The sequence below is a fragment of the Mercenaria mercenaria genome, chromosome 2, assembly GCF_021730395.1.
Source record: "Mercenaria mercenaria strain notata chromosome 2, MADL_Memer_1, whole genome shotgun sequence".
Classification (NCBI taxonomy): domain Eukaryota; kingdom Metazoa; phylum Mollusca; class Bivalvia; order Venerida; family Veneridae; genus Mercenaria; species Mercenaria mercenaria.
The window spans coordinates 76,747,467-76,891,645 of NC_069362.1; the positions used below are offsets into that span (position 1 = coordinate 76,747,467).

Sequence of the window (144,179 nt, forward strand, 5' to 3'; positions counted from 1 at the left end):
GTTGGACTATCCTATGGTAGACGACTATTTTTGAGATTGTACTGTTGATAGAATGCTAAGAACGAGGTCAGACTTTCAGATCTCAGGAGCCTTCGACTGGAGGTGGAGTAAATGCACGAGAAATAGCATACCACGTACAAAAAGAGTCAAGTCACGTGACCTATAATTATAACTGTTAAATGGCAATAATCTTATACATGTACTTGTTAAAATATACACATTTATTCATTACTTTTGCGAAGAAATTGAAACATTATTTATCTATGGCACAAAGTACAATTAGAGAAAGAGATATTTACTATCAATCAGACTGAGTTGTGAATTTTGAGAGATTAATATGGCACGTGCTGTGTTAAGTCTGATGAATTCTATAATAAACTGTGTCATTCCATTCACATTTGTTGCTTTAATGTAGAAAATGATACTTTTACTTTGAAACTGACTCGACACCTCATTAAGCTAACAGACACAAAATCACTGTCTACGGTTTTGTTGAATGTGCATGATGTCGTAGCAATACCATTCAAATTTTTCCTATCCACGGGCGAATAGAGGGCCTTCTGCATAATAGATTTTTTATTGCTATTCAGAGACTGCGATTTATGCACATACTTCGTGCTATCGGATTATTATGGATACACTGGAGGCAATATCGTTGACTGAGACTAAATTAACAGCCTTGACCGCCTACGTCATTCTGAGTGAAATCAGATGTTCCATTAGTATACAATATTATATAATTTATTGTCGACTTTTTATACACAGAATACAGTTTAGTAAAATTATCTTATTTTTGCCTGTTCAGTTTATGAATTTAAATTATCACAAATATAAATTTTCCAGATGATGAACATTAATTTTCTTTAGCGATACATTAGTTTATATGGCTTCAGTTTCAACTTTAAAATTTTAAGAGCTCCACAAATCGGAGTGCAATATTAGATCAAAGGAGGTTGAGCACCTTCACGAAGACGTAGCTATAACAACAACAACAACAACAACAACATTTACGTTTATTACTGTCAGGCTCATATACTAAGGAACAACATGACAGAAAAAGATCAAGTAAATACTATCGTCTGGTAATGTACATGGGGGACAGTGTTATACTTCCATATAAGTGAGAAATCTTATAAATGTTCACAAAAACGCGATGTATCAAAAATGGTAAAAAATATAGTGAACTTGTGCTATAAAATCAACACAGTTTTAAACGATGAGTTAACTTTATCTGGTTATCAGGTCATACAATAAAGAGTCGCTTGCTTTCCTCGTGCAAATTTTGCAAATATACTATAATTAGTAAGTAGCGTGGGAAAATTGACCGTCGGAGTCATTCGGCTGGAAATTTAATGAATGGAAAATAGCATTAGGCATTGAATTAAAATGTGACATACGGGCTTATTTTGCAGTCGTGAGTAACAACTTTTCTATGTATCTTATTAGTTTCGTCTGAAGTGGTTAAGTATGATTTTAACAAACTTAGCAATATGTTTTAGGATTTTAATCGAGTCCACGTTTAACAATTCTTTAAATAATAGTGTATTTGGCCTTGAATAAAAACGTCTTGGTATATAAACCTTCCTGAATTGGGAGAAAAAGGGGCAGACTAGCATATAGTGGTACTCGTCGCCTATGTCGTTAAGGGGGCACAACCTGCATTTTCTGTTCTCAAGAGGAATAAATGACTGGGTCCACCTCCCTACTTCGACAGGTAACCTATGGTTTCCCGTCCTAAAATGAAATAATGAAATTCTTAAGCTTTCCGGGAGTTTAGTCAGATATTTTTCAAAATTTGCATTTATTTTGTAAAGTCTGTAGTTTTTGCGCTTCGACGAGATACTTATCTTATTATTCCAATCTTGGAAAAACTGGTCCAATAGTATTCTTTTAATTTTGGTATGTAAATTACGTAAATCTACTTGGGATGGACTGAATTTTCTTGTGCGGACGGGGCAGTAATAAAAACTATTAGCTGGTGTGTCTAGTTGCGATTTTACCAGCGATAAACAATGAATTTCAGAAATTTTGTTAAAACCCAGTGGGGGATTTCTCCCGCAATTTTTAAAGTGGGAGAAAACCTCCCGTGGGACATCCCATGGGGTAACAAAAACCCCGCAAGAGAAAAAAATACTCCAATGGGAGAACCAACTTTGAAGTCGTCCCAAGAATTCATTGTTTGTGATATGTAAAAGGAAACGACTGATTATTCCTCTATGAGATCCGAACTATTGTTGGATGCCGAAAAATCACATAAAAGTCAAAGACAAAAGGTAGCTGAGTTTGCGAAAATTCCGGATTTGCAAACTAAATCCGGAGACTGTTATTACCTATATGCCAAACTATACCTTTCGTGTCTGTATATAAAATTCCACCTTTGAGCTCAATTTAAGCCCTAAATCCTTGACCTACCGACTGGGATTTTGTGTTCTGCACATCGTCCCATCGGCACCTATATATATTGCAAGTTTCAAGTCTTTTTAATTTACGCTTCGGGCTCGACATCTGACAGACAAATTGACCTTTGGACTCAGTTTTTGACCTTAATTTTGATCTTTCTACCTGATTCATGTGCTCTGTACATTGTCTTATCGCCAATAATATTTTTCCCTCCTGCATTAATAACAAGAGATCACAGAGTGGTCTTGGCGCTCACCATTGAGTCATTTTTGAATGTTCCAAATTTCAAGACTAGATCAAGGTCAAAATCAAGGTCAAAGTTCATTTCAGTGCACAAAACTGTACATGGGTCCATGCATGTGGTCCAAATTTGAAGCTGTAGCTTGAGAAATGTGAAAGCAGGTCACTAGATCAATTTCAAGGTCGAATTACATTTCTGTACACAATACTATGCATGTGCTTCAAACTTGAAGGCTGTAGCTTAAGAAATGTGGAAGTAGTTACTAGGTAAAAATCAAGGTCAAATTTCAATATAGAACACAAAATTATGCAAGTGTTCCAAATTTGAAGCCTCTAGCTTGAGAAATGTGAAAGTAGGTCACTAGGTCAATCTCTAGATCAAAGTTCATTTCGGTACACAAAACTATGCACGTGGTCCAAATTTCAAGGCTGTAGCTTAAGAATTGTGAAAGTAGGTCACTAGGTCAAAATCAAGTCAAATTTCATTTCGGAACACAAAACTATGCATGTGGTCCAAATGTGAAGTATGTATCTTCAAAAATGTGAAAGTAGGTCACTATGTCAATGTCAAGGTCAAAGTTTATTTCTGTACACAAACCTATGCATGTGGTCCAAATTTGAAGTCTGTAGCTACAGAAATAAGAAGATAGGTCACTAGGTCAATTTCAAGGTCAAAATTCATTTCGGTACACAAAACTATGCATGTGGTCCAAATTTGAAGGCTGTAGCTTGAGAAATGTGAAAGTAGGTCATAAGGTCAAAATCAAGGTCAAATTTCATTTCGGAACATAAAACTATGCATGTGGTCTAAATTAAATGTGAAAGTAGGTCACTAGGTCAATGTCAAGGTCAAGTTTATTTTGGTACACAAACCTATGCATGTGGTCCAAATTTAAAGTCTGTAGCTACAGAAATGTGAAAGAAGGTCATTATGTCAAGATCAAGATCAACTCATGTCAAGGTTCATCTAGCCACTCAAAACTACACATAAGGTTCAAATTTGAATGTTGTAGGTTATGACAAGAAGATTTTTAAAGTTTTTCCATATATAAGTCTATTTATCACATGTTTGACGTCGCGGGAGTGTAATAAAGCCATTAAATAAAAATGATAATACACTAGTGTAGATTTAGTTCGTATAAATTATCTCTACTATATATATGTGTATTTTTTACTTTACATTTTGGTTCAATTTACATATGACCAAAGTATCATAAGTATGTATGTCCATAAAGAACCGTTGAAACAAAGTTTGAAATTTCGGACGTTCCATTTACGTTGATGATAAAGAAGAAAATAAAACTAATATTTCATTGCAAACAAATCAATACATGTTTATAATACCATTATAAGGCATGCATTACTTTAACATAGTGAATGAAGGTTTGAAAAACATGTAAACTAGCAGTTACATTGAAATCAGCACAAGGATTTGACCACAGGTTTTTCCAACATTAATAACGAACCTAGCCCAAGTGCAGGTTAAACTAACAAATGCATCGATATTTTACTATAAATATATACTGTTATGCAGAGAATAATAATAAAAATACTGTATGTAGTACATTTAGTATAAAGAAAAAAAACGTGAAAACATATTAATGATATTAATTATTAAATTTGATCAACCTCGATTTTTTAAAAGACAGCTAAGAAAAACAAGGACAAATATCAGACAGGGAATGTCACGCACCCTCCCCAAAATGAACAGCACACAGACGTGCACACCATACACACTCACACACAAAGCCAACACACGAGGACAAAACGAACAAACAAAGGAACACAGTGGGGCACCGCCTTGGAAAGGTCAGTGGCAAAAACACCACCGGGGAGCTTAAACCGGTTAATGGTGCGCACGTAACCTCACTTTTACCCCCATCATGTTTCAAAGACACGGGACAGTGTAAATAAAAGTAATCCGCTCCAGGTGACTCTCTAACACAAGTAATGGAAACAAAAAGTCATGGCATGTATAACACAAAAATGCTCGTGTATAAATATAAAAACGCAAACCTTAAGAACCAAAAAGTATGTACTCAATGCCTTTTCAGAAGACAGAGCAACAAGAGAAACACCCTTAAGGGTCCGACGAAACATGCCAGAAGACGGATATCAAAACAGTTCAGTCCAGGAAGGATTTAAAAACTGCTCATCATAGAGTCCTCCCCCCTCTTCCGTCAGACAAAATCAAAGAGGGAAGCGTAGTGGCCAACGGTAAACGGGTTGAACACTTAACATGCGGTATGTCTCAAAACAGTTTGGACTTAACCTCTTTTAATAAAACGTTTTATAATTTTACCAAATACAGTTCAGAAATCAAAAAAAAAAAAAAAAAAAAAAAAGAAAGCCCATTAACCATACTATGTCACGACAGACATTATCATTTCTTTAGCGTTTTAGATAAAATCATTTAATGCATTCCGTATTCAAAATAGTTTTAAATAACACAGATACAAGCTAATTCATCAAAGTCTGTTCAGTAAAACTGCAATTATGACAAGAAAGCAGAAACAACAAGACAATGCTCTTCTATCAGATCGAAGATGATCTAAATATTTTACAAAATTCCCAGAAGATAGTGTTTATAAATTATTTTGCAGAAACGTCGTCTTTCATGTAAATATTATTGCCGACCGTTTGCCGCTCGCTAAATAGATAACTTAAATAATGACTGTTTGTAAATCAATGATAGAATTTTTCAAGTGTTTTGCTGCAAAGAAGGCTTGAAAAGTGCCATGTTTTCTCAATAAAAAGGACTTGAGGTTTCTTCCAAGAATATTAAGCTACATTTACGCACATTGATATTCAACTGCTGCTGGGTTCTTTTAATATGTTGGATAAAAATAAGTTATTAACTTGCATGAAATTAAACTAAGAAAACTGCATGAATGGTTTTCAGGATGAAATTAGTATATTTTGTTGTGGATTTATTTTTCCAATTTACAAGTTTTAAAAGTAATTTATGAGTCTGTTTGTTTTATTTCCAACCTTATAACATGTTGTTTTTTTTTTATAAAAAGGAATTTAATTTATTTAATTTATGACTTGAACAATTGCTGAATCTTCTGTTACATATTAAATCTGGTATAATAATAATAATACATGTTACGAAAATACACACGTGTGGCATTCCGAGACAGTCAGTCAAATGTACTCTCTATGTTCATTCAGTGGAAACGTACACTATAGCTGTATAGATTTAATCAGACCCAGTAAGTAGTTTGTGAAAACACTAAATGCTGAACATTATGAGATACATTGTCCTACTAATGAACTGGATCTATCAAACAGCTTTTCTTGATGCTTACTGTGTTTGTGTTTGCGATAAGATGTCTCATAAAATAAACTAAGCAGATTTTATCTTTCCTTTTTATAGAACTTCCAAAGTTAAAGTCAAAGGATTTTATTTTGATGTTTGATAATTTATTCAATTAAAACCAATTGAATAATGCAAGTAATGAAAGATAACTTGTGTTAAACTTTCCTTTGGCTTCCAGGTTATTTCGTTAATTTGTATTGATATAACTTAATGACATTTACGGCAAGTTTATAAAGTTTTCATTATTTTCGATCTGCAATCTACTTTGATATTACCTTCAGCAAAAATGTCAAAAAGAAGTTATAATACAGATATTAAGTGTGTATTCTGTCTTTATATTTACAACTCGTCATCACCATTGTCATCGAAGTTAATTAGCTATTGTACTCCGTCAAAGATCAAACATGTAATATGCTAAGGTTAAAGCAGTACTGAACACTAAAAGTAATGTTGGTGTAAAACAAGTTATTTCAGCGTGATAATTTGAACAATGTCAAATTCGTATTAATTAAATCATTGTTAAACTGAAAATTCAGGGCAAGTTTAGTAGGTCAGTCCTCAGGCTTTGTTAATTCATTCTAAAAGGAGAGCAAGTTTGTTCATTAAATGCACGAAAGTTAACAGTCATTAGTTCATTATTATTATGTACATATATATATATACATTATAATATATGCTTGTTTGTTTATTTTGGTTTAACGCAGTTTTTCAACAGTATTTCAGTCATGACAGTTAACCTAACCAGTGTTCCTGGTTTCTGTACCAGCACAAACCTGTTCTCCGCAAGTAACTGCCAACTTCTTTGAATTAATCAGAGGCCGAGGACGAATGATTTTAGGCACAATGTCTTTTATCAAATCGTCACGGAGAACATACGCCTCGCCAGGGGATCGAACTCACGACCCCGCGATCTATTGATCAGTGCTCAACCTATTGAGGTAAGCGGGGGCGGGGGACGTGGGGGTGGGGGGGGGGGGGGGCTCATTATATTTATGGGCAAGACATTACCATTTAACTGCAGATCAAATGATCGTACAAATATCTTTTTGGAAGAAATACTGAATTATTCATTTGTCTAGGAAACAGTACAGAGCTTATGAATATAATATCAGTTTGATCGAGTCTGTTCTTCGGATCTGACCTTGGTTCTCACCTTTATTCGGATAATTTTAACTTGATATACAGGCGATATTGTCTATGAGAAAGTATGTACATGATAACTCTGAAGGGTCCGTTCTTCTTTGTTCCCATACATGCATACTGCCTATAACAGTTATCGGATACAGCTTTGCGCTGAATTTTTTAGTTATATTTTAAATCACTACATTCCCATTTACATACACTAACATAAAAGCCTAGTGGTATATTATTCATACGTCATGTTTACAATCATTGATTAAGCAATAAATGTATCAGTTATAATGGCCCGAGTCTCTGTTGGAGCTGCGAGGAAATTAAAATCTTTCGTGCTTCGTACTCGACATCAGGTCTGCACAGGATATAACGTATTGACTGAAATAACGCGAGAGACCTGATCTCGCATTACAATTAGTTTTATGGAAATTATACAACAGTCAGAAACAGAAATCCAACAAAATGATTCGTAATTTCCTTCTAGTTGTATATTGCTCTTGGCCTTTAACATGAGTTTTGTTTTTGATACTTCTTAACGGATGCCATAATGCGCGTACTCGAATGTCGTCTGCTGAAACTAGGCTATATTATTTCTAATGAGAACGACATTTTGTACTTGTAATACGAATTCCTATATCATGGAAAACTGATTAGGTTTAAAGAAAATATAGTTTTGTTTACAGCAAAATGAGTGTTTATATTTACATGTACATGCACATATTTTGTCGATGTGTTTGCTTTGTCAACTTAATTATCATCATAATATCACCGTTGCCGTCGTCTTCGTCATCATCTTCATCGTCGTTGTCATTATCATCATCATAATCCTCATGATTTTTAATAAAATCAATTTCATTATCATAAGGATCATCTTAATTATCAGCACCATTAATATTTTTCATCATCATCAATTTCAGTATTATCATCATTATCGTTATTCTCATCATCATTTTTTATTATTATTTCTACATCATCTTTGTTATTCTCACCAATGTCCTCACCATCGTCATGAATAGAATAGTCATTTGTCAACATTATATAACTCTTCTTAAGAACCGCATGATGGATCTTCACAAAATTCAGACACATTCAAACTAGAATTGACTTTTTCCTTTGTTCAAATGGCCCCGAAGGCATTTCTTGGGTTACCATACATTCAAAGTCAAAAGGTCAAGGTCAGGTAACAACTAAGGGCCCTATTGAGTCTCCTGTTATATCATGTTCCGTCAATATCGTTTCCTTATAGCTTTTTAGTTGTCTGGTTATTCATAAGCTCTGTTCTGTTTATTAGATAAATGGATAAATCAGTATTTCTTCCATGTAGATAATTTGATCTGCTTTTAAATAGTAACTGTTTTGCCATAAATATAATGAGCCCGCCCGCTTAGCTCAATAATTATGTTGAACGCTGATCTATGGATCGCAGGATTGTGAGTTCTATTCCCGGGCGAGGCGTATGTTCCGTGACGATTTGATAAAAGACATTTTGTCTGAAATCATTCGTCCTCTTCTGATTAATGTGGGGAACTTTGCAATTACTTGCGGAGAACAGGTTTGTACTGGTACAGAATCCAGGAACACTGACTAGGTTAACAGCTCTCCCATACATAACTGAAATACTGTTTTAAAACGGCGTTAAACCCAAAACAAACAAACAAACAAACATAGATGTAATGAATAATAATGAAGTAAAAACTTTTAAACTTTCGTGCATTTAAAGAACAAACTTGCTCTCCTTTTTTTGATTGAGCTAACAAAGCCTGAGGATTGACCTACTAAACTTGCCCGAATTGTCAGTTTAATAATGATGTATACCATTGCAATATTTAATTAATATGAATTTGACATTGTTTAAATCATCACGCTGACATAAAATGATTTACAGCAACATTACTTTTGGTATTACCATATTATATATTTGATCTTTGACGGAGTACATCTAATAGTTAATTGACTCTCCCGTGTATGTGTCGACGACAATGATGATTACGAGTTGTAAATATAGACAGAATAAACATTTAATATCTGTGTTATAACTACTTTTTGATATTTTTGCTTTAGATTATATCAGTATATTTGACTAACGTTATTGTAGGAAGATAATAAGATTGCTGTTTTTATTTTTATTAATTTTTGGAGTGGGTGAGAAGAGGCTATCTCTTATTTGTGTATCCGTTTGATATTTGTAAAAATATTCTTATAAAGCCATAAACATGTTCTGCGTTTCATAGCAAATAACAATAATAATATCCCCTTAATATTGTTAAATGTACTTGTACTTTGTTTCGATTAAATTTAATTGAAAAGCAAAATGTGTTGATTTCATTACATTACTGTATCTATGCAGGAGGTAAACATGTAAATTTGATTATTTAACGAGAGAAAGATTTACCTTAGATCATCAAAACCACAACATCTTCAGTTTGAACCACACATTACTTTTTGTTTTACTTTTGCAAGTTACATTAAGCGGATAATTATTGTTGAGTTTGCGGTTTATTAATGTATAAATTCTAAAGTTAGCATAAATTTGTACTAGTCGGGAAAAACAGTGAAATTTAATTGATAAAATAATTATAATTACTGGATACAATTGATTATATAAGTATATCAAGGTGAATCATGTTCTTCATGTTCTTCAGAAACGTGACGTCTGGGTCTGAATTTAATGTAACGACTTGTAACTGAGATTTATTTTCCAAAAAGGCTTAACAATCTTCCAAAGTAAGACATGTTTATGTATTTTCAGCTAGACCCGTTGTTTTATATGTTACATTTACCGTCAAGAAATATTATGTTTGTAAGGTAAAAAGTGTTTGAAAACCCGTGTGAAAGATAAAAGTAATAATTAAGTTAACTTTGTAGCTTTTAAAACTGGGTGTAATAAAATGCAGGTCATTTGACACAATACATTTTCGTATTTTATTACATGTGAAAACTACTCTGGTACATTGATTTACGGGAACGTATATCAATAAATCAGTCCATATGGGAAATTATAGTGTCACAAAATAATAATTATAAATTTTGAAAACACAATAGAAATGGCAGCAGGAAGTAACACCTTGCATACAGTTACATTACATTGAAACTAGAAACAATCGCCAGTTGAAAAAAGCCAATAGTAATTCATTGCAACAGATCATTTTGGGTTTTAGAATTTACTTCAGCTATTTCATAGAACAAATTGAATGTATATCACCACATCATGATTGCTTCGTTTTGTATGTACGGACCGGTGTCGACTAGTGCTACAACAAAGTGTGAAATTGAATCTTGCATGGAAAGTTAGAACGTATAATTAACCTGCGACAATACACCATAAACAGTTATTATCTTTTGTTGGATTTCAAATTTTGTTGCATTTGAATTTCTGGTAGTAGATAAATGTAACAAAAACATGGAGAAAACAAACAATTCAGTTTAAGCTTATTAAGGCCTGTCTCGACGGGACGGTATTACGATAGGAATCGTGTTTAAAAACAAGGAAAAAAGCCTTAGCCATCGAATTCCACTGAGGCTGTTTTTACCTTGCTTATTCTGTGCGCAATTTCAGTTCCACTTGCATGCTGAAAACCAATGTCATTCAAGCTATCGAAAGGAATTTCATTTTTGCGACTTTCGAATCCTTCGTCGTTAACTATTTTCTGGTTCTTTGGAGTCCGCTTATGTCGGAGCTAGGGGGCGTGAGAGGTGTTGCACATTTCATTACCTCTCATGAACAGACTCAGTCAAACCGAGTCTGCTATTATTCTTCTTGGTTGCATTATTTGCCTTCAAATAATCTTTTTACAGATTTTATTGTTAATAACTATGTTTTGCGGTATGTCGACTCGACTCTTTATTTTGTGATGAACATCACGAACTTCGTCATATTTTTCAACAATGAAATGAAATTATGTACTTTTTAAAAACTGTTTCCAAAAATTATCTCCAATTTGTACATGATTTCAGTGAGTTATAAATGCAAAATATATTTTTGACGAACAAAATTTCCTTTTATAGAAGGCATAAATTTTCTGACGTGATCTTACCAAAGAAAAACTACATAATCAACGAAACGAGATCTATTTGATTTTAAACGAAGAAAATAGTTTAATACTCAATAATTATCCGATTTAATGAAACAGTAAAATCGCCTAAATAGCTTATTGCAATATATCTACCCAAAGAGACTCTTTCTAAACGAGGTAACTCTTCGATGGTATACTAGAATTATGTAAAGGGTTGGTCGAGTACTGGGTGTGGACAACTTGGTACATACTCATGTAAGTGCTGAGTACTGATTTTACAAAAATACTCGAGGGTTTTTCTTGAGTATTACTCCCAGTTCTCATGAGTACAAGCAAGAATGTGCATAAATAAAGCAAAACAAAATACTTACTTTGCAACACTTTTTCATGGTTGTGTATTTTAAGAAAAGCGCGGGAAAAATCATCACATGGCATTTCAAAGTTAATATTCAATTTAGATTTATCAGGTGTAACGCACAATATTTTTGTTTTCGTAGAAAGAAATGTAGTATAAGCCACCTAGAGCAACAGTTACTATCAAGAAATTTGATTTTTGTCGATTTGTACATGAAATATTGTTTTTTTTCAGCCATAGGTAAAAGCAAAGGAAAATTCTTTAATGATACTTGTCAAAACGTATACAATAAATTCGAAATGACAGCAACGCCTTTGCAGTTGTTTCGATTTATTCCTTAACGTGATTTCATATGTCATTATAACTGAAACTGGTTTAAAGAAAGAACAATTTGATTAAAGCAGTAAGCTGATAGTGCCATTTCTTCTGAAGTAAAATTCCTAGTAACAAAACGCTTTATTGATTAATATGAATACTGAAAACTTAAAGACAATTTGAAACAGCTTATTTCGTGAGAAAATGCCCTACTTATAAATGTTTGTTTGAGATTCAAATTACAGAAACGATATCTTTCTTTGTCACTCAAGGGACTAAAGAACATTAAGAGTATTAATTCACAGTGATGTATTTGCTTTTAAAGATAGAATTACAATTTGAAAGTTATAACTGAAACCATGTAAAGTATTATGGATGATTAAAGAACGTGTTGTTCAAACTTGTCTGAAATTCATACAGGAGATAATTTGAATTTTAATTCCCCAAAAGAATATATAGGTATATTCTAATGACATGAATTTTGTTCGGGAAGAAAAGTATACACCTATAAAGCAGAAAAGGAATGGGGAAAAAGTTACGTAAACTGATTTTGCTCAGAATATACTGTTACAAAAGACAGCCGTGGTCAATGTTAATGACGATTATGTTCATTTTTAGTTATAATCATTGCCTCAGATTGTTCATTAGGATTATCACTATCAGGTTAAATGTAACCCTACACATGTATTGACACACGTGGTTTGACTTTTTCTTCCTTTTCTCGTGTCTTTTCTCAATAGAACCTTGTTCTCATTTAATCTGCATGCATTTTAGTATATTGTATATAAACCTGCATACTCCTATCGCATGTTAGATCAAAATAGTGGCGTATCTGAAGAGGAGTTAATTTAGTTAGCGATAAGGAGTTATTTTAGAGTTTTGGAGTTTTCTGATGTAAAAGAAATTCCCCTTTTCCTTTCACTTTTGTCAACTGTTGATAGGAATATGTCGTTGAAAACTGAACTAATGTTATCAAGTAGGTGAGTTCTACTCGAATAAAATAAAAATGCTTTTATGGAGTTCCACCATGATAATCCGCTAGAATGAAGTATGAACATAAATATCGAGTCTCTTCATAGCAACAGAAACTCCATTATTACAGCAGGTCCTGGTAATTCAAATGAATCGCTTGGGAAAAATGATGGATGGCACTTTTGCGTCTGCATATTTCTTGCATCGTGCAAATTAAACGAAACCGTCGAAAGCGATTTTGTGCGTATTAATTTAACGATAGAAGTGCCACTGCCAATGTTTTTGTCGAGTAAGTTTCAACTTAAAAATATCGTATTTTACAGTAAAGCAAGAAATGTGAATGGGATATCACAGTTTATTACTGAATCTATCAAACATATCATAGTATATGTAATAATAGTCTCTTGCAATTCAAACTGCAGTTAATAATAGCAAAATATGTCTTTCTCCTTTTCTACTTTGTGCCTTATAGAAAAAAATTATAGCTCATTTTGGAGACTTTTTCTCTCAAAAACATAGTTATATTTAATACAAACATATATTACAGTGTTGCTTTTCTAACAGGTATGTGAATGGATCATGTGAGTTCGCAATATTTTACAGAGCAGCAAGGGAATCTGAATCAAGATCAATATCGCGATTGTTTGTTTGCCAGACTCACTTACGTTTGTAGTAGTGACCTCAACATTTCCGGTGTCAAGCTTGAATTAAGATAATCAGCGGATGATTTAAGATCATCTTTTGATGATCACTGATAAACATATATTACTTTTTTTTTGTCCCGAAGGTCACAAATCACACTGGTAGTTATATTGCTGAATTATTCCGCTAATGTTGAAATTACTTCCTAACCTGTCAATATTTTTGTGTCGAAAACTTCCCGAATCCTCTCAAATGCATCATTTAATAAATGCATTTTTGTTGATTTTCGTCGCATATTTCTTTCCCAAGCACTAACCCCTTCCGGCCTTTTAGTTGACTTTTCTTTTCTTACTCTTTCGCCTAATTCGGCTATTTGGCATGCCACCACCGGAATCCTGGGTTGACGGAGGCTCTTGAGATCTTGGACTTTGATCTCTTTTTTAGCATCCCATCAATATCATATCAAGTATAAAAACAGCCGTCAACATTTTTTTTTCTTCTGCTATAGGCAAGTCAAACTGTGACACTTTTTCTTTTTGAACGTCAGAAAATTATGCGTAAAGTTTGAAATATTTCATTACAACATAAATTGTCTCAATGGCTCGCACTATATTCCTAATGCTGCAAATCGCTGTCAGAATCACGTGATAATTTTCTTGTGATTTATGTTGACATTTTGTTCACTGTTTCATCAGGGAATTAGATAAAAGCGAAGATAAGAACAAAAATAGCAGACTGATTTTATTCTGAAATCTATATCCGATTCAAATAAATATTTTAGAGATGCTTAAAATAGAGAATCTAGCATGAGTAAGATAACCCGTGTCACATAAAAAACCCATTTGATTAAGAGCTATATAGGTCCAAAGTTTTAATTAATCAAACGTATGCTGATGTATCTAGATCTTCATTGTTCAAGTAAATCAACATTTAAGCACTCATTGTAAAAAGAACATGTAACACTGTTAATGATTTGTATCTAATATTCTCCCCATTTTAGTATTCAAATCCTATTCCGTGATATACACGGCTACTAAACCCTAGCGCCACAACCAAAAAGTGGTGATAATGAAAAGAGCTATCGACATTTCCGTGGTGCAGCTATCACCGGTTTCAAAATGTCAACAGGTTAGTAATATATATATTTTTTCGTTACATTTTCGTTGATATAACTTATTTCAAAAATCAGAGAATGTAGTGCAGCGTAAGAACATTTTTACTATAGATTGACTGTAATTTCGTTAAGATATTATGTAAATTGTGGTGTCAAGAGCTTTTCTCCTGATTCCGACGTTTGTAAATTTTGACATCTGTATGCATTCCAACTACATTTCGATGCATACACACACTGTATGAACATTATCGCGCATGCAAATAATCTCAATGTGTATGATACTCACACAGACATACATTAGTATTAATAAAATCTCCCGTAAAAGAAATACACCAGCACTTTTGAAAGTGATGGTGCTTTTGCATCAGTGATGGCGCTATACAGTAGTGGTGGCGCTGTGGCGAACGGTTAGTGTTAGAACGTCTGACTACAAATGAGTAGTTTTATTCATAACAAATAAGGTATAATTACAGGATTATCATTTACCTTTTTAAATTTAATGTCTTAAAGATTAAATTACAAACACATCGCCATTTTTATATGTGGCAGATAATCAATAAGACCTATTTGCATTTGTTGTGAATCTATCTTAAGCATTGATACTGCATTACCGAAAATGCGTTATTTCCATCGAAAACTGGATAGTAACATTAGTCAACTAAAATCCCCAAATGCAGCTTCATTTTGACTGAGGCTTGCTATTATTTTAAGGCATAATAATCCCATGCAATTGGATTTGGTTGAAAAGTAATTAATAAATTAAATACAGCTCGATAATTATTCTGTAGAATTACATATTCTACCACTAAGAAGAACTCCAATGTTTTGGTAGTTGGTAGTTTTAAGTTATCAATATTCGTTTTAATTCTAATTTGATTTAACAAGCAAACTGTCTGTTACCTGCGTAGACGTAGACTAATGAAAGTACTTTGTACTATATAATGAAGTCTAAAGTCATTATAAAGAATAACAATAGATCAAGCAGGTTTTATGGAATTACTGAAGAATTTGGGTTTTACGTAAGAAGTTATTCTTAAGACGGACCTGGTGCCAAGACTCATTTAGATTAATCGGTCGATACAAAATAATTATTTAATGCTTATGAAATGCCAGTCACGGTATGGGACTTGGTAACTTAATAGTAAAGTCCATTTATGAAAAAAGGGGGAAAAATTCGCAAAGAATTGTTTTTTTTTGTGTGTGAAAGCATTATATAAGACGTATGTAACAGCATACAAAAAGTATAGAAAAGTGTCTTTGTGCAAAATGCTTTGTTTTAAGGTAAAAAGTTTAAAAATATTGACTTCAAACTATGAATTTCTGGAATTGACACATAATGTCAATAGTTTTATTAAGAAAGCGAAATTTTGCATGGTAGTAGAGAATTATAACACAGAAAAATTAAGCTCATGACTATTTAAAAAAACAAAACAAAGATGGACACCAAAATCTAAGATGGCCGCCATGAAATTCTCATTATACAGGAAAACCATTTAAGTATTTCACAAAGCTCAAATAGTGTGAAAGATGACCAGCATCATAGAAGATACACACTTTTATTTCAAAACAAACAAACTTCAGTCTTAAACAAATTCACGATGGCTTCCCAATTCAAAAATGGCCGCCACAAGGTCATTTAGGCATACAGACACTGAATAGGAAAATGGTGTGAAAATATTTTTCTTGCATCAAACATGACCCCCACTTTTCTTCTGATTTTTATTCAGCACTGACAATATTCTTCAAAAGAATGTAAGTTACAGACATTTAAAATTGGTCCCGATGTGTGCTGCGGCCATTGGAAATATGACAATTTTATATAGAATAAAGAAAAACAGCTATTTAGTGTGTTGCAATCTACAAATTTATTTTTTCTTGACATTGCTGAATAAAAATAAAAAGAAATATGGGGTCATCTTTGATGCAAGAAAAATATTTTCAGTAAAAACCGGTATGCTACCTACATGTCGAGTCCGTCATGTCATTTCAACATAATAACTGCAAAGAAAATAAGGAAAATAGCTCTACAGAGCAAAAAATGAGCACTACTTGAATCCATTATGCCATTTGTTTTTCGCACCATTTTTCAGTTTAGTGAAAAAAAGTAATTATGCCTCAAAACCATGATTATCAGATGGGAAATGATCTTACTAAGAATAGAAGTACCCATACTCATATGTTTTGTTAATAAATAAGGAAGTTATCGCTGTTTTATGGCAATTTCTACTGTTGAATGACTCAGAAATTTTGTCTGAATACTTCACTATTGCCCCGTATTGAATCTGCTGACAGTATGTTTTCCATCTTAGGTAAACTGCATACTGATACTAACAATAACCAGCTTATCATATGTAAAAGCAATAATATGAGACAATTTGACATATAATCGACGATCATTCTAGTTTATATATCGTTTTTATGGCGGCCATATTTGATTTAGGACGCCATTTTTTAAAAATTTCTAATTAGTTTACATTTTGCACATTATAGTAATCTAATGTTGTGCCAAATTGTGACCTCTTTAGATGCATAAGTCTGTTATGGGTCGATTCCAGAAACCCACAGTTTCATTTATATTTTTATTAATATTTTACCCAAAAAATAGACATTTTCCATCATGATACTTTTTTTTATACTTTTATATGTTGTTACATACATCTTGTATGCTACTTACACAATAAATCAATTCTTTGCAATTTTTTCCTTTATTTGGCATTTCGGTCATCAATGGCCTTTACTATAAAAGGGGAGAATATTAGCAGGACGTCAGTTAGCTCAGTCAGTATAGCACTCGCCCTGTAACCGAGGCATTCCGGGCTCGATCCACGGACTGACTGCGATCTTTCTAACCCTGTGATGTTAAGCGCCCAACATGGGGCCGAGACGACATTACACTGGTTTGTCTCCGATGGCTGTAATTGGGCACGCCAGCAGGTAATTACAACTATATCCTATTTACCGTTTCCTCTATCCAGTAAAATTTCAGATAGCGGATGAGTATATCCCGGTATAGGATTTGATTACTAAAATGCAGAGGATATTAGATGCAAATTATTAACAGTGTTACATGTTTGAATTACAATAAGTGCTTAAATGCTGATTTATCTGAACAATGAAGATCTAGATACATCAGCATACGTACGTTTGATTAATTAAAACTTCGGACCTATATAGCTTTTAATCAAATGGGTTTTTATATGACACGGGTTATCTTACTCATGCTAGATTCTCTATTTTCAGCATATCTAAAATATTTATTCGAATCGGATATGGATTTCAGAATAAAATTCGTCTACTATATTTGTTCTTATCTTCGCATATAGCTAATTACCTGATGAAACAGTGGACAAAATATCAACATAAATCACAAGAAAAAATATCACGAGACTCTGGTAGCGATTTGCAGCATTAGGAATATAGTGCGAATCATTGAGACAACTTCTGTTGTAATGAAATTTCAATCTTTACGCATAATTTCCTGACGTTTGAAAAGAAATAGTGTCACAGTTTGATTTGCCAATGGCAGAAGAAAAAAAAGTTGACGATGTTTTTTTCTGATTATACTTGAAATGAAATTGACGGGTTTATCAAAAAGAGATCAAAGTGTTCAAGATCTCAAAAGCCTCCATCAACCCAGAATTCTAGGGGTGGCATGTCAAATAGTCGAATTAGGTGAAAGAAAAGACAAGTCGACTAAAAGGCCGGAAGCAGTTAGTGCTTGAGAAAGAAATATGCGACGAAAATGAACAGAAGCAACAAAAATGCACTTATTAAATGATGCATTTGAGAGGATTCGGGAAGTATTTTGACAGAAAACTATTGACAGATAGATAGTAATTTCAACAATTCAGCAATATAATAACCAATGTGATTTGTGACCTTCGGGACGAAAAAGAAGTCATATATGTTTATCAGTGATCATCAACTGATGATCTTAATTGAAGCGACGAACATTTAAGTGACGCCGGAAATGTTGACGTCACGACTACAAACGTAAGAGAGTCTGCAAACAAACAATCGCGATATTGATCTTGATTCAAATGTCCGTGCCGTGCTGCTCTGTAAAGTATTACGAATTCACATGACCCATTCGCATACCTGTTAGAAAAGCAACACTGTAATATGTTTGTAAATATAAATATATTTTTGAGAGAAAAAGTCTCCAAACTGAACTATAACTTATTTCTATACCCACAAAGTAGAAAAGAAGAAAGATATAGTCTGCTATTATTAACTGCATTTTGAATTGCAAGAGACGAGACTTTTAATACATCTATAAGGCACAAAGTAGAAATGAAGAAAGATATATTTTGCTATGATTAACTTCAGAGGCTATTATTATACGTACTGCAATATGTTTGATAGAGCGACATTTCATTCACATTTCTTGCTTTAATGTAAAATACGATTTTCAACAGTGACACTACTACCTTTGAATAAATACGCAAAAAAAATCGCTGTCGACGGTTTCGTTTGATTTGCACGGTGCAGGAAATATGCAGACGCAAAAGTAACATCCATCATTTCTCCAAAGCGATTTGAATCCCCGGGACCTGCTGTAACAATGGAGTTTCTATTGCCATGGAAAGACTCGATGTTAAAGTCCATACTTCATTCTAGCGGATTATCATAACACCATAAAAGCAGGCCATATTTTATTTCATATAAAACTCACAAATTTGCTAACATTTTTTGAGCTTTCAACGAAATATTCCTGTCAACAGTTGACAATAGTAAAAGTAAAAGGGAAATTTCTTTCACAAACCCTAAATTAACCCGTTACCGCTAACTAAATTAACTCTTTTTCAAAGCCTAAAATTTTTACGCCGCTATTTTGATCTAACATGCGATAGAAGCACGTTTATCTAAAAAGAATCAATTAAACATGCAGACTAAAACAAAGCAGAGTAAATGAGATCACGGTGCTATTAAGAAAGGGCACGAGAAAAGAAAGAAAGAGTCAGACCACGTGTCAATACATGTGTAGGCTTACATTTTACCTGATAGTGATCATTCTAAAGAACCATCTGAGGCACTGAAAGCGACTGAAAATGAACATATCTTCATTAACATTGACAAAAATTTTGTTTTGTAACAGTTTATTCGGAGCGAAATCAGTTTGGTTAACTTTTTATGCCCCCGAAGGGAGGCATATAGTTTTTGAACTGTCTGTCCGTCTGTCGGTCTGTCAGTCTGTCCGCAATTTTCGTGTCCGGTCCATATCTTTGTCATCGATGGATGGATTTTCAAATATCTTGGCATGAATGTTTACCACAGTAAGACGACGTGTCGCACGCAAGACCCAGGTCCGTAGCTCAAAGGTCAAGGTCACACTTAGACGTTAAAGGTCATTTTTCATAGTGCATTCGTGTCCGGTCCATATCTTTGTCATCCATGGATGGATTTTCAAATAACTTGGCATGAATGTGTACCACAGTAAGACGACGTGTCGCGCGCAAGACCCAGGTCCATAGCTCAAAGGTCAAGGTCACACTTAGACGTTAAAGGTCATTTTTCATGATAGTGCATTCGTGTCCGGTCCATATCTTTGTCATCCATGGATGGATTTTCAAATAACTTGGCATGAATGTGTACCACAGTAAGACGACGTGTCGCGCGCAAGACCCAGGTCCATAGCTCAAAGGTCAAGGTCACACTTAGACGTTAAAGGTCATTTTTCATGATAGTGCATTCGTGTCCGGTCCATATCTTTGTCATCCATGGATGGATTTTCAAATAACTTGGCATGAATGTGTACCACAGTAAGACGACGTGTCGCACGCAAGACCCAGGTCCGTAGCTCAAAGGTCAAGGTCACACTTAGACGTTTAAGGTCATATTTCATGATAGTGCATTGATGGGCGTGTTCGGTCCATATCTTTGTCATTCATGCATGGATTTTAAAATTATTGGGCATGAATTTGAACCACAGTAAGACGACGTGTCGCGCGCAAGACCCAGGTCAGTAGGTCAAAGGTCCTAAACTCTAACATCGCCATAACTATTCATCCAAAGTGCCATCGGGGGCATGTGTAATCCTATGGAGACAGCTCTTGTTTCCAATTCTTTTCTGCTTTATAAGGGTATGCTTTTCTTTTCGAACAAAAGTCATGTCATTAGAATATATAGGAATTTAAATTCAAATTTTCTCCAGTATGAATTTCAGACAATGTTTGAACAACAATTTCTTTAATCATCAATTGCCTTACATGGTTCCAGCTATAACTTTCAAATTGTAATTCTATCTTTAAAAGCAAATACAGCATGTTAATGTTCTTTAGTCCCTTGAGTGACAAAGGAAGATATCGTTTCTGTAAACTGAATCTCAAACGAGCATTTATAAGTAGGACATTTTCTCATAAAATAAGCTGTTTTAAGTTGTCTTTAAGTTTTCAGTATTCATATTAATCAATAAAGCTTTTTGTTACTTGGGAGTTGACTTCAGAAGAGGAGCCTTGAGAACAGTGGCACTATCAGCTTACTGCTTTTATTAAATTGTTCTTTCTTTAAACCAGTCTCAGTTATAATGACATATGAAATCACGTTAAGGAATGAACTGAAATAACTGCAAAGGTGGTGCTGTCATTTTTAATTTGACAAGAATCATAAAAAGGATTTTCCTTTGTTTTTAATCTAAATTGAATATTATCCTTGAAATGCCATGTGATGACATTTCTTTTTCCCGCGCTTTCTTCAAAATACACTATGAAAAAGTGTTGCAAAGAAAGTATTTTGTTTTGCTTTATCTATGCACGTGTGTGTAAAATTTACCTTGGTACTTATGAGAACTGAGAGTAGTACTCAAGAAATGCCCTCGAGTTTTTTTGTAAAATCAGTACTCAGCACTTACACGAGTAAGTACAAAGTTGTGTACACCCAGTACTCGACCAACCCTTTACATAATACTAGAATACCATCGAGGAGTTACCCAAAACGAAAACAATTTTCACTTTGGGTAGATATATTGCAATAAGCTATTTAGGCAATTTTATTGTTTCATTTAATTGGAAAATTAGTGAGTACTAATGTTTTTCATTTAAAATCAAGTAGATCTCGTTTCTTTGATTCTGTGTTTTTCTTTGGTAAGATCAAGTAAAAAATATAAGCCTTTTATAAACAGATTTTCTTTAGTTCAAATTACATTTTGCATTTGAAATTCACTGAAATCATATAGAAATTGGAGAGGATTTTCGAAAACAGTTGACGTTTTAAAAAATGTAAAAGAAATCTTTTCGTTGTTGAAAAATATTACGAAGTTCGTGAGGCCTTTATCAGAAAATAAAGAGTTAAGTCGACAGACTGTAAAACATAATTATTAACAAGTCAGATTCGAAAGTCGCAAAAATGAAATTCCTTTCCACAGCTCAAATGACACTGGTTCTCAGCTTGCAAATGCAACTGAAATTTGGCGCAGAAAAAACAAGAAAAATTAGTCTCAAATTCAATGGCTTCGTGTTTTTTCTTGTTTTTAAATAAAATCCCTATCGTAATACCGTCCTATCGAGACGAGTCTTAATAAGCTTAAACTGAATTGTTTGTTTTTCTGCATGTTTTTGTAATGTTTATCTACTACAAGAAATTAAAATGCAACAAAATTTGAAATGCAACAAAATATAATGAATGTTGATGGTGTATTGTTGAAGGTTAATTATTAAGTTCTGATTTAATTTTACACCTTGTTGTTGCACTAGTCGACACCGGTCCAAATAAACAAATAAAAGCATACAAAACAAAGCAATCATGATTTGTTGATATTGCATTCTATTTGTTTTATGTATTAGCTGAAGTAAAATCTGTCCCCAGAAGTGATCTGTTGCAATAAACTTCTATTGGCACTTTTTCAACTGGCCATTGTTTCCAGTTTCAATGTAATATAACTGTATGTATGGTGTTAGTTCCTGCTACCATTTCTATTGTCTTCTGAAGATTTATAATCATTATTTTGTGACAATATAATTTTCCATATGGACTGATTCATTGATCTACTGTCTCGTAAATCACATGCTATACAATACGCAGAATGTATTGTGTCAAATGTTTTGTACACCCTGTTATAAAAGCTATAATCTTAAGTATTACTTTTATTTTACACATAGATTTCCAAAATAATTATATTATTAATTTGAATTTCACTGGTTTTTCCTTACATGTACAAATTTGTGCTCACTTTACAATATGTACATTTATAAGCCGCAAACTAACGATTAGCTGCTTAAAGTAACATGCGATAATGTGTGGTTCAAACTGACTATTTTGTGGTTTTGTAAGTTAATGACCTAAGGTAAATATTCCTCTCGTTAAATAGTCTAAAATTCAAATATATCAAACATAGGTGTTTATCTCCTGCTTAGATAGCCTGATTTGAAGTACATAATGTAATTTTGCTTATCGAAACGAAGTAAATTACATTATACAATATTAAGAGGGTATTAATTGTTATTTGCTTTGAATCACAGGACATGTTTATGGCTTTATAAGGACACTTTTATAAACATCAAATACATACACAAATATAATGAGCCCCAGCCTCATCTCACCAACTCCAAAAAGCAAAAAATGTAAATACAGCAATCTTATTATCATCTTGCAATAACGTTAGTCAAATCGTTAAGACTTGAGCCGTGCCATGAGAAAACCAACATAGTGGGTATGCGACCAGCATGGATCCAGACCAGCCTGCGCATCCGCGCAGTCTGGTCAGGCTCCATGCTGTTCGCTTTTAAAGCCTACTGGAATTGGAGAAACAATTAGCGAACAGCATGGATCCTGACCAGACTGCGCGGATGCGCAGGCTGGTCTGGATCCATGCTGGTCGCATACCCACTATGTTGGTTTTCCCATGGCACGGCTCAAGTGTTTTTATAAATCTATCGTATTGACTCGAAAACAATCAATTAACATGAAATGATCATAGATTTGTTGATTTTCAACATCATGCTAAACCGGTTAATTGTATTTTTAGGAATAACTTATCGTTATATTAAGAGACCAAGAAATATTTGATGCCTGGAATAATGAAATCGATGAGTTTATAACGGCTTTAGCAATATATGGAATGTGAATGTAGAAAAAATATTTTTTTTTTGTAGATTCGTTGGAAATTTATTACAATCTGAAATTAGTAAGTTGAAATGAAGTAGTTTTCAATTCAAGTGTCTGACTCATCCTTTATACATTGAGAAACCACAAATTAAAGCTATTTCTTTTCATTTAGGCACGTACTCCGTCAAAGATTCAAATACACTTATCGAATATGTAATATGCCAAGGTTAAAGCATTTCTGAATAACAAAAATAATGTTTGTGTAATATTATGTCAGTGTGATAATTTAAACAAATTCATATTAGATATTGCAATGATAAAATCAGTGTTGAACAGACAAACTGACAATTCAGGGCAAGGTTATTAGGTCAAGCTTTGTTAACACAATTATAAAGGAGACGAAGATTTTTTCATTAACATTTATTGATTATTAGTTGTATAAGGAATTAGTCCATTGCCTTAATTGGCAAGACATTTACCATATAACTGTAGATCAGATCATAGTACAAATATCTATTTGGAAGAAATACTGAATGATTCATTTGTTTAGGAAAAACAAAACGGAGCTTATGAATATAATATCAGTTTGACCGAGTCTGTTCATCTGATCTGACATTAGTTCTCGCCCACCTTTATTTGGATAATATAAACTTGACATACAGGCGATATTGTCTATGAGAAATTATATACATGATTACCCTGAAGGTCCGTTGATCTTTGTTCCTATATACATACATAGCTTTGCGCTGAATTATTCAGTTATATTTTAAATCACTACATTCTCATTTACAAAATCTAACATAAAAGCCTTGTGGTATATTATTCAGACATGTTTACAATCATTGATTAAGCAATAAAATAAGTTATAATGACCGGAGTCTCTGTTGGAGCTGCGAGGAAATTAAAATCTTTCGTGCTTCGTATTCGACATCAGGTCTGCACAGGATATAACGTATTGACTGAAATAACGCGAGAGACCTGATATTGCATTACAATTAGTTTTATGGAACAACAGTCAGAAACAGAAATCTAACAAAATAACTCGTAATTCCCCTCTAGTTGTTCTTGGCCTTTAACACAGTAGTTGTTTTTCTCGTACGCCTTAAAGGACGCCATAAAACTTTCATTTGATGCGCATGCTGGAATGTCTTCACTGAAAATAGTAAAGAACGTGGCTTTAATATCAAAGTTCTAATGAGAACGACATCTTGTACATGCAATAAGATTTCCTATATTATGAAAGTTTTGTTTACATATATTTACATGTACATTTATTTGTTGATTTGTTGATTTCTGTTACAGACTTTAAATCAAATGACTAAAGAATATTTTGCTTACGACAGCTATGTCGACTTGATGATTGAAACCCGCACATGGAAAATTCAACACACAACTGTACATCAGTATTTTAACCAATACCTTAGTCTCATCATTATAACCACTAGCCGCATCATTTTTATTTACTTTTAACTTTCGTCATCTTAGTTCTCATCATCATCATCATCAATCTGATAATCTTCATTATTTTTATCAAAAACACTTTCACTATCATTGGGATCATCTTTATCGCCAGCACCTTTTACAGTTTTCATCATTATCAATTTCAACATTATCAACATGATCGTTATCCCCATCATCATTGTTATCCTTATTTCCACCACCGCCATCATCCTCCTCCTTTCCAACGTGATCACCAACATCATGATACTAATCATCATTTATCAACATTGAATAACTCGTCTTTAGAACCGCTTGATGGATATTTACAAAATTAATACATATTTATCCTTGCATTGATCGGTTCTACATTTCTTTTCTAGACCTATGACATTTGGCGCCCAACATGGGGCCGTGACGACATTGCATTGGTTTGTCTCCGACGGCTATAATTGCAAATTTATTTATTAGCTAACCATTGAGATTAGAGGAAATTCCAAAGTAGTAGGTAAATATGTCATGGAACCGGACCTGATTATATAATAGGGAAAAATATGTGTCAGGCAGCCGGTATGCTCTGTCAGTAGAGCACTCGCCCTGTAAGCGAGGTGTCCAGGATTTGAACACTGAACTACGTTTTCCTTACCCTGTGACATTTTGCGCTCAACGGGGGATCGTGCCTATGTATGCTCCGAGGTCCTATTTATGCTGTCTGTAGAATACGATTTTCGAAGACGAATTTCAGATATAGCAGATGAATATGTCAACAGTCTAGGACTTGATTACTTAAATGGATTGAAAATGCGTAGATAGCCGGTTAACTCATTCAGTAGAACACTCGTTCTGTAAGCGAGATGTCCCTGGTTAGAGCCTCGGAATGACTACACATTATTAACTGCGTTGCATTTACCAATGAATACTTGAAAACGTTGATTTAGGTTAATATACCTGAACATAAGCTCTATATACATCAGCATATGTTTGATATTTAAAATATCGTATTCATGTAGCTCTTAATTCTGGGTTTTTATGTGTCATGGCATATCTTACTCATGCTATTTTCAGCATATCTAAAATATTTATTCTGATCGGGTATGATTTTCAAAATAAAACCAGTCTTCTATATTTGTTCTTATCTTCGCTTTTATCTAATGCCCTGATGAAACATTGGACAAAATGTCAACATAAATCACAAGAAAAATATCTTGAGATTCTGACAGCGATTTGCAGCATTAGGAATATAGTGCGAATCATTGAGACAGCTTATGTTGTAGTAAAATCCTTCAAACTCTTCGTATAATTCTTTGACGTTCGAAAAGAAATGGAAGTGTCACTGTTTGTCTTGCTTATGGCAGAAGAAATAAAAGTTGACGGCTGATTGATATGACGTTGTTGGGATACTCAAAAGAAGGTCAAAGTTCTCTAGGATTGCAGAGATAGCATGTCAAATAGTCGAATTTAGCAAAAGATGAAGTATAGAAAAGTCAATTGAAAGGAACGAAAATGAACAGGAGCAACAAAGAATGCATTTATCTAATTATGCATTTGGAGGATTTAAAGGAAGTAATTCCACACATAAGTATGAACAGAAAACTGTCAAAGATAGAAACTTTGCATTAGCGAAAAATATCATCAAAGTAATAACCAATGTGATTTGAGATTTGTGACCATCGGGACGAAAATGAAGTTTCATATATATAATTATGAATGTTCATCAACTAATGCCCTTAATTCAAGCGACGTCGGAAGTATTGACGTCACGACTACAAACGCAAGTGAGTCTGCAAACAAACAATCGCGATATTGTTCTTGATTAGAACTCCTGTACTGCTCCGTACCTTTATTGTGAAGTCACATGACCCATTCGAAAACCTGTTAAAAACAGCATTGTTTTGTAAATATACATATCTATTGTCGAGAAATAATGTTTTAAAAAATGAACTTTTTTCTCTACGGCACATAGTAGAAATGTAGAATGTAGATAGTATATTTAGCTATTTCTTACTGCATTGTGAATTTCAGGAGACTATTTCATGATTTTGATAGATTACATCCCATTCACATTTCTTGCTTTAATGTAAAATGCGATATTTTTAAATTGAAACTTACTCGACAAGAACAGTGGCAGTGACACTTCTACCTTTAATAATACGCACAAAATCGCTGTCGACGGTTTATGGTGCAGGAAATAAGCTGCCACAATAAAGCCATTCATCACTTTTCCTACGCAGAGAAACATAGGACCTGCTGTATCAATGAAGTTTCTATTGCTATAGAGACTCGGCGATTTATGTTCATACTTCATTCTAGCGGATTATCATGGCTGAACACCACAAAAACATGCTATATTATATTTCATATAGAACTCACCTACTTGATGACGTTAGTTCGGGCCACATATTCCTATCACCAGATATTTACCTCTGCAATTGACGTGAACGTGAAAGGAAAAGGAAAGATCGCTTTTATATAAAAAATACAAACCATAAATTAACTCTCTATTACTAAATTAACTCCTTTTCAGAGCCTAAATTCTTACGCCACTAGTTTGATCTGACATGCGAAAGGGGCATTTAGATTTAGATAGAATACTAAAATACATACTTAAACGAAGCAGAATAAATGAGAACAGGATGCTACTGGGAAAGGGCAATAGCCTTTTATATCTAGACTACGTGTGTCAGGACATGCACAGGCTTACATTTTATCTAACAGTCATCAGTCTAATTGATTTATTTGATACGCTAATTAAATTTTATTTCGAACAAAACGAAATTAATTTTATTAATTAAGAATATACTTGCATTTTCCTTTTGCGACTTTAAGTTGCAATTTTCTCTAGTATGAATTTCAGACAATGTTTGAACAACAATTTCTTTAATGATCCATTAACTTCCATGGTTTCAGTTATAACTTTCAAATTTTAATTCTATCTTTAAAAGCAAATGCATCACTGTGAAATAATACTGGTAATGTTCTTTAGTCCCTTGAGTGACAAAGGAAGAGATCGTTTCTGTAAACTGAATATCAAACGAGCATTTAAAACTAGAATGTTTTCTCGCGAAATAACTGTGTCGAAGTGTCTTTATGTTTTCAGCGTTCGTATTAATCAGTTAAGTATTTTTGTTACTTGGAAGGTTAATTAAGAAGACTAGCCTTAAGGACATCGGTACTACCAGCCTACTGCTTTTATGAATTGAACCAAAATGTTATAATGGCACAGGAAATTACGTTAAGGAAATAAAAGGAACAACTGCAATGTGATTATATCGTTTCTATTTTGTCTGTATATCTTTTGACAAGCATCATTAAAATCATTCCCTTTGGTCTTACCTACGGCAGCAAAACCGATATTTTTTTGTAAAAATCGATAAAGATCAAATTCCTTTATAGTAACTGTTATATCGTATTTCATTAAACAAACATATTGTGACGATAAACCTGATAAACCTAAATCGATTATTAGGTGTACGTCTTTGAAACGCCATGTGATTTTACTACTGCTTCCCGCGCATTGTTTAAGTACACAACTATAAAATGTGCTGCAAAGAAAGTATTTGGTTTTGCTTTATTTGTTCTATAATTTGTAAAATATGATATGCAAGAAAAGTCATCGGAAGAACCACCTTACCACCAAAAGAGTTATCACAGAATCGGATGTTCCAATATGCAGTTAAAATTATTACACTCTAACATGCGTTAGTGGACAACTTGATATAGAGTGACCCTGTCTTTAACGACCGGCCTCAGATCTAACGGATGAATATCGCTATATAAAGAACCTTTATATAGCGTAACCCTTTTTTACGGGGTTAACCGCTAGCAAAAATGACCCTTTGCGATATAGCGGTCACTGCTGCGTTACAAATAGCACACCGTAATTCATAAACTTTTAAAATGCCTATGTTTTATTGCATTAAAATAAATGTGGTTACCTGTCTATAGTGGTCACTTTCTTTCAGTCCCTTAGCCGACCGCTATAGACAGGTTAGACTGTATAATATAAATATTTATTTAGAGCATGATTTTAGTTCTGATTGATTCTGCTTGTACCTATGCCAAAATACAAAACGTAGTCACTGTTACATAGAATTGACATAATTAATTTAAAGTTTGAATTTTATGTAAGGTATGGTTACACGGTACAATGTACAATGTTGAATACATTTTTGTTGTAATTATCTGCTAAAAACGAACGCAAATGCCATGAAATTGAAATGTTCTCAGGAATCAAAAATGTAATAAGTTAAGGAGTATATGTTGATAGTGTATTATTGCTGGTTTAAGGTGTAAATTATTAGATTAGATATTTAAATTTTCTATCAGAGTTAATTTCATACCCCTGTGCTGTACTAGACGACACATCTTTAAAGCAAACAAGATAAAGCAATCGTACGAATGTTAATACTGAAATTAATTTGTCCCATGAAGTAGCTTAAAGAAATACACTGAACGCCCTCTTAAACTAGGAGTGTTTTGTTTAAATAAGTTTGTTTTGGCTCTTTTCTAACGGTGGTATGTTTAGAACATGCAAATTTTTTTAGTTTAAATCATCTCGTGCACACGACATCGTATTTCGTACGCACGACATCTTATCGCGTGCGCTCGACATCTTATCTCGTGCGCACGACATCTTATCTCGTGCGCGCGACATCTTATCTTGTGCGCATGACATCTTATCTCGAGCGATCAACATCTTATCTCGTGCGCACGACATGTTATCTCGAGCGATCAACATCTTATCTCATGCGCACAACATCTTATCTCGAGCGGTCAACATCTTATCTCGAGCGATCAACATCTTATCTCATGCGCACAACATCTTATCTCGAGCGGTCAACATCTTATCTCGAGAGCACGACACCCTATCTATATATATCAAGGTCCTTTGTGTGTATTTAGGTCATCAGTAAAACATACGGACAAGTTGATAATTAGGGTCTCGCCTATTCCGACGTTATTTAAACTTCCCACAAGTATATGTACAAGTTTATCACATCATTTGGGAGAGCAGTGCACATAATTGGTCATCCTATCTTCTGAATTAAATGAACATAATCAATGATGCTTTCTGCATATTAGAATAGCAACAAATCGCAGTTCGACTGATAAATTCGCGCAGAAAAGTTATAAAATTGCATGCATGAATTAAGGGAAAACAAGGAAATTCTTTAATATATGGGCGAAGCCTACATACTAAACTACAACTTTGCTATTGATATCATTAACACAACAGTCCTCTGGTTTGACACGTGTTTCATTATTCAAACATTATACATAGTCATTAATTAAGCAATAAATGTATCAGTTATCATAACCGGAGTCTCTGCTGAAACTGTGAGGAAATGAAAATATTTCGTGCTTCGTATTCGATACCAAGTCTGTAGAGGATATAACGTATTGACTGAAATAATGCGCGAGACCCTATCTAGAATTACAGTTACTTTCTAAAGGAAATTATATAAAAATCAGCCACAAAATGAAACGTAATTTACTTCTTCTTGTGTTTGTCCCATATAATCAGATTTATGATGATCCTGTACCAATTTCATCTGCTGGAAGACAAAAGACCTAGGGACTCAAATAATTTTATACAACTCTTTTGAGAAAGATATAGATTATGTATAATCATAATCTTTTATTCTGAAAAACGGGAATGATTTACATGTACATGTTACATAGACTATTTTACATAAGAATATTTTTGCAGTAATTTAGACTCATGCAAGGCAAATGTTTACTAGCTTTTCTGTCGCTGTGTTTTAATTGATACAAACGTGTCAGTCTTTATCTGATACAAAGTTTAAAAGCTGTATAGCTGGTTAAGTGGTTACTAAATAGATTTTTATCATCAATCTGATAAACATCAGTGTACCAATTCACCAAACCGCAGCAGTTGTGTGAGAGACGGTTTCCCTATGTACCTTAGTTTGACAAATTATCAAATGGCATGACAGTTGTCCTTGATGTTCACTGATACAACGTAGATTCAATAAAGTAATACAACGTCTTTGCAATGCAAGTGGATAGTTTTCAACTAAATTCGACAGAGCTTTTGTAGCGGCAAATTGTGTTGCAACAATGCAAATGATTTGATAAGGATCAAGAAGAGGGACGCATTTCGATATTTTACTGACAAAATAATCAACATCATCATCATTAAAATTGTCATGATTATCATTTTTATTATTATCATCATCATCATCATCAACAACATTTCCATCAGCATTTAGCTTTATTGGTGCATTTTTATATAAACCCTTTCCCTGTTATAACAAATTCCGAGTTCATCATCATCTGCATTTTTACCAGAATTGTTGATATTATCATGATGATCATCTCCATAATAACCACACCATCATGATCGGCCTTTGTCTATAATGTCGCACCGACACAATTATACTTTATACGGCTACTTCAAGCTTTTGACCGTAAGAAGACCGTAGGTGCCCTAATTTCAGGCACAGATGGGCATCTTAATAGAATAACCGACCTTCCGTAAGCAAGCTAGATGGCTCCCTCATATAAAATAATTCTACACCTCCAACGAAAGTTCGAACCCACTTTGGTGAGAAACAAATGGTTCGAAGCCAGTGACCTTAAACACTCGAGCACAGAAACTCACATTGTCAGTTTTATTATCTTCATTTTGCCATTGTTACCACCATAATAATTTTTTTCATCATCTCCCTCTTCACTTTAATGTATAACGGCGCTCATAATTGCATTACTTCTTAACGGTATCAGAAAGTGCTTACTAGTAAAATATATCTTGACAATTATTCTAGAATTGACAATTCTACCATTGATGTTGGCTCAAGCTCTTACAATAGTTCCATTCATTATTTTATCCATTTTCCTGTTCTTTGTAATTTGAAGGAAACTTTCCCTGCACAGCAATTTATTTCCAACTAATGAATGCTGCTTCATATTATGCAATTAAATACTGAAAGATTATGTATTTATTCCCACGTAGACTAATGAGAGAAGCAGTATATACAGCGAAGGTGTCTAGAAATACGACGCTTGAATTTCAAAAAGAGTGCAACCGGAAATATCACACCAAAATAAGAATTAAACATTGTCATTTGAAAGGCAAGTTTTGAATTTGAACTGTATATTATAGATTATGTGTGATTTCAGTACTTGATATTCAATTTGATTTACTTTTATTTCTTGGCACATATGTTTGGTTGAAATCGTTGTCACTTTATCCTACAAGTCTTTCCGAAGTGTATGTGTTCCAACGTAAATTAGTGATCCACACAGAATGTCACGTTGGTAAACAATCAAACGCTCCGTTATGCCACAATTCGAGTTCCACGTGGCTGAAAACAAAACTGAATGTTGGGTGGAAAAAGACACTCTTGTTGTTAGATACACTCGTAGTTTTGATACGTTTTCTTGCATCATGGATTAATCATGAAATTTCTTTTGAAACAAGAGCTACACGGGGATTATATATCACCTACGTGCATGCTTTCAAGTTCATTAGTTTATGTGTAACGTGACATTTGTTGCTAAGATGGTGTAACAACGCATATAGCTTGACTTAAATTACATTGGCATATACTTCTGAGAATAGATCAACATCGGTGAAGAAATGATATTCAAAACTTAGATATATTTTTTGCCGTTTCAAGTTCAAGTAACTCTGGATAAATCGATGGTATCTGATCCATAATGCAGTCCTTGAAAGGATTTATGACATAACAAGTTCAGTATGAATATGATAATGATTGGTGAAAAAAGAAATTTAGAGTACAGAAATCTAGACCAACTAATTGGATTTGGTCAGTAATTATACTAGATTGCTCGTTTATTAGTATAAACATGCATATTCTGTAAATATTTTAAATAGGCAAAAAAAAAAAAAATGATTGTACTAAAGTATGATAATTGTGAACAAAATATTTTTTAATAACTCAAGGGACTATTACTCATAATATCTAGTCTGATCTGATCCATCTTAAAACCGACACAAGGACTTATAAGTATACAGATTCCGTACAAATTGTACTTGGATAAGCAAAGAAATGAAGATGACAAAGTGAAAATATTGTAAAAAAATGATATATATATTAAAACTTTAGTGCATTCAAAACCTCAAATTTAGGTCATCATCAAATGCTGCAGCATGATCCCTTAAACAATTCAAGTGAAAGAAGTTGTCAAAGTGACAGCTTTGGTTTCGTCATTTTCAGTAAAGCTTTGAATTCTGCAACTGAAATGTTACAGCCAAAACATAATATTTTACAAGTGAGATCTTATACCTACATATACTCTGTGGCACTATGAACAATCGTTTACAGTGAAAATGTTGTATGTTACACTGTAACAGATGCAACATATTTTTGTTTAATCAAAACATGGCATAAACATGGCAACAATCTGGGTCTGAGCACTTGGTGCCATGCTATTTATAACACTATTTTTTTGTGCCTGATTGGACATGGATTTCAGAATAGAAAACGTGTTCCGTAAATATTCTCATCTTCACTCGACAAGCCGCAAAATTAGACAGTGTCAGACAACTCAAAAGAAATATCGTCGTAGGTTATCTACAAAACAAGAAAAAATGCAGACGAAGGGCTCAGAGATGGTACAAGGCATAAGTCTCTAATGGGGCCTCAAAGAAGAATGGTACTAGTTGTTACCTCCTTTAGTGAGTTCTAGGACTGATTAGTCTGGTTTCAATATAATGTAATTAAGTGCCACGTGTCTACGGCGTGATATTCAAGTGAGGCAGCACTACACGTAGGCACTGTCATTTAGTTTTATAGCTGAAACTGTTAAAAGAAATGCTAAGCCAGAACAACACGCACGCACGCACGCACGCATGCACAAAAGGTCAAAATTCAAGATCTCAGGAGCCTCAGTCGCATTTCAATTCCAGATAAACCTTTACGTCCAATATTGACGATTTAAGCACATGAAACATGAAAGCCCCATGCAATTCATGAAATTCGGAAAGGAATAGATACCCGAAATAACGCATAAGAAAAACGCGACGATGAATGTGCTTCAAAGAATGCATTCATTAAATGACGTATTTGAAGCTTTATGTGACATTGTTCCACATACATGTGGAGAGAAGACTGGCAAATTAACAGCATTGGCACTGGCGAAGACATTACATGAAATCATAAAATAATGTGATTTGTTAACATTTGAAAGAAATAACAAACGTGAGTGTTCAGAAACTTTAATTCAAGCGACAAGACAAGTGACACCGGGAATGTTCACATCACAAGCACTAGCAAGCGGAAAGTGAGTCTCTAAAGTCTCATTAGAGTCTCTGATCCATTCCCTAAACTGTTGGATAGCGATATTTGAGCCGCGCCATGGGAAAACCAACATAGTGGGTATGCGACCAGCATGGATCCAGACCAGCCTGCGCATCCGCGCAGTCTGGTCAGGATCCATGCTGTTCGCTAACAGTTTCTCCAATTCAAATAGGCTTTAAAAGCGAACAGCATGGAGCCTGACCAGACTGCGCGGATGCGCAGGCTGGTCTGGATCCATGCTTGTCGCATACCCACTATGTTGGTTTTCTCATGGCACGGCTCATTTATATATTCATTACATGTTTTATAAATTTAATAAACTGTATCATTCTATTCACATTTTTTTTTGTTGAAACTGACTCGACACAAACATTTGCAGTGTACTTAGCACTTTTACCATTAGGAGAACACGAACAAAATCGCTGTCTACAGTTTTATTGAATTTGCATGATGCAGGAAAACAGCCGTCGTAGCAATGCCATTCATCATTTTCCTAAGCGATGGAGAATATAGGAACTGCTGTATAATAGTTTCTTTTGCTATGGATAGACTTGGCGATTTATGTCCATACTTCACCCTAGACTAGCGGATTGTTATTGATTAATTGGAGGTGCTCTATATTACTTAAAATTATAGTGTAATTATAGTGTCTACATTAACAACATGGCAGATTGAACCTTTGTTGACATTTTATTCTGAGCGAATGAGTTTGCGCGACTACCTTCCATAAGCTTTATATATACTTTTCTATTACAATGGAAATATCTACTTTTTAGATTAAGAAGTCAGTTTCTCCTATAGAATTTTCTTATATTTGCCTGTAGACTAATTAAATTGAAATCATCTCTAGAATGAATTCCAGACTATATTTGAACATCAATTTCCTTTAGCGATCCATTTATTTACATAGTTTGAATTACAACTTTAAAATTGTAACATTATCAATTACATTTTAAACCAACTGTTTCACCGGAAAAATACTGTTCAATGTTCTATAGTAGCTTGAATGATAAAAAAGAGATTACTTTCTGTAAACTGGATACCAAATGAGCGTAAAATAAGGCATTAACTCATAAAACAAGCTATAGAGATTATTTTGTATTCTATATTGATTGGTAATGTTGGTTATTTTAGCTGGGTGATTTTTTTTAAAGAATTTTAAATAATATGATTTATATTTCTGCTTGCTTAAGGATGTAGAAAAGAATTTTTTCTAACGTTAAGAATATTTTCATACTCTGTGAGCTTGAAGAACATTAGTTTCCAAGACAAACAAGAGAAGAAAAAGCACAGGTGACCGATCTCGTTTTATTTTTATATGGCATTTTCTTCACCCACTGTTTAAGCATTTCTGAAATTTTATAAAATTGAAAAATGGTGGTACTTTATAAAACATATAGTATTCCGCTTAATGTTATAGGGATTTCAGGTCTAACAGGTTAATATGAATACAAGGTGATGTCAGTATTATATAAGCATAAATGCCACTAACAAATCTTTTTCATTTTTACATGCATACTAGCAGACTAGATTTGCCTGAGTCTGTTCATGAGAGGTAATGAAAAGTGCAACACCTCTCACGTCCCCTAGCACCGGCTTAAGAGAAATTTTATTACAACGATATTGAATGGGTTCCGCCAGAAAATATAAGAACAATTAAATGTTTCTGTTGTGACAGTTGATAAAAACTTTAAGAAGAACCTCCTCCAGCACAGAATGAAAGTAAGCAAAATAATAGCAAACTCGATTAAGTAAAACTGATATGTTTTTTTTTGTAATATTTATCTATAAAAGAAATTCAAATGCAACTCAATTTGAAATATTTTCAGGAATTTAAATAGTAGTAAGTAAACGAATGCATGTTGATAGCGCATTATTGCAGGCTTATTGGGAAAACATATCAATTATATACTGTAATTATTCTTAATATTAGAGTCGATTACACGCCTCCGCGCTGTACTATATGACATTGGTCCCTACAAATAATTTTAAACCAGCCATCACATAAATAATGATATTAAAACTAAGATTTCGATTAAATTGCTTAAACAGATGCACTGAACGCCCTTCAATACTACAATTGTTCTGTTGTAACAAGTGTCTTATTGATTAGATAGATCAGACAAGTTATAGCGTGACCTTCATAGCGGAGTGGTAAAGTCGCTGGCCGCTCACCAAAAGGGCTTGGAGTAGACTTTTTCCATACTAGGATGCCATCTAGCGGGCTTACGGAAGGTCGGTGGTTCTACCCAAGTGTCTGTCTGTTATTAAAATATTGTCCGGAGGTACACCTGGGGTATTCCTCCACTATAACAAGATGTCGCCATATGAGCTATAATTGTGTCCGTTTGTGTCTGTGTGACCTAAAACTTGTCAATGTTTAGTCTCATTTTTACTCAGTGCATTATGTGTTCCTCATGCCTTTTACTTTGTGTTCAATTTTTGTAATCATTATTTTCATGACAATACAATTTCCCATATGCATTGACGGTATCAGGTCAGGTTTCATTTGTAATACAAAATACAAAATGTGTTTTTTCTTTAACACGATATTTAATCTACAATTTAGTAGTATACCCTGACAGTATACCATGAAAATATTAATAGCGTCTATTTAACTTATTTTCAACAGAATATTTTCATTACAAAATGCAGTTGGAAATACATAAGCATGCTTTTTCTTTTGAAACTCTATCCTACAGATTTGAATCATTAACAACATTAGAAAATCACAAACAAATTATGTCATAAATTGTTCTTTACGTGAAGAGACAGATATTGTTGTACCACTTAATTTGTTTCAAGAATATGTTCATTTCTATAAATTTTTGGATAAAATACATTAAGGCAGTTAAGCCCGTTTGAAACAAATAATGGTTTTACAATTGTAGATTGTTACACAATATCATCAGGCAATTTATCCAAACGGATATAAATTCAGCAGGATTTACATTATACTCTCTTTGTTTAAATGTCTTTGTCTTACATTCAGTAGTTCAAATCCTTTATGACAGAGGACAGCTCTTTGGATTTTACCTGTTATTTCTCGAAGTTTTGTTTTAAAATTGGGGTACTGTGTTATAAAAGTCTCATTATAAATAAGTTAAATCATTTGTTTGAGCATATTTTGATACTATTAAAATGGCAAAGTATATTACGTGACTGGTCTGTGTATATATTATATATATATCGTATAATGCAAACTATCTCTTATATATTCAATGTATCCTCGAGATCCAGTTAACTTTCAGAGAGAGAAAATGAAAATATAGCTTCTCTGGTCCCGATCAGAATGTCACTACTGATCTGTGAGACATGAAAACAGAGATTTAGGTATATATATGCAAATGTTGAACCAGTACGAATGTGTAGTACAATTCGGACTCGTATATACAGCAGCATCGAAACTAATCTTATTGGGTTAGTGGACTTGCTGTGGCATGTGCGTGTTCGTTTGTACTGCTAGGCGCTTTGCCGTAATTGGTCTGGTAAATTGTGGTGGTGATTTAGTTCGTATAAATTCTCTCTACTATATATAGTTCATTTTCATATAATTATACACAATTGGTGTAATACTATCAATGACGGCCCTTTCCACGATATTGCACGCCCAATCAGGCGCCATTCACAAAAGCATAAACAAAATCGAGGGGTAAGTGCCAGAACCTGCTATGTGCATTTTAAAAATTTTACAGGAGAGCGTTTTTTATTTTTTTATTTTTAATAGTAGGGTATTTTGAGATATCAAAACTACGGTTTTATTTACTTTATCATTATTTAATACATGATATATGTATTTTGTTGATATCTTTAGTAAATTAGGTCAAATAAAAAAATTGTTTTGGCACAATTAAAAGGCCATTTATTTGCAAATATCAGAATAACTAAAACATTCCATTGAAAGATATCTGGTTTTGGCATGTACAATTCTGTTAAAACTTTCGAAACAATACTGAGCCAGGACATGCTATAAATTGATAGCTGGTGAAGATGTTGCATGTCATAGTTTTTGTAAGTGTCGAAAAGATTCTATAAAGCAATAGAATCTTCTAGCATATGCGAAGTTGACATAAATGTAAGTTTTTTGGCATACAAATACATTCTATAAAAACATAGATTCTTATGGCAAGATGCTTTCTTTGTCTTATCTTAAGACTTTTCAAGTCACAAATAGCCTATATGTATATAGCTCCATTTAGCTCTTATTAGACTGTCTTATCATGTATGAAGAATCATCTACAACGTTTTAGTTAATGTGTTTATGTATTTCATAATACATTAATGTAATGTTATGAAATATAAACACTGCATTAATAGAGATATAAAGTTTGATACACATGTTTATGACTGTAATCTATGTAACTATCATTATTGTCACACACTAAAAAAGATAATAGGTAAGGGTAGATTTCTCGGAAGCACAGAGCACCAAAAACACAGCCCCAGGGCCACGCATTTACATAGTAGGCCCACAACAAAAAGAAGCTGTAATGGAAAAAATATTTCAGACGGGTTGCTTCAAACATCCAACAAGTACATATTAATATAAGCTAAATATTGATAAAGGGGAAGGAAACGGTAAGGGGCGAAATTGGGTCGGGGGTGGGGGAGGAATCCGAAGGGGAAAGTTGAACAAGGACAAATATACAAGGGAATGCCATGTTCTTTAAAAACAGTCGCACTACAACGTAAACCACAATAGCGCAGACACTCATGTACCAAAGACAAACACACAACGGCGATCAACTGAATAACATAGAAAAACGAACATGCAACACATAAGAAAACAGTAGGGCACCGTTATAGACTCACAAGCTTACAATCATACCCACACAAGTAGGAAAAAACAATCAAGTACCGTCTTGGGATTCGGCTGCCAAAATAAAGAGAAGCCACGAAAACTTACTAAAAGTAAAGGGGATGGGATGCAAAAAGTAGCGTAAATGCAAGGGAAAGGAGAGGGTTAAGTCTTTGGAACCACATTGTCAGTCACATTTTAGATGTAGTGGTAAATTTATCTGACTCTCAGTGTTAAGTTACTATTGGAGTCATTGCTTGAATCTTGAACAGCATTTGGTTCTGGTAAACAATCTCTGGTACTGTTTTAACTGTTAATTAAAGCCGTGTAATACATGGAAATATTCAGGAATATTACCACTCTTGCATAGTTGCGATAGATACATTTTCTTTGCGGCAGAAATAGGTAGCTTTGAATGAAACTTAATTGGCAACAGTATTTGCTTGTTGTCTTCTGGAGGGAAACATTTTCAGTTTTTCAAATTCATTACCTATAACATTTTTAAAACTCTTTTAGTTCACTGAAACATATAAAAGGGAGGTTATAGATAAAACCAAACATTAAACTTTTTATGTCAAAATATGTTGTTTTAAAAAATATTGTCACTGATTGTTGAGTCTTAATATCTACTGATAACTACAAATATTGTTTTATAAAATTGTTTATAATTAAATTTTTACACCCTAAACTTATCAAAACTGTCTTATAAACCTAAACAATGTTTGAGAAGACAAATAAGTTTGCAAGCTTGCGCAACCTTGTTATGTTTACAAGGTTGCACGGGACTCGCAAATGTTTTTCAGTACACTGATATATGTGTGTGTAAGCTTGCAAGTTTGCGCAAGCTTACAATCTTGTTATGATTATGCGAGTTTGCAAGATTGCGCAAGCTTGCAATCTTATTATGATTGTGTAAACTTGCAAGGTCGCAATTAAGATAGCTAGGGTTCCAATCGCAAGCATGCGCAACATTAAAAGTTTGCAAGATCTTAAATAGGTTGCAGGAAGCGCGTTAATTACTTTTCGCAAGCTTAGATTATGGTTGCGATGGTTCCAATCGCAATCTTGCTGCATGCTTGATAAGATCGCAACTGCAATCTTGCTGCGACCTTAATGCAAACTTAATTAAGCTTGCCAATTTGGTTTGGGTTCTTTCTTTGCTTAGGTTTGTCAAAAGCATTATTTTGTTCATACATCATAATTCATTCTTGCTGTGCCATGTAAAACTGATTACATCTGTTGCACTGGTCCTTCTTAGGTACAACATTAATCTGTATCCTTCCAATAAAACTGGCTTTGTTTCATTTTTTTTTACTGCTCCAGATAGAGGTCATACACTTTTGGCTGTGTGAGATGCAAATCAAGGAACTGTCTCCTTTTCCCTTCTCGTACATAATGTGAACTTCTGGGTGGGAAAGATTCAGTATGCTTTTTCACTGCATCTACTCTACTTTGAAAAATTAAGTTATGAGGGTTTGTTTTCCTCTCTAAGCACTTCCTGTAAAATGTCCGTCCTTTTTGTTCTTCAACGTATGATCAATATAGTTATGCCTTACCTATTGACGTTTTCTTAAAAAAAACGTCTTACAGACTAAATACCTTTTATATTCAATTTCGAAAGAAATTCTTCTTGACACCTGTTTTCATTTTGATTTGGCTTTGATATGTTTTAGTGTCTGTCTCTTCTACAATTGACAAAGTTTTTTGTCTATCATAATTTGTCAATGACCACACTGATTTAAAGAATTGTTGCCTTTGTTCTGATGTAACTTTTGTGTCACATTTTGTCAGCAGTTGCTACAGCCTACTGGCTCAACTAGAGGTGTTTGGCTTTCCTTCTGCTGACTTATACTCTGCACCTGACAGCCTGTAACTTTTTTCACATTGATTCCATGTTTCTGGTATCGCTTTTCCATTTCTAGTATGGAACTCCTCAGGCATTATAAAAACTGCGCTTTTTTCTTGATGTAGCTCTTTTCTGTGGTGTTGATTTATCATTGGTGGTCGGTGTATATTTGTTGTTTCTGTTAGTCAAATTGTTCATCTTATAACGGCAAGGCAAAGTAAATTGTACATTCTGGATTTTAAAGGTATCCTTCAAACTGATCCAAAATTCTAGGAAAGATGTATAGAAGTTACACTTACTTTTATCTGCAGTGGCAAGTAAATCACTTTTGGTTGGTTTCATTGTGCTGACTGGCTCTTCAACATTATTTGTGTAGAATATAACATTGCGCTTTGTGTAATTAGCCTGTACTAATGGGAAAATGTCTGCCACTGACAAGTAATCAAGCTACAGTTATTTCTTCATAATCTGAATTATGCCAGTTTAACACAAAGGCAATATACTTTTCCATCCTTTCTTCAAGAGTGTCATAAATGTGAAGGATATTTGCCAATATGTTTCCAACTAGCTTATAAAAAGCAGTTACAATTAATAAGGTTTGATTTTTCCTCTTCCAAGATCATTTGCTGACAGTAGTAAGTCTACTTCACTTTTAATAACTTCCACTCTTTTTTCTAAAACATTTAAACAGGATGAATGTTCAACATTCCAGTGCAAAATACAATATCTGCCACACGCTCTAAACTTGATAGTCCGTTTTCATCGCCTAATTATTGAAAAAACAGGAAAAGTCGACACTGCCAAATAAACCTATTGTGTAATGTCTGCTTCTTGACATGCAAATGATCTTACTACAGGGCCTTCAACCAGAATCTTCTATCATAACATAGCACAATATGACTGTTGCACTACTGTAAAATATCAGTAAGATTTAGGTCCTATCTTTACATGACTTTTTCTGGCTCAGTTGGGTTAATGCGTAATATGTAGAAAACTGCTCTGCTAAAACGTGCTATCTTTATATATCATGTTATGGATTTTGAAAAATCCTCCCAAAGCCTTAAAATGCAGTCTGCCAAAAGCAGCTATTAGTATATAGATTGTTTTGGTTCTCTTCAAATAAGATAAACTTACTTTGATAACATGCTATGTAATGAAAACTGTTTTTGGCATAACTTATTAACAGAGATTCTGCAATGACTGGTTTGATCCCAGTTAAATAACTTAGGAAAGAAATGTGATATAATGACGCAAATTGGTGCAAAATGTGCAGCTTGAAAAACTCTACCAGAAAATGCAAAAAAGTGAAAAACGTAAAATATGGTACATAGCACCTTCTGGCACTTACCCCTCGAAATGGCCTCGTTCGAAAACTTCTTTAAACATTGGACACCGAAATTTCAAAAAGAACATTAAGTTATAGCTTAAACTATTTTTCTGACGGCACAGATCAAAATAGAACCATAAGAATTGAACGATAGTTTATATAAAATTCAAGAATTCAGCCCCCTACCCAAAACAAACGCCTATAGCAGTGCATGCTTTATTTCTAAACTATAGACATATGTGCATAGCATTGTAGGCAAAGAAAAACAAATTGATTCTGCCTTTGCAACCAGTATAGATCATGATCAGCCTGAACATCCGTACAGTCTGATCATGATCTACACTGTTCGCCATTCAGTCAGTATCTTTTTGTTAAGCACCCCTTTTAACACTTAATGGTACTGTCCAAATTTAAAGATGGATGTGTATATTATAGAAATTTAGCAGGGTAAGGGTTAAATCACAAGGACAAACAAACACGTAGTGGGATGTCGTCTGGGTATCTCAAACCGGTTATTTTGCGCAAACTCTCACTCGTTATCCATACACACTGATTAAGGGCAAGGAATTCAAAGGCACAGACCTCAAGACCGTACGGAAGCAAAAAAAGAGAAACCTTTTAGATACCAGAAAATTATAACCATATTTCTTTAGAAACACATAAGAAATAGTTGTGTTTCCATGTTTTCCATTCAAAATTGAACAGCGTTTGGAGCGGGATACCGGAAGTAAACTGCTTCAATTATAAAGCTTTATCTCTAACAACCGTTAAGAACGTATTCCTCCGTGGTGTATTGGTCAAGAACGCAGTAGTGATTTTTAAGACAGTAGTTTTCATAATATGACCAAACTTCAGTTTTAAAGAAAGATCATTTTCAGCCAAAATCCGAAGGTCATCGCGTTTCAGTTTATTGTGATACATTATCAGATTTTTCATTTAGTTATTTTATGTAAATAGTTCAAAAGATGACTGAGCACAGATTGTTTTATTGCTAGACAGTATTTCAATTACTTTGAAAATGTTTGCCATGCGTTATCGTAACTTTTGTAGCAGCATACGAGATTTTAATCTAGAAACGGGTTTGTTTCAATACCTTATTCAAAAATGTAAAAAATAGAAAATACGCATCTGGCAATTTCTGGAAATAAAGGTTACAAAATACAATTGTATTCAATTATCTTGTCTGACTTCTTTGTTATACTTTGATATATCACAACTTCAGTGCAAATTAATTTTATTTAGATATGTTAAATGTAAATTCAATTTACTTTTTATTGTTAATAAAATTCCACAAAACCAATAAAAATTCATCAAATAAGCTTAAACAAATTATTTGCTTTTAGTAAAAAAAAAATAAATAAATTACTTCTTATTTACTATTTCTTAAATTTCATTCTCTTTATGTTTTCCAATAAGATGGTCTAAAATATGTAAAGTAAACTGATCTGATCTTTTTTACAGGATTTTCTAGATCAAAACTTATTTTTTTTTACAAAACTGCAAGTGCGAGCCGCCACACGGCACTTAAAGATTGCTGTTGCTATAGATACATATCTGTAAGGAAAACCTTTGAATTATAGAACGCAACTAAACCAATGAACGTCCGGTGATTGTGAATTGTATAGTCAAGCATACATTTTTGTGACAGTTTGTTTAGACATATTGCCAATTGGCTGTTTCCCATAATTTTTAAGTATTGCAATTAAACTCCCGAATGTAGTAAAATTCATTAGCATTCCTTCCAGGAGCTATAAATGTGTTCATTTATATCAGTTATAGATAAACGCGTTTATATCTATCTGCTCAGCTGCAACGTTCTCCTAAATGTTAAGTACATATAATTCATGTGTATTATGTCATTATATTTTCGAGTTGTCGTCGACGCAAAAGCGGAATGGAGTCAGAGTCCGCTATATCAAGTGTGTGATAAGCGAAGGTTATACGATTGCGGTATGATGAAGATAGCGTTAGATTATGTGTAAGTTATATAATATCAGCGTGATAATTTACAAAAACGATGTCAATTTCATACTGAAATAATTCTAGGACAAAAGTCAAGCTGTAAATGTACCTCGTATTACAGCGGTATATATTTGTGCTGAATTGACATTCAGGCACTGGACAAGGTCAGTATATCAAACAGTTTTATCTACTTTCGAACGTAAATAGTTCAACGTTAGGTATATTAGTTGTACGTGACATTTTGGGGTAATTAAATTACTTGATAACTGTAACTAAACTACGGTACAAGGAACTTTCTGGAAGAAACACTAAATTAATCAAAATAATAAAAAGATATGCACGAAGCATAGAACATGACCAAGATAACAATTGTAAGTTTGCTGTAAATCATCGCTGAATTCTATATACTTGACATACAAGTTATATTTTCACTGAAAATTATTTCGTGTTAACACTGAAAGTCAGCAGACTTATTAACTCCATACATATTTATGTATGTGTGTTCAAATTTAGACAAAATAATATACTAGCTTTGAACACATCAGTTATAATGACAGAGGTCTCTGCTGTCACGTTGAAAAATAACTTTCGTGTTTGGTATTTGACATCAGGTTTCGACTGGATAAAACGTATTAGTTGAAATTACGCGAGAGTTCAGTCAGTTTTATGGAAATTATACAACAGTCAGCAACAAAATCTGACAAAGTAACCTATAAAAAGACGACATAAAACTTTTTAAAAATGTCCATGCGCTGAAACAAATTGAACCGTAGATGTTATATTTCTAATTTTACAGATACTCAGGATTCCTACACCGTGAAAATAAAAACAAAACGATTTCTTTAACAGTAATATGAGAGTATCACGTGTGCATGTATTCATATGGCATGGTTACTCTCTAACTGGTACCTTTGTCTGACAATCAACACTATTTCAAATTGATTACTGGCAGCACTCAACTTACAACTGTAAAGCTTTGTTTCTATTAGATGCAGATATGACAGATTTTATCTGAAACATCATTTTAAAAATATATAGCTCGATTAATGGTAACTTGATGAAAAGGATTTATTAATGAACATGATTTTGGGTCATTGTATTTAGTAAAGTTATAAAACGTTTTATTAAAAGAGATAATGAAGTATTTGGAGAACCACCGGGACTGAGCTAATTGGATTTCTGTCTTCTGACCTGTTTCCGTTGTTGCTATGTCTTCTGCTGAGACATTGAGTACATGCGTTTTTGGTTCCTAAGAGTTGCTTTTTATATAGATTCATAAAAGCATTTTTGTGTTTTATATAACATGCCTTCTGTTGCCTTTGCGAGTGTTAGGGGATAATTTTTATTTACACTGTACTGTGACTTTGGAACATGGTGGGGATAGTGAGGTTAGGTGCACCATAAAACAGTTTAAGCTCTCCCCAATGGTGTTTTGCCACTGTCCGTTCCAAGAAGATGCTCCACTGTTGCTTTATGTGTTCGTTATGTCCTCGTGCGTTTGCTTTGTGTGTGAGTGCATGCTAGGTTGTGGTATGAGGAGGCTGCATTTTTTTGAAGGTGCCTTTCCCTGTTTGATATTTTTTTCTTGTCTTTTATGTCATTAATCTGATAATTCACGGTGTTATATTTGTGCGCTCAATTTGTGAAAGCTGTTTACTCTTCTATTACTTTCATTTTTAGCCTAAACGACAAATTATCAAGTTCAATGATAGTAGTCCGTATTGTTCACTGATAAAAGGTAGATTCAATAAGGTAAGACGCTCTGCTACGCCTCAAAATAGTAGCAAGACAACAGGAAAGATTTTCTTGGCATAATTATGGTAGCGAGAAGGTGACTATGAAATAGTAAGGATCGCGAAATGATTGTGTTTTGGTATTTTTTCGACGTCATTACTATCATATTCACAAACATCATTAACACCGTAGAGTAATGTTTATCATCGCCGTTAGTTTCATAACCATCAAATGCGTCATTATTCTTAACTGTTTCATTGTCTTGATTTTAATCATCATAATCTTCATCATCATCATCATTTTTATCAAAATTTCATCTATCTTTATTATTATCATCTTCGTCGTCACCACTTTTATCATTGTTTCATTACTATTACTTTGATCACCATAATAATTGTTACTGTCGTCATTTTCATTTAAGTTTCATAGTTTCCAGTATAAGCTCTAAATCTTGTCACTATCATGAAAGATTTTATATCTTTTGCAAGAGAGTTTTTACATTATCTTAAAAATTAGCATTGTAATTATACACACTCGTCAAATAATGCCAGAAGGTAAGCATATTTACAGTATACAGGTAATATTTGCAGGAGATGGAATCAATTGTTTAAATAGTTTTTTTTTCAAGACGGAGCCGTTTAACAAAACTAGTGAAAAGAAACGCAAACATTAATTTGATGGGATAACCAAGTTATCTACAACATTAAACAATGCGTTGTTGATTTCGGTCAATGCATTTCGAAAACTGACATTTCGGAAACCTAAATACCGCAGCGTACTTTTGATCAATAAAAATATAGGATCAATGCCTTTTTTAGTCTGGGTTTTTACGTGCCATGGCATATCATAAACCGTATTTGGTATCATGCTATTTTCATGATCTCCTTTTTTTCAGATCCTGAGAGGATATGGATTTCAGAATAGAACCTGTCTTCTATTTTTGTTCTAATCTCCGCTCTTATCAAATCGGCAGACATTGGAAAAGTGTCAAAAGAAATTCTAATAAATCATCATAAGCTTCTGTAAGCACTGCATATTTTTGGTATATACTTCATGTTTAGTATAATTGATAATAGTTCTGTGTTGTTATTTAAAATACGTACAATTTATGCGAAACGCAGTTGACAACTTTCACGGTAGGCCATCACAGTTGGACTTTCCTACGGCGGAAGAAATATATGATGGCGATAGTTTTTGGATATTATGCTTATGGTATGCACTTATTGTATGCAAAACTGAGATTAATATCATGCTCTGAGAAGCTTCCGTCGCCGTAGCATGTCAGAAAGTGACATAATACATAGCGAAAGTAAAATAAAAAAGCCCTAAAACATCCACTGAAAATGAGTAAGTGTACGGGAGAGAAACATGTGACTAATAGAAAATAGTTATAAAGTGCATCAAATGATGCAGTAGTTGTCCCAATTTTGGGACTTCGTGACGTTGTTCCACATATAAATATGGAAATAAAACTATCAAAGATAGAAACTTTGAAACGAAGGAATTGCAACATTAAAAAATACATTTAAAGACATATATGAATGTTCAGAAACTAATAATCTTAATTCTAGCAACGTACTTACAATGCCTGAGGCGTTGGCGACATGATCACAGTTCAAACAACCGCAATATGGATCTTGATTCATATCTGTTGCTGCTTCGGAATTATTCTTCGTGTCCCTATTGTGAAATTACGTGACATATTCTCGTAACTGTTAAATAGCAACATTAAGATATCAGTTTCAGATATACGTATTTATTTATTTTTGAGAAAAATACTCTTCTTATTTTCGCTATTATTATTATTATAATTTATATGGCTAAAAGGGAGATTAGAGAAAGAGATATTTTGCCACCATTAACTGCGTTTTAAATTTCACTAGGCTTATGATAGCTCGCAGTGTCCTTATTTTGATGACTTTGATAGTAATTATGTGATTCAATTCACATTCTTCTCTCATATGTAGAGTGATAATTATAGGTTGAAACTAGTACAACATACAGTGGTTGTGACACTTCACACGCACAAAAATAGTCCTGTCTACAGCTTCAATAATTTGCACGATGTTTGAAATAAATCCTTGTAACAATGTCGTTCATCATTTTTTTAAATACATGAAGTGGGGGATACAGGAGCTGCTGTAGAATGGAGTGTCTATTGTTATGGAAAGACTGAAGGAGGGACTATGCTATTTATATCAATGAAATATTATTGATTCATTAGTGGCACAGATAGCGACCACAGGTTGATGCTCTTTGTTTACATGAACAGCTTGACAGCCTTCATTTTTGTTGACAGTTTATTTTGAGCGGAATCAGTTCCATCAGTTCCATTAGTTTCCAGCTTTGTGTAGTTTTTTTTTATTAGAACGACTATGTCGTCTGGTTAGATAAAGAATTCAGTTCACTACCTAGGATATCTTCATTTTGCCTGTCGAATATTCAAAATAAGATTATAAATTCCAGACAATGTAATCAACAATTTCCTTCAGTGATCATTAGTTGACATTATTTCAATTCTTCCTCTAAACTGCACATAATGTTCTTCAGTACTTTGACTGATAGAAAAAAGAAATCGTTTTCTGTAAAGTACAAATGTATATCTCAAACGAGCATATATAGAACGTTGTCTCATTATACAAGCTGTTGTTAATTGTTTTATTTTCAACCATTATGTTGGTGAGGTAATTTTACTTTTAAGATTATTTCAGAACCTCAGTTCTGTAAACTTAGTCATGTCTGAATATCAGCATTGTGTTGTGCTGTCTAAATTAAATAGTAATGTTTTCCAATAGGGTACATTTCGAGAAGTGTTATCAATATTTTTACAAAATAATACATTACAGTAAGTATCGTGTGAGTTCTTGATTGTATCTATTGTGTGAGTTCTTGATTGTTTGTATTGTGTGAGTTCCTGCTTGTATGTATCGTGTGAGTTCTTGATTGTTTGTATCGTGAGATTTCTTGATTGTATGTATCGTGAGAGTTCTTGATTGTATGTATCGCGGTATCGTGTGAGTTCTTGATTGTATGTATCGTATCATGTGAGTTCTTGATTGTTTGTATCGTGAGAGTTCTTGATTGTATGTATCGCGGTATCGTGTGAGTTCTTGATTGTATGTATCGTGAGAGTTTTTGATTGTATATATCGCGGTATCGTGTGAGTTCTTGATTGTATTTCTGTGTGAGTTTTTGATTGTTTTATAGTGTGAGTTCTTGATTGTATGTATCGTGGTATCGTGTGAGTTCTTTATTGTATTATTGTGTGAGTTATTGACTGTATGTATAGTGTGAGTTCTTGATTGTATTATTGTGTGAGTTCTTGATTGGATGTATCGTGTGAGTTCTTGATTGTATGTATTGTGTTAGTTCTTGATTGATTGTATGTATTCTGTGAGTTCTTGATTGTATGTATCGTGTGAGTTCTTGATTGTATGTATCGTGTGAGTTCTTGATTGCATGTATCGTGTGAGTTCTTGATTGCGTGTATTGTGTGAGTTATTGATTGTATGTATCGTGTGAGTTCTTGATTGTATGCATTGTGTGAGTTCTTGATTGATTGTATGTATTCTGTGAGTTCTTGATTGTATGTGTAGTACGTGTGTCCTGCTTGTATGTATCGTGTGAATTCTTGCTTATATGTATCGTGTGAATTCTAGCTTGTACGTATCGTGTGAGTTTCTTTTTGTATCTATCGTGAGGGTTCTTGCTTGTATGTACCGTGTGAGTTTCTGCTTGTATCTGTCTGTGGGTTCCTGCCTGCATGTATCGTGTGAGTTTCTGCCTGTATCTATCGTGTGAGTTACTACTTGTATCTACCGTGTTAGTTCATGTTTGTATGTCTCGTGTGTGTTTATGCTTGTATCTATCGTGTGAGTTCCTGCTTTTTGTATCTATTGTGTAAGTCCATACTTGTATATATCGTGTGCGTTTCTGCTTGTATGTAACGTATGAGTTTCTAAAGCTTTTATATATCGTGTGGGTTCCTGTTTGTTTGTCTCTATTGTGTGAGTTCATGCTTGTATCTATTGTTTGAGTTCATGCTTGTATATATTGTGAGAGTTATTGCTTGTATATATTGTGTGAGTTCATGCTTGTATCTATTGTGTGAGTTCATGCTTGTATCTATTGTGTGAGTTCCTCCATGTTTCTATTGTGTGAGTTCATGCTTGTATGTATCGTGTGAGGTCCTGCTTGTATCTATTGTGTGAGTTAATGCTTGTATATATCGTGTGAGTTCCTGATTGTTTGTATCGTATGAGTTTCTGCTTGTATGTATCATGTGTATGTCCTGCTTGTATGTATCTTGTGAGTTCCTGCTTGTGTATATCATGTGAGGTCCTGCTTGTGTGTATTGTGTGAGGTCCTGCTTGTGTGTAACGTATGAGTTTTTGTTTGTGTGTATCGTGTGAGTTCATGCTTGTATCTGTTGTGTGAGTTCCTGCTTTTTGTATTGTGTGAGTTCCTGCTTGTATCTAACGTATAAGTTTTTGCTTGTATGTATCGTGAGTATGTCCTGCTTGTATGTATCTTGTGAGCTCCTGATGTAGTACAAATATAAAGTCTCGGTGTAACACTAAACGATGTTTGTGTCGGAAATCAGGACAGCTTTGTAATAGCAGGTGTCATCTTAATTTGTCATGTAAAAATAAGTGACTCTTTAGCACAGTATCCAAAGGTGAAGAAATGTGTGTAAATAAACACTCAAGTTTAATATACTGTGTTTTTTTTTTATATTTTATCTCAATAAGGCAATTTACAAAATGCCTACAAACATTTTCAGGCATTCTGCAAAATGCCTTGAAAATTCAGTCATTTTGTAAAACGACTAAAACACGCAGTCATTTTACAAAATGCCTAAACGGTTCAGGCATTACATAAAATGCCTAAATTCAGAAAATGCCTGTAACATATATATCGTGTGAGTTTATGCTTGTATCTGTCGTATGAGTTCCTGTCTTTTGTATTGTGTAAGTTTCTGTTTGTATGTAACGTATGGGTTTCTGTTTGTATGTATCGTGTGAGTTCCTGGTTGTCTGTATCATGTGAGCTCTTGCTTGTATGCATTGTGAGAGTTCCTGGTTGTATGTATCGTGTGAGCTCTTGCTTGTATGTATTTTGAGAGTTTCTGGTTGTATGTATCGTGTGAGGTCATGCTTGTATGTATTGTGAGAGTTCCTGGTTGTATGTATCGTGTGAGGTCATGCTTGTATGTATTGTGAGAGTTCCTGGTTGTATGTATCGTGTGAGGTCATGCTTGTATGTATTGTGAGAGTTCCTGGTTGTATGTATCGTGTGAGGTCATGCTTGTATGTATTGTGAGAGTTCCTGGTTGTATGTATCGTGTGAGGTCATGCTTGTATGTATTGTGAGAGTTCCTGGTTGTATGTATCGTGTGAGGTCATGCTTGTATGTGTTGTTGAGAGTTCCTGGTTGTATGTATCGTGTGAGCTCTTGTTTGTATGTATTGTGAGAATTCCTGATTGCATGTATCGTGTTATTTCATGTTATAACTTGCATTTAGTACTTCCTGGTTTAAAAACTTGAATTCTAGTTAAAACGCTATTATATATAAGCGCTTTCACACACTTTACCGTACCTATTTTACCGCAAGTTTATATTTTTGAAAGGATATTTGTATAACAAAATTAAGTTTTAAATACATAAAAATTGATTTTACTTGAAGCTAGTCAATCCATCCCTGAAAAAACGCTCAGTTAGAAGCCGTTATATTCAAATCAAACCAGGACAATTCGATTTTAACCGACATGTGCAGAAATCGTGATTAAAAATAACTATTTCTATTATTAAGCAGCCTCTCATTATGCTAATATAGCACAACCTGAAGGGCTTTACGAGAGATCATTTAGATGATATGGTGTAGAGATAGATATTATCATAACACTTAAGTGTTTTAATATCTTTTTTCATTTCATCAGCGTTTTACTAATAGATAAAAATTCATTAATGCGTTGAGAAGAATACAGATATACAATAGAACGGAAAGGATCCTTTGAAGGCATTACTAACAATCAAGCAAATGAATAGCAGACTTGGTTTTATTTAGTATCTTCATGAGCAGTAATGAACTCTGCAATACCTCTAATGCCAACTAGCACCGGCTTAAGCGGAACTTCGTAACAGTAAAACTGAAGGACGTAACAATCCCAAAAAGACCAGAAATTGTAACAGCTCATGACTCTTAAAGATTGCTGTTGTGATAGCTAATATAATCTTTCAGAATATATGTATTGGACTTGTTCGTAAAACTCGACCCAGCCTCGGTTTAATTCTCAGGAACCTCACGCTCCTTAGCACCGGTTTACACGTGAAAAGGATGGGGACCATGTGTTGGGAGGAAAAGTACTCCACAAAATTTGTATTTATGCAATTATAACTCGAAAATGGGCTTGGCTGCTTTAAACTTATCATAGTAAACCTACATTAAAGATATGAGCACTTACTAAATTTCCAAATACTGTGTTTATAAATTGTTGTTCAGGATCGTCGTGTTTCCTGGATCGTTCGCCGCTCATTAAATAGATAAATAATTACTGCTTGTAAGTTAATTATCACAGTATTACAGTATTCAAATGTTGTTCAGCCGTAATAAAGGCTTAAAATGCGACATGTTTTGCCAGTAAATTGGATTCGAGTTTGCTGTAGGTAGATATTCGACTGCCTCTCGCTTTTATTTGTATAAGATATTAACTTAGTAAATTCTTTCACTTAATAACGAATGTTTACAGCGAACTGATTTAAATGAGCTACTTGCAATACATTATTGTAAACGTTTTACAATTAACACTTATGTTTTGTAAGTACAAATGTTGTGATGATACCAATCCTGAGAATGTTGAGATGTTATCACGTGACACCTGATACGTTAATGTCGTGAAACATCTGAGACGTATATACAGCGGGACACCGGAGACGTAAATAACGTAAGCCATTTGAGATGTTAATGATACCAGACATCCGGGACGTTAATAACGTGAGAAACCTGATAATGTGAGACACCCTCAACGTTAATAACTTGAGACACCTGAGACGTTAATTACGTGGGACACCTGAGACGTTAAATACGTAAATACGTGAGACACCTGAGGCATTTCAATGTGAGACACCTGAGACGTTAATTACGCGAGACAGCTGAGACGTTTAAACGTAAGACAGCTGAGATGTCAATTACGTGAAAAGATGAGACGTTAATTACGTGAGACACCTGAGACGTTAAATACGTGAGACACCTGAGACGTTTCAACGTGAGACACCTGAGACGTTTATAACGTGAGAAACCTGAGACATTTATAATGCGAGATACTTGGGACGTTTATTACGTGAGATACACCTGACATTAATAACATAAGACACCTTGGACGTTAATGACATGAGACATCCGGGACGTTAATCATGCGAGACAGCTTGGACGTTAATCATGCAAGACATCCGGGACGTTAATCATGCGAGACAGCTTGGACGTTAATCATGCGAGACATCCGGGACGTTAATCATGCGAGACACCCGGGACGTTAATCATGCGAGACATCCGGGACGTTAATCATGCGAGACAGCTGGGACGTTAATCATGCGAGACATCCGGGACGTTAATCATGCGAGACAGCTGGGACGTTAATCATGCGAGACAGCTGGGACGTTAATCATGCGAGACATCCGGGACGTTAATCATGCGAGACAGCTGGGACGTTAATCATGCGAGACATCCGGGACGTTAATCATGCGAGACATCCGGGACGTTAATCATGCGAGACAGTTGGGACGTTAATCATGCGAGACATCCGGGACGTTAATCATGCGAGACAGCTGTGACGTTTAAACGTAAGACAGCTGAGACGTCAATTACGTGAGATGATGAGACGTTAATAACGTGAGACACCTGAGACGTTAACTGAGATAAGGTATCAAATCATATATGTGCTCTTACCCGTACAAATATGGAATCTCAAGCTCTATTATCTTTGAACTTTCACCTAGTGTTATTCCACCTACAGCGAGCAGATATACACTCAAATATATACAAACAGGGCGTACCTGGGCATACGCCGATACGCCTGTGTTCGACACCGGAAAAATGAAAAAGTTTAAAGTGTAAAGAAATGCAATAAAATGTAAAGCCTAAAGGGAGTTAGGCGGCTAATTCAAGTTCTTCGTTTAACAATTTCATCTGCATGAGATTTACCAAGTTCGTTTTTGAAATAGATTTATTTGTTCATGTAATTATCTTGAAAAAGGTAAGGGTAGATACCTTGGAAGCATAAGGAACAGCAAATACAGCCAGAGCCACACATCGCCAAATAGGCCCGCCTTACATAGAAGCATAAACGCTGTTGGCACCGCCCAGGAATGGGCATATGTTTCTTCGTTCTAAATCATATATTGTTTACAAAGAAACAATGTTATTGATGAAAGCAAGCTGGTCCTATTTACAGTATTTCATTTAGTTTTGTTTTGTTTCCAGCTGCTCCTCCTTTCATCATTTTATCACGGGCGGACACCCGGGTAGAATCAACCACCTTCCGTAAGCCAGCTTGGTTTCCTCATATGAAGAATTCAACGCCCCGAGTTAGGCTCGAACCCACATCGGTGAGGTGCAAGTGATTCGAAGTTAGCGACCTTAACCACTCGGCCATAGAAGCCCCAAGTAAAAACTGGTATTCAAGCATGCAAAGGGAGAACAAAAATGCTTGAGTCATCAGAGGTCTCAAGTAAAAGAAAGCTTGCGCTTAATATATCATTTAACGTCAATATCGATGTGTAATTCAATCTATCAATCTACATCCAGATCAGGATACCGAAATACCAAAGCAATTTAGGCAGTTTGAGTTTTCGTTTGCAAAAATGAGATGTTGTTTACGTTATCTAGAATGTTTATTTTCGTGTGAGAAGATACGTCAATGATTGTTTAATAAAACCTGACACATTCGCAATGTATTATCAAAAACCTGTCAAAATGTGGATGCAGAAGTTATGCATGGAAATTAAACATATCGATGATTTCAAAAACGATAACAACAAAAACTAGAATACCCTTACACAATCCAATCAGGACTCTCCCTCTCACCTACACAATACTCGCAGCATCGCTGCTTGGTTCATAGTTATGCTGCTCGTCTATCTGGCGTACAGGTCAAAATCAACCAGGTATGCCCCTGACAACATATAAAAGTAGTGACGACCAGACAAACCGTTAAACCGATATTGAAATATAAGAACAGTCATTTTTGCTTTGGCTTTCCATTATGGTAAACACACTATAATTGTTAAACAAAAATAATGTTTTTTCAAGCCAGCAGTCTTTCACTGTATCAATTTGATATCTATTTAACGAAAATATTGTTTGTCTCAATTTTGAAAACATGAATTATTTTGTCTCCTAAGTTTCTTGGTAACATACAAAAGTTCAGTCAGCTATGATTAGGCATGTAAGCTCCACCCATTACCCGACCATGAATAAATCTATTCAACCTGGGCAGCTGCTGGTGAATTTGAAATTGAAAGTTATCAAACAACGTTAGCTGTCAGTACAAATAAAAACTCAAAAGTATCGTCTGAACTTCTTTTTTTTTTCAGAGTCACAATGTCTACATAGTCGGGTTCCTTAGGACTCAGCCCTCGGACCTCTTTTATTTTTTGTCAATATATAATGTGTAATCAAGGGTAATACCAGTATTGGAACAATTCCGACATAATCATTCTTTAATAACATACAGGTTTATTACGTATCTGTATGGCATCACTTATTGCTCTGTGCTCCCGGGACACTTTCTTTAAAAAAAAATCGTCGGCGTTCATTGACCAAACTTTTCCTACGTATGAAAACCCTTCTTACAAGAATCCGTAAGAGAGGACTGTAAATGAGATACGTAGACAACTGGTTGAACTTGATATTTCGTTCCATCTCGAATTCCTGACGTTAGTAATAGCATCATTTCATGTTTTTTTTAAATATTACTTACTCCTATTTTATCTAAGCTTGACACATAATAGAATGGTGTCGGAATTAGCCGACAAAAATCAGTAACAAAACTGACCTATCTCACATCAGTTATATATGAGCATTTTAGCAGTTGATTTTCAATACAAAACAACTCATATATAACCAAAAGATGTAAAGATATTACTATAAATGCGAATTTAATTAAGAAATATATTATCTAACCAAAACCTTTTGAAATTTGCAGATAAACATACTTGCGTCGAAAAATCGAAAATACTCTCTATCTAAGCTAGAGGTTGAAGTGCATATGGTCAAGTCCGGTAGTATGTCCATGGAGAAAGCTTCGCTAACGTTCCGTGCACTACCCTGGTATATAAACTGTCTGGGAGGTACAAGCTTGGTTCAACACCAGGTAGAAGTACACTGGTGAAAAAAGCTGAAGAACTTAGTCTTGAGGAGTACTGTAAGGTAATGGCCAGTGTCGGTTATCACTTGAAAAAGAGTGAGCTTCTTCATGAAGTTAAGAAAGTTCTAGACCATGATAAACGCTCAACGCCATTTAAGAATAACTTTCCTTGGAAATACGGTTTTACGGTTTCACAAAACGGCACCAAGAAATCTCACAAAGGACGGTCGTGACTCTCGGTAACCAACGAGCTGTGATAATAAGAGCATGATCAATGACTGGTTTTATGGTCGGCAACTTTATCTTCACCAAGAGGTGACCGACTGGATGAATATGGTCAACGGTACACGGCGTTGTTTCAATGATGACGAGTGGGTTTCCGCTTTGTGTGAATACCGGATAAGCCCTTGCTGAAAAAATCGCAAGACATGTGTACCAAGTTACGAAGCAACAGCTCAAGGTCATAGTTTGTTTTAATGCGACTGTGATAAAATCAATATTCTGCCTCTCATCATATTCTCTGGGTGTGCGGTTTCAAGACTGCGGCATCCAAGACTTTTCTGAGATCATTTACGGCAAACCGTCAAACGAATGAATGGACAGTGATTGAATTGTTCGTTGTATTCCTAAAACATCTTAACACGTCCGTTATTGAGAAATGTATACAAAAGCCTGTTATCGTGTACGTAGATGGACACTCAATACATATGTCGCTAAAAGCAGCTACGTACTATCACGACAATTATTCTCTACCGCTACACACGTACTAAACCATGTGATGTAGGATTTTTGAACTCATGAAGTCTGCTTGGAAAAAAGAAGTGGAGGAATAGCACTTAGCAAACATGGGACAGGCGTTTACGAAGCGATATTTTCCTGCGGTCTTGAAAACAGCTTGGTTGAGAGTTGCCAAACTAAAGAATGCTATCCACAGTTTCCAGAGTTGTGGTCTTTTTCCGGTGTGTCCAAATAATGTAGACATATCCAGGCTTAACCCTTTAAGATTGCACGAAGAAAGAAAAAACCGAGGCACCCGACCCTCTTGAAACTGAAGCTGTTCCTGCGACGCCCAGCCCAGCTGTCACCAACTTACCTGCTTGATCCAGCGCAGCTGTGACGCTTGCATGCCATTAATATACTACCACTTTAGATTCCCTACAGTTTGTTAACTCAGCGCCGGGTTATAGTGATGAGTACAGCCAGTCTACCTACCCCTCTGACCCTTGACATTCCGTGCAAAACATAGTAGCTGTTGTAAATGCATGTACACTACTGACTAGTGCACAAATTAAACCATATGTCATTATTAAGTTATTATGCATATATTTATTTCGTGAATTTTAACAAAAACATTTGATAATTATAGGTTTTTATTTATTTATTAATAACTCCACTACATCCTTAAAAGATGTTTCAGCAAATAACATTTTATTTACACTACAGTAAGTTCTTTGATTTTTATGTCCCCGAATGTGGGCATATTAAAATCGCACTGTCCGTCCGTCCGTCCGACCGTAACTTTGTAAATTCTTGTCCGGGCTGTAAGTCTGCCATCCATGAAGGGATTTTAAAATAGCTTGGCATAACATTAACCTTAATTAGACGACATTTCATGCGTAAGACCCAGATCCCTAGCTCCAAGGTCAATGTCATACTTAGAAGTCAAAGGTTAATAGGATCTTTTTCGTGTCCGGTATATAACTCAGTCATCCATGAAGTGATTTGAAACAACTTGGCATAAATGTTTACCATGTCACGTGCAAGACCCAGACCCCTAGCTCAACAAAGAAAGTTACATGTCACCATTACTTGCTCTTCGGAATGTCCTGGAGATTCCAGCCAAAAAGAAAGTAAATAATATCAGACAGAAACTGCCAAAGGCTTTGTCTGGATCTGTAGCATTTAACATGTTAAAAGAAAGGGAGCGGTGGTCTAGTTGATAAGGTGTTGGCCGCTCAATCCAGGGGTCGGGAGTTCGAGCCCCACTGGGGTCACAACTATGACTTCTCATATGACACCAGTACTGGTTTTCCAGGAAGCGGACTCGAGAGTGGTTCCAATAGCTTGAAGCTTTCATCACAATCGAGCTAAAACAAATTAGTATAAACTATACTAAAAGGAAAATAAAAAACGTGCAGAGAAAAAAGCAAAGAAGAGGAGGAAAGAGGAAAAAGAGGTGAAGAAATAAGAGCGCGCTGAAAAAAAAACAATGAAAGAAGCAGGTGAGAAAAGAGCACAAAAAAGGTTGAAGACATTGAGAGACTTGAGCAAAAATAAAAAACCAAAGAAGCGACAGCTGGACGAGTCGTTATCTGACTCCGACGCAGATGTCCCTCAGTACGCCGAGACCGATGATCATTACGAAGGGACGTCTCCGTGTCCGGGATGCCTCAATGATGACGGAGGCCAAAACGAATGGTTATTATGCACTGCGTGCCAAAGGAAATGAGATATCTCGTACACAGGGGATGCTGTTTTGCTTAAAATACCGGTGGAGCAGGTTGACCAATATCCATGCGTATGCGAATTTTGTGTTTACAAACAAAAAAATCAGCTTAACGTTTAGTAGACTAAATTCACATAAATCATTATTTGTCAAATTAAAGTTCAATCATATACATATCATACCTACGTCCATGCCTATGTCCACGTCTACGCCTCGTTGTTATGGGCTTATTGTGCCCACTATAAGAAAGAAACTTTAGAAAGATTATATTACGAAGCTGCTAGAGCTGTAACTGATTTTAATTAACAAGATCAATATCTATTCAAGAATGTTTAAACGAAATCGAATGGGTATTTCTTGCAGACAGACGAAAAAGTCAAACAGAATTTAGTATACAAAGAAAAACATCATTAAAAAGTTGTTTGATTTTTAAAGTAATGAATATATATTTGTACTTATGTAATAGATATTTTCATTTTATCATCAGATTCTCTTTTTGAAATTTGTATTCATCTTATGATATTCAAATCTATATCCGTAGACAGAAAAAAGACCGATTTCGTGAGAAATTTATCTCCTTTGGATCATGCATATGGAAAGGCCTTACCCATCCCATCAATTCCCTTACATCTGTCAGTCATTTAACTATGTCGGTACTGTATTTAACAAATAGGTCTGTTATCAAGCTATCGGACATGTTGTTTGAATAGTCTTTTGTTTTAATTACTTACTCGTAATATAAAGTCTCTATAACAACAACAGCAACAACAACATTAATAATAATAATAATAATAATAATTGTTATTTCAATAGTTATTAAACTCGTGAATTAAGTCAAATTCATTATTATTGATTCAAGAATCTTTAATCGCGGCACTTATACATTTACATATACAAAAAGTTGTCAAGTTTATTGCAAGCAGTGCCTCGTCTTCAATGGGATCATTAAAAGTTAGCAAACTCAAAATAATACCGTTTTAAAAGCAACACACTGGAAAAGACAAAAATTAACTGAACAAGCCATGCCTAAAGAACACATAGCCGGAAACTATACTGTAGACATCTCTAACTAAATAGCTGTCAAAAATGGAAAGAAAATAGCATGGCTTACACGAGAAACCATTAGCTGCCGTCTGTTCAACCAAATTGCTTGATACCAAAATATAGCTCGTAGATCCAGTTCTAATTGGTAGCCTGAAATGGGTCACAGACTGAAGGACCTCGTCATTTTTAAGTACGGAAACATAAAGGAACACGGAAAGAGTTTAGTATAAAACAATAACAAAATGTGTTTTTCGTTTGGATTCTGACTTACTTACAGAAAAGAAATTAATTTATCGTCTTTATTTTGAAACGAATTAAAATACAACATGGCTGATTTCTGCCATTTCATTCCGGCGTGTTGGCGCATTTGAAGAAATTTTAATCGGCTATTAAACTAACAACTTATTAAAATTTTATTCAAAATGTAAATTTGGAGGGAAAGACTAGTTTGATATTTTGATTTTACTCTATACTTTTAAGTGTTCAAAATCCTTTACACCTTTGTCAAGATAAGAGTTATATGAGCCTATGCCTTTTATATCTTGAACGATGAAATTGGTCCAATAGCTACGGTGACTAGCCGACAAACTATGTTGAATGTCCTTTGTTAAAACGTAGAGCTAGTGAGACCGATACAGAATTCTCCTCTGGCTACCTCGCCTACATGACGTGTGTAACAATGACTTGTAAATGATTTGAATAGCAGGCTCAATAATTTTAGGGATCAGGCAGATCACTCAGTGTTACAACTAATGATTTTCAGCTTAAACTCTATAGGCTGGATGTGTTATACTTAATTGATCTGTTTGCTGAAGTTCCCGTCAGACGATGTCTTTCAACAACATACGTGTCTATGTCTTCTGAATTGAAGCTGTAACTCATTATGTTTGACCTGACTCCTAAATGCTCAGCGTCTGTATGCTATCATATATAGCATTCAATTATGATATAGATATAACCAAGATATCTTGGCTGTACTTCGCCAATAACGCTGCAAACTGGACCTCTCCTACTGCCTCAGTAGATTACCAAACTGTTTGTCTCAGTCTCTCCGATGCCTATATATGATATCGTCTTTTGCATTCGGCTACCGTAAAGACATAACTTCTATGCACTGGCACTAAAGCTCAAAACCTTTGTCCTTTCTTAATAAAACATTCGTCGGTGTTTGTAGAAACATAACTATGAATACTAATGTTTACTGTCATCACAGATTTTTTCACAGCATTAGCTGTGGTACGATATACAATGCGATTACTCCCAAATTATGGGTAATGATATTTCGGTTTTAAGTCAACTAAAATAGTTGACGCATGCAGCATTCATATTCCATTTTCAAGGTAATCCTGAAAAGAAATTCAACCTTTGTCTTTCATATATACGTGTCAGCTGCTGCAACATGGTTTTCAGATATGTCATCAAGACTAGCCTTGTACATCAGCAAAGACTTTCAGTTATAAATATCTGCACACTTCTAAACGGTGTGAGAGATGTAACAAATTGGAAAAAGAAAACACATTCTTGCATAAAAACTACTTTTTTCACTGGATCCGCCCATGTATTAACGGAAGAAAAATCGTGTGCAAACAAGGCAATTCACGTGCTGTTAATACCCGATTTTTATTTTTGAAATGCTTTGCCAGGGATATATGTATGTATTTTTACGCACACTGATATTTGGCATCTGCGTCTTGTTTCTTCCTTAACAACCTCATCTTGTAGCATTATAAATACAATGTAATCCATAGTATGTTTAGCTGTATCTGTTTCCAACCCCAAAACGTACTGCCCCCATCAATGTACGCCCTAGCTTCTCATAGAGTTCACTCCCTTTACAAAGCGTCTGTTCAGTTATTGTAAATAACTGTGAATAAATAAGTATCGCGTGTAACTTGTGCTATTGTTCGTTTTTAGGTATTATATTTATGATTTTGGTAAGTATCAGTCGGTATGTTTTTATCTAATTTCTTGAAAAATTTATATAAACAGCTTGGAAACTTGACACTACGTTCGTACTTATCCGTACTCCAACTGCGTGTCCGTACAATATAACTCGAATGCAAAGTTATTATTCTTGAAATTGTGATCGAGTCCACCAAATTGTGAAATGATATGAACAATTATTGGTAATTTTATGTTTGTAATAATGAGAGATAAAAAATCGCTTAAAAACCTTCAGGAGGTGCTTTTGATAGCGTTGTTTATTTCCGGGCCCTGGATACGGATATTTAAAACATGTTTACCGTTTCCAAGAACAACTGGAATGGTAAATAAAAAATGTACCGGAATCGTCAAGTCATCACGTATGAAAACAATACATAAATCGTCGTGAAATATATTTTTATGCAAGAATAGCGACAATACACGTTTGTTTGTGTATTAACATCTGCAGAAGCCCTTGTGATATGTTTGTGACCTCGACCTTCGGTCTCGGTCACAAACAATCCCGCGGGCTTCTGAAGACGTTAATACACAAAAAAACGTGTATTATCCCTACATTAACATATATGTAGTCTGCTTCTATATAAAGCAGCCGGTTAATGGGCGAATAATTAATCATTTAATATATACATATAATTGAAATACTGTTGAAAAACGGCGTTAAATCAAAAACAAACAAACAAATACTTATAAGAAAAATTAAAATATTTCTTGCATTGAGTCAATCATATAGAAAGATATAATACAAAATGTATTCCTCTAAAATGATAACTTTGTATCCAGTTCCCGTATTCATCAACATTTAACGTCTTACACTTGGGCTTTTAAATGCTAAATGTTCATTTTACTCTGCCATTGTTAAAGTTAAAGTTAAAGTACCACAGATTGTAATGCAATTTAGTACGAAAGTGCATTCTGACTATTTAAACCGCTCTGCAAAATTTCGTAAGTATAAAATTAATCTACTGCGGAGAAAGTTATGAAAAACAAGCTTTGTCATTCTTTAGTATAAGTTTCAGACTTTAAAAGGTTACTACAAATCGATGAATCTTTAATTCAACTTCCTCAGACAAAAAAAAAGTATTAACCTCTTCGGCAGGTACACTATACCGACTAATTTAACACAAGTTTCACAAAGTACCGGAAAGGTTTATACGGGGTACTCGGACCAAAGCGTTGACACAAAGCGATAAAACCAAATAAAACTACACCATTAACTTTTTCTTGGAACGGCAAGTAAGTCAAGCATTCTGGTCAGACTTCACACATTTCTTACATGACAACAATATAAACATACAACTTGACTATAGAATAATAGGTTTTGGTCTAGTATGTACTGGAAAGACAAATGATATTGTAAATTTCATATCAATAATGACCAAACATGTCTAACATAAATACAAACCAAATATTGCAAATTCCTAATTATAAAGTATCAGAAATAAAACTACTCAAACAAAAATGGCACAAAATAAGAATAATTTTACTACGCATGATGCCAAATGGAATATTTAACAGAAAGTGCGTACACCATTGCACTGACAATGCTCAGAATGGAATTTTAAGAAAACGCTGTCACCTTTTTTTTACTATACTTTCCTTATGTTTGTATTACCTTTCTTCTTTACTCTGTAAGCAACGCACGATTCCAATATTTTGCTGTAAAATAATAAGGTTGAGATATCAATTTCATTTTGTTCAGCAATTCAAAAATATATGTAAAACATTGAATTTTGTATATTACTTTGTGTATGTAAAAATTAATAATGACAAAAAGAAAGGCACACATTAGATAGGTAGAGGCATATAATAAAATGGTCATTATAACCGTAGTAAATTTGGGATGTTGTATACGGTTGCCGTGGATTTTGCCTTGCCGGATCGCACTCGGCGCCTCGTGAGATCCGACACGTCGTCATTAGGTTCAGTGCTCCTTTTTTCATTTCTGATAGTTAAAGAAATATTTATATAAAATTAAGAGGTATAAAGAAACATTTATATAAAATTTAGAGGTATGATACCTTGGACATTGCATAAGAGTTGGTACATTATCAAACGGAACTTGGTACGAAGATGGCTGGATTGTTCTGTTACAAGGCAATGTGTAACGAATCTACGTATAAAATATTCACAGGTACATGTGTTCACGCGAGGAAAAGAGTTTAAGAGATAATTTGTGTCGTAAACATGACACCGTAGATATACGTTTTATGCGTAGAAACATTCTTATTTATTAATAAAACGTAACGGGTTGCCTCTACAAGTAAATGCGCAGAATTGCATGGTCTGAATTTATCAAAATGTAAATGTTCTTAATTTTGACACAACGAGCGCTGATTGTATATCATTAATCGCCATGGTAGTATCGCCAGTGGCGTAGCTAGAGAAAAATAATGTGTACGCAAAAGGGTATGAGCACCGAAGGTGCGAACGATCTAGGGAGGTCCGGGGGCATGCCCCCCCCCCCCCCCCCCGCGCCTAAAAATTTTTTGAAATGAGGATGGCCAATGGTGCATTTTAAAGTGATTTTAAACCGATTCTTATGAGTCAGATTTATGTAATATTGACTCATACATCTTAATTAAATTTCAAGTTTAGTCAAAATCAATTTGCAATTTTATTGATTTATAGTGTACAGTACTAACATATTAACGTATAGTTTTGAGGAAAGCGTTAAACCCCATTCAAGATGCAGACTCTACTCATTTTCATTGAATATGAAATCCCATTTCCTATCTTTTTTCTGGGAAAATATGTCAAGTACTTTCTTTGAACATAGTTGTTTTTCTCTGTAAATGTTCAGGAGCCCTAAACCTGAAAGCCTGTCAGTTGTCATAGTGCTCCTGAGGTAAGTCTTCACCCGACGCATGGTGCTAAATGATCGTTCAGCTGTAGCAGTTGACACTGGCATGCGAGCAAACACGTTCAGAATTGTATAAACGTTGGGATAAAGGTCCATGTTTATAGGCCTACTGTTCAGTGTTTTGGTGATGTCGGACGGGGCCACATTATTTCCAACCCAGCGTGTTCTCCATCGTCTGATCTCAAGTTTTTCTCCACGGGAAGATCATCCTGCAAAAAAGAACTTATTAGTATTATTTTTTTAAATATGTATCTGTTAAAATTCTAAAACGCATTTAAAGATGTGTACAATATGTTTGTTTGATAGTGTTTAGTTCGTGTCGACGGCATAGGTCATATAACAACGTTTCTTGCATACCAGACGGGGATTTCCGGTATTCGAACCCATGACTCTTGATGTGATTGATCTGAAATCAGTGAGAGGTAGTGTGAATACTGTGATTACAAGTCAGGGACCTTAACCACTCAACCACGGGGGCGGATGAACATATTTAACGAGGAGCATTGATCGATAGTGTTTTATTTCAGCTAATTAGGTTACCTTTATATATTCAAGTGTTTTTGTCCTCAGTAACTGACATCCCACTTGAAACAATAGCAGGGGCCCAATGACTATAAGACGCAATGTCTAAGATCAATTTTTACGAAGACTGTAGCATTGGTGGAGATCGAATTCACTAAACGAAGAGCCAAAATAACCAGATATGCAATCGTTTTTTAAATAAAAGGATGGAATGGGGACGCAAAGTGGATATGTTCACATGTTTTATTCATTTATTTGATTTGTAATGATATTGATTAAATAATACCTGATAGATATTGTAGATGCCTTCCGCTATTTCCTGTGTAAGAAGGTGAGCTTGCTTCGGGATCAAATATTGTGCTTGGAACCTAGGCTCAGCTGATGGTAACCTTATATCTAACTCCACTAGAAGATGATCCATGAATGGCAAATACATGTTGTATTTCCAATATGCCGAAGGAGCAGGTGCGTTTGGCCTATGTTGTTGGGCACCACCATGTCTAGGCATGGATTGCTGGACGCCGATAGTAGCAGCCAAGTCGACTGCACTGTCGTATAAAGCATCCCAAACGTCAGGATCATTCCTTTCATTCTGAAGCTGTTTAGTAACAACTTTTGACTCGTCTGCGGCAGCTAACAAATCACATTCCTTCTTTTGGAGCAGATTAGACAGACCAACAAGACCTGATAAAACATGTTCGGTCGTAACCAATGTCACAATAAAATCAAACTTCTCAATAGAACATTGATACGCTCTAGCCTTTGAATCTCCAAGTTCTGTGGCCAACTGTCCGAGAGTTGAGTGGGATACAGAAAATGCCGATTTGAACGTGTATAATGCTTCAGAACGTGAAGCCCATCGCGTTTCACATAATGGTTTCAGCTTCTGACGTCTTTTCATTTGTTCCTTTGCCTCAAGATCATTTTCCAATACGTCCTTAAATACTTTAAGTCGTTTTGCTGAATACTCAAACGCAAACGCTATTTCTTGCAGCGTATTCATAACATTTCTCACTAAGGGCTCTTTACATGTGTGAATAATTGACAAATTTAAGTTGTGGGCTTTACAATGAGTGTACATTGCTCCAGGAACAACTTCTCGAATTCCCGCTTGGACCCCTCTATATTTCCCCAAATATTGGCCGCTCCGTCATTTCTTGTAAATTATGAAGGAATGACTCCGTAAGCGCTTCACCTGTAGTAGACTTACACTCTGCAAATCCCAGAAATTCTTCTCTGATTCTCTGTTCGTTTTTATCGTAAAATCGCACACAAAGAGCCATTTGTTCCATAGTGGACGCGTCTGTAGCTTCGTCTGCCATGAAACCATAACATGGTGCAGCATTACATGCCTTTACAATATCGTCGACTATCAGGTCACCACATATTTGTATAATTTCATTTTGTATTTTCGGAGAAGTATATTTCGTCTTAGCATTCTTATTAGATAAGTGTTCTGTAAGCAATGAATTGTCCTTGGCTCGATACCTTAACAAAGCCGTGAAGTTACTATCATCATTTTCATGACCGCGAATTGCTAAATTTTGGCTTCCGCATAGTATGATTGTATCGATAATGCATTCAAGAATATCTCTGTTCTTAGATACAATAGCGTTATATGAACTGGACAATTTACAGACAATGCTTTTATCTGCACCTTCCATTATCTTCAGGAAATTGTCGGCTGCAATTAAAGAACTATCATGGCATGCATTAGATGAGTGCCTATTTATTAATTTACCCATGTTGCTCCCATCGGAAACAGGAGTACTTCCAAACGTCTTGTCCTTTGATGATCCACTCTGCGGCCCGAATAGCCGGCACGGTGCGCAGTACACACTATCTTTTGAAGCTGAATATCTCAGCCACGTGTTTTTAATAAACCAAGTTGAGTTTGCTTTTCTTAATGAGTTTCCGATTATCCTGAAAAAAACAAAAAAAACAACAAATAACTTGATGAAATATATATCTGGTATTCCCCCATTGAGCGCGGTTATGCTAAAGATTTAAAGGAATATATGGGGGCCACAATTTTTCATTCAATACATTTAAAAAATAACACCCAAAAAAACGTACTGCACTGGCCTTAGATTATTTTACCGATTGTTTCAAAACAATAGATAAGGCCGAATTTTTGCTTTCCAGATTTATTGATTTCAAAAAATGAAATTCATACAATATTGAAAAATGATTGAATTATTGAAATACGAAAAAAAAAATATTTAAGCAAAATCGGAGATTCGAACCCGGACCTCTTGCATGTTAAAGCGGGGTTACAACCCCTACACCACGGAACTTGATGTAAATTCCATACAATATCGTAATATTTGGTTCAATACGTGAAACCAGATGCTCTTTCCATTTATTTTTTTATATAATGAAAGTTCGTTAAAGATTAATTAATATACGTAAATATTGTGTACTGATTAATGATATACTGAATCTATTGCAATCTACAAATACGTGTTCCATCTAGTTTTAAACATTAAATAGATCTATCGAATATCGGTAAATCATAAAACATTATTTACAGAAATATAGAGCTAGAGTCTAGTTTTACCTTGAAGGGAAGTCAAACAAATGGACACAGTTCCATTTAGAAGTCAAAATGTTGTATTTCACCTCATCTGTAGAGTCTGAATTATCTGCTAATATATCCGGATACGGTGGACCATTGTTTACAGCGGATGCTGAAGCAGCCTCCATTTTGAAAAACGCGCGCGCCTCAAAGTTTTCAAGTGCGTAAAGGATAGTACTTGCAAGGGATAGTGTTTGACACTTCGAGACATTGGCATTATTTTTGGATTTATAAATGAATTAGTTTACATCTAATTCCTCTAGGTACTCTATCTAATCCTTTGGCATTATCTTCGGACAATTTACCCTACACCCCAACCCCCCTATCATTTTTATTCCATTTTTGGACTTTTTATTTTTTTCATTTTTTTAGACGATGTGTACGCAACTGCATTTTTGCGTACGGGTAGCTACGCCACTGATCGCGTCTTCGCCAGCGTGCCTCGGCTCCATTACAATTTTACTTTCTATATTTTGATTTACAATAGTCTGACTTGAGCGATGAGGCAGCCATTTTGTTCTATTTAGAATTCATATCGTAAAATTACGGGCCTGGTTTGAAATATATCCGGGCTGCACGTAAAGAGGGGCCTTTCATCTGGCTTACAGAAGGCCGATAGTTCTACCCAGGTGCCCGCCCGTGAAGGAAAAATGCACGAAAGGTCACCTGGGTTCTTTTTTCTACCATCAAAGCTGAAATTTGCCATGACCTATGATTGTCTCGGTGTGACGTTAAACCAAACAAAATAAACAAAGAAATGTAAAAGAATTGTAGAAGGCTAGATAAGACGTCTATAAACAATATCCAAAGCAACAATACGCAAATCCTCACAAATGTTTATGTTATAACACGTATTGTTATTATTTAAACAAGAGGATTGCTAAATATGAAGTAAACGGTATTCATTCTGATGTATTCAAGTTGCATGTACTCTCAGGATGCGATGCTTATTATTGTGATAAGTAGATAATTTCTGTCATATTTGCTCGTTACCTACATAATGTAGTAAATAAGAACCTATCCCTCAACCCACATTTTGTTCTTCTTTCTTGAAAGACTGTGAGACAAATGTTACATTTAATGCACAGCAAAATTAAAAGAGAACGTATTGTTTTAAGAGTAATTTCCCCATACGCTATTATACTTCCTGACAGTGTACTTTGAGAAGTAAACGACAGACGGAAAGTAAAGAGATCTACACTTTTTGTTTTTCTGTTTTCTACTTCCTTGATTATAATCTGACACACTTATTGTTAAGGAATGAGGATGCAAAGATTTTTGTTGTTGTTGTTTTTTCTACTTTCCTACGACACTTCAGTGCAATTTAGCTGCCAAACTATCTCTTATATATAACACTTGTGCAAATGCCTTTTTACCCTTTGTAAAAGTGATATAGACGAACTTTTATGGGAATAGTGCCACAGTGACTGTGGGGAAAATGCCTTTTTACCTTTTGTAGGACACAATTATGGCGCACCTAGATGCATTTTAAGAACAACCTTGCTTTAATTCGAACCAAAGAACCACTGGATCCAGCATCCTAAACTGTAACAGAACTACACAAGAAATCAACTCCTGATCTGACACTGGTGCCTCCAAAAGTAATACTGACGCCTCAAGAACTAATACTGACGCTCCGAAAACTAACACTGACATCCCCAGAATTAACACCAATTCACCAATAAGTCTGAAACTTATTCTGAAGCCCATCGAAATACTAATAACGACCTCCAAAGAACTAAAACTGACGCCCCAAGAATATCTACATAAACGTTAATACTAGCTAGTGAAATTCCGTTTCATTGATATATTGGACCGGTCGATATTTTATTACTACATGTATTGTTATGTTGTTTTATTCTTTTTTATATTGGAGTAACAGAAAGCACATTTACATGGTTGCTAGGCTTTAAAAAAATATAGGCTAAATGTGCATGACTCTGTGGCGTAGCCGCTATTATATAAGCACAGCAGGACTGTGCCTACAGATAATTTAGGAAACTGAAAAACTAAACACACCAAAAATGCAATATCAAGGGACCTTGAAAAGAGATAACGATGCATCTAGAATGTGCCCAAATGTGTCATAAAATGCTAAAGCCCAGGCACCCCTGAACCCACAGTGGCCTAGGCAGTCTCCTACACCCCTCCGCTACAACTGAAAAAGGCCAGCTACGCCAATGTTTCTCAAACATTTTGAGGGCAACTACACCACTGCATGTATTCAATATGTAACCCTCCCTATGATACCCGGTCGTATTGTACATGTGTAAATACAGTATAGCAATAGATGTATAGGAAACACACAATAGGCTATGATCAATGCATCAGTTATCATGGGCACTCGGGTGGAAAGAAATGAAGTACAGTTGTGTGACCAAAAGTTTTGTTCCACTTTTATTTTTTGATTTTCAGTTATTTTTAAAAATGGTAATAAAACTGATAATCTGCATGGTAAAAGTTTATTTATTGTTTTAAAACATTTTATAATAGACAAACCTTAAATGCATATGCTTATTTCACTAAAAATAGTAAAATACACATTTAAATTTTTTCAAAAAATATGACCCTTAGTCACAACCTGTTCGAATTTGAAGAAAACGAATATGAAATAAAATTATTTTATGTGACAGTTTGATAGGAATATAACTTATATATGAGTATTTGAAGCCATTATATAAAATTATCAGCTATTGAAGTCAAGAAATAGCATTGCAAATTTGGGCAAAATCCCTAGCATAACGTCCGATGCCCAAAGTTTTAAAAACTGAAGATTTTCGACGCTGGATTACATTTACATGTAATAATAATAATAATAATAATAATAATAATAATAATAATAATTGCTTTTAGGTAAAACAAAGGTGATAACTGTCTAGACCTAAATACAAAGTTTAAGGCCGTCTGATGGGTAGAGAAAGGGAGAAAAGCAAAATGCAAAATATCTTGTTTAACTAAAAGAGAATGCCAAGAGCCTGTTTTCTGCTTTCTCCTGTACTTCAGCTTAAAATAATACTTCCGATACTAGATTTGCGAGCACAGAAAGCAGAAAATTTCTAAAATGCTCTGAGATATGAATTCTAGGCTTTTAAAAATGTATGCTTGCAGTTTTTGAGGAACAATATTGCGTTGGGTGAATCCTTGACTAGCGAATACACAGTATTATATATGCATGTATGTATATCTTGGGGAGACTATTCTAGGGGAATCCCATCTTGCAATATTTTGGTATTTTAAACACTAAATCCTGCATTCTGCGGAGTTTTAAGAGAAAGTCATTTCGGTCATTAACTGAAGTTTCACGAGTGTTTTATTTTTTTTTACTGAAGAAAAGTTTGTATTTTAAATGAATTGTTTATATATAAACACTTTTTATTATAAAGTGTTAAAAATGATAAATATTTATTATTCATATGCTTTGGTCTATGTGTTTGAGAGGTGTTCTCAACAGAACAGTTATCATATTTTGAGAAAGTGTTGTATCATTTCTGTACGGGGGTCCTCACCTGTAAAACATTCCAATTTTTGTATGGCAAATCCTGAATTCTATGGGGATTTCAACACTGAAAATTATGGTTGTCGGTTACTAATCTAATTACTAGCTATATAATGTAGAAATCTTTATGAGGGTGCAAGATCCTTGTAGGAGGTGGCATTGTGGATGATTCTGAATATTTCAAAAGCCAAATGCTGAATTCTAGTGAGCTATTCGGATAAAATTATCAGTATGAACCGATAGATAAGAAGGAAATATAAGGAATATAGGAAATATATATATACGCACACAAAAGATGGTGCTCCTCTCCCCCACCTCCTTGCTCTTATGCCTATGTATACAGTATAGATTACTGTTCATATACTGTAATTATCAGTATAACATTTGCAGTCAAAATCACACCACACAGTTTTAATACTTTCAACTCAATCTCGCACTCTTCTTCAGCAGTGATCAGTATTTAAACATTGATTGAAATGCTGCTCTTCCTTAATAATGAAGAAAACCTGTTCTGTTATGATATAAAATACTAACATTGTTGTGTAATTACAAAATATTAAATCTAAAAGGCAAAGAATATGGCTTCTTTCAGAGTAATTGCAATATTTGTTTTAAATCTGACTTGGAGCCAGAATATATGTTGTTTCAGCGATTTCGGAGTCACATGTTTCACATTTTCGTCACTACAAATTGCATAAGTTTTTTCAATTGTTTCATTCTCACAAAAGTTTTGCGGCCCCTGTTGTCATTATTTCTGTGGGATCCTTTCAATGTCATTTTGTAATTAAGTTCCGATTAAGCCGCTTCGTGGGGGCGTTAGGGGTTTACACGGTTCATTACCTCTCAAGAAGAGACTGAATTGAACAATCTACTATTACAGCATTTGAGTGAACGGATCTTCTTATAGATTTGATTGATATAATATTTGAGTTGTGGAGACTCATTAATTCTTCTAATAAGATATTCTGAGAGCGTTTTAGATAAACTGCGTTTTCGATAACTTATTTTTATATTATGTAATGGGATGTTAAAATACCAAGGGCTGTTCTTACAAAAGTGTGTTAGTTTGATCGTTAAGTTCTGTGTTAAATTCGAATTGTTTGAGCAATTGCCTAGACGTGAATAAATTATTAAAAATACTGTCCTCAAAATAAATACAATTTCTTTATGTGAAACTATGACTAGTCTTATTACATTAGATCTACCCTTCTTCAAACTTAACATACATTTTGTGAAACATGTTTCTCCTTAATTCAAGGTATGTTATATGCAGACGTCCTTGGCTCTGATATATTTATCTTATCCAAGTTTGGACATTGTCCTGTACGTTTACATGCATAAATCTACGTAGAATTTTACATTGAAGCAAAAACATTACAAACCATTGCAATTTGTAATGTTTATCATGCTTTTATCTAACATTGTGATTGGTGAAATAAGACATATATGAGCCGCAACACGAGAAAACCAACATAGTGCATTTGCGACCAGCGTGGATCCAGACCAGCCTGCGCATCCGCGCAGTCTGATCAAGATCCATGCTGTTCGCTTTCAAAGCCTATTTCAATTAGAGAAACCGTTAGCGAACAGCATGGATCCTGACCAGACTGCGCGGAATCGCAGGCTGGTCTGGATCCATGCTGGCCGCAAACGCACTATGTTGATTTTCTCATGGTGCGGCTCATATATGTATGGTCATTACTTGGCCTTCTCCGGTTCTGTTACTGTTAAGAAGAATACAATACGAAGATTGAAATTTGTTTAAACTTATTAGTATAATATTATGTAAGCGTTAAATGTTACTGTATACAAAATAACATATATGTAGTTCAAGTTGAAATTCAATATTACGAGGTTAATACTGCAATTCGTTTAAGTGTCCTGGAACACATAATACTGTAATTAAGTGTACTTAAGTGAACTGTACTCGCTGAATACGTCGATACGTTTTCATTTTTATGTGTTAAAAGATATTTATGGCAAATTTTCTATTTAATTCTTACATGTTTTCACACTGTTTGTTCATCATGTCTTTATTTATTTATTGATTTAAGTATCGTCCATTTACAATTGATTGTATAAAATTATACAAAGCATTTAAAATACACTTATTGTTTATGATGGTCATTCTTTAAAGAATTACAAGAAAATATTGGTAATATACATATACATCACTGGCATATACATAAATCTGTAATTTACAGACATTGCTGATAAAATGATTAACTGTGTGAGTCTATAGTTACCATAAAAAGAAAAAAACTATTTAAAACTTTGTAATATAAATCTGGATAATAAGATTATTATGATTTCAATGCAGTGCGACTATTTGAGTAAAAAGCTACTGTTTATAAAGTAACTGTTTAACAATGCACTCACATATATAAAATATTACTATATACTTGCACTAAAACAACTTCAGATAGAATGTGGTATGGTGGTAGTTAATACATTTAGCTCCAATCAAAGTATATGTTTTGGGGAGCCTTAGTTGTACATATAAACACTAAGCTTGATTTTATAACTATTGAAATAGTTACTATTTCGCTAAAAAGTAAAAGGATTAAACTCTACTGTATTTTACAGACTTACTTGTTATATAAAAGGTTATAGACTTCTAAAAAAGCATAGCAGGTTATGGCAAACGTTCTTGCAAGTTTCTCATTTGTGAAAAGAAATTTCAGCTTTTCTATGTTTTCCAGCAGAGAAAAATTTTGACAGGGGCTTTTCAGCTTTGTTGAATAAATCTTTTCTTAAACTTGTGTAAACAGGGCAGGAAATTAAGACATGCAACTCATTTTCCACACAATCTTTACAAAATGGACAGGTTCTGTCTTGTACGGGGAAATATTCATATCTGCCTGTTTCTATGCGGGTTGGAGCAACGCCACTTCTGAACTTTAAAGATCTGTATGTGGATAAGGCATGCTAATTTTACAATAACGTTCTGTCTTGTATTCTGTTTTGAATTGTCTATACAGTCTCAGCTTTTTATTTCCTAGTCCACTAATACCATCAATTTTGTTCAAGTCATTGAACCATTTATCTATGTGTACATCAATGAGAGCCGTTCTGATTCTTTGCTTAAGGTCTATAGCAGACGAGGATGGTTGAATAAATCCTTCCAAGTTTAAATTCTTTAGTTTTGCTTTTACCAAACAGGACCAGTTCTTGCAGAGTCTCCCGTTTCCTTTATTTAAGGCCCATTGAAAGATCCTTTTGTTTAACCTATCATTAGGCTGGCTGTGACAACGGCTCCAATGGTTGCAGACTCTCTTCCATTGCTCGATTATAACTGGTTGCCACCCCATTTCACCAGAAAATACAGCATTAGGTGTGTATTTCCTGTGCCGAGTTAAAATCCCATTGCTCTGTCGTGTAAATTGCATTTATGCGAGAGAAAGATTTTGTTCCCCAAGCAGCTCCGTATGAAATGACAGGGACAACCAAGGAATTATACAATTTTGTATAAACATCATAAGGAAAGCCGCCATTATTTTTAAATCTGGCCATTAAAAGTCCTAACGCATGACTTGCACTTTGAGCGACAAACTTCGCCGTTATATTGTAATCAAGATGTTCTGTGTTCACATTGCCTAGGTATACATGTACATATCTTTCAACATAGGCAATTTTGTTTTGACCGTATTTAAAGATAAAGTCAGATTTGTTAACAGAATTTGGTCGAAAGTGCACAACATTACTTTTACTATCATTTGTAGCCATTCCGTTTAATATGCACCAGTCAATAAGCTTTGACATCGTTTGCGTACAAGAGAATACTGTTTTCATTTTCTATACAGATACCTTTGTTTAATTATTTAATATACACTGCTAAATCGTTTATAAAGATATTAAAGAGCACAGACGAGAGTGAACATCCTTGTCTTAAACCTGAATTTACAGAAAACCTATCAGTGTAGTAACCGTTTATTATTATTATACCAGATTTGTATAGCGCCCTTTTCATGATCTATTTCACGTTCAAAGGCGCTTTACATAGTTCAAATTTACACGGACGCACGATGAAACTGAACTGTATAGTGATTTAACTGCCAAAAGCATTTTACTAGATATACCTACTCTATTTAGTTGTTTCTATAACTGAGATCTGTTTACAGAGTCAAATGTTTTGCGAAAATCAATGAACTCACGGAATATGGACTTTCTACCCTTTTTTCTTGTCTCGATAAGATTTGTGAGACTTGATATATGATCAACTGTGCTTCGCCCTTTCCAAAACCCATTTTGTTTTTCAGTTAAAAGGTGTTTAGTATCAACCCAGAGGACTATTCATTTATTTAGGATGGAGGTGTACATTTTATACATGGCGCCGCTAGTGTTATACCTCTGTATGACAACGGATCCTTGGGGTCTGTTGTTTTAGACTTGGGTATATGACTTGTAATATTTTTAGTTCATAAAGAAGATATACGACCAGTTTCAAAACAGATATTAAAAAGAACATGTAATATTGCAATTGATGTGTCATTTTTCAAAACTTCGCTGGGTATTGTATCAATACCGGGAGATTTACCCATTTTAGCTTTGTCGACAGCCTTTTTTACTTCTAAAGATTTTTCTACTGTCTACAAAAGCATTCATAGAAGTGTTAACAAAACCATCTTCTAAGTTTTCAATAAAATTATCAATGTTTATTAATGTGCTAAAAAAATTTTTCCAGCGTCCCAGTACATCATTAATATCAAATGAAAGAGATCCATCTTCTAGCTAAACTTGCACTGGAATGATTTGTTTCTTTTGTTAAGCAATACCTGTTCTTGCCAAAATTTTCCATCGTTACTGTTAAGACTATTCAATAAATTTTCTTGTCCCTGTTGCCAGTAAAAACGTTTGCAGCACTGATCTTCCTTATCAAATTTCTTTCTGTTAGTTACATAGACAGCTTTAAGCTTAGTTTTTTTTTTGTGATGAAACTTTACACCGTAACCAATTTTGAAGATTTTTCCATAAACTTTTATGTGTTAGATGTATTATTGTCTGTTATTATCCACAGGTATTTAAAAATGCAATGGGTTTAAAAAAAGTATCTATCATCATGCTTTACATGGTAACAACCATTATAAGACAAGAACTGTGCTGATATATATCAGCATGCTTATTCCACTTTCTTTAGCATTAAGGCCTGTGATAACATGTTTTGCTTATAAATGGCGCTTGACACACCTTAAAAGTTGTCAACCATCTCTTCTTCGTTCTGATATTTGTTATTTTTTATTTGTTTAAAGAGAAATAATTACAGTTTATTATGTACGTATTTTCCAGCACGAAAGTTGTTGTCAATTTTGCTGTACGTAAATAAAGCCACTAGAAAAGCAATATTTAGATTTAAAAAAACTTTGTTAGGTAAAGTCTGTATAAAGAGTGAAAATCAAATAATGGTCTTTATACCCATGTGGCATTTGTTCACAGGTTATAGTATTAAATGAAATGCTTAATTTTTTAAAGGAAACTAGCGTCCTATAGAGACAGGTGGTTTCTGCTTACTGATGGTTTGTAATAGAGTTTTGAATGTAAAGACCAGGTTCAGGAAATCAAAGGTGGACTGTAACCGCCCTTTGTCTTTATTTACAGGTTAATATGAATTGAAAGGGTTTAATTTCGGATTGAAACTAGTGGACTGTTAACTTATTTGCCCGCCCTCTCAACGCATCGCATACGTGCTACCGACAGGCAGAGCATCCTCATCCCCAGCTTTTATTATATTTGACTGGCTTATCATAGTAGGTTGTCCCCCTTGAAAATTATCCAATAATCAATATTGGTTTCCCTGCTGATATTACTTTGTACAATTAGTAAATTTATTTTCAATGATTAATTTCAAATATGTCTTTTGGTTTGTGAATATTTTAGCAGATATGACAGTATACAGCAATTTCTTCTCTTCAATTTAATGTGAAAATATTTATTCTAACTGAACATCTTCTTGCTTCCAATGTTGTGTTAAAAGTATCACAATCGCTTATATTGAACATCCATTTTTAGCCATGCTAAATATAGATCTATCAAACAACCATATTAGGTTTCGAAAAATGTACAATCAAATCAGCAGCCTTGTTAAATTTTGATTGATTTCACTTGAATTTTTTTTTCATAATTTTACAAAACTTTCAACTATAAAAATCACTAAACTTTTCAATTTCTTTTACTTTAGAGGCAAATAAATTATATTTTCCAAAGCATGACAATTTATTATCACATATGTAGGTATTTCTGACTTTATAAACAATACAACAGTATAATTATAATTGTTATAGGGTAAAGGCTTCTTGCTTCAATTTAACTTAAAGTGTATCAAGAAATAAAAAAACTTGTGGATTTCTTAAAGTTCTGATGTAACTTAACGGAATTGCATATACCAACAACTGACGTACGATTCAATATAGACTTTTGAAATAATAACGCTTATAATTGTCTCATTAGACAAAATATAGAAAAAAAATGAACAGAACAGAAAAGAACAGAGCTTTAATTTTTCACCAAACTGTTTATGAGAACAATACGAATCAACATAAACTACATCAGTTCCGACTGAAAGCTAAATATCTTTGGGATGTTGAAACATTCGACGACAGGAGAAAAACTACGTCAAAGAATAATTTTCATATGAAATATTGTAATTCGCAAGTTAGGCGATCAGTGAAAGCTGGTGAGAGTGGGAGAGAATGTGTACATCTATTTAGATAAAAGATACAGCATGATTTCCACGCGTGAAATTAACAGACATGCAATATCATGTCTATTTTAGATATGAATTCCAAGCTTGAAAACAAATCAAACAAAAAAACAACAAAACACAAACAAAACATTTATAATAGCATGCTTTCTATGAGTTTGCACGGTAGGATTATCTTTTTAGTACGACCTACATTTTTTTGTCACGGTTTTGTTCGTGGAAAGCATGCAAAATAGTCACCTTTACAGCTAAACACTTTAGTTTACACGAATTAATTTGATTTCATGATTGAATTGTATAATAAGTACAGACACATACTAATAAACTTGGATAATGTGGCAGTTGACCTGAATACAATCAACACTGTTTATTGTCCAATACAGGTAAATCCAATAATTGCTTTGCAATAGATCTATGACGGATTATCTTTAAACACCCCTGGACTTATTGGACTCAACTGCCACATTATCAAAGTTTATTAGTAACTGAATGGCATATTTGATTTATGTATATCATTGATTAAACAAGACTTAAGTAACTTAGACACTATAAATACGTAGACAGGGAGAATCAGACTCACTGCCGCGTCGGCCATAAGGGCTCATCAGCCTTCTTTATCCATATGCTGTTGAGCCCTTATGGCGCTTAACCGACGATTAATTTAGTCTGAGCTTATTTAAAAAAGAAATGAGTTCGGATATCAATGATACACATACACCAATGCTGATAAGAAAAATCAGAAACTTGATTCATAATTAAATAGATTCTTTCTTTCCTTGATTTCTATGGAAAACCTTGCAGTTTACAGTAAGGATCAAGGCCAGTTAATGTGTATGCGTGTTTTACTAACATGTATGTTTTTTAAGTTTGTTAAATTGCTGGGGTACAGTATTGCTTAGTTTATTACTTTATTTTATCATGTTTTAAAGAGCAAATCTCTAGGCATGAAAGTTAAACAAAAGTACTGTTATATGGACAAGAACATTAAATCAAAGCCTCGGGATGTCTGGTGGTTGCAGGGTTTCGCTAGAGTTATTTTCATTTTAAATGCCAATCTATAAATATACATGTATAAGAAACAAATACTAATGTGCCTCATATCTAAGATAAACTCTGCCTGACCTTACATGAACAGCTGGAAGTCAGTGATGTAACCATGGGCTGGAATACCTGATCTTTGACAGATCTTATATAATCTAAATGGCCAGCGTGAATGGATAGAGGATGAATAAGAACTGCTTGATCATTGATAATTCATCCGCATTGTTCATGAATGGGACCACTTTGTGTAGCGCATGAACATCCTTTGGATGTGATTTGGAATCAAATAAAGATGCTATATGATTGTCAGAAATACACTTAACTTTGGTAGCGGGATAAACCCGCAACCAAAAAAAATGGGATTACCTTCATCTTCACACAAAGTTCGTTTTTCTCGAGGAAAACTATTACACATGTTTTTGTAGGAAAGCTCGTTTATAAAATAATCCTCGGATTTCAAAGTTTAGCCGTCATTTTCTGGCGGGATTCAAAGTTTCAAAAGAAAAGAAAAGAAATTTATTTAAATGTTTTCATTTTCTGTTACATGACAACACGAATTTCGCAATATCATAAGCTAACAGAAAGTTGTTGTTGTTTTTTTTTACAGAAATGTTTTATATCTTTACAAGAATAATATTTCTATATGAATCTATAAAACAACATGATTTATATCAAAAACTGGCTACATGTTTTGTTGCTTTCTATGGAGTGATAAGCGAGCTTAATTTCCGTGTATTGCCCAAAGCATGCAAAATCCGTGACAAAGAATCAGGAATGACACGATTTAGCTAATGTGCCCGCTCGTGATGAAATAATGCACGGAGGGTCACCTGGGGTCTTCCTCCAACATCAAAGCTGGAAAGACATATGATTGTGTCGGTGCGACGTTATACCCAACAAAACAACAACAAAAAAGATAACCTGCTGATCAGCTTCGATTGGTGAGAAGAGAACAGTCTTTCTATCTTGTATACAGAACAACCCGAGTTTTACAAGTCCGCATTAAAAATAAAATTATGTTCAACATATCATGTAGTCAAAGAGTTTCGCATAGTATGTACTTTGTGTACATATTTAATTGTTTGAGTAGTTTTCTCAGCACAAACCGTGCCGCATAAGCTTTAATAGTGTGAACATTTTATCATACTGGATGTCATTACTATAGATTTGCATTTTATTGGGTATATCTGACGGTAGGTTCAAATTGTAAATTAATCTGTTTGTGCTGACAACACGTGCTGACATTCTCTTTATCCGTGAAGCTTATGAAGAGGCATATGCTTTAACATTATGGTCTTCGTTTCACGTGCGTTTGCACTGATATCCGAAACATGACCCGACAATATAACAATATTTAGTGTTAGTTTGTCATTGTTATAATCAGCAAGTACTTGCATACTTTCAGCCTTGCAGTTTCAGTAGTTTACTGATTAATAAAGGCCAAAATCAATGAAGTTTTTTAACGGTAGGGCTAAAACAAAACGCACTGCGCTGTAATTTACAAGGGTTTAATAAAACTAGACTTATCACTAGTTCTTTTCAATATCAATATGATTTTTAAATATTCAAAAAATAGTAGTAATATCCAGTGGAACTACTGATAATAATCTGTGTATGTCCAAATACTCCAACATTATATAATTGCCTACTTATAACATATATATAAATAGTCTTTGTCTACCATTTTCCTATTTCAACGCTATATATGTGTTTTATACATTTCAAGTTCATCAATCAAAGTTATATTTTACTGATTTATGTTATTCTTACAGAATATTACATACATAGTTATGACATTCAAGAACATACCAAGCCCGCCCGCCTGGCTCAGTAGGGAGAGCGTTGTTGAGTCGTATATGTCACAGAACGAAATATAACACGAGTGAAAAATTCGACCGAATATATCACATATATTCGATTGAAAATAGCACGCGCATGAAACGTATATGATACATAATATGTAATGTATACGTTGGACGTTGGTTTTCATAGGCACACCAAAACGAATATCTCACAAATGGACAAAGAAAAACAAAATTTTCAGCGAATACATCACATTTTCATCAGTTTGGGAAAAACAATTTTTAAGTTATTTTTTAAAACAATAAAATTTTATCGACACATCTCAGTTATGCCACATAGATTCTGCTAATGCCAGATTCACACGGCCGACCGGATCGACCCGATCGTTCCCAAAACATTGTTCGGGAACTGGACTAGTGTGGTCGGGATGATTAGTCTTATGTCTTTATTTTGTATGAAAACGGTGCATATCCAAATCGGCGGACTATTTGCAAAATCTGCTATATCGGCGGTTTCTTTGCGTCGGCACCGGCTATTCTTGGCTAAAAACAATGTCCAAGTCGATAGAGAAGGCGAAAAATCGTGCTGCCATCCATGATAATAGGTATGCTGCTCAAAAATATGTAGAGCACGGAACATTAGAATGTCTTTACTAAGTATTGTAGTGTTTACTTTTTAATAATCAGCGATTTTGCTCGCAAACTCGATGAAATTAGTTGATGGTGTACTGACATGGAACACTAGCCCGACCTTTTCCACAGTCTTTAACGAGTTTTTGCTTTGATATCATACATATCAAGCGCACTATTTGTATTCATTTTTCAATATTTTTCAAAAAATATTGACAAATAGGCCGAAATGTAAACGGAACTATTCAAAACCCTTTACTTTCGGTTTAGTCGGGGCACCGACGGTCTCTCTGTACACCAGTTTTTGATGCACAGGCAGGCTCCCTGCATTACGCACAGGCAGGCGCTATGCTAATGACTACTTGGACACCTGTTGACTCATCGTTCTATGGCAAGGAAGACTGCTGTCATTGCATTCACTAAATAAAAATGTAAATTAAAGCATAGTTACATGTACGTTGAACTTTCCACGTACACGGTTTATTCGTCGCTACTTCAGAAACACACCACTAACTTGCCCTGCAAAAAAAAACCGTAGATTGTCGTAGTTATTTTTCAGATAAGAGGTACAAATCTATTAATCAGAAATTAACCAGAACGTTCTTCGAACGGAAAGTACGTAGATTAAGTTAAAAATACTGTTCAAAATGGTCATAATATTATTACAACTTGTTCAAAACAGATGCCCAAAACACAAGGCGTGTGTTAAAGACACGTTTTAAATAAGTTAGTACACGTTTCTTCTCTTCACGAGAGACAGAAATGAAAAAATATGTATTTCCAGTCCATTTAGTACAAATTTTACATTATTCCCAATGAGAATAAAACTTTATAAAGGGTTTATTGTAACTGCTGAATAGAAAAATTATCACTTCAACGTAAATCGTTTAAGTATTTTACCATAGTAATATTATGGGTCGATAGTAAACTCATTTTCAGCTTGGTTTTTGACGTTTTGAAATAAGGTGTGAAGGTTGACTGTTATAAAAGTCAGATATTCACACCAAATTAAATAAGCTATAATGTGTTCAAATAGTCATTAGCACAGATCCTGCCTGTGCGTAAAGCAGAGAGCCTGCCTGTGCATCAGAAACTGGTGTACAGAGAGACCGCCGGTGCCCCGACAAAACCGAAAGTAAAGGGTTTTGAATAGTTCCGTTTACATTTCGGCCTATTTGTCAGTACTTTTTGAAAAATGAATACAAATAGTGCGCTTGATATGTATGATATCAAAGCAAAAACTCGTTAAAGACTGTGGAAAAGGTCGGGCTAGTGTTCCATGTCAGTACACCATCAACTAATTTCATCGGGTTTGCGAGCAAAATCTCTGACAATTAAAAAGTAAACCCTAAAATACATAGCAAAGACATTCTAATGTTCCGTGCTCTACTTATTTTTGAGCAGCATACCCTTTTATCATGGATGGCAGCTCGATATTTCGCCTCCTTTACCGACTTAGATATTGTTTAAAGCAAAGAATAGCCGGTGCCGACGCAAAGAAACCACCGATATAGCAGATTTCGCAAAGAGTTCGCCGATATGGATATACACCGTGATGAATGTTTAATCAATGTTTACCGACCGAGGGGTTCGGAAAGTTATAGACTGCGTTCGTGCGACCGCCGGGTGGCGGTCGAGTTAACATTGACAAGAAATTGGGAAACTGTCGATAGCAAGAGGTCTGGATGATCATTATAGGTCTTTGATCGTCAATGCTAGGACTTTTTATCCGATATTTTTGATACAAAATTATGTAAAAACATTGAGTAGCGGTCGGTTGGCAAAGGTTCGTGCAGAAATCGTGAAAAGATCATTTAGCAATCGACTCTTGATCGTTTAGAAACTGCCTTGATCGGAAAAAGATTGAAAACGATACTCAATTCCTGTACGCAATCGCCACCCGATCGATGCCATCTGGTGTCCAGATTAGTTCGAACTGCCACTACCACCACCACTACCACTACCACCACCACTACTATTATTACCACTACCACCGCCACTTCTACCACTGCCACCACCACAACCACTAACACCACCACCACCACCACAATAACTAGTACTACTACCACCACCACTATTACAATTACTACCACTTATACTACTACCAAAACCACTACCAGTACCACCCCCACTACAACTACCACCACTTCTACTACTACCACCACCACTACCACTTCTACCACTACCACCACTACCACCATCACAACCACAACCACTACTACCCTTTGAAATTTCTTTGTTTGAAATTTCTTTGCCATACCGCTGATCATCGCTCTGTTCCAAACAGTGACGCCATGATAACAAAATACGCTACTAAATTTATTTTATGGACTGTCTGTTTCTTTCCTATGAGACAGCATTGCGTTCCAGCCTCCGCGCAGGAATGTACCCATAAAGGGAAGTAACACTGTGTTGGGGTTTGCATGCGTTCGTTCGGCGCACGTATATATATGAAACTCAAACATCGGTAATCCCATGTTTATACATTTTTCGGAATGACAGTATAAAACATCACTATACATTTTTATCGGTGTAACACTTTGGGTAACGATGTTCCAGAGACAATCATTAGCATTTCATTCTTCGTCATGAAGGCCTATATTACGCTGTACCGAAATGCAACAACGGGATTATCTATCAAAGTCCCTGTTAACAATACATTTATATCAAAGCGATCAACTTAAACACAGAGTAAACTTGATATAATTACAAGGCCAGTTCCTTCGGGATGGCGGGGATGTGTGTGAGTGTGTATGTGTGTGGGGGTTGGGGGGGGGAGGGGGTTGTATGGGGATGGGGGGTTCCGATCCACTTCCTGAAATGAGTTTAACTTAAGTATCATTTGTAGTTTCATGCACTTTTATATCACAACGTATATGACATATACGTTTCGGTGTAAACTGTCAAAAATGACCAGACGGATATGTCACATTAGACAAATATTAATTTTACGGTCGAATATATCACAGACGTGTTAGATATTCTATCTGTGACATATACGGCTCAACAGAGCGTTGGTCTAAGGATCGCGGGGTCGTGAGTTCGATCCCAGGACGGGGCGTATGTTCTCCGTGACGATTTGCTAAAAGACATTGTTTCTGAAACCATTCGTCCTCCACCTCTGATTCATGTGGGGATGTTGGTAGGTACTTGAGGGCAACAGGTTTGTACTGGTACAGAATCCAGGAACACTGGTTAGGTTAACTGCCCACCGTTACATGACTGAAATACTGTTGAAAAACGGCGTTAAACCAAAAACAAACAAACAAACAAAAACATACCATGCATTCAGAAAAAGAGAGTTTCGATAATTTCCATGGAATCAAATGTCTGTCTATCAATAGGTCCGTCTGCAGTGTTATTTTTAACTTTTAAATATGTGGGAAAATTCAAAACATATATTCTAATTAATCCTAAGTATTGTAAACAAACATTCAAGGTTTAAGTTAATAAAAGTGAATTTAATTTGTACATCACCCTTTAAATATTGTTACATTACGAATATGATTTAGGTCTGTTTATAAAGTGGGCATTTACTGTTAATCGTACATGAAACATGACAGGGGTAACTTGCTAATGATTACAAGGTAATGAAATGTTCTACTGATTATGTAAATGTATTTACAAAACGACAATCAGAAATAAGTAAAATGAAACTGTAAATGTGCACACTATGTTTAGTATCTTTAAAGAAATTATTTTGCAGGGTAAACCTTACATAAAGCTTGCAGGTAAGTCATTGTTACAATGTAGCTATTAATATATTACTGTAATATTTACTATATATTCTTATTACCATTTTCAGAATGAAGTTATAATAGATTACCGTATATCGTGGAGAATGACATATAGTGACAGCTTCACGTGCGACGACAACACAATACAAACAGGTGAAACAATCGACGGAGAGGGGACAATCGATTGCTTTGACAACTGTGTCGGTACTCTTGGATATTTGCATTATCAGTGCACAGATTACAGTACAAACGAAGACTGGTCATCAGGGAAAGGACGAATAACAGCTACCTTAACTAGCTCCTACCCATCCTACTCATACAATTATGGTTCGTCAGTGTTTCACTTCGGGTACGGATTTTTAAACTAAGTTTTTGACATACAAATCATGAAATAGGTATCACATTTTAAAACTATCGATTACAACATATAAGAAGATCCTTTGGAAGCAAAGAGTCTGTTCTTGAGGTAATAAAATGTACAACACCTCTCACGCACTCTAGCATTCGCTTATGTACAACGTTGTCATAGATATAATTTGAAAGGATTCGATATCCTAAAGGACGAATTAAATGCTATAACATGCTTTTTAAAGAGCTATTGAATTATAATGGCTAGTATGAAAAACTTACGTGAACATGAAACTAACATATTTTAACAAGTATGAGGTACTATAGGATTGTCACGAAGCAGCCAGTTGGTCACAACGTTTGTCCGATATTTGATATGAAAGATATGAACTACGAATTTAAATAACCTTCATTATCTCAGACTCAATCGAACCAAATCTGCTATCATTTTGCATTTGCTTGGTAACAATTTACGTATGTTTCCAAAAGATCTGCCTATACGTTTTACGAGGCCTCCGTGGCCAAGTAATAAAGGTCACTTTCCCCTCACCGACGCGTGTTCGAGCCTAAATTTGGGCTTAGAACTCTTCATGTTATGAAGCCAGCCAGCTGGCTTACGGAAAGTCGTTTGTTCTACCAAGGTCCCCGCCCGTGATGAAATAATTCTTGGCGGGGCATCTGGGGTCTTGCCATCAAAAATTGTTTCGAGACGACGTTAAACCCAACAAAAATATTTTAGAGGCAGGAGGCTGATTAACTTTTTTGTCACATAATTTGCTTCTCCGAGTGTCGTCTAGTTTAGTCCCGTCATATATATTTTGGGACCCTATCGGGTTCACCAATTCAACGTTGATTAATTACAGTACTATGAAAATGTATGTTAAAAATGTATACTGCTTTAGATTCAAAGGACAGGCCTGGATAAACACTCTCGTAATTGGTAGCGGTGGATCATGGCAACTAAAAACCACTGCTGATTTGACATACAGATCGGATATAGGGCGAATAAATTCATCTCCGAGAGCGGAAGTATCTCCTATAGTTCGACTGCAACGTGGTTGTAACCATACCGTCATTATTCCTGGTAAGCATAAGCATTTCGAATTCAAAGTCCTTTAATGCACGTCTTATATTGACGGAACGAGATCAATAAAGTTTGATTTGATATTATTTATTACTAATACTTGTACAAAAAACTTAATTGATTAGAATTGACATCTGTTAATTTCTAAGATGTGCGTCCCAAACAACAAAATATTGTTGTGTCACTGTTTTATTTTGATTTATAAAAGACGTTCTATTTATCTTATGTTACTATCTCAGTCTGTAGGTCGTTTATGTTTTAAAATTATACTAATCAAAGTTTGCTTAACACAATTAATACAATGGACATTGTTCTTCCCAATTTAGGGTTTAGTTGTAATACCTGTTGAATTGTTTTGTATATACTTAGTTATAATTTATAATAATCTTATGATTTTTTATGAAATTTTGGATGTTGTTGTATTTTGAAGTTGAGTTTTAGCTTTAGGTTATGGCTACAGTGCAATTTGGATAGTTTTGGGAAATCGGGTTTTATATGGAATTTGCTGAAAATGTTAAGAGCGAAATTGATATCGGGTATGTGAGCCATTACTGTTGATAACAATCTGGCAGCGTTTTCACATGCTCCCGATCTTGTTCCTGCTGGAGCGTTGTGCGTTGTGGCGTATTGTTCCATTCTTGTATCAGTACGGCACCAAGCTGCTGCACACACCTCGGCAAGAGGTGGACGGTGAAATCACTAGCTGTAAATGGGATTTAGGTCTTGAGACCTAGCTGGACAGTCTAGACGTTTGATATCTCTGATTAAGTACTCTTGTACCGCCCGGGCAACATGGGCACGGGCGTTATCGTCAATTGAAACGAACCCATCGCCCACTGCTCCTGCATACAACCTAATATGGACATCTAGAAGGTCGTAAATGTAGTGTTGGGTAGTGAGGGTACTGCGGTCAATACACAGAGTATGTGCACCTATCCAAGGTGATGCCACCAAGACCATCACTGAGCCTCCACCATAACGACCGTGGTCAGCAATATTAGCTGCATGAAGTCCCTTCCCCTTGCTTACCTGTCTGTATTGTCTAGAGGGTTTCCGCTGCAATTCGCCAAATATACCAGTATTTTAAAAACTTTCTAGAGGAAAAGCCCCCTTCATCCCCCCCCCCGACCCCCGCCCTCATCAAGTTGGTAAATGTCATCGTTAAGTGTAATAGTTCATTATCTCTCGACACCAATATATCAATCTTTATTGCAATTTTTAAAAAAGAAAATTCCTAAATTTTTTTTTCCTTTATAGAATTTTCAAATGAAAAAAAAAATTTTTTTTTAATTTTTTACTTTGTGAATTTTTTTCTTTAAAAACTACCCATATTTAAGAATTTTTTTTTAAAATTTTGAAAAACCTTTCATAAATTTTTTCCGTTTTCTTGTGTGGGGAAATTTGTATTGTGAGCCAAAAAAAAGGGAAAAAATATGGGTCACCAGGCTAATTTTTATTTTAAAGGGACCGCTAGAAAAACAAGCCCCCTTTTCGGACAAAAATGGCGCAAAACCCTGGCCAAATTGATTACATGATGTCTGCTAAATTTAAAAAAAAAGTTTTAAAAATTTTTAAATTTTTTTTTTAAAATTTGGGAATAAAAAATAATCTGAAAGGTGACATTGTCTTATCATTAAAAAAGGGCCAATTTAAACTTAAAAAAAATATGAAAACACTGTTTTTAAAAATGCGATTAAAAAACAAAAACCCAAAAAAAATAGAAAGTACCTGTCAGGCCGAAAACTTTTCAATAAAAAAACCAGTAAAACCATTTGTTTACTGTTTAAAATTAACAAAAATGTTTTTTCCCTTTTAAAGTTTCCCTAAAATTTTAAAAAGACTGCCCTAAATTTTTTCAACAAATTTTAAATTAAATTCATTTTTTTTCCCAAAAAGTGTGGGCTGGCAGAAAGTGCGCATAAAAAACTATGGGAATTTCCCCTTTAATAATAAGAGAAACGAAACGATTCTAAAAAGATAAGATGATGAAACTGTTTTGTAGTGGGCAAATTCAAAAACCCCTACTTTTTTCCTGATTTTAAACATAATTTTAAAAAAACCAATAAAGTAAACCCAAGATTGGGCTATTTTTTAAATTTTTATTTTTTTCCACTGAAACCCTTTCCGTTCCCCTTTTAAAACTTTTCACTTTTTTTTTTTTATCCCTTAATTTCCCATAAAAAAGTATAATTTTTTCATTTTGCATTTTCAGTTGCAATTAGAAACCCCAATCCCCCCTTTAATGACTTTTGGGTTAACTTTAAATTCCCCAAAAACCTTTTTCAAAATGGTTCTATTATTTGCTTTGTTTCAAGACCTTACATTTAACGAATCTTAAGTAACAATTTTTTATTTTTAAAATAGGCAAAAAAATACTGTTTTGTTGAATATGAATTTTTTTTTTTTTTTCTGTCATATAAAAGAAATTCATGTAAAATCAGTTATCCAGAAAAAATATGTAATTTTACCAAAAAGGGAGAGGACAACCGAAAGCTGATAAAGCTTTCTGTCCAACCTTAAAAAATTTGTTCTGAAAAATGTTTCATGTTTTTTTTAACTGAAAAAAAAATATGTTTAAACAAATTTGGTTAAAAACCCCCCTTAAACCTTTAAATTTTGGGATCAAAAATGCACCAGAGGCCACCTTTTTCAACCTGTTTTTCAAAATTTCTAGGGGGAGACCCCCGACCCCCCCCCCCACCCCCAATAAAGTTTTAAAAAATTTTAAAAAGAAAAAAAACTAAAAAAATATAAAAATTGTTCCCAACATGCACAGTGTGTTGGAGAAACCCCCCCTACGCCCCCCCCCCCAAAGCGTCACTGATTTCGATATTTTGTGACAAAAAAAAAATTGGGGCCAGTTGAAAAAAATGGTCAAGGCAAAAACCTAGACTCGTCGGCGAACGGGAAGGGCCCCCAAAGGCTTCCGGGGCGGGTTGTGGGACTTTACTCCCCCTTTAACCAGCAGCGAAACCATTATCACCCTCAACAGATACCTTTAACTTTTTTTTTCGATTTTTAAACCCATTGTTTTTAAAAATTAAAACTGCGTCCCTTTGGAAATATCATTGGACAAAAACCTTTACTCCCCCCCAGCCCCCCAAAACCCTCATTTCAAAAATCATGAAAATAAAAGGGTTAAAATGCTTTTTTTTGGCTAAAAAACCCCGCTATATCTGAAAACCCCGGCCCGAAAAAACCATGGCAGCCTCTTTAAGATTTTATAGGGAGATAAGATATTTTTTTTCTTTGAACAGTAAACCCTAAAATATCACTTTTTTAAATATGCATGAAAATTATGTGTAAACGGAAAAAAAAAAAAAAAAATTGGAAAAAATTGACGGTGTTTGGTTTTTTTGTAAAATTTTCATTTACCAATAAGTTTTAAAAAAGTTTTTCCTAAAAATTTTAGATCTTCACGGTCTGCTTTACATTGGCTGAATTATTTTTTACATGTTTTAAATAATTTTTGGTTTTACTCCCGAAAAATTGGGAAACTTTTGTCTTTTTGGGGCCAGAAAAAAATATCGTTTTAAAGGAAAAATACGGGTGTGAAATGCAATACTTGCTATTTTCCCCATGGATTTTGAATTTAATTAGGGCCAAAATTAGGCTTTATTTTTTACCACTTAGTAAACCTTTTTTTTTTTTTTGAAAATTTCATTTAAAATTTTTAAAAGTAGAAGGGCCCCCCCGCTGGGGCAACCCTTAAACATCCTAAAACTATGGGGAAAATTTTTTTGGCCACCTCGTGACGAAAAAATTTTTGGATTTCATTTTTACGTACTTAGTTTTCGGTCGTTACGAACAAAACCGTATCAAACGGTCAGGGAGTCGACTCTTTTTTGCTCAGTGGTTAAATTTTTGGATTCCCCCCCTTGCGCCCCGGGTTCAAACCCCGCCTCAGATCATGAGTTTTTTGTCATAATGTTTTTCCCAATTTCTTTAAAATGGGGGCTCGTCGGGATATAAAATTTTAATCTCGTCCCGGGAAAAAGGGGCATTTTAAGAGGCTCCTTTAAGGTGGAATTTTATTACGGCCGCTTACCACAGCTTGAAAAATTTAAAAAAAACCAAATCTCTGAAAATGCGTAAGGGGTCGAATCTTTGGTCACCCAGTTGGGACTTTGGGTTTTACCCCCGTACGACTGGGGTTCGGACCCGCCCCCTCTTTTAAAGTGCGTATGGGGGCTGTGAAGCATCAATTAAATGGAATTTAAAGTAAAATTTTTTAATTTAAATATAATTAAAATATTTTTAAAATATAGTTTTAAATGAAAAGTGGGGTCGTGGGGAATTTTGGAAGTTCCCAAAAGGTTTTTTTTACTAAAAAACCCTCCCCGAAAAAAAATTTTAAAGTGGGGAAAGGGAATATTTTATTTTTTTTAAAACCTTTTTTTAATTAGGGTATTCTGAAAAAAAAATTTTAAAAATCTGGAAAATGTGTAAATTGTATGCAAATTTTGCCACTTTTAATTTGTTTACAGTCAACAAAATCCAGACAGCGATGTCGTAAAATGCCGTTGGGCAGATTATAGACAACAAGAATGTGGTAGCGTATGTGGAAGTCCCCGGAATGCGGATTTGAAAAATGGGGTTTTAAAAGGGAAAATTAGAAAAAAATGAATAGGGGGGGGGTCATACAATTTCGGGTTTTTTTTTTGGGGAAATTCAAAAGACAACTTTTTTGTCCCTTTACTTTTTAGAAGTAATAGTTTCCAAAAGGCAAGTTTTTTTTTAAACCCAAGCGCCTGTTTTAAAATGTTTTCCCCAATGACAGAACTTCAGTAATTTGTGTATGTTGTTCTCAGTTGAAAAAATTTCCCTCAAGGGTTAAATGCATAGTTATAATTTTTTTTGATGTCGGCACAAAATCCCCAAAAGTCACGAAATTTTGGGGTTTTGCCAAATTTTTGGGTTTTCGCCATCGTAAATTCCCCTTAACCATCGTACGAGGCGTTTACGCGAAGGGGAGATTCGAGGGCGAGGAAGACGCCCCAAGAGAGGAAATTTACGAATATTCGCAAATTTCACCCTGGGAAACCCCGGCAAAAATCTGTACAAAAAATATAAAAGCACAAAATTTAAAAACGACTTTTTCCGAGAAATTCATGATGCTTTAAAAACCCGGTTTTTAAATAAAATTTATTGTAAAGGGTGTAAAAAACCTTAATTAAATATTCTATATGGGGTACTTTACAAAAAAATTTGGGCGCAGTAAGGATGGTTGGTTGCGTTCCCATACAATGGAAGATTTGCGGATGCTGATTTAACTACCCCTTTTAAAGCAGAAAGGGTACAGTTTTTTTTTTAAAAAAAACGTTTACGAAGGGGGGAAGTTGTGAAAAGGGACAACTGCTTTTGTGGACCCGACACCCCCGGGAAAATGTTTGAAATTGGTGTTTTTTTTAAAAACCATTTTTAAACATCCCGGGCCATTGTTGCCCGGGTGGGATCCGATAGAAGGTATTGTTTGGAAATTTTTGCCGTTATTGTAATATTTTCCCTCCCCCCCGGGGAGACTTTTGAAAATAGGAAGAAACGGGGGAATTTTAAAAAGGGCAAAAAACCCTGGGAAAAAAACCTGAAAAAAAAATTTTATAAATTTTGGGTTTGTATGGACTCCCCAAAATAAATATATTTTTACGGGACGTACCCCTGTCAACAAAGAAAATAACAAGGGGCGAAATTTAGGCCTTTACCCCCCGTTTAAAATTAGAAATACCTTATAATTAGACTTAAAAAGAGGCTGAGAGAAAAAGAATTTTTTCCAATTTCACTTAATATTCATTCTGTTTAAAGGGGTTTTCATGAAAAGCTTTGGACCCCCCTTGGGAAAATTTTTTATTTTGGAAATTAAACGGACAGATTTGAAATATTCAAACAACATTACGGATTTTTCCGAAAAGTAAAAACACTTTTATAGAGGTAAATTTTTTTTGGTAAAAATTTTTTGTCTTACAAAAAAATGTATTTCCTTGCCCAATTCTATTTTGTACAAAATTCAAACTTTTTTCAAACATATTTTTTCCCCAAGTTTTTTTTTGTTGGTTGTTTACATCTTATCTAGGTACTCCGGGAAATAAAAATAAAATTATTTTAAAAAATTTTTATTTTTAAAATACTCCCAGTTTTTTGTAAAAATTGAAGCTTCATTCTTTTTCCCCCCCCTTTTGCTTTTTTGCAATTTTTGCTTTTTTTTAAAATGTACAGGGTTTTTTGAACATTTTAACCCCCGGGTACCTGGAAAATATGTTAGCACACTTGAGAAAAAAAATTAATGAAAAATATTTTTGAAAAAGAAGTTGAATTTCTACAAAATAGAACATAAACAGTAAAGCAATGTGATTAGAAAAAATGTGTTTAAAAAAAATGAAATACCCTTGTTTTGAAAGTTTTTATTTTTAGGGACCTTTGGGGGTTTGTTTTCTTTTAAAGCCAAAGGCATATGTGGGTAAAAAACAAAAAAAAAATTTCCCCCCGAGGGGTTTTTTTTAAAAGGGATTTAATGAATTCCTTTTAAACCCTGTTTTTAAATTAACTTTTTGCCCCCCCCCCCCCGCCCCCCCCCAATTTTGCAGCCCAAGTTCACCCTGCCCGTTCAAAATTTTGGTCTGCCTGTTCGCTATCTTTCAGAAAAATTTTCGGAAAAACCCCGTTCCAAATATAAAGGTTTTCCCCAAAATTGAAATGAGGGGACGAATCCATTTTGGGAAATTTAAAGCAAGTAAATTTTTAACCCAACGGGGGAAAATTAGTGTTTTGGGCCAATTTCTTTAGGGAACCCCTTATGAACATAGTCAACCCGGGTATTTTTGAGTTCGTTGTGATCTAGGTTTCCAAAATTTCATTTCCCCATAAAACTTACTAATTACTTTGGGGGAAAAGGAAAGGGTTTTCTTTTTTAACCCCGGGTTTACATTTTTAGGGGGGTTACTTTGAAAAGCTGTAGATGAAACCTGGGGGTTTTTTAAATCTTATGGTTATTCATGATTTTTTATAGGTAAGGATTCCCAGGATGAAAAATTGGTTTTTTCCAACCAAATGAATGATTGAATCGATTTTACTTGCTTGAAGAACGTCGGATTAAATTCTTACCCAAAGAATCGGAAGTTTTTTAAAAACCGTTTACACTCCACCAATGTGGGGGAAAAACGCATTTTTTTTTCGTTTTTAAAAACTTTCTGCAGAATCCCAAAGGGAAATTTGGTTGGCCCCGACCCCGTTAGGGCGAGGGGTCCCAACTTTTCCCGGGGAATTTTAAGATTTTACAACACGAAAAAACCATGCGTAACGCTATCTAGCAAAAAAAGCGAAAAAAATTAAGTAAAAAAGTATATATTCTTCAACGTCTTTAAAATTTCCCATGAAATGCGCGTTAAAGTCAAACGTTTTTTTTTCCGGTTTGAGGGTCATTTCATTTTAAATTTTAACCTTTTTGGGGCCAAAATGTTTTAGCTCTGCCACGGAAGTGATATATAAAAAGGGTTATAACGGGGCCGTAAAAGGCGAGAATCTCTTGTTAACACGGGTTTTTCCCCTTTTTTTAAAAACCCCCCCAAAAAAGTGACAATAACAGCACTTGGAAATTCTAGAATTAGTTTTAAGCTCACATTTGTGCCTTTTAAACACTTACCCCCCATTATTTCCGTTGGGTTAAGGCTATGAAAAAAACCAAAATTTTTTTAGGTCAAAAAAAACAATGTCAGGGCAGGACTGTTTGGGTAAAAAGTGGGGGGCTTTTTTGGTTTAACTTTTTCTGTCCAAAATATTTTACCGCTTGTCGTAAACAACTGAAGTTGTCCTGAAAAAATGTTCACGTGAAATGAAAGTAAAAGGGAAATGATTCGTTTTAAAACCCCCAAGGGTTGTTCTAAAAATTGTATTTTTTAAGTTCCCTCACGCCCCGTATAAACGCTTTTTTGGGGGATTTTTTTAAATTTTCCCAGGGCCCCACCCCCAATTTGTTTTTTCTTTGTGAAGGTTTAATAAAACATAAACAATAAAATGCAATGGTGCCAAAAAAGAAACACTTCTGCCCTTCGTTATTATAATAAATCAATTTTGTTTTTCAGAATATCGGAAATAAAAACAATTTCCCCTTGGGGGAAATGAAAAGATCCTTTTTAAAATGAAAAATGGGGGGCAACAGAGGGAGGCTGAATGTTATTTGGTCACCAAAAAAGGGGTGTTAGTAAAATTTGTTTCCCCTCCCTGAAAATTTAAGGGGGTAAGTTTGTAGATTTTTTTTTTTCTTTTTTATTTCTTTGAGACTTTATACCAAGCTACATTTTTGTGTTTAAGGGTTTGAAAAAAGAAAAACAAATGATAATTTTTTCGTTCATTTTCCGTAAAGAAAACCCAAATTTTTAACTATATAAAATAGGTCAAATCTGTTTTTTTTAGTCGTTACTTTTAAAAAAGGAGGACGATTTTGATATAAAAATTTTAAATTTAGTGACCCCACTTACCATTATTTATCATTAATGTAAGGAATTGTGATAAGTTTGCTTTTAAACAAAAATGAGGAAACCAAAAGGGTGTGAAAACCTTACTGGCAGGAGGTAAGTCACTTTTTCTTCCCATTGAAGGGTTTTGGGAAGAAGCTAAAATTTTAAAAATTTTTCGAATTGCAGGGGTAAAGTTACTTTTAAAAAAGGGAAAGGGTTAAATGTAAAAAAATTTCATTTTTTCCCTTGTTTTAAAGACATATTTAAAGTGGGTTTTCCCACAAGTTGGCAATAGATGTTTTAAAAAAAAAAGGGAAGTTGGGAAACTGAAATACATGAAACACAAAGCCCTTTTGACATTTTGTCCAAAAAATGCATTTCATTCAAACGTTAGGGGTTGATATTCAATTTTTCCCTTTGTCTTTGTTTATAAATTACTAGGGGCGACTAACCCCCCTTAAAAAAAGTGAAAGAACCCCAGCAAAAAAAAGTAATTTTTAAACAATGAAATTTTGGGGAAATAAAAAACTCTTGGGTTTGTTCAAAGCCTAAAATGGGTTTGGGGAAATTGTTCAGAAAAAAAAAAATTTTTAAACGTTTTTTTTAAAGTTGCATAAAACCACGCTACGAAAGATTCAAAATTTTCCCACAACAAAGTTTACCCAACCCGAAGACGAGGGGAGTATACCCGCTGATTAAATGTAGCTTTTAAAATCCTTAAAAAACTTTTTAAATCCCATTTAAAACCCAAAAATTCATTCAATATTTTGAAAGGGTAATTATAAAGAAATAAATGACAATCTAATGCACTGATTTTTCCCGGACTTTTTAAAAATTCATTGTGAAATCATTTTTAAAAACCCTGACTTCGCCTACTTGGGGGTTCCGCTTTTTAAAAAATTAAATGGGGAAAATTCAAATCTCGAAAACCCATTTGATTTAAATTTATGCGAGAAACACGTCCAACCTACATCGGGAAATATAATAGGTCAGGCCATAGCAGGAACAAATGGGACGCTTCAATAGTTACAGTGTAACAAATTGCAGCAAAAAAAAAAACCTAAAAAATCTTTCACTTCGCCCAAACAAAAATTGATAGGGGAAAAAACCTATTTTTTTCTTTTTGTTTTTGGGTCAGTAAATCGTGTTTTTTAATTTAAAATTTTGCAAAAAATAATTTTACAAAAAACACTGTGGTAAAACCTAAATCCCCCGAATTGTAAATTGGGGAAATAATTTTTAGTTCATATTTGATATTGATAACTATGATGAAAATAATAGTCCAAAAAAAGCTAATAGTCTTTTTTATTCTATGGCACAGTTTTTTTCATGTTTTAAAATTGAAATTTTTTCTTTTTTTTTTGTTTTTCCAAACTCAGGAAAGATAGGTACCACATACTGAAAAGCAGAGTCTTTTCCAAAAATGCCCATTTCCTTCGGGAAAGTTTCGGATACGAAAGAAATGTAAAGAACATTTAATGGGGTTTTTTGTTTTTAACAAATGTAAAAATTGAACGAAACATTTGGGTAAAAGTATTTTCTTTAAAATGAAATATCTGTGTTTTGTACATTAAATGACAGTTTAATGGTTAAATTTCCTGCAGACATGATAAAAAATTTTAAATTGTTTAAGAATTCCCGTACTTTTCGCGAAAGGGTTTTTTTTTTTGGTTGGGTTTAAAAAATTAACTTTTTATTTTTTAACCCCTTGTACAAATTTTTTATTTTCTGTTACTCCCCTAGATTTTAAATTCTTTCATCGTGATACATACCGTTTATCCCACAAAGGATTAAATTGTTTCTTAATATGTTTTTTAATTCATTTTTTTTCCCACTCCCTTTTTTACTACGAAAAAATGAATTTTTACTTTTATTTTGTTAAAGGCCATATTTACCCAATATTTTCCCCCTTTTTTAAATAAAGATTTTTAAATTATCATTATTAGTTCATTTTTCCCTAATTATTTTCGTTATAGTTTTTTTTTTTTTGGGGGGTTTTAAATGTCGTTTTTAAAAATAATTCGGGTTATATGGGGCATTTTAACCCAAACCCAGTTTTTCCCCGGGTTATGTACCAGTAAAAACTTGTTCATTTCAAGTAACTGCCAATTTCCCTTTCATATAAATTATACGGAGAATAAAACGCTTCCCCCTTTGGATCGAACTCGCAAACCCCGCGATCCGTAGATCGCTTTTCCCATACGGAACAAAGGGCGGGGGGGCTTATTATATTTAAAATTTAAATGATTCCCCACACCCCGGGGTATTGAAACAAAACTTTTCAAGATGTAAAGTTTTTCCCTTGTGAAAAATATAGGGAAAGAGATTTAAATTGATTGTTGATAATAAATTTTTAAAAGGGTTTTGGGGTTTTTAAAAATTTAAAGTACATTTATTTTTTGGGAAAATTAAATGTGTTTTTGGGGAAACTATAAAATTTCTACGGGGCGGGAAAATTTTGCCATTTGTTTTCCTTGTAATATGCCAAAAATTTTGGGCCTGTAAGAATAGTTTAATCAACAAAAAATATGTCATTTTATAAAACAAAGTTATTACAAATATAAAAAAGTTACAATAAGTAATTTAAAATATGAATTTGTTTTTTTGTCTTTTTTATCATTCCCTTTTTTAGAAAAACGTAAAAAGGGTTTGGGGTTTTATTTTGGGTACAGAAACGGGTTCATTTCGTTTTTGCAAAAAATTCATTTTTAATTTCTGCAATTACACAGGTAATTTACTCCCCCCCACTATAACCTTTTTTGAAGAAGCTACGAAAAAAAAAGCGACTGCAAAAATTAAAGGGACAGAAAAATGAACCAGCCACCCTTTATGTACACTAAAAAAAACCCGGGGGAAAAGGAGACACTTCGTGTAAAAACCCCGGGTTTAAAAAAAGTGATCTGAAAGAAGGACGTTTAAAACCTAAATATTGTCGCCCCCGATCTGGGGGAAACCCTCGGCAGGGGAAAAAAAGGTTCATACAGGGGTTTTTTGGTGGGTTTGATGATTTTTTTAATGCCAAAAAAATTACTGGGGAAAACAGTTTTATCGTAGTATGTTTCCCCTTTAAAATTCACCTGGATTTTTCAAACCCTTTCAGTTTTATAATTATAATAAGATATTTAAAACAGATTGTGATAAGTTTTTTATTCATCAATGAACCATGTTTATTAGCCCCTTCTTGTGTATTTCAATACCCCACCCCTGTTGAAACAAGGGTTGGAAAAACCCAAAAAGCTTATGCAATCAACGGTCGGAAATCTTTAGGTGGAAAAGTCCGTTTCCTTGTACCACCTTTTTTTCTGGTCGGGGGGCTGTCTCGGACTTACCTGTTTCAAGGCCCCCAATTTTCATTTTATTTTTGGAGTTTGGGGCCAGGCAACGGAAATTAAAATTTAAAATTTCCCCTCGATACCCAAAGCGTCTGAGGGATGGGGGAAAATTTTAAATGAAACGTCCTATCCATCCCAAGGGTGGCAGTAACAATTAACGTTAACTTTTTTAATATAGCGAATTTATAGAGCTAGAAATTATAACTTAAAGCTTTGGGGGCTTTTTATAAAAACGAGAAGTATTTAAATCTAAAAAAAAAATTCCAAAAATTCATTTTTATTATCGTGTATTTTCCTTTTGAAAAAAATTCTCACGGGACAAAAAGAGTAAACAAAGTTTTAAATTCATTTATAAGAAAAAAGGTGGAACTTTTTCCCCACCTAAAATTAAACTTTTATTTTTAAAATTTTTGGTAACTATATAAATCAAAAAACTTTTCGGATTGTGATGGTTAAGAAATTTCAGGGTAAAAACAAAAACCAAAACAACAAAGGGGGTTTGCATCCCGATCAAAAAAAGTGTAAATAATGTCAAAATATTTTTCCGATTTGAAAGCCCAACAATTCTTTTGGGGCGAAAAAGGACAGTCTTTTTACAACGATTGGGGCGGCGGGCGTTTTAAAACCAAAAACCCTTTTGTAATGTACCCCGGGGTTTTTTGGGGGGGATTAGATTTTTTCCCCAAACAAAAAGTCAGAACAAAAAGTATGGCCCCTTGTGGTTTTGCAGGAAGGGGACAGAATTTGAAAAAAGGGGAAAATGTAAAAGAGAGACCACAGAAAACCTTTCAACTCAAAACGTAATTTTAAAATTTTTCTTTAAACCGGACCATTTTTGGGAGCCTGGGGTGCTCTCGATAACTTGACAGATGTCAAAAATATAATTTTTTAAAATAATACCCTTGTAAACCAAGAAAGTAAAATTTTTTCCTATGCTGAAAAATCCATCTTTCAAATATGCGACATAGGGTTAAACCCGTACATGGACAATACAGATGACCCCGGTCCCCAGATTACGGATATCAACCACAAAGAATATTTAAACCAAGAAACCATTATCCCCAAATGGGGAAAAAACAGGAAGGATTGAACATTTTTTTACGCGGGCCCAAGGCTCGCGCCCAGTAAAAAGTAAAAAAATTTTAATTTGTGGAAAGTGGAACAAAAGACCAAAAAAAGCCATATTTTCCCGTTTCATAGCTACCTTAGTTTTTCCATCTTTATTCCGGGGAACAAATTTCACCGGGCCCAAGTGGTTTTTTTTAAAACAAAAAACGAAACTTTTTTTAGCCCAAAATTTGGGGTTTTTTAAAACTGGGTTTTATGTAAAATAAGCGAAAATGAAATAACCTTTCCCCCATTGCCTTACGGGGAGAAAAAAGGGAAAATTAAAATTGGCCCGTAATAAAAGGGGACGAATCCCCTTCCCGTATAGTTTGGACAGATGGAGTGTACCTTTCGGGGCCGACAATTTTCGGAATTCGAAATTTTGTGGAAAGAGTTACCCCAAAAAAATTTTGTATCCAGCTGAGGTTTTTCATCCCGATCATTTACTTTTGATAAAAGGACAAACCCGGGGAAACCGCTTATATATTTTTTTATATTGATATAGGGGGTATTTTGTTGAATAAAAAAAAACCCAAATAATGTGATACCATTTTCCATCATCCATAGAATTTAAAACAAAACACCACCCCCTTGATTTGAAGAAACATCAAAAACATTACCCGGACCACGTGTCTACTCAGGTTTTTTTTTATTTTAATCAGGTTACGGGTTTATATGTTTTAATTATTTTCCCTTAATGAAAACATTTTAAGGTTCTTCCAATATTTCCCTCAGCAGTGTAAAATTTTATACAATTATTGACTTCTTGACCCTTTGGGAAAAGAGTGATATTCCCCGGGAAGAGGTAGCCCAATTTAGTTAAATTAGTTATTAGTGAATTTTAAATTTTTAAGGTTATTTTTAGAAAAAATTATAATTATTTTGGGAAAATCAAAATTTCAAAACCTTTATAAAAGCCATAGTTTTTCCTCTTCCCTTTTAATATTTAGGTCAAATTGTACGGTGAATGGCATTTGGGGTTAAAACCCCGGGAGAAGGTCCCAAAAAGGACACTTGGTGGGAATAATTTTTGGTGGTTCAAGTAAAGCCCTTAGTAAATAAAAAAATTTTTTAAGCTTTTTTGCAATGTTGGGAAAATTCTTTTTCCTTTTAAAAGATATATTATTAATCCCAAAATTTTTGGGAACCCAAAACTCATACTTATTTGAGGTTCAAAAAAAGTTTACAATTTGATAAAAGAAATAGAGCAATCATATTTTTTTTGGAAATTTTGACCTTTTTAATATTATGTTGAAAATTTTTGCCTTACTCTTTTTTATAGTATTTTGTTTTGTCTTTTTTATGGGGGTTTTGTTACTTATTTTTTGGAAATAGTTTTTAAGGTTTTTGGGGGCAAAATATTTTTAAACCCACACACACAAGGGAAAACAAAGCAAGAAGGGAAAATTTAACACTCGCCCCTCCCGAAAAAAAATCCCGGGAATTTATTTCGGGAAAATTTTTAAATGTAAATCTAAAAACGGAGTTTAAATATGTTTTTGAAAATTTTGGAGGAATAACATCAAACAAGCAAAGAAGGTAAAATGCGTTACAGTCGTAAATAAAACTTTTAATACTTTTAAAGTTTAAATACGGGGTGACACATAGTTTTAATAGATACTTAAAACTTGTATTAATTTCTTAACATACCAGCCATTCTCTTCAGTCGGCTGGTGTTATCATAAGTTGATTTTGTTTTGTTATATCACTTACCCGATACTGTATAAACGTAACAAATAATTTTTGAAAAGTTTAACATTTCTGTGAAATTTAAAAAAAATGTATATTTAATTTGAAGGTAAATGCTTCTTACTTACCTCCCCTGACCCGAGGTGAGTCGATACTTGTGTCTGAAACTGGGAAACTGGTAACACCCGTTACTAACCAAGGGCGGTTCAAAATTCCCGGGAAAAGACTCGCCGTTCACCGTTTATTTGGAAGACAGAGTGGTTAGTGAAATTTAAAAGGTATTTCCCCTTTCTAAAGTTGAATTTTTTTTTTGTTTCAGAAAAAACAAAGAAAAAGTAGTAAATTGGTTTTTTGAAATTAAACCTTAGTAGAAAACCTGCCGAAGTGACAAGGTGAGCTATTGTGCCAAATTGATTCCCTTTTTTTTGTCCCTGTGGTCAGCCCCAAATTTTTAAAAAAAAAATCTTCTTTAAAACCCTTGGGGAAATTTTCACCAAACTTCACAGGGAAAGATCCTTTTGGGTAGCCCCCTTTTAAAAATTGTTCAAAAATTGAATTCCGCAGAAAATCTGGGTTTCCCTGGGGAACCGAAAGAAAAAAAATTTAAAAAACCCAAAGGGCCCAGGCCCTTTTATATCTGGTTGTAGCATCATTAGTGGGCCCCTACCAAAAATTTTTAAAAAAATTTTTCCCGGGGCAATTTTGGCCCCCCCCGGGGCCCCATGGTTTTTTAAGGGGCTTAATTTGGAAAAACTTTGAAAATCTTTAGTACAAAACCACAGGGCCCAGGACTTTGATATTTTTTTTTATGTACTCATTAGTGGTCCCTACTAAGATTGTTCAAGTTTTCCCCCTAGGGTTAAATATGGCCCCCCCTGGGGGGCCCCAAATTTCATGGACTTAAAAAGGGAAAAAAAATTTAAAAATTTTCTTGTCTGAAAAAACAACCCCTTTGACCTTTGATATTTGGGTTTTTAGCATTGTTTTGGGCCCCCAAACCCCCAAATTTTTTTCAAAATTTTCCCCGGGGGGGAAAAAAGGCCCCGCCCTCGGGGGCACAAGTTTTTAAAAAGACTTATATAGGAAAAACCCTTTTAAAAAACTTCTTGTTGGAAAACCCTAGACCTAGGGTTATAATATTTTGTAAGAAGATTTTTTAGTAGTCCTCCCCCAAAATTGTTATAATTTTGGCCCCCGGGGGTTTAAAAAAGGCCCCCCTGGGTACAAAATTTTGAGAGTTAATAGGAAAAATACTAAAAAACATCGATCCTATTTTCCAAAACTGTTTTTTAAATTTTAATACCCGATAACCCCCAAATAATTTTGTCACTTGACTGTGACCTTACCCCCGACCCACTTTCTTGTTTTTTTGTCCCTTTAAAATTTTTAGACATAAACAGTTTTTCACACCAAACGGAAAAAAAGAATTTTATTGACCATGAAAGGACCTCCTTTATTTTTTAAAAATTTAAAACATCAGTTTTTACCTTTTAAAAATGTTTGGTTATATTTTCCCCAGGAGACGATAGGGTCATCATGCCCCCTTGATTTTTAGAGCTTAGGTGCTTCCCGGTGGGGTTTTGTTTTAAAAGCATCGAAAATTTTTTTCCAAAGCATTTGAATCAAAAGAACCTGGATAGGGTTTTTTGGATGGAAACCCCTTTTTTAAAGGTGGAAAAAATAGACTGCCGGGGGGCTGCTCATAGGAGTTCCGGTTTTAAACAATAAAACTTCATAATCCTCCCATCGAAACGAAAAAAGTCGAACAAAAGTTTTTTGGGGGGCCCCCTTCTAAGTTTGTTTTAAAATTTTTTGGATCAATCAGACATGAAAAAGGCCCCCGAAACGGGGTACCTTTTTTTTTTTGTATTGGAAATAATTTTTTGTAAAAAACTGCTAAACTCGATTTTTAGCCCAAGGGTTTTTCAGAAAAATAAAACCGTGTTCCCTCTTTCCAAAAATTGCCCGAAAAAATTGACGCAGGGTCATTTTCTTGTTAGTTCTCATTTTAAAAATTATTCCCCAGGGTAAAATTTTTCAGAAAGGGTTTTTGGGTGGCCCCCAAAAATTTCTAAGCAAACCCCCAAGCATTAAAAAACCCTTGTTCCATTTTCTGTATTTCGGCTTTAAAGGAAAAAATTTTTAAAATTTTTACCCCCTGTTTTTTCCCCTTTTGTCTAGTTGTAAGGGAGAAATAGTTCTTTGTTTATCACAAACAAAGGGGACTAAAAATTTTATTTTTCAAAAAAAAGGCTTCCCTGAGAAGGCCCTTTTTTTCCCGTTTATTCAAAGGAATTTTGAACAAAAAAAAATGGTACTTAGATTTTTAGTGAACCCTTTTTAAATTAAATTATTTGAACTTTTTAAAATTTGGGAAGTGATCCAATTATTTATGGCCCCATTTTTTTAAACTTTTAAAAGGGGGGGTTTTTGTTAAAATTTTAAAAACTAAGTTTATAAATTTTATTTACCGTGAAAACTTTTGTAATTTTTAAAGGCAAAAAGCGTGCCAAAAAAAATTAAATTTTTTTTCAATGCTGTTTCAATAAAAAAAAATTAAAAACCCGATTAAAAACATAAATTTTAATGGGTTTTAGAAAATTGGTTTTCGAGAACTGCCCCCTTGGTGGGGAAAATTAACGGAGTTTTTTTTCCCTTTCGGTCAGTAAGTCCGGGGGTACCCACACTTTACATCAAAAATTTTTGTGTCCCCAGTTTTTTCTACTGGAGCTATAATGTTTTTAGTTGTTAAAGAATTTACGACCGTGTTAAATTTTATATACACACAACAAAAAATCAAAAATTTTCGACCCATTTTGTCAAAAGCACTTTAGATTTGGAAAAATTTAAAATTTAGTATGCGAATTATTACTCAAATTCCCCATTTTTGTTGCCGAGTGGAAAGTTAAAAAATTGGGCAAAGGAAAGACCCAAACCCAAACCGGGATTGGACACTTTTTTTTTCAAGTAAAGCCCAAAAATTTTTAAGTTTTTCCCCCATTGAAAAAGAACTATTTTGAGAAAGTTTAAAGGGCCCTTTCCCCCCCTTTAAAATTACGACAAAAAGTTTCTGTAGTTCTTCCATTCAGTATTTATGGAAATGTAGCATTTACTTGTAGTAGATAAATTTATAAATGTGGGGATCCATTTGCCCAAATAATAATTTTATATACGCTGTCTGATGTTTTAAGTTTAATAGAGCACCGGGGCCCAGCCCCCCAGATAACTTCAAACAAAAGAATATTTTGAGGAAACTGGGTTTTTGTGAATTTCCGAAGGGTTTTAAAAAAGGGAATAGACAAAACCAAAAAGTAAATGGGCAAAGGGTTTTCTTTTTGAAAAGTAAAAGGGAAAAAGGGTTGGGATTTCATGGAAAAACCAAATTTGGGTTGTTAATCCAGTGTAGGTGGGAAATATCTTTTTTCCGGTCCGTTTTTTTTACCTTCCAAAAGAAAAGCCCGGATCCTTTTTTGTTATGGGGGAAGTTTAAATTTTTAAAAAATTTTTGAAAGGGTTTTTAAAACTCTAAACAACAAGGTTTTTTAAATTAAATTTAAAGTAAGTCCCCCGAGCAGAATTTTTTTGTCCCTGACATTTGTTCCCAAAAAAAATTGACTTCTTTATCAAAACGAAAGGATAGAAACTTTAAATTGGGAAAAAAACAATCCTTTGGGAATTTTTATGACAATTTTTTGTTGGAAAAATAGAAACTCGAAAACAAGAAGTGGATAACAATATAACATTAACCCCCCATTTAGCAATTTTTTTCGAAAGGGAAGGCTTTATATGAACAAAAAAAAAGATAGTACTACCTTCAAATGTTTTGGGAAAAAATATTTATTTTTAGAAATTGAGTAATCAAAAAGTCTATTTAATCAATTCCGCGGTAATAATAATTTGGTTTTCAAAAAAGCCCACGAAATTTAAAACACTTATGGCCCGCGCAATTAACTGCGCAAAAATTTAAAAAATTTTTGTCTAAAAAAGGGAAAATGAATTGTTCCCGGGTCAAATTTGGAAGTATAGTAACCCTTAATAAGTTGGAGACAAAAAAACCGTAATTTCCCCTTGGGGTTGATCGAAAATAAAAAAGCCCAAAAAAAAATGGCATAAAAGTCGTTTTAAAAAATGGGCAGCTTTTGCAAATGTCTGGTTTTCGGGGTTAAAAACCCAAAAAAAGCTAAGGGGTTTTCGCCCAAAGGGAAACCCTAACCCAGCCAAATTTTCCCGGGAAAACCCCTTTTTTTATTGTATTGCCAGACAATGAATGGTTTGACGAAATAGACCAAACAAACTCAAACACAAAACCTCCCGAGAAAAATGCAACAGACACAAATGCAACAAATTCGTTTTTTGTAGTATTAGGCTCTTTTTATTTTCCCAAAAAATTAGCCAAATTTTTGTTTCCCCCCTAGAAGTTGAAAGCGACAAGGTTTTTTGGGAAAACGTTGGAAGGGGAATGCGGTGCGGGTTATAAAATCACAAAAATGGAAATGTGTCCCCAAATAAGCGTGGTTTTGATACGTTTTCCCCAGTGAGGACTTTGTTGTTGAGGGGTTTTTACATGAAATTGAAATATTTTTTGTGTTTTTTGTTAACCTGACGAAAAAAGTTTTTTCTAAAAATTTTCTTTTCCCAAAGGGAAAAAAAAAAAAAAGTAATTTTTTGCCTCGTATGTGTTGAGAATTATTTTTTATGAAAAAAAAGAGAAGATAAAGTTAAGAGAATTTTGTTTGATTTAAGAAAGGTTTGTACGATATTTTTTTTTAAAAACAATTTACATCCAATTTTGTGGAATATGGTAAAAGAAAAAAACAGTTTAGGGGCCTTAAACAATAAAGGGACAAAAATTAGGGGGATATAAATGCGACTCTGGTATCTTTCGGAAGATAGATGTTTGGGGCATTGAAAAATTTCCCAAATTGGAGAACCCTCCGGGAGTTTTTAAAACTTTTGGGCCCCAAACCCAACCCTCAACTGCATTTTTTTATTAAGATATAAAAAACCCCACGTCACAGAGGAAATTTCTCAAAACTAGTTAAAAGCAAATAATGTTATTGAAATCATATAAAATAAGTTTGGGGTTTTTCCGAAAAAAAAAACTAGGTTTTTATCAGTCGGACGACAGGAAAGCCCAACCCCCGCATGAAAGCTTGCAGAAACAGTTTTTTTTGTTCCCAAAAAATCAAGTGTCAGAGATGAAACACCGTTGTGAATTTTGATAAATAAAGTGATGTTTTAACAATATTTTTAAAATCCAAAACCCCGAAAATTTATATGATTTTTAAATAGCTCCCATAAAACAAAAAAATTTCCCAAAACAAAAATTTTATCGGGACCAAAAACACTAATTAAGGGCTCTAAAATTTTGTAGAAATTAGGATTCCCAACACAGAAAGTGAAAAAGAACGTAACAAAACCTTTAAAAATTACATTTGAAATTATTGATGTTTTTCCAAAAAAAACTATTAAGGTGACAAAAAACTTTTTTATAAAAGGAAATTTATTTCCCTATGATATGCAGGGAAAAATAGTAGAAAAAATGAAAATGTTCACGGGGAAATCAATTTTTGTAAATTTTTTTTACGGGGCATATGGATCATTGAATACCCTTTAAAAATTCCTGGGAAAAAAATTTTCACTTTTTTATCCCGAGTGCTGAATCAGACCCTTGTTTTTTTAAAGAAGAAATTTATGGGGAAATGGAACTAAAAGGGGGTTTTTCTTTTCAAAAGTTGAAAACAGGCGTATAAGAACTGGGGAAACAGGAAAGTGAAAAAATTTAAATACGAAAACGCGGAGATTGTCTTTTTGTGCCGAAAAAAAGTGGAAGCTTTGGGGGGGGAAGTCTAAGGTGAAGGATGAAAAAATTTGGGTGGGTTTTTCAGGAATCGATTCTATCTGTTTTGGTCCCCCAAAAAAGGTCCCGCTGGATTACGGGGCCAATGACAAGCTAAAGGTTTCAAGTAAACAAAAAGATTTTTGGGATTTCAAAGTTGAAGTTAAAAAAAAGAAACTAAGTGGGGTACGAGATTGTACAAAATATTGAAGTCCGAACCCCTTTCCCTTTAAAAAGAAAAGGACAAGCGACCAACCCCTTACAACGTAACAATGGTGCCCGTTTTGGGAAAAATTTTATTACAATTTAAGGAAATAATAATTGTTCTTTTTGCAAGTAAAAAAGTCCGCGTTGGTTTTAACAAAAAGTTTTGAGGACGATATGTTTGGGGAAAAATTTTTCTATTTTTGAAGGAAACCCTTTTTGACCTTTTTTGACCCCCCAATTTGGGGATCGGGCACTTTCAGATTAAAAAGATTTTTGGGTATTCAGTCAGTGCAAAGTTTGTTTTTGGGCTAGATCGCTTTTGGGCTGAAGGGAAAAGGTTCAGAAAAAAACCGGTTACATCGGGAACCCGGATGGATTTTCCCCCATGGAAAAGTGTATTCTTTTTTTTATTACCAAAATTTAAAGCAGCCCTTAAAAAACAAAAAAAGTTTTTCAGGCCCTTTTTCCCTTTTTAAAATTTTTAAAATGAAAGTGGTAATGAATTGGTTAAAACTACAAATTTATTACAAATTGTTTTTTTAAATGCGATACTTGAAGAAATTTCCCTTTAAAACGTGCCTTTAAAAAGGGAAAAAAAGTGATATTTTTTTTTTAAAAATGTAAACTTTTATTTATGTTTTAAATCATGCTGATTTGGGCCACTTTTAGGGATACCCGGGTAAAAGTTTGAAAAGTCTGAACCCCCATTTTTCGGAAAAGGAGGTTATTGGTGTTTTTTTAAGGTTGATGACCATTTAAAAAAAATGGGGAAATTAGGGGGCGATTACTGAAAAGCCACAGGCGATAATAAAATTTATATACCAATTTTAAAACCCCTGAAGATATTTTTGGGATATCTTTTTTTATTTAAAGTAAAGAAACAAATTTTTAAATTTTGCAGGGGGAAATAATTTATAATATTAAATAAAATTTTTTAAAAAGTCAAATTTTTGAAAAAATTTTTCATTTATTTAATGGGCTTTATCCCTCTTTTAAAAATACAAAAAAACCTAAAAAATGGTGGCTTTTAGAAATCAGAATGTCTATAAAAGGTACATGTAAGGTAATACATGGGAAAAAAAAAACCCCAAAAGGTCCCAAAAAAATTTGCAAGGAAAGTTTTTTTAAACAAATTGCACAAATTTCAAGGAAAAAAAAACTGTTTGGGAAAATTTTGACCTTTTTTTTTAAAATTTTTTTATTTTTTGGGAATTTTTTGTAAATAAAATAAAAAAAAATCTTGGCAACACTCGATTTGATTGAAATTGCCATTCTTGCAAAATTTTTTTTTAAAATAAGGAAATTTTTACAAATTTTTGCAAATTAATAATTATTAAAAAGAAAAGAGTTGCGCCGAGCGGTTCGTTAAGGGCTGTATAGTGTTTTTTATTTTTTTTTTTATTTTTGTTACACAAAAAAAAAAAAGGAATAGTAAAACCTGAATAAAATTAAAAGATTATAAAACCCTTTTGATATCAAAAATTTTTAGATAAAAGGAAAGTGTTTTTAAAACTTTTAAAGTATATACGAAAGAATTTACATTAGGGAATTTAAAGTTAAAATTTTTATTGATATTTTAAAATTTATGAAAAAAAAACAAAACCTTTAGAATGTGAAAAATTATCAGAAAGGTCTTGAAAGAAAAAATTAGGCTTAAAATTTTTTGTTTTTTTCCGAATTTGTTCTTTGGGCGTTTTCCAAAATAAAAAAGGAATTTCATTTTGACTCGGAAACCCCCTTTCGTTAAGATATTTAAACTCTTACTGATTAGCAGTTTCCTTTAAAAATGAAAAGCATTGCTAACAAAAAAAAAGGGACTCAGAGGGTCCATTGGGAAGGTGAAAATATAATCCCAAACATCAAAACAGTCCCTGGAAATTTCAAACACCACTTTACCCGAAACCATTAAAAAAGGGTAAGTATTAAAGGGTTTTATAGAAAATGCCTGAAATTATGAATAAATTTTTCTACAGATTTGAACTTTAATTGGGTTTCATAACGTTTTTTCCCTTTCCCCGTGAGCAAAACCAAAAAACAGTATGTTGATTTTTGTTTTTTTAGCCCTTTTTGTGGGATGATTTTGACCCCCGGAAAGTTGAGCCCGACTCGTTGGAAAGGGGGAAACCCCCGTATCACTCAAAAGCGCATTGTTTACCCTCAGGGAGGGGGGGGGTCGGTTTTTTTTTAATACAATGACTTAGGGATTTTAAAAAAAAGAAATACATGTTAAAAATAAGGGAGGGTCCGTACGGGTATGGATATAGTAACGGAGGAATGATTTCGGGATTTAAAATCGAAAAAAATAAATACAGAACATTTTCTGAAGAAGGGGGAAATTATTCCCAAAATAAAGATGGTTTTTTTGCCTGATAAAACCCTCTTTACAGGAAAAAACCCGAGACAAATTTTTTAGGTGGGTCTTGAAAGGTTTTTTTGACATTTTGATGCTTAATGTGGAAACAAAATATTTTTTGTAATTTTAAAAGTAGTCAAAATTGTAAATTTACCCTTTTCAAAATCCAAAAAACATTTAAAAAGCCCAAATACCAATTTAATATTAAAAGTTTGCATCATTTATATTTCTGAAAATTTTTTATCATTTTTTAATTTTAATATTTTAGATGGTTAGAAGGGTATTTGAGAATGATGGAAACAATAAATTTTTAAGAAGGAAAGGAGGAAAAAAAAACTATTTTCAAAGAGAAATACCCGCTAAAAAATTTTTTTGATGGGGGAAGGAAACCCAAATGACAAACGCAATAAAAAGAAAATGGAACCCCCAGAAACGTAAATCCCGACGGGAAAAAACAAAAATACAGATATACCCAAAAAGGGGCATATACGACAAAAGCAGTAGGGGGCCAAATAAACGGATGAATACAACGATAGGAAAAAGTTATGAAGATATTGGGAACAAATTTTATAACTAATTATGATCCGGGGCTGGCAAACTTAAACCGCGTGAATAGAAAGGGGGGAAAATTTAGATTGCAAAAGAAAAGGGAAAGTAGCAAGGTAAAAATATCCCGAAATTTCCCTTTTTATTACCAAAAACGGGTTAAAATAAAAAAAGTCACGAAAAATAACAACAAGTAATGGGAAAAACGTAAATATAAATAAAAAAAAAATGGACAATAAGAAAAATTTTAGATAAGGAAGAAAATGTTCTTGTTTGAGGCAGAAAAAACCAAAAAAAAAAAAAAAAAAAAAAAAAAAAAAAAAAATTTTTAAAAAATAACTAAAAGACTATTAGGAAAGCATCACAAAATACGAAATACGATACCCTAAAGGGGTTATTGAAAGTTTTTCCCGGAATTTTTTTCCCCAAATTTAAACCCCTTTTCATTTTTAATTAAAATATTCAACTAGAAGCGGAAATGGGTGTTGAACGTTGAGGGAACATGGGAATTTTAAAATGAGGGGGGGGGGGGGGGGGGGGGGGGGGGGGGGGGGGGGGGGGGGGGGGCAAGTTATTTAATGACTGAACCCAAAAAGGAAAAGTAACCCGAAATGAATATGCCCAAAGTAAGAACGAAAAATCATATCCCTTAAAGGGGCGATGCCAAAGTTTCTATCAATGAAAAGAACCCCTTAAAATTAAATTTCCCCAAAGGCTTTAAATACACAAAAATGGCAATTTGGGGACGAGAAAAGGGTCCCTCCAGGATAAATTTTTTTTTTTGATGGAAAAAGAAAAGTGGCCTACAAATCAAACACGGTTTAATGTGAATTTTTAAAAACGTGCTTAGGAAACCCCTACCTGAAGCAGTGCGGGGCGATTGCAAAAATTTTTAAAAACCCGCTGGAAATTTGACATGGAATTTTGGGGGTCCCAAAAAATTTTGAAATTTCCCCTTTCAAAAATTTAAAACCAATTGGGTTTTTAAAATGGGCGTTAAGAAAGTTTTAAATTTTTAAAAAAATTAAAAATGATTTTCAAGTCCCATAAGTTCTTTTAAAGCTTTTTTTCAGACAAATATATCATTTTCCCCAAATTTTTAAATCGTATTAAAAAAGGGGTTTTTTGTTGCTTTTTTAAAATTTAGTTTTTAAAAATTTTTTTGTAAGTAAAGGTGATTTTATTACCCAAATTTAAAATTTTATAGACAGTTTTAAAAATTTTTTCTGGTATTAATTATTATAGATAAAACAAAAGGTTTGGAAAAAAAACTGAATTCATATTTCCCGGGGGGTGTCGATAGGGTTGGGAGTGCGAGGCATGACGATTACATTAAATAATTTTTTGTACGATCCCTTGGGGGTGTTATGAACCATTTTTTTTTCAAATACCTTTTAAGGGAAAATTTAACAAAAAATTATTTTACCCCATTTAAATGCCCAATTTTTCCTCCCAAATATTTCCGGTGTTAATTTAAATTGACTGAAATTTTTTTGTTAAAAATTTTACTACTTGACAGTTCTTTTTAAGAAAATGAAAAGTGGTTTTTAAATACAGCTTCGAGTGTGCATGGGAGGGAATTTTTTTTATATTCTCCCTTAAAATAGAAAAGAAAGTACAGTTTTGGGAGTTTTAAATTGTAAAAATTTCGCCCGGACCCCGCTAAATTTAAAAATTTGTGGTTTTCCCTTGTATTTTTGTTTTTTTTATTACAAAAGGTATTGCCCCCCCGCTTAGTTCCCAAAAGGGAGAGCGAGATTTACGGATCGCGGGGTCGCGAGTTTGATCCGGGCGGGGTAAGTTCCCTGACATTTTATAAAAGAATTTTTGTTAAAAACATTCGTCCCCGCCCCTGGTTCGTGGGAAAAGTGGCAAATTTTTGTTTTTTAGAAAGGGTTTTTCCGGTACGAAAAAAGGAAAAAATGGTTTAAAGGGTTTAATGCATGCCGTTAAATATCTGAAAAATGTTGAAAACGGGGTTAAACCCAAAAAAAACAAAAAAGAAACAAATTAAAGGGTTTTTATTATCAAAAATTAAAAAATAGGGGGTAATTAATCAATTTTTTTTTTAAAAGTAAGGCCCGGTTTGGGGCGTTGAATTTTAGGGAAAATTGGGAATTTTTTGTTAAAATGTAATTTTTTTACTTTAGTTCAATATTTTATGTTTATGGGTTTTTCTTTGTTTTTTGTTCTTTGTTTTTTGTTGTTTTTTTTTTTTTTTGGGGGGGGGGGGGGGGGGGGGTTTGGGGATTTCAGAAATTGCTATAACCTTTTATTAAAATTTAATTTTCATTTTGTTAAAAATATTTAAACGGGGCCCCAAGGGGATATAAAAAATTTGATTTCCAAATAAAATTTTAAAAAATTATTTTTTAAATAAACTAAAATATCATTATTAAAAAAAATATTAAATTTCCCTGAAAAAATTTTTTATTGTTTGGTAACCAATTTGCAAAAGTGCCAATTAAGCAAAAAAAAGACCAATTTTACAAAATTTTTGTAAAACATTTTTCCTAAAGCTTTTTGTGGTTTTGGTTTTTTGTTTTTGTGATTATGTCATTATTTTTTGTTTGGAAATTTTATTTCATTAACCGGCCAAAAATTTATATTTTTAGTATATTTAGAAAAACGGGTTTTAAAACTTTGTGGTGAAAGTAAAAAACACTTATAAATCCCGTCAAAATTTAAAAAAAAAAACAAAATAATGTTTTATTAATGGAAAAAATAAAGAATGTGAATAATACTTTGCTAATAAAAAAAAAAGGGAAATAAAATACAAATTGCTTTTTTTTTCTATTAAGTTTTTAAAAAAAAGGCAATAAGTCGGTACAATACAATAAAACTTTTGCAGCTGTAAATAATGATTATAATAGCTCATAGGACGGTATTATATTCAAATGAAAATCAAAACTATAGCTAAAATATTTAAAATGTTTGTTTTCAACACATGATACCCTTCACAATGATTCAACTATCATATGGAAAGTACTTGAGTGTCATGGTTCATTTTATTTTGACAGGTCTGTAACTAACATATTAGACGAAGCTGGAAACTTGCTAAATTCATATCAGAGAAATCCGTTTGGTGAAGTTCTTTCAGCTACAGAATCTGTTGAGTCGATGTTCAGTTTTATCGGACAGTGGGGAGTTATTGATTTACAAGAAATGACTGGCATTTACTTCATGCGTTTACGTCTCTATGATAGCTACACTGGGCGATTCATGAGTATAGATCCTTTAGGCCTGAAGGCACAGAGCAGAAACTTCTATGCCTACTGTTCTAACAATCCTCTACATTTTAACGACCCAAGAGGAACATGTCCGTGGTGTATTGTAGCACTAAAAGGTGCAGTAAAAGGTTCATTGAGAAGCTTGTTTGCATACGGACTGTCTCACAAAGACTGGACATGGGGAGGTATAAATATATTCAAAACATTTCGTTCGGACAGCTTATTACGGGGTTTAAAAACGCTAGGGTATGTCGTTTGGCCAAAATGTCACACCTAGTCCTTATGAAACAAAGTGTGTCATTATGCTTAGAAGACACCACAGCCCTATATTGGCCACTTTGTTATATTTGTTAAGATACTCGGACCTTTTGCCTTACAGTAACAAGTTATTAGCACACTGTGCCAATGTCGAACAAGCTAGTAAAATGTATGGACGTAATTTTAACGAAAAACTTGCAACTATTTATAGTAAGGTAAATAGTACGTATTATTATCAGAAACTTGTAAGGAAACAAAGTTTATATCATTCATTATTTGCACACATGATTTTTAATTTTACCATTATATACCAAATAATGATGTATACTGTAACACTCAAATCAAGGGAGTATTAAAATATTGAAATAAAATTATCTCGAGTTTAAAAAAATGACAGTGTTCTGTATTTAATATATTTTACGTTAACGTTACAGGTGCCGCAGGGGCGGTAATTGAAGGAGGTCTTAAAGGAGCTCTTGATCCTGTACGAAGATGGATGCCAAAATGGGCACAGACACTTGTAGATGGTGGTATTCATGTGCTTGGAAACTGGGCACAACACGCAATTGACGGGGAGCCTTATTCTTACAAAGACGCTATCAGTGATTACAGCAGTTATGTCGTAAATGAAAATGGACTGGTACAGAAAGTGAAGTCACTGAACGAAAACATCGATAAAACGTGTTCATTGTTAGAAAAATATATCGATTTGATTCAGAAGGTAGGTAATGACTGCATGACTTTATTGTCCCCTGCCTTTTTCGAAGATAAATGGGGGACATAAAAATCGGCTGCATCCTCCCGTCCGTCCTTCTATTCGTGACGGTTACACTTTGTGTCCAGTCCACAGCTCTGTCATCAATGAAGGGATTTCGAAATAACTGAGCACAAATGAGAGACTATGCCGCTAGCTAGACCAATACCCCTCGCTCCAAAGTAAAGATCGCACTTGGAGGTCAGTCTTTTTCCTGTTCGAGTTCTGATTTCTTGGCACAAATATTCCCCATAGTTAGACGACATGTAATCCCAGACGACAAATGTTTCCCGTAATGAAGCGACGTGGCGCGTGCAAGACCAAGGCCTCTGTCTGTAAGGTCAATGTCACACTTAGAGGTGAAAGATAATAGGTCATTTTTTGTCAGGTCAATAACTTTATTTTTGCATGAATTGATATTAAAATAACTTGGCACAAGCAGTTACCATAACAACTAATTTGTCGAGCGAGACCAAGAACTTTAGCTCAAAGTCAAGGTAAACCATTTCTGCATTTTTGTCTTTTATATTCATGGATATATATTTAAATGATTTGACTTGAATATTCACTATAAAAGACAATGTGACTTGTGCAAAACTCAAGGTCACAGACACTCAAGTTAGCTTTCTTTTTTGTTGGTACATGAAATTACATCCGTTTTAAAATACAATATATGTGTTCTTTCATCAGTTTTCCGGCTATTTTAATAATGAAAGACGATTGGTATTGATAGATATAAAAAGCTAATAACAGTTATAGATAATCAGAATGCAAATCCAGGCAAATGTTATAACTTAGATGTATATAGAGGTAAATACAGCAATAATATGATTGCAATACAGTATGTTGATATGCAGCGCAGTTCTGCATTTACCAACACTGGTATTAACATTCATTGGTGTGTAATTTAAAACTGCCATTTATTTCATTTGTTTTTTGATTAATTTCCTTTAATAATATAACATATTTCATTATACTTTATTTCTTTTTTGACCAGTTTGAAAATAAAGTCATATTAAATATTTAAATTACGGATATTAACATTTGAAAACATTCACCAATTACAGATTTTCTGACATTTTCAAACGACAAACCTCCTTGTACATTATATGATATATAGTTATAATTTATAAACGTGTTTAGCATGTTGTGCCACTAACTTTGAAGAAGATGTTGTCTTGGCATGCAATGTGTTTTGTTAAAAAATGTCCCTTGGCGGGTGACTCTTTTACAATTTCTTGTGTAGGACACTAGATACGTATTTTCAAAATTAACACATATATTCATTTTTCAGAATATATTTAACTTTTGAATACGCCATCAATTAATTTATCAGAAACAGAAATTTATTGTATCTTCCGTTACTGTTGTTTTAGTAGTTGCTGAGACTGTTGTTCTTGGTGCCAATATTTCCAGCAAAATGATACAGATTTGTTAAAGCGGGTGTTCTTCGTTATATTCATTATACTTTGATATCTAAAATCCATTTGGACTACTTGTTTATATAAAGAGAAACAATTAATTGTCTTATCATGAGTTGATTTAAAAAGGATATCATATAGTTTGTTCTACTAAATCTTTATTTTTTATGTTAAATGATATTCATTGTTTCTTCTACTAACTGAGACATGTGACGTGAAAAAAGAACTTGATAGAAAAGTGCAAGAAATTGCTGATGGTGTTACACAATGGGTTCAATCCATGGATCCGGTAAGATATAAATATGTTTTGTTGCTTTTTTTGTTAATGTCCATCTAACACACGGAGAATGGCGGATTAATTTGCGTTTTTAACTTTATTTGCGTTTAAGCAAAGACACGTATCGACGTTTCTCGACAGTAAAAAATTACGTTACATTATTTATTTTTAATAATGTATTGTCTGAAAATATGTTATACATTTGAAGCGCTATGGAGTAAATCTTATAAAATGATTATGAAAATTGCAGAAAAAAGACTTAATATTTCATACAGTCTGATGTTTTACTAAATTAAAAAATAAGTAAAAATTAGATTGTTGTCATATGTAACCAAGTTGTCCTTTCTTGCGTTATTATTTTAATAGTTGATTACCCCAGTGTAAGATAGAAATGTCTTTCACCAAATGAACACCAGATAGAACATATTTACAAGTGCCTGAAAAACAGTTCAGAGGGCACTTATGCTATCTTTTTACAATTAAAAGCTGGAACTTGTATTCATCTTCTGGTACATTTTATTCAAAGTCGTAGCAACAACAACACCGAAGTCTATTTCAACGCCCAAGAATTGTAATAGAATTCGTTTTGTTCACAGATGTTTTCCATTCTCATTTTAGAATGACATATCTGGACCAACAGGTTATGGAAGAGCGCGGTTCATACAAAAAGACCATAGAATGGAATACAAAATAAGATTTGAAAACAACGAAAATGCAACCGCGCCTGCTCAAAGGGTTTATATAGAACATAAATACAGTGAACATTTAGATGCAAGAACATTTATTATGGGCGACTTTGGTTTCGGCAATTTCAAAAAAGAATTTCCACCAAAAAGTAAATTATTCCAGGTAAGTTTTTAGAGAACACCAGCATACATATTATATCAAACAAACAACTGGAACAAAATTTATGATAGCTTAACATACTACAATGTCTTTGATATTGAAACAAAAACAACGAGTTATATTATCATTTATAAAGAAAAAATTACTACCCGCAGCTACATATATTTTTACAGGGTACTATCGATATGACGGCAGAATTGGGGCTTGTTATTCGAGCTTTTGCAGGACTTGATCTGGAGAAGAATATGGTAATTTGGGAGTTTCAGTCGTTGGATCCAAAAACAGGTATTATGCCTCGCCGTTTCACGAGGGACTTTGCATTTTCCGCTTCGCCATCTGCCTTTCAGTCTGTCCATCTGTATATAGCTTGTCTGCGCATTTTTTTAAACGCTTGCTTTATTTCAAAGTTGTGCACATCAGTCATTTTCATTTTTTTCATACTATTTCTCGGTTACTTTTACTTACACTTGAATCAAGATTCTTAGACTCAACAGTATCAAGCGGAGTAATGGAGTAGTTTTTAAGCTTAGTTTACGCCGATTTTTTGTTTACGAGATTTGCTGTTGAATGATTTTTTTCCAACTGAGTTATAGGCCTTTGGTTGATATGCATAAAGTCTATGTAGATTCTTGTCCAAGATTCAACACATAATTTCTCAATTAGATCTGAATGAATCTAACATAAGTCTTTGTATAAAGCTTAATATGTGCCAATTGGTTGGTACGTCAGGTTGGATTTATTTTTTGGCGAGTTATGACATCTTAAAGGTCATTTTAATAACATCCGTACTTTTCTACTTCTCCTTTTATGGAATTTGTAGGATTCAGCATGAATTGGCCTTTGCCTATCACATTATAATATTACGGATTGTTTGATTTGTTTACGGCAAGTATTGCCCTTTGATTTTATACATACAGTCTTCATAGCACAGTTCATAATTTCCAAAATTATGTTTTCTATGTAAAACATTAGCATTGATTTCCACGTATATTTTCCTAATGCCTACCTTAGAAAGATTAAAAGCCTAAATCAACATTTCTTAAAATCAAATTCTAGATACATGTAGAATAGTTTTATTAACACAAATCTAAATTAAGCACCATTTACTAGAGGAATGTCTTACGAAACAAAAACAGATCCTTTGTACATGTTTGTTACTGGGACCAGAATAAAAACAATTAACGGAATGGCATTGCTCTTTGAATGATAGATCCCTACCTAACAAGTTTCGCCTTGACTCATTCCTAAATGTTATGGAAGTGGTCGTGAATTTTGCCTTTCACATTTTGTCAGGTAATGCGCCTACAGATCCGAGTGATATTGATTTTTGCCTCAAACAACTGGAAACATCTGGCCAAGGATATGTGACGTTCTATGAAACCAAATAAAGATGTAGCCCAACTTTCACAACAGTTCATGCGAATGCCTCAATTTATTTCGATCAAAATGAAGCCGATTGATACACCGAAATATTTTTAACACGTAAAATACATACATTCTTTTGTTTCAGTTATTATTGTTATTGCTCGAATTGATCTCGTTTTCCTTTTATTGCCGGATACAATACACCATCTACTCGTTTTTTGGTTTTGATGGGCGCGTTCAGCGGACGAACCCACGAGCTATCGCCACACCTGAAATGCAATTGTTACAGTTGCATTACTTTTCAACCAAGTAGGGCATACATTGATTCAGTAATCATTATTAAATTAGTTGAAAAAAAACAGTATAAATTCTATTAGCTTGTTACTACCGTTTCATAGTTGCGAAAAGTAACTGTACAAAATATGGTAAGTGTCCCTGTGGCCCAGCTCCCTTTGTTTTATATATAATTGTCTTAATTGTCTTATCATAGGTAATCCTTTATAATGTGTACTCACTTTAGGAGAAAATAATTAAGATACATTAAGGTCATAGGATGGGTGAAATAATAATTTGTTTCAAATAGCTTTAATAGATGTTTTTATAAAGGAAGCTTGTTAGTTCATCAATATATCAATTGAATAATCTACATCCTCCTCATAAAGAAGCAAAGTTTAGCGATGGTACATTTAGCTTTTGCCTTAACTGTGAAAACAGACCCCACAATCAGTACATGCCAGTACATTGAGCATTCTTGTACAAACCAAAACAAGTCAGGTGATAAATAGAAGAAAGTTCACAGAGCTTTTTATAAAAAACTAGCATTGAGAAACGTATTGGCTAGTAAGCTCTAGCAGTATATACTGAAGCCTGTGAAAATGCATTTTTACTGACGGCAAACTATTATGGGTCTGGCTTCACACACCGCTTGTTCTGCTCCTTTTAAATTTCAAAAGGTTCGATGTTATCTTACACGGACACTTTTTAATACACTAGTGTTCATTAGTGCAAGACTGCCACTTAAAAATAACTTAACTGAGTCTGGAGAATTTTTTTGTTTGAACTATCAGGTTTGGACAATGCTGTGGAGAATGCATTTCGTCGAAATTGACATAAGTCAGATATTTTGGTTTGAAACAATCACTAGTTTTAGACCATACTTTTGCTTAAACAATGTCTAGCAATCGATTTGTAAACACTAAGTTTACTCTTTCATATAATAAAACGCGCCAAAAGGCGTTACATTAAAAATGTATTTCTTTAAATTGCTAAAAGACTTTAAATAACAAACTGCCCAAGGTTTTTGCAAGTTTACCTATTGATTTAATAAACAAAAAACTTATTTGGGATCATTTGGGAGTACCCTCAAATGCTCTTTTATAATTATTTTTGAGTACCGCTTAAAGACATACTAAGGCTTATTTTTTCTATGGCTTGAGAATAGAAAGCCAGCAAAGTGCCCCTAACTTACAGCAGACTTCAGTACAGATAAACAATTTAAGGCGGATTGCGACCTATATTTTAAGACTTTAAATAAAATAAATGAAAGTTTTTTTGAAGTACTGATCACATGATATATTTTCAAACCCATATAGGAAAATCGCAGGAACAATAGATTTCAAAAGCATACACCCAATCTGTAAAATCTTTCCACGTTTTATACCTATCCTAAATATACTTGATCTTATCGTCGGATCTTTTATTTTTTGTTTTGGTTGCATTCATGTCTTCCACGGGAATTATCGTACATCCTTATTTAAACTATCACTACAACAGTCATTAATGCCGCCGGTTTGGTGACCAGGTTAAGTTTGAGTCATTGTTTTGTATTATTTCTGGTCCTTTGGGATCCTGAGTCTACTAAATGTTCTTTAAACAGTCACTTAAATCCTGTACTAGGGGCCGTAAAGTTTTTAACTTTTCATTACCTGTCATTAATAGACTAATGAAAACCGGTTCGCCATTGTTTTAACCTGATGCATTCTGTGCTTCTAAGTGATTTTCTTACGGATTTTATTTAGGTAATTAACTTGTTTCTTTTTTGTATGAGAATGATTATTCAATAATATTTTATAATAGAACACTGCTTCAATTGGTGGTTTGATATGCGTGATATGTCCCGATATCGAAGCAACTTCTTTATCAGTTTGATTAAACCTCATATCACGAATCATTTATGTCATGTGTGGTGCTAAAAGGTCGCCCCGTGCATAGACTCGTGTCCTTATTAGTTTCGTAAAGTATGTATATAATTATATGCATGGGTTCTAATAGTACAACCTAATGTAACCCAGGTTCGAATCCCGCCTCAGGCACTTGGAATATTTCATCAAGAAATGCAATCCTCTTCAATTCTGTTAACGCTCTTAAGTCGTAAGAAAAAAATAAGAGAAAAATAAATGTTACAGATACTTCCTATCTTATTTATTATTTATGAAATTTAGGGTTGATGATTAGCGTCGCAGAGGTTACTGGATCAGTAAATTCTGGAACAGAATCTGCTGATTCTGCCACATTGTCTGTTATTCTACCAGATACGGTAGTAGTGAAAAACATTTGATATATTTGAACTGAGGTACGTACATCATAACTCAATCCGACTAATCTTATATAAAATGTATGTAGTATTTCAACAAATATGATATAGTTAATAAATGATGAAAGCATTGTTTCTTTCTCAATGTGTGTGAATCATATCTCGGTAAAGCATCATCATTTAGATATTTTATACTATGTTCTAGTTTACAAAACGAAACTCTTTAAGTGTTTCGTATTGTAGTGATACATACATTGATCAATTTGCATGTATGGTTCATTTAGCCATTCTTCAGATGATTTCTATGCCTTTTAATCAAATACCTCGTATATAATGTTTGTCACAAATATTACAGGAAATAGTTTACGCTTGCTTCCAATGTGTGTTACGAGAATATATTTCTTGTAAAGTGAAGCTAGGAAGAGTCAAAACGATTACTTCCTGTACCGTTGATCAAGTCGAAACCGACCAAACCTCACAGAAATTGAAAAAAGAAAGTGGCTATTAATGTTACATCTACAATCAGAGTGGTACGAGATTTGACATGTCTTATTACAAGCAATTTGTCTCCGTAATAAAATACATTTATGCGATTATTTACTCAGAAGTAAAATATATAAGCTTAAGAGTACATGCTTCAAACAGCCATAGGAAATATGTTTGTGTGCATAAAGATGATATGAATGTTGCTTTAAGTTAAATTGTTAGCATTTGCAAAATATACTAGTTTAGACTATGTTAAAACGCACTACGTGTTTCAGTCGGGACCCAAAATACACAACCATTTATATTCCTGTTTTGAAGCATTATGAAATTACACGTTAAAACAAAGAAATTGTTCTTATATTCAACGGTGCCTTGTGATTGGTTCTGACATGGCAACGCAGTGCAAGATGCAGAGTTTGTCTATGTGATGAAGGATTATACGGCCGTCCTGTAATTCCAGTAAGTATACAACGTCACAATGTAAGAATAAATGCTGTATTGCCAGTTACGAGAAAGCATACATGTAAGTCAGTTTTTTTTTTTTTTTTTTTTTTTTTCCTCTTTTACCGTCACGGTTTGTTTTAGGTTTACGGATTCTACTTACAAGACATAAAACAACCCCTAGAATGGTAATTAAATATCCTATGATTTCTATCCCACGAAGCAAACAGAGCGGTTCCAGAACAGCTGAATTACTACATTTTGTAGTTTCATCTGAAAGCTTGAATTCTTTTTTAAAATCGTTTATTTAAAGAGAAATAATATAATACTATTTACAGCTTCTCCCCACCACCAAGAACCTCCACTGCCTGGAACCTTAAATCTAAGGCAGGATTTACTAACGTACCATTGAACTCTATATCAGCAAGGAATCTTTCAGGTGTTTTAGATGAGATTCAATTTTCCTGTCCGGGTATGCCAGATGGTACGTCATTTTCGAAAGGCATAGTTCAAATGAAGCATCCATCCTACTTTTGAGTGCCGATTTTGGACCGCTGAATAGACCACAAATAGCACAGGCAACATAGATTGAAATATCCTTGACCCAGTTTACGAACGGAACAAACTCACTAGATCCGGTGAACTTTCAGTATAATGATTATCCCCAAGATCGAAAATGCTCGTTCGAGTTTGATGGTTGTTTTCGCAGAGGACAGAAAGGGTGAAATAGTGCCCGACTCATTCAACTCAGATCATTCTTCTCTCAAGATGAACAACAGACGTTCCTGAACAAACGAATCGACACCATATTCCACACTCAGTAACATTGACAGTACCAACCTGGGCACGACCACTGGAAACCTTTAAAAGTGGTAGTGTGTACAGAACAGAAGATACAGTAAAGGGTTACATTCTTAAACTGAATGGCAGGTTTGAGCCTTTTAATGTCACAGTTGATGTCAAAATAGAAACCTGACGGCGTCCTTCTGCAGCAATTCCAAGCAATTTCGAAGTACTAGATTCTGCTACGGAGGTAATTTTATGTCCTATAATTATCTAGATACTAAATGGGGCATTTTCTTGTCTGTTTTGAATAACGTTTCATAGTAGCATAGTTGAGCATGTTTTATTCTATAATGTCAATCAATGTAACTGAAATAGTTCTTCATTTGTCAGCTCAGTATTTAGCAAACATTTACCTGTGTGTTATATTTTTTCGTCGATTTATGTATTTAAATTGATAATTTGTATTTACATTTAAAAATAATGTAACGAGCGTAAACTGATCTGTTATGAGTTTTTCAATGAACACATAAGGAAGAAAATGACCTCAGCAAGTCTTATTACAATTTTATTTTTAATGATTTTAAAGAATGCAGAAGCGACGACTATGGGTAAGTGCAATTATACTTGCGGAACTGCGACTGGGATCATGCTGTAGATGCAACAAATTTAATGGTCTTTGATTCATGATTCACATCAGTGGAAGGAATGGCGTGTATGAGTTTGGTATGATCGCATCAGTGTAAAAAAATAAAAAAAAACTTACAGTGATTGAAACAATCAACTCTATCAATTGCATTTGATGAGAAAATATCCATTATTGTAATGTAGTTGGAAGCAAGACCAGTTTACAAGTAAGATGTACAAAAGAGGACTCAATTAATAGAAAAAGCGATTAAAATATAAAATGGTAATGAAACATAAAAGAAGATATTAGTTTGTCTATATGGATAATTTGTTTCAATTTTGTTGTTTTTCATATAGACCTTTCGTTATTATAATGCTAGACAATAAACCTTTTAGCATGTCCCATGCGTTGTAACAATACAAGGAATGTGAACAGAGAATCAAACAAGGTGAGGTGTAAGGGCGGCTGGGAAGGTAAAGCTTGTGATAAAAGATATTAGATGAATGTCTCAACAACACTATATGTGATGCTCACAATAATACTGGCTGCCAGAACAGAGATTGGGGATACGACTGTCTGTGTCTAATAGGATATCAACTTGAAAATGGTACTTGTATCGGTATGTAACCCAACTATTTCTATATACCAGCTAGGATATATAACATATTGTGTACAGAGGCACCATATTTGGCCCATGCTATTCAAATGAAGACTATTTTGTTTGAAAAAAAAATATTATGTTAGACAAACAACGTTACAGCATAAAACAACATGTCACCGATTCAAATATAATTATTCTTCATACGTTAAATAGGATCGGCGATTATTGAAATGTTCCTGTATATAATATTTTTGCATTTCCTTAGATTCTCAGATTCACCATAAACTATATATTATTAGATCTATTTTACTTAACTTAATTGCATTAGACATGAATTCATCGGAATGTGCAGGTAAAGAACATTTTTATTAGGTTGTATTGTGAATTTGTTGTTTGTTTAACTTTCAGAGAAGGAAATAGATACGGTCAATACAACATGTTAACAGAGAATCCTGGTAGATTGCTACAATTTATCAAATTTTTTTGCTATAATTTTGAAATGAATTTTTAACGCATAAATTTGAATAATATACAATAGTCACTTAAGATGTGATTAATCATTATCAAGCTGAACACGATTGATTTTGCCTTTGCGACCACATCCGATCTGATCATGATCTGCATACTTCGCCATTCAGTCGGTATCCTTTTGGTAAGCATCCCTTTTTTCCTAGGTTTTACATGCAATTGTATAAAATTCTTTCATTCTCAGTCGAGGTAAATGTTATGCTAATCGCAACTTTTATAAGTTAAACGTTTGATTCTTTTTTCTAGGGAGAAGATACAACTGTTTCGCGCACTTAAACATTCAATTCCAAACACTGTTAATCTGAAGGTCCGCAGTTACATTCGAAATATACTAGGAGAAATCAACCGAAATGGTAGTTTCCCCAAACATTATAACAGTTGTATTGTTATTATTTATTCGGTCGGCCGGCCAGAAAGTTGGCTCTGGTGTGCCAATTACTAGGGTATGTTTTTCATTGAACAATAGTCAAATTCAATTCAAAGATAAAACCTATGCCATAGATACTGTTATTTTTTAGGCGGCAGCATGTCAAACGTCATCGTCACATGGGGTAGATGACCCTATTGTCTTGTGGGCGGATCAGTAGGTTTATGGGTGAAGAACAAAGTTTACTTTACACTGAAAACAAGTTTCCTCCGCACAATACTTAAGGAATACTTCGGTTGTCAGACTTTAGACTATATGACCGCTGTTGTTTTGAGATTATATGATCAAAGGTCAAGTCTAGAAAATTACATATCAGTTTGGTTTGGAAGTCCATTGTTGGGGTGCGTATGTGTTTAACAAACAGCTCTTGTTCAAATAAATATGCCTGGACATAATTTAATGCAAATGAACATGCGTTATTTGTTCGTCCGCTTCTCTTGTTTGACAACTCGTGAATTTATGTGCATTCGGTAAATCTTTAAAATATTTTGTGTGAAAAATGGAAGTGCTTTGTCTGAATTTTCTGTGTCACTATTTTAATGTGATAATAATTTAAATATCAATAGTTCAAGGGCCACTGGAATGATCGCTTTTGTTGTTTTTGTTTTTGTTTTGTTTTTACATATTTGATGGTTACTGCAGACAAACTAAAGTGGGATAATTCAATAAATAAATAATAATGTGACAATAGAAAAGTTGCAATACAAATTAAAGTATTATAATGTCCGGAAAGGTATTTGCCTTTTTCCTCTCCCGTTAATGACCTACATTATGCATTTTGAATAATTTTTAGCTCACCTAAGCCATGCTCAGGTGAGTTCTTGTGATCGCTCGATGTCCTGCGTCCAGCGTCTATCTGTCTGTCGTCTGTCAACATTAAGCTTGTATATGCGATAGAGGCTGTATTTTTCAACTGGTCTTCATGAAAATTTGGTCAAGTTGATAACCTTGATACAGTTTTGGCCGAGTTAGCAAATGGGTTATCTGGGATCAAAAACTATGTCACTAGGTCAAGTCAAAGAAAAACCTTTTGTATGCGAAAGAGGCTGAAATTTTCAACTGATCTTCATGAATTTTGGTCAGAATGATTACCTTGATAAAATCTAGGAAAAAATTGAAAATGGATTATCTGGAGTCAAAAACTAGCTCACTAGGTCAAATCAAAGAAAAAATCTTGTGTATACGATAGAGGCTGTATTTTTCAATTGCTCTTCATGAAATTTGGTCAGAATGATTGCCTTGATGAAATCTAGGTTGAGTTTGAATATGGGTCATCTGAGATCAAAAACTAGGTCACCAGAAAAATCTTGTGTATGCAATAGAGACTGTATTTTTCAATTGATTTTCATGACATTTGGTCAGAATGATTGCCTTGATGACATCTAGGTCAAGGCTGAATATGGGTCATCTGGAAATAAAATTAGGTCACTAGGTCAAATCAAAGAAAAACTGTGTGTATGCGATAAAGGTTGTTTTTTTCAATTGATCTGCATGAAATTATGTCAGAATGATTGCCTTGATGAAACCTAGGTCGAGTTTGAATATGGGTCATTTCAGGTAAAAAAATAGGTCACTAGGTCAAATCAAAGAAAAACTATGTGTATGCGATAGAGGCTGTATTTTTCAATTGATCTTCATGAATTTTGGTCAGAATGATTACCTTGATAAAATCTAGGCCAAGTTCGAAAATGGTTTATCTGAGTCAAAAACTAGGTCACTAGGTCAAATCAAAGAAAAACCTTGTGTATGCGATAGAGGTTGTAGTTTTTAATTGATCTTCCTAATTTTTGTCAGAATGATTGCCTTGATGAAATCTAGGTCGGGTTTGAATATGGGTCATCTGGGGTCAAAAGTAGATCACTAGCTCAAATCAAAGAAAAACCTTGTGTATGCGATAGAGGCTATATTTTTCAATTGATCTTCATGAATTTTGTCAGAACGATTGCTTTGATAAAATCTAGGTCAAGTTCGAATATTGGTCATACTGGGGGTCAAAAACTAGTCACTAGGTCAATCCAAAGAAAATAACTTGTTTAAACTCAAGAGTCACATTTTTAGTCCAATCTTTAATAAAATTGGGCCAAATATTTGTTTCTATGAAATGACTTGGTCAAACATGTTTACACTGTTATGGTGTGTTTCTCAGGGGAGCGACCTAGGGCCATCTTGGCCCTCTTGTTTAATAATTTCACTTCTTTTCACTTCCAGCTCGAGACATATTATTCCGAAAAACTTGGCGATAATTTCATCAAAGTTGTTATCAACAGTATCAGGTAGGTTGCAGAAAAAAGCCTCTTTACATTCTGTTTCAAAATGCTAGTTAACATGGAATGGGCATTATCACATAAGCGTGCGACTTTTCGAACACCAAGTAACTGACATATTTGTGTTAATCAGCTAAGATAAAAAATGTATATATATTTTGTTTTCAATATTAAAGATATATAACATTTTCAAAACTGTTGAATTCCTTTAATCATGCTTAAAAGGTCATTCTTTTTCACTTAACATGGCCAACTATCTCCTTTCACACACGGGCATATTTCTATAGTTTAGCTTTGCATTTTGAAGCAGAGTTTTAACCAAGCGCACGAGCAGGTCATGTTAGTAGACTCGGTCCTACACATATTCCCATAATGCCATTAAAAAATTCCTATTGTAACCACAAGGGAAAGGGACTCAAACTTCACACACTTGTTCGCTGCGCTGATATGACGTGGATTATGTATGTTCATGAAAAGCCATAAGCCATACCTTTTCATCAGTGATACGAGACGTTATTTTGGAGCTTCGTCGGCAATGGCGCCTGCGTCTGCATCCTTATATATAAATAATCCAAGAAATAGCTAGCGCGATTAATGGATTTGCTAGACGTCCCAATGTGGTTTATAGCCGTATAAACGCACACAACATAACATTCAACCCTCTTTTGTATTTCCAGACTGACTGAACGCACTTTACATGACGCTTGACCACATTAATCGTAAATATATAAGTACCATGTCAAGTCCGACCTAGACAATTACGTCCTGATAATCATCTTAAGATCGTGTAACAATGCACACATGATTCCACGCAGATCAGTGATCAGTTTTAATTTCAAAGGTCCGAGACCCTTTCTATAATGGGGAATTACTAAAACGCTTAATTCCACTGAAATTGAGTGTGGCCAATATGTCTTCAGCATGATGACTTTTTGCATTATCTCTGTCTGTAGAAAATTACATGTGTTTGTCTACCAGATAACTGAACTTGAGAACAGTATACTGCTCCATGTATTACAACATCGATTTGATTTGAATACCTCTGTTTTCGGAGTGCCAGTTTTTATTTACATTGCTTACTTCTATATTGTCTTTTCAGTACATGACGTCAAAAGTTTTATTAGGCATCGAGCGAGTATTGCAGTTATATCTTCAGAAATATTTTGACAGTTTATGTCAAGTGAAGAAAAAAACACAATCGAGATTAAATACTAATAGTTGTGAAACGTATTTTCCGACAGGCTCCATGACGCTCTATTAGCGTTGCCCAAGTAATGAATATTGACGCATTGCTCCAAAATAAGTGATAAAACGTGATATTCACTGAGATGATACTACTCATACATGCTGTTTCTTAGCATACGCCTTATAGTATTTTTTAATCAGTAGTCTTGGAACTTAATTAATTGTTAATTTTGATTACGTATTGGCTTTGTTTGATCACCGACTATTGTATAGTACAGTACAAAAACAGGAAGTGTTTCTGCACAAGCACGATCGAATTAAGCTTTAGATGCCTACCTACAGTAGAGTGCCTGTCCTCTATTGCCGCAAGTGGAAAAAAAGTAAATATACAAATATGGCAGCCCCCATGGAAGCTTTTCTAACGCATTCCTTTTTAAATACATTTGACAATTAGACATGTCACATCATTATCATCCAGACACCCTGTTCCACCTTCCGTTTTTCCATGCTATCTTCTAATTGCAATTAAGAAAAATTAAGAACAATAAATTCAAACTAAACACTGAAAATGCTGTGCTGTAATTCTACAGTCCAGTTAATATTTCATAACCTGTCTTCACATTGAACCGTTGAACTACAGTTTAAATAATTACGTCATATCCGTTAACTAGAGGCAGTTCGATGCCACAACAGTTACAATGGTTGCAGACATTACTTGTATTTAAAAGTTTCTACTGAGACACACATGTTGTGTTTAAATACCCTGTATATGATAATACTAAAGATTTCATATAGCCTATGTTAAACTGTTGATAAATCCCATTACACTCTTTGTCCTGTTTCTGCACTAACAACAAGTATTTGTACAGGAATATCTTAGAAACAATGCCCCCCGTATTTTGTAACCCCATTATACTAGTAAGTGTTTTTCTTAGAATTCAGTTACGTTTAATGTGATTATTCTGAATGTTCACAGCAAGGGCAGTTTGATAATTGATCATATAGTTGTCACTAAGAAGACTGAGGAAGGAGGCACAAGACTGGCTATGGCAGTTGCTGAATGATGACAGACAATTCATCCCTTACGTTGATGGACCAGCCTGAGAATGTGTCAGATATTACATTAGAACCAACATACAGTATTTTATGAGTCAGATATCATGTACAGATGAAGATCTAGATGTTGCCACTAGTATGAAAAAATATTAACATCAGTGCAAAGCTAAAATATTTATTAATTCCTACGAACTAACTCAAGATGATACTGTACTTATATTTATTTCCTTGGCCTAAAATTTGTTTAAAAATAATAAACAGTTACCGTCGAGCTGGATATACATATCTGCAGCTATAGCCAGTGTAATTATCCAATATTACAAACTTGGATGAGAAAGACATTTAAAAGAACACAGTGGAGATCTCTTCGGTTTTTTTTTCTCCAAAGTTGGCTTTATATGACGTTTTAGATTTATACTTGCTGTCGTTGCAATTGAGTTGCATATATTTCAGTGTAAATGAAGTTAAAATTTGCCTAGCGTCCATTTGCTTAAAGATTTAAAGTTACATTGATTTTTCTGATAAAGTGTGTGTTTTTTTTTTCTATACAAAAACCATAGTTACGAACAATCTGTGCGACGTATATACAAGAATCAACCCATGCGGCTTGACCAAGTGTATAACAGACCACGGAAAACCAGCCTGTCGGTAAGTTTTGTGTGAGAGCATTTCATTATACCCCAACCAAACTTTTTGATGGAGGATGCTATACAGGAATCACTTTGACCTGTCCCGTCCCTTGGCCCCTGCCCCGCCCCGTCCCGTTTAGGGAACCTGTGCAGAAATCATGTTATTATATATTTGTAGGATTGTCAGGCAAGTTCACATACCATGTCCAAACATGACTTTTGTTTTGACAAAATTATCTGCCCTTTTCAATTGGATCACGTCCTAAAATTTACATTTCTTGCAGTATTTCTTAAACTTATTCGGGCATATGATTGAAATTCCAACCAGACATTTGAGGTTATAAATTTACAATTCCAGTTTGCCTTTTCTTTTGACAAAATATTCCCATTTTTGACAAAGCAAATGTGACAAAATTTATATTCCCTTTGAACATCTCTAAAACAAATGAAACTAAAACAAATGAAAGTATTGCACTGGAACTTCGAAACAGATTGAAAGGATGGTAGATTAAATTCACATATCAGCTTCCATGTGTCTGACTTCATTTTGACAAAATTATCTCTCTTTATTCACTTTGAAAATGACCCAAAATTTAAATTTAATATGTGTTAAACTTATTCATGCATTTGATGGAAACTTCACACTAACCTTAAAGAACATCTTATTAGTTTACATACCAAGTTCAATAACTCTTCCCTTTTATAAGATTATTCCCCTCATCACTTAGAAAATGTACAAACGTTGTATATTTCTAAAGACAATCTGTGCCCAAATAGAAGTAATGCCAGAAGGTAAGTTCATATACAAGAATTCTGACTTTTAACAAAAATATTACCCCTCTTGCGGCTTGAACAATGAAACCTACGCATCTACACACAATGTGAAATCATAATTCAATATTGCAAACCTGAGGTTGCGATATGACCTCAAACTATGTCGATGCGACGTTAAACCTGCAAAAAAAGACATCACCGGTCCTATTGTTCAACGTCTAAGGAAAATCTATGCCGTTGTTCTCGTTATCATTTTCGTTTTTGTTTCTGAAACTGTTCCATTTCATAGTTAATTCAAGAAAATATACAAAATAACCAGTACATGAAGACAGTCTAATGATAATTATGCCACTCTTCGAAGAAGCGGATGTGTATTGCTTTGCACCTGTTGCTGTTGGTAGAGCGAAACGTTTCCGCTCGGCAACTTCAGACCCATTTGACCCAGAATCTTAAAACTTGGTAGCATAATTGGACTTACAAAGTAGATGACTCCTATAATTTTTGGGGGGTCAAAGGTCAAGGTCACAGGGACCGGAACACAGAAAAGGTGTTTTGGCCAGTACCTTCAAAACCATTTAATCCAGGCCAAATTTTACAGCATAATAAGGTTTTCCAGATAGATGACCTCTATTATTTTTGGAGTCAATAGGTCGAAAGTCTAGGTCAAAGGGGTCCGGAAACAAATACTTGAGAACCACTTGACCCAGAACTTTCAAACTTGATAACATTATTGGGCATGATAGTAGATGAGCCCTAAAGTATTTGGGTCATTAATTCAAATGTCAAGGCCACAGAAACCGGAAATTTGAAAAGGTTTCCGCGAAATAATTAGACCCAGAATGTTCAAATCTGGTAGCATTATTGAGCTTTTAAAGTAGATGACCCCTATTGTATTTAGGGTCAGTAGGTCAAATGTCAAGGTCACAGGGACCCGATCCTTAAAAGCAATTTCAACCGAATACCTTGAGAACTACTTGACCTAGAATCTTCAAACCTGGTTGCACTATAGAGTGGAAGAGAACATCCTCAGTGGGGTTTTAGTATGACAAAACTTCATGGCAAAGGGCCTGAACCCCAAAACATTTCCATTCAACAACTCAGAAGCACTTGATAATCCATATCTCAATCTTTATTACATGATAGGGCTTTAACACCCCGTATTGTTTGCGGGGTTAGTAGATCAAAGATCATGGTCATAGTGATCACGGATCAGAATACGGGACAACCCATCATGGCGAGCGGGAAGGGAGGGGCATATGCGTTTAACAAACAGCTCTTGTTATAGTATCGCTTTCAGCCATCATCACAATTCAATTTAATTTTACTTTCAGACCGCTAGAGCCACCAGCCGAAAATAACAAGAGTAAGTGTCATTATTAATCCAAGTTTATATTGTTATCAATTTTAAAATAAACAGCAACTCTTGAATCTAAATGAATAAATTAGACTTTTGAATCATTCAAAATGTTTGACATAAAGACAAATAAAGTGGAAAATTATTTCAGGTCGTAAGATATTGGTCATATCGTTGGCAGTCGGCATCCCAGTTGTATTTCTAATTGTTATTATGGTAACTGTGTGGCTATGTGTGCGAAAGAAGGAGAATTAAAAGGACAACTCATTGGTCAACGACAACGTACAGTTAAGATGTAAGACATATGTGGATTCTAGCTCCGAGTTTCAGAACCCTGTTTACGGAAGTCAGCTGTCAGGACTGGGGCCGTATTCATAAAGCATCTTAAGTATAAGAAATTGATTATTTACTTAAGTATTACCTAGGTAAGAAATTGTTTTTACTTAAGTAATAATTTGTTATTCCATAAAACATTAATAATAATTCTTTGGCATTTTATTGTGACGAAAACATTTATAAAAACAACATCTACACGATTTCAGACAGATACAACAGCACAATTATGTTTAAGTGTTTTATCTGAAAAACAACACTTTTAATCGTAACTCACGACGCCATGTTTTTTCTGACTTAAGTCATTGTCTTACGTATCATAAGTTTAAGCTGTTTTATGAATAGACTTAAGTATTTTACTTAGACTTAAGCTTAAAATCGCCACAAACTTAAGTAAAAATCTTCACTAAGTCAAAACTTATCTTTAGATGCTTTATGAATACGCCCAAGGTGTCGCCCTTGGCAGTCTAATCCATACTACACTAAAGGAGGTCCAGAGAAAAGCAGGAGCAGCTACAACAAGAAGCACAATGCTTACGTCTATCAAGGCCGAGACAATTAAATTATGACTGTATAATAATATGTATATTATCTAGATATAGTTATTTAGTATAAATATAATCGGCTCGTAGGTAAATTGTCTTTCGAAAATTTGTTTGGCGTGATCTTATATAATCTACCGATATATATGAACAAAATCTATGATAATTTTTCTGAATGCGTATTGCTGATTTTCTTATCATATCATAAATAATTAAAAGAATTATATACATGCTAATATTTTAATGTCGCTTTATTGAATTTGCTTATACGATTCATTTGTTATTTCATTGTGTGTTAATTAAGTGCAATCCGATCGACTTTACACAGAAGTGGTTGTTCTTGATATCACTTATATTTACAGGTATCTAGCAGCTCAAATGGTAATTAATACGTTCAGACGTTGTGCACGAAGACGGGTTATCTGTTGGTATAGTGTGAAAACCTACAGAATCGACAAAAAAACACCTATATTTCACTAAATATGTTTTTTTTTCAAAACTGATTACTAGTACAACAAATTAAGTAACTATATGAAGAAAAATGCTCTGCTGCAACGAAATATTGCTCTTCATTTTTCTCATATTCATCCTTGAATTTGTTAATCTAGTATGAGTGCACAAGTCCAGAAGAAAAGTCTTCAAAGCCAGACCAATTCATGATATTTTTTACTCTTTATGTTAAAAAAATCCAAACAAAATTTCTTTTTTTGAAATGACTGTAGATTGACGGTGTAATATTTTTGGCATATGACATAAATTAAAACACTTTTGCCTCTTGCTGAGAATACCGTGCTTGCTGCCACCACCAGTATCTCAATTAAGAATATCGGGATGTTGCTTCTGTCCAAAAGTTTATAGAATTTAAAGGAAACAAATTATTATTGAAAATAAAGGAGACAAAATACATGTAAAGTAAACATTTAAGATTGAATAATTTGTATTTTTATCTAAAAGCGTTGAGTAAATCATTATCTCATACGATATATGGAAAAAGAAAAAAAATTACTTGTTTGTGAAAACTGTACCACCTCTCCAAAATTTTACAAAGTAATGATTGCATAAGAAATCCTCAAATTGGAGAAGTTATATTTTGAACCAACAATCTCATGTGTCGAAGCAAATATCAGATGTTAAAGCCACGAACTGTTTTCAATGATGGCGAATGTTAAAGTTTGTTTTTTGTTTATATATTAGTCAATTCGTTTTGATTGTTAGGCAACAAATACTTCGAGCTTTTAATCGTATTTTTTTTGGTTATCAGCTGATTTTTTTTCCAACTTGGAAATATAAAAAGGTCAAACATAATACTAATTTACAAATTTTAGTAAACTGGTGTGTTATGTTATGTGTTTGTGTGCGTGTGTGGTGTGGATGTAAAATATTTGATTTGAAGTTGTGATCAGATTAAAATCATATATAAACAGTTTGATATATATCATTATAGCTAAAAATAAACATATACGTTAAACTACTGTTGTTCCCCTTTTATTGGATTGAAGCTTTCGATTATTTTGCATTCCCGAATGTAGTTTAGTGTAATAGGAGAAGACGAGAAACGAAATCCAATCAAGGATCGAGGAAAATATTAAAACTCCATCGATTGGTCAACGCTGACGTTGCTGTCCAATGGATGGGTTGTTTTCAACCGGGCATTATTTTTTAGTTTTATTTGCAAAATACAAAGTCTAAAAATATCATAGTGGGTTTCCTATATATAGATTGCTGCTTCGTTCCCAATATAACTGTCCGTCGTTTTAGTTAAACAAAAACAGCAACTTCCTGCGGTGAGTCCTGATAATGTTTGCTGACATGTGCTATCAAAACGAATATCAAAATAGACGACAGTAAACAAAAATAATGAGAATTTAAAACTGAAATGAAGAGGTTTTTCGATAATAAGAGACAGCAAATCTACATAATAATGTGCTGTTTCCTGATACATATTAAAATAAAAGATTTCTTTGGTATGTCAAATAATGGTGCTACCTTTAGCCTATAAGGGATTGTTGATTTTTGAAACAATTGAATACATGTGTATATACAACAAAGAAGACAAGTTGACCGAAGCGATGAAGTAATGTTTGACCCAAAGAGATGAAGTAAATGTATCTGCCAAATGGGTATCGCGGAGGAAATTTTACCGCAATCTTCTGTGCCTATGTTGGGCCGACCCATTAGTCTGTAAAGGGATAGTGTAAATTAACAAACACAAATCATTTATGCAGCTTGAGCGAATATGTTACAAAACATGTACTACTCAGAATAATCTAACATATACTACATTTTCAATCACAAAACACTAACTACTTGAAACAATTGCCATCTCTAGTCTCCTATTCCTCGACTAGCCAAGCCATCTTTTAAGAAGGAATTTTTATTATATATCAATATGTGGTTTCTCACATTTTGTTTCCTATTAAGCCGAACGAAATGATCATCGCAGTAATTGCCTCATGGTAATAATGTTTGAACTTTAAAAATGTGGCAAAATTCGCCATTTAAGCCAATTCAACTTAAAAAATCACAACGCCGTTGAAAATCTTTTGTACTTAAGGTATTGGACCCCAAATAGTAATGTTTAAAAATGGCATTTGCGTGGTATATTTTTAAAGCTGACCATGTTTCGCACTGTGTGGCAAATTTTAAACAATTTTTACCGTGCAGATTTGTAAATTTTGTATAATTTATGGTATTTCTTCAAGCTTAAGTAAAGACAAATGTCAATGTGATGGCCACTATCTCAAACGTTTGCAGAGAATCCAACACAGCATTAATTTTGATAAAAGAAACATCAATCTATTTTTAAACAATTATAAAATACAAAATAAAACTGTAAATCTTTTTATGCCCCCGAGGGGAGGCATATAGTTGTTGAACCGTCTGTCGGGCTGTCGGTCTGTCTGTCAGTCTGTCCGCAATTTTCGTGTCCGGTCCATATCTTTGTCATCGATGGATGGATTTTCAAATAACTTGGCATGAATGTGTACCACAGTAAGACGACGTGTCGCGTGCAAGACCCAGGTCCGTAGCTCAAAGGTCAAGGTTACACTTAGACGTTAAAGGATAGTGCATTGTTGGGCGTGTCCGGTCCATATCTTTGTCATCGATGGATGGATTTTCAAATATTTTGGCATGAATGTTTACCCACAGTAAGACGACAAGTCGCGCGCCAGACCCAGGTCCGTATCTCAAAGGTCAAGGACACACTAACGTTAAAGGATAGTGCATTGAGGACTGTCCGTCCATATCTTTTGTCATCGATGGATGGATTTTCAAATAACTTGACATGATTGTACCACAGTAAGACGACGTGTCGAGCGCAAGACCCAGTCACTTACTCAAGGCAACGGTCACACTTAGACATTAAAGGTCATTTTTCATGTTATAGTGCATTGATGGTGCCTGTCCGTCCATATCCTTTGTCATTCATGCAATGGATTTTAAATTACTACGCATGAAGTTTGTGACACAGTAAGACGACGTGGTCGCGTGCAAGACCCAGCCTCCGTAGTCAAAGTCCTAAACTCTAACATCGCCAAAACTATTCATTCAAAGTGCCATCGGGGCATGTGGCATCCCCTATGGAGACAGCTCTTGTTTTTTCTACGGTGCTGATGTACGCAGATTTAATGAGACAGCATTCTAACTCCAACAAAGAAAAAAAGGGTCGAATCCTGTGGGTCCTGTTTTGAATTTTGCTCACTTTATTCAAAAATAACCTTGGGCAGAAGTCCAAAAACATACCTGCATTTCTTCGCACAATATGTTATCTAAGAATGATGGCAAAATAGAGACTTTTACCGCATGTAACACAGTATTTTTAAAGATGTCTAACTCTACCCCTCCTGATTGTCATAGGTAAACTCACTTTGAACAGCAAGAAATCACTATAAAATGAAAATTTTTTCCACTTTTTACAAAACATCCTTAATAAGCCTTGAAAGAAGTAAAAACTAACTAAAAAAAAGGAAAATATATGGAAAAAAATTTGGTCCCAGTGGGGCTTGAACCTACGCCCCCATGAAAATTGCAGTCAAAGTAGGTGTATGGTAGGAATTGAATACTCTTCAAAAAGGAGGTACTCTATTACGGGTCCAATATCTTATACAGGTTTGTCATTGAAGTAAATACGAAGTAAAATTAGTAAACATGTTTTTATTGCTTTTCAAGTAGTAAATAAAGCTGCTACAGTTACAGACCAGTTTATGAGTTAACTATAGTAAACTTCACTAACGAATTAATCAATTTCTTAGTAAAAACTATCATTTTCATAAGCTAACTCAAATTTAGTAATGCGTTATGATAAAAATTGTACAAGCGTATAGTTTTATAAAAGTATCTGAGAGATCTCTAAGATCATTAAAATCCCAAATGTCATTGACTAAATCGATATTTTTTTGGAAAACAAGAACTAACTTTATTCAATTCAGATGTTCATTCATACGAACAATTGCTAGAATATACTTGAAGAAGCAACAAAACTATCAGTTATAACTTTTACGACTAATGTTTACATTGTATTTTATGTTTAGCTCGGTAAAATATAACTTTCTTTGGCAAAGTTGTAATTTCTAATGTTTGCGGTTGGAAAAACACGTAACGACATAACCAGGACAAATGCCAAGCACAAGAACGTGGCCATAAAACCACTTCACACGGAAACATTGCACACCACTGAGCACATGTATACATAAAACGAATAAAATATTAAATACATAGAAGTAAGAAATCAAGTCACCTACAAACATGAAGAAGGAATAAGCATAGCTTTGTTTTGAAATGGTTAGTGGCAAAACCACCACAAGGGAGTTTAAAGTGGTTTCACTGGCACGAAACCTCATACTTTGAGTCCGCCATTCTATGTTTTACATTTTGAAAAGTTTAACACAGACTTCCTGTTTGATGTTTCGAGTCATGTTGACTATCCTAACTCTCATAGTTTTGCGGTACACCTTCATTGGTAGATCGAATTTCGTTTATAAAAATATATATGAAATCCATGGTGAACAAGCATTTTGGGAACAGATATATTACGAAGGATGTGTACAGACTCTGGCGAAATCTTTATTGGCTGTGCAAAAATAGAGGTCCCCGTAATATGTGCACTGGGTACATCCATATCAGGATGAGGGGTATTGACTGTATCCATAATTCAAAACCATCTCTATTGTATAAATTTTCGTAAAACCATTATGTAATGGTGATCATAAATCATAAAAAGCATCCGTTAGAGCTCTTTGCAACCAAAATATGAAATAAGGCAATGCCTCAATTGGACATCGTAACAGTCCATCAACTTGAACAGAAATATGCGTTTGTATCAATATAAAAGCAGATTTTGAAATATAAACAATCTGCAAAATTTGTACTGATGTCAAGACGTTCGGTTCAGACAAGTAATTGGACGCTTATTACGCACCAGGAAAAAGCGTATCTTCCAAAACAAAATCCGATAGTAAGACTTTCTGTGCCGTGCCGGAAGACACATTTTTTAATTCGATAGTATATCCCTTTCGGTAATATCACATGTTACCGTAGAGGGATCGATTCCCTAAAACCAAAATATGGTTTATCCATGATATTTCGTTAAGATAGCATGAAGTGCTGTTAAAAGGCATTGGTGATCACTAAGTCCTATTGATAATTTACCTTGTTCAAGTGTTGACGGCCCTTGTTGAAACCTCACGCAACTACCGATGTAGTTTATACTTCAATACAATCCTATATCGCCCCTTAAAGTGTTTTAAAGCGACTAACCCACACATTAGAATTGTATAGGGTTTTGTTGGGTGCACCGAAAAAATGCCTAAATACCGCCCACTTTTCATATGTTTAACATGAGCATAATTGTTGAACATTTTATAGTTTACAGGAACATTCGAATTTTTGCATTTCTTTCATGTACTTTTATAAACCGTTACAACGCTTTATTTTGTAAACATTGATAAATGTTAATGAAATCCAGGCGGAGTTTGAAAATGGGTCATCTGGGGTCAAGAAGTAGGTCACTAGGTCAAATCAAAGAAAAAACTGTGTGTATGCGATAGAGGCTGCATTTTTCAATTGATTTTCATGAAATATAGTCCGAATGATTGCCTTCATGAAGTCAAGGTCGAGTTTAAACATGGGTCATCTGGGGTGAAGAAGTAGGTCACTGGGTCAAATCAAAGAAAAACCTTGTGTATGTGAGGCTGTATTTTTCAATTGATCCTTATGAAGTTTGGTCAGAATTATTGCCTTGATGAAATCTAGGAAAAGTTCAAATATGGGTCATCTGGAGTCAAAAACTAGGTCACTAGATCAAATCAAGGAAAAACCTTGTGTATGCGATAGAGGCTATAATTTTCAATTGATCTTCATGAATGTTGGTCAGAATGATTGCCTTGATGAAATCTAAATCGGGATAAAATATGGGTTATCTGGGGTCAAGAAATAGGTCACTAGGTCAAATCAAATAAAAACTTTGTTTATGCGATAGAGGCTGTATTTTTCAATTAGTCCTTATGAAATTTATTCAGAATGATTGCCTTAATGAAATCTAGGCTGAGTTCGAAAATGGGTCATCTGGGGTCAAAAACTAGGTCACTATGTCAAATCAAAGAAAAGCCTTATGTATGCGATAGAGGCTGTATTTTTCAATTGATTTTCATGAAATTTGGTCAGAATGATTACCTTGATGAAATCTAGATCGAGTTAAAATATGGGTCGTCTGGGATCAAGAAAAAGGTCACTAGGTCAAATCAAATAAAAACTTGTGGTATCGATAGAGGCCTGCCTTTTTTTCAATGATCCTAAGAATATATTCAGAATGATTGCCTGATGAATTTTCCCCTAGGTCAAGTTCAGATATGGGTCAATCTGAGTGAAAAACTAGGTCACTTGGTCAAATCAAGGAAAAACTTGTGTATGCGATAGAACTGTATATATTTCAGTTGATCTTCATGAAATTTGGACAGAATGATTGCCTTGATTTGCCTAAGTCAAATTTGAATATTGGTCATCTGGCATCAAAAACTAGGTCACTAGGTCATATCAAATCAAATACTATGTTTAAACTCATGAGACCACATTTTTGGGACCAATTCTAATGAAAATTGGCCCCAGAATATATGTTTCCATGAAGCCCTAGGTCAAACATGTTTTCATCTGTTTATGGTTGTGTTTCACAGGTGAGCGACCTAGGGCCATCTTGGCCCTCTTGTTTAATTTTATCTTTTAACAGTTTTAGTGATAAGCAAGCTCCAAAACATCGGCTCCCCTCTCTGAATTCTAGTTTGTTTAGTTCTGCCCATTGCTTTCTAGCTAAGGGTAATTGCGGCACATCGACCATTTATTAGGGGCCATATAGGCACCAAGAAAAAGTTCTTTCCTATTTCATACAACTTTTTATATGAAAAATATTTTATAATCGAAATAATATCTAGCACAGCAAAACATTTTTCTGCTATATATTATTCTGTTCATTCTAGTATGAAAAAGAAAATGTTTAATTTCATTAAAACAAGGCAACCTTGCCGTCATGTCAACATTTTATTTAGCGCCGAGAAAAAAAATGCTGCTGTTCCATAAAAAAGACATTCAGAATCGAAATGATAAACGGTGAACAGAACGGTGTTACATTTAATTCACACACTCTGAAATGATAATTAAGTAATCAGAATAATTCACTAGACATCTAAGAACATTTGAATTTATTACATTAGCAAACAAACGAGAAACACATTATCATAAAAACGCAAATATACAATGGAGAATGCGACTTAATATATTGTATTTATATCCCTTCTTCAGATCATACAGCACTCATCGCTTCTTTATCAGGGCTTCTAACGGCTATTACGGGTATTATTGCAGTCATATTGGAATGCAGAAGGAGAAAAAAATCAGGTGGAAAGGTGGAAAAATCAACAAATATCGTTTGTTGTTGCAGCCAAACCAATTCCCAGAAAGACGATAATGAAAAAGATAAATTATGTTCTAAGCAGAATAAGCAGAATAAGGACATTGGTTTAAACAATGTTTAATTCAATAAATAGCATGTGATTACAATTTATGTTACAAAAGCAAGAGATCGAGTAGTAAGCTAATAAGCTTTTTAAAAACTCTTTCCCGAAAACAGGTACATACTAAGTTACAGTGACAACAATTAATTGTAAAATTAATGCATGCTTGAAGTCAATTCTTTATAAAACGTTCAAGTTTGAAATATTTTAAAAGTTCTGAATTTGAGTTGACTGTATAATTGTAAATTATGGACATGAAATAGAAATGTGATATGTAATACGTTTTGGGCTATTGGGAAATAGCCGATGAATGTTTAAGTTAAATGAACATTACTGGTAAAGAGAGAGAGAGAGAAAGGAGGGGGAGAATGAGTGAGAGAGAGAGGGGGCTGTTTGGTTGCTTTTGGGATGGGGTTACTTGTAAGGATATCAAAGATTGGTGTTTGCAAATCTTAGATGAATCTCATGGTTTGATGTATGTATTCTTGAACGTAAGATAAGACAGATATATTGATTTGAGGACTACGAGGATGGGATCAAAAGTAATGCCACTGGCTATTGATAACCGCTATTTTTAGCGCGAGTACAAAATTAACGTCTTGCACCTTTTCCCCGTTGTAATAGCTTTCAATCGACGTATAAACTATACATGTAGACACAATATCTCGCTCACAATTCACATTTGCACAAACCCTACTCGTAGGCGGTTAGGCAAAAGGTTGGTAAAAGTGTAAAAAATGCGAACGGAATTAGGTCTTACATTAAGACTTGCACTTCACTTGGAAGAGGTTCAAAGGACATTTATGCTGACATATGTGCTGTTTATGGTAGTAATGAAATGTCCTTTTCCACAGTTTGCAGATGGGTTAGGAAATTTTGTGCAGGCGTGGAGTCTGTCAAAAATGCGCCTAAAACTGGTCGACCTAAGTCTGCAAGTAGTCCAAGGATTGTTGAAAAAATCAAACAAATAGTACTTTCTGACGCAAGGTATACTTCTCAGCAGATTGCGGACATGGTTGGCATTTCAAAAGCATCTGTGTTGCGCATTCTGCGAAATATTTTGAAATTGAAGAAGAAAAGTGCTAGGTGGGTCCCGCATTTGCTCACTGATGAGCAAAAACGCACGCGTTAAGATGGCGTGCAAGCTTTTGAAAAGGTTTCCAAGATACGAACAAAAAACATTTATGAATGTAGGTAGTAATAGGTGAAGAGTCTTGGATACATTTCTTCGAAACACATCGAAAAATTAGTAACCGAGTATGGCTCACCAAAAATGCCAGAAGGCCTTGCATTGCCAAAAGGATTTCAAGTGTGAAAAAGGTTATGTATGCCATATTTTTCATTACTAAAGGTCTCGCCATTCAGGTTCCTGTACCTAAAGGCAAGTCAATGAATGCTAAGTTTTATAAGAAAAAAGTTCTTAAAAAGCTTCTCAGGTATTTCCAGAAACGTCGACCAAAGACAGGTATCCGAGGCATCCATTTATAACATGACAACGCCTCGAGTCACAAGGCTGGGATTGTGACGTCGTTTTTGAATGAACAGGGAGTATATGTTCTAGAACACCCACCCTATTCTCCGGATCTAGCCCCCTGTGACTTTTTCCTTTTCCCTCGTCTCAAGAAAAAGCTTGCAGGCAGAAAATATACATCCCGCCAAAAGTTTTGGGCCGCCATATTTAACCTCCTTAGTGATATATCTGAAAAAGACTATCAGAAAGCTTTTAAGGATTGGATTAAAAGATTGAGACGTTATGTATCTGTCAAAGGAGATTACTTTGAAGGTTTGAAATAAAGATTTTCTTAATCCAACCTTTAGTTGTCATTTAACACCATTGGTTGCATTACTTTTGATCCCACCCTCGTATTTGCAAACAGGAGGAGTTGTAATGTAATATTTATCATAGGGCTAATTTTATCTTGTAACTGTGTTCGTTGCCTCTGGTATCGATGACACTTTAGAAAGTAGTGGTGCGTCGTTTCAATCTCTCCACATAGACAAAGAGTGCATTTGATAATGTTTTTAATAGAGGTGCTCATTTAATGAGCTATATTGTGTTCTTAATCTGGTATGGAAAATTTAGGACTTTCGATCACCAAAGTAGTAATGACATGGTACCGTTTTGACATCCGTGTTCAGTGTACCTTTAAAGCTATTGAGACTGGGAGCTTGTCTATGGTCAGTGGGTAGTTGGTTCCAATCAGATATTGTTTGAGGCAGAAATGAATTAGAATAGAGTTGTATGTTACAATGTATAGGTCTGAGGACTTGAGCATTTCTTAGGTTGTAAGTATTAGTGTTCCCAACGAGATTAGGTACTAATGACGATAGGTTAGATGGAGCTAGATTGTTCCACGTTTTATAGAATAGAGTAAGCCTTTGTTTCCTTCTTCGTTCTGTCAGAGGTTAGTTTTGTGGTCCCTGATATGATTCGAAGGGCTTTCAGTTGTATCTTTTCTAGTTCGAATTCCTCCTGGGTAGTAATGTTGTCCCAGACAGCATAAGAGTACTCGTGAAGGGGTCTAATGAAAGCAGTATAGATAGCTTCCAATTATGTTCTATCCAGACGAAATTTAAAGCTCCTTATGGTGTTTACCCTCTGCCATGCCTTTATCTTGATGTTTTCAATATGTTCATGCCAGGATACATCGATGGCAAAAAAGACACCAAGGTGTTTACGAGATTCTACCTCTTGTATTGGAACGCTAGTGGTGGATGAAAAGGTTTGTGAACTTTACGAGATAGTAATAGAGATTCTGTTTTAGATGGGTTAAAATCCAAAAGCCAGTTACTCGCCAAGTTATAAATTTTATCAAGGTCAGAGTTTAGTGTAATTGCAGAGTTATATTGATTGTCAACGATGATGTAAAGACTGGTATCGTCTGCAAAAAGGCGGATAGTAGAGTTGATGTCATGGACAATGTCATTAATATATAAAAGGTAGAGTAAAGGACTAAGAATCGAGCCTTGTGGGAAGCCCGCGTTTACAGGTAGAATATCAGAAAAGACCCCAGGAAGGACCACTCTGCTTTCTCCCAGAGAGATAGTCACAGAACCAGTTAAGTAGTTGACCAGCTATACCTGTTTCTTGCAATTTATGAATGTGACCGCCATGCCAAACGCGGTCAAACGCCTTGGAAATGTCACAGAAGACAACACGTACCGCCTTTCCTTCATCTGTGCCCGATGCCCTACCTGTTGATAATGATTTTGGTAGTGATGATACTTCTTGTAGTGTTATTTCAATGTTGTTTAACTGTGGTGTGTCTATATTTCTGTTTGCGTTTGGAAAAGTTTTATTGTTATCATTACGTTCTGGCTGCGAGTGACAAAAGTTGTTCAATAGATTTGCTTTTTCTGTGTCTGAAGTTACATATGTCCCATTGTCATTAAATATTTTTATGA

At 34.2% G+C, this 144,179-nt stretch overlaps 3 protein-coding genes and 2 long non-coding RNA genes across 5 annotated transcripts; 3 read left to right on the forward strand and 2 right to left on the reverse strand.

Moving 5' to 3' along the window:
• Positions 1–24,578: 24,578 nt before the first annotated feature.
• Positions 24,579–66,201, reverse strand: LOC128549611 (uncharacterized). Its single transcript, XM_053526673.1, has 5 exons — positions 65,407–66,201; positions 64,755–64,807; positions 63,590–63,680; positions 25,126–25,256; positions 24,579–24,702 (listed from the first exon to the last, which is right to left on the reverse strand). Exons 1-5 carry the CDS (start codon positions 66,199–66,201, stop codon positions 24,579–24,581), a joined length of 1,194 nt encoding a protein of 397 aa, XP_053382648.1.
• Positions 66,202–66,241: 40 nt separating this feature from the next.
• On the reverse strand, positions 66,242–67,826 carry LOC128549612 (uncharacterized). The gene is made up of 2 exons (XM_053526682.1): positions 67,681–67,826; positions 66,242–67,043 (listed from the first exon to the last, which is right to left on the reverse strand). The coding sequence occupies exons 1-2, from the start codon at positions 67,824–67,826 to the stop codon at positions 66,242–66,244; spliced, it is 948 nt and encodes a 315-aa protein (XP_053382657.1).
• A 17,345-nt stretch (positions 67,827–85,171) lies between these two features.
• LOC128548538 (uncharacterized) lies at positions 85,172–86,583 on the forward strand. Its single transcript, XM_053523668.1, has 2 exons — positions 85,172–85,450; positions 86,352–86,583. Exons 1-2 carry the CDS (start codon positions 85,206–85,208, stop codon positions 86,566–86,568), a joined length of 462 nt encoding a protein of 153 aa, XP_053379643.1. The 5' UTR covers positions 85,172–85,205; the 3' UTR covers positions 86,569–86,583.
• Positions 86,584–124,494: 37,911 nt separating this feature from the next.
• LOC128555233 (uncharacterized) lies at positions 124,495–129,143 on the forward strand. Its single transcript, XR_008369902.1, has 3 exons — positions 124,495–124,560; positions 126,843–126,907; positions 129,060–129,143. It is a non-coding gene; the product is annotated as an uncharacterized LOC128555233 (long non-coding RNA).
• Positions 129,144–129,697: 554 nt separating this feature from the next.
• Positions 129,698–133,211, forward strand: LOC123562297 (uncharacterized). Its single transcript, XR_008369900.1, has 4 exons — positions 129,698–129,787; positions 131,874–131,905; positions 132,048–132,191; positions 133,134–133,211. It is a non-coding gene; the product is annotated as an uncharacterized LOC123562297 (long non-coding RNA).
• Positions 133,212–144,179: the final 10,968 nt, after the last annotated feature.

Bases quoted from the DNA above. Each gene is read 5' to 3' on its own strand.
- LOC128548538 (XM_053523668.1), top strand. From the start codon at position 85,206: ATGACATATAGTGACAGCTTCACGTGCGACGACAACACAATACAAACA. The intron at 85,451-86,351 runs GTACGGATTTTT...ATACTGCTTTAG, and splicing joins TCGTCAGTGTTTCACTTCGG to ATTCAAAGGACAGGCCTGGA.
- LOC128549611 (XM_053526673.1), bottom strand. From the start codon at position 66,201: ATGTACACTCATTGTAAAGCCCACAACTTAAATTTGTCAATTATTCAC. The intron at 25,257-63,589 runs GTATACAACATC...AATGATGATTAG, and splicing joins AGGCAAAATCCACGGCAACC to TATCATGATGTTGGTGATCA. The intron at 24,703-25,125 runs GTGCTGGCGATA...TACTATTTTCAG, and splicing joins AATGATGAAAACTGTAAAAG to TGAAGACATTCCAGCATGCG.
- LOC128549612 (XM_053526682.1), bottom strand. From the start codon at position 67,826: ATGGAGGCTGCTTCAGCATCCGCTGTAAACAATGGTCCACCGTATCCG. The intron at 67,044-67,680 runs GTAAAACTAGAC...TGTTTTTTTCAG, and splicing joins TTGTTTGACTTCCCTTCAAG to GATAATCGGAAACTCATTAA.